General features: G+C 46.6%; 1 protein-coding gene and 1 pseudogene across 1 annotated transcript; both read left to right on the top strand.

Annotated features, from left to right (window-relative positions):
* Positions 1-27407: 27407 nt before the first annotated feature.
* On the top strand, positions 27408-137593 carry LOC141047849 (uncharacterized; annotated as a pseudogene).
* LOC141047848 (uncharacterized) lies at positions 58620-66452 on the top strand. The gene is made up of 2 exons (XM_073543181.1): positions 58620-59088; positions 63602-66452. Exon 2 carries the CDS (start codon positions 65143-65145, stop codon positions 66091-66093), a length of 951 nt encoding a protein of 316 aa, XP_073399282.1. The 5' UTR covers positions 58620-59088; positions 63602-65142; the 3' UTR covers positions 66094-66452.
* Positions 137594-144179: the final 6586 nt, after the last annotated feature.

The following is a 144179-nucleotide window of genomic DNA, read 5'->3' as shown; positions in this document are numbered from 1 at the left end:
AAGTCGGGTTTCACGAAACGAAACTCGACCCTAAAAAACCAAAAGTCGCTCAACTCTAATTGCCACCTTTTTGTACCAGGCCCTGGTCTTCCGCTTGACCAGGTATTTTTGCAGCACCTGGTCTGATAAGTCAACGCCACCCATAAATTTATTATATTCTGTGACGCAGACCGATTTTTCCTTGTCCCTGGTTGCACCCATCTCTCTGACCGTCACAGTGGTTTCCTGATGCAGTGTGGTTAGCATGTAGACGTCCTACCTATCTTTCCACTTCACTGCAAGAAGTTGGTCATTTGCAAGTGTGAATGATGCCCCTTCTCCAAATGTCTGGACACCAACTGTGACGGAAACCCCACTGTTTTTCCTGATTGTCCCACAGGCCCCTGTATATGCAGCGTGGAGGAATTTATATAGGGGGACGCTTGTGTAATAGTTGTCCATATACACATGGTACCCTTGATTTAGAAAGGGCGTCATTAGCTGCCACACAATTTTGCCTGGGATGCCAATTGTCTGGGGGCAGTTTGGGGGGTTTATTTGGCGGTCCCCACCTTCATAAATTAGGAAGGTGGAAGTATACCCTGATGAGCTCTCACAAGTTTTGTATAATTTGATTCTGTATTTGGCATGCTTGGAGGAGATAAATTGGCGGAATGACAGACGGTCCTTGTAGCTCATCAAGGACTCGTCGACTGCCACATTTTTCTCTGGGGTATAAAAAAATATTCAGAATTGAGAGTCCTCAGTGGTTGAAACCTTTTAATGGCGAAGTGAAAAGATGGTAACACATTGCAAGCTTTCGAGACTACTCAGGTCTCTTCATCAGGCATTGACTAATACAAAATCTGAAGAGTCACATATTTATGCACAACACAGCACAGAAAAAATGCAATAGATAAGACAAGTGACATGAAGCAGAACTATCATTATGGGAGAGGGAAAAACATAAATATTGGACCAGTTCATAAATAAGGAGTCTGGATGTTTTATTGTCCTCTGATTGGGGTCTCCTAATGTGTTGTGATGCCCCCACAAGGTCTTAGGAGCAAATTCCTTAATTGATGTAAAAAGACATAAATCCATGCGACACATGCATTCCAGCATTGACTGCATCATTCATTCATTGATCATTCATTGAATCATGTACCGCATCTCTGGGGTATAGGAATTTAGAAATGAATTTTGCAGGAGGGAAATTAGGGGTCTCAATTTATTTAGCCGCTCATAATTGGGGTCAGTTCTTGGAAGGGCTTGGGAATTTTCAGTGAAGTGGAGGAATCTCATCAGGGCTTCGAAACAGACTCGGGATATGACGGCTGCAAATACAGGGGTGCTGTGGACAGATTTTGTTGCCCAGTAAGAGCGGAGTGTGGTTTTTTTACTAAACCCATATCCAGAGTAATGCCTAAAATGTTTTTTTATTTCAGGGACATTTGTGAGCATCCAGGAACAAGAATGAAAGGCAGTGGGCTTTTGGGAAATGTATTGGCGGGCATATAGGTTTGTCTGGTGGACAATCAATTCTAGGACTTTGGAGCTAATGAAATTATGGAAAAAATTAATGGGGGTAAAATTGGCGACATCTACTCTTATTCCAGGGACAGCAGAAAAAGGGGGAAGAACAAGTTAAATGGCGCAGTCAGAGTTTGACATCGGCATTTAACTAGTTAATAGCCGCGGGTGTATTGTGATTCCACTCACGGCTATTCCGGGCACGTCAGCTGTTCAGCCCATCCTGTTCATATAGACATCACAGGACGGGCTGGGGGCATATAGACAACATAGGACAGGCTGGGGGCATATAGACATCACAGAAGGGCTGGAGTTGACGCTCCTGCTGTCGCCGGTGGAACAGGAGCATGGAGCACTGAACACGCTGACTCCAAGGTACATCAGTGTCTTCAGTGCACGCACCACAGCGTTTTGTGCTGAACTCTGTGTGCGCATGCTAGCAGTCTCAGGAGCAATAAACGGGCCCATGGCTGTCAACATGTGGTTGCCGGCCAGAACACTGCAGTCCCCAGGAATTTGTTCTTGGGCTGCAAAAAAGGACACTGTGGGCTGCAAGCAACCCATGGGCCAGAGGTTCCCCATCCCTGCTTTATTTAATAGGAATAACCTTTTATTATGGCTTCCTGTCTCTGACAATAAAAAATTGTTCATGGGGAATTGAAGCAAAATTCAGCATTTTCCCTCTTAGTACCCCCATTACCAGTCTGAGTGTCTGAAAGTGGCCCATAAATAGCAGCAAAGTGTCGTTATTAATAATAATCATAATAAAGATTGCATTTATATAGCCAACATATTCTGCAGCATTTCAATGCCAACCAGAGAATGTTGATCCAGTGCCAAGAATAGAATATTGACCCAATGCCTAACATACATAAACTGTCAGAGACCGGAATCCCTAAAAACAGTGCCAGCTGGAAAATGACCCATGTAAAACTCTCTCCACAATTCTAAAACCTCTTTGCCAGCTGGCGTCCTTGGCCTACCTTATAAGATGTACATATATATAAATATCAAAATATTGGCATAAACCACATTGTATTGAGTTTTTGTAGCTAAAAGTTGGTCCTTTGGGTTGTCATTGTGATGTAAAAAGAGAAAACACAGTAGCTTCACAATAAATGGTTTAACCCAACCACTAACCATGAGTGGAGAAAAAGTTTTGGTGTTATCATTCATATTCTCTGAAAAAAAGGCCAAGAGAGCAAAAATTCTGCTGGGGTATGTAAACTTTTGAGCACAACTGTATGCTCGATGTCCTCATCGGTGTCTCCACCTGACTGCAGTTTGTCATCGTAACTGACTTGAGTGGGCAAACGCTCACATTCATTGGTGACTGGCACATTGGAGAGGTGTTCTCTTCATGGATGAATCCCAGTTCTCACTGTACAGGGCAGAGAGCAGACTGCACATATTGCATCATGTGAGCGATTTGCCGATGTCATCATTGTGAATTCAGTGTGGTTATGGTATGGGCAGGTGTATGTTATGGACAATGAACACAGGTGCATTTTATTGATGCCATTTTGAAAGCAGAGATAATTTGCTGAAATCCTGAGGCCCATGGTTGTACCATTCATCCTCCACCATCACCTCATGTTGCAGCATCATAATGCACGGCCCCATGTTACAACGATCTGTACACAATTCTTAGAAGCTGAAAACACCTCAGTTCATGCATGGTCAGTATAGTCACCGGACATGCCACCGATTGAGCATGTTTGGGATGACCTGGATAGGCCTATATGACAGCGTGTTCAAGTTCCTGCCAATATCCAGTAACTTCACACAGGCATTGAAGAGGAGTGGACCAACATTTCACAGGCCACAATCAACACCCTGGTCAACTCTATGTACAGGAGATGTGTTGTTCTGCGTGAGGCAAATGGTGATCACCAGATACTGCCTGGTTTTCTGACTCCACCCCCCCGACCTTCCTCAATACTGTAAAACTGCACATTTGTAGAGGGTGCCAGGGCTGTAGTCGTGGCCCACAATGGTGGCTGCTTAGGCGCACCCTGGCCACCCTCTCCATACACAAAGTCCCCTTTGTGGCGTATCTGTCTCTTTGTCTTCGGACCCTTTGGGGTTCCTTCTGTTCTGCCCGGTATCCGCTTCTGGCTTTGTTATACAAAAAGAGACAGAGTCCAGTTCCATCTTAACACAAATGTATTTACTTGAATCCAATCTCAGTATATCCAGTTCGGTTACAGCAACACAAGGGTCCACACAGTATGTATCCTGCTCTTTCCCTGTGTCTTTTTTCATTCCTCCCAGGGTGTCCCCGTGCCGTACCAAATCATCCATTGCCACAGCTTCCCTTCTGTCCAGCTTAATTATCCTAAGGAATTCCCCTGTCTGTTTCGCCACAGACATGAGCGCATCAGCCCATGTAGTTAGCTGCCACGACTTAGAGCTGCCCTGTATTCTTCCTATGTATCCTTCAGCCACTAAAGACCCTGGATGACTGGGCTATATACTTTGCAACGTTGCGTTGCCAACCGCCCATTCTGGGCTCTACTGAATAGAAACCCAGGAACTTGCTTACCCACAGATGACCCCTCCTATATTAACTATTTACTTTACTATGAGTTTCTGTGCTCCCATCCAGTGGGCTAGCTAAGAACTGCACTTTCCCTATACCAATAAGCAGTATACATATATTCATTACACCAACATAACAATACATTTAGCAGCATTAAAATACATCATAGTATTTACAGCCAATACTTACTAATATTGAACCGGGACGTTTTTGAGGTACAAGATAATCTCTGTGAACTCCTACACATTTTACAGTGACCTCTTATTGTGTCCAGCGTAAGGCACCTGTGCAGTAATAATGTGTCTAATCAGCATCTGGATATGCCGCACCTGTGAGGTGGATGAATTATCTCAGCATAAGAGCTCACTAACACAGATATAGACAAATTTGTGAACAATATTTAAGATAAAAAGGCTTTTTGTGTGCATTGAAAAAGTCTTAGATCTTCATGAAAAGTGAAAAAACAAAAGTGTTGCGTTTATATTTTTATTCAGTGTATACATAAAAAAGTGTATAAAGGTGGAAAAGGTAAGTGGATGGTAAAGATTGTATATTTTGGATTATAAAATGCACTTGGGGGTGCGTCTTATAATCCAAATTGGAGCTGTGGTGGAGATTATTGGCTGCGGTGGAGTGGGTTGCCAGGCTAGCTGCTGCAAGAACCTTCTCATGGAGGCGGGAGGAGTGACGATGTTGCAGTTCCCAGGCTGGTAGGACAGCGAGGGCTCCACCGATATTTTGTGACAGCCTGGAGACGGAGGCCGAGCATGTGCAGATTGAGATCTCGGCTCCCTAGATCTCAATTGCACATGCGCCGCCTCCAGGAGTCCACTGCATTAAAAAAATATGGAAAGTGCAGGGCTGAGGGCTTTCACAAAATGCCAGCAGAGTCCTCCACACTGCTGAACACTCTGTCCTACCAGCTTGGGTCCTGCACCATCACCCCACTCCTGCCACCAAAAAAACCCCTGTCCTACTAACCTAGGGCCCGCAGCAACTCCTGCCTCTGCCAGCTTTCTGCACCAGCGACCCTTCCACCTGGAACCCCATTCTACCACCACTCCCCAGGTAAGTTACCGTAAAAGCAGATTATAACACATACCACTATTTCATTAGCAAAATATTTTTTTCCTATTTTCCTTCCCAAATTTTGGAGTGCGTCTTATATACTGGTGTGTTATGGAAACAATAAATAGAACCAATAGAAAAGTGTCCATATGGTAGTAATTTACTTATTCATACAAGTACTTCAGGAAGTATTAACTGTAATACTCGACATATGCCAGTCCTCCGGCCACAGACCCACACTCCATGCTCCTTAAAAAAATGCCTCATAGTTAACTAAGCCGCATCCGTGACCCAGTGTAGATCAAGAGTAGAAACTGCCTCTGATCGCCACAATGTTTTTCTAGTATATTTTGACAAAAGGTGTCAAAAACTTGCAAATCATATTTATGATTGCTTCATAAGAACATGAAATGTTGCTGTTGTCTTTTACTCGCCATCACTTGTGCCATCTGCCTGCAAAATATCCTCCCCATGGGCAATATTCTACAAAAGAAGTTCAGTCTTCCAAGCAGAGATTGAAGACATTGCAAAGTTACGATATCTCTGTCTTCAACATCGCTTCTTGTACTGCTCGCAGCAAATCAAGCAGCTTTGGCTCAGGTAACATTCTATACTCTGGGAATCAATTACAATACCTCTCAAAAATGTGAGGTTATCGGGCCCAGAGTTTTTACTACTTCCAAAGGAATTCCGAAACAAGCAAAAATGAGAGTCAAATATTTCAAGCTAGTACCACTTGTGAAACGATGAGCTGGACCCACACATACATCTTCTAAAAGCCTCAAAATAAGCGCAAGAAGTGGAGCCGTGTATAGGGAGTCAACATAATCCGAGATATACCGGCAGGAGGCGGATATCCCAATTCATCATCCACCTTTGAAAATAAATCACCCCGACCCACCTGCTGAACCAGTTTGTAACGCTTGCGCTCTTACTGGTTGGCGCGAGCGTGGGGAGTGTGACCCCACTGTGCCACAAACCAGACTACCCTGGAAAGGGCGTGACTAAGCAGCTGCCTTGGTGTTCACTGGAGCCTCTGATGGTGGAGGTCAGGCTTGTGTGGCAGGTAGCTGCCAGGTACCACTCCAGGGTGGTGTCTGGCTGTGGTTGCTGATCCCACTGAGGGACTGGACACTTTGGCAGGACAAGCAGGCATGGATGGCACTCTGGCAGGACAGGCGGGCACGACGGAGGCACTGGCAGGCAGGCGGGCACAGCTGAGGCACTGGCAGGAGCAGACCCGGTAGTGACAGGTCAGAGACATGGACTGGGACGAGTAGGCTATGTGAACAGGTAGGAGCTGTTCACTCTGAAGGTGCAGGAACTGGTTAGGGAAGGACAGAACATAGATATAAATGGTGTGAGGGAACAGGTAGAGAGCTGTTCACACAGCTGATGCAGAAACTGGTTCAGGAGCCAGTACAGACGGGTAGGACAAGGATCCACAGGATACAGAATAGAAGCGTAGCAGAACCGCAGGGTTGCGGAACAGAGAAGCACTGCAAGGAGCGGAGCAGGGTAGAACCACAAGGAGCGGAGCAGGGTAGAACCGCAAGTCTGCGGAGAGAAACTGCAGTTTGCAGCAAGAGGTTCTGGGTCGCCCTCCCAGGGCCGTGGGGTACTCGGTACCGGGCCGGTATCGGTGGGATGTGTCACAGCAGCCGGGACCCGGTCCATGGCCCTGGGCACCCAAGTAATGGCGGGGAATGTAATGGTTTGAATGAATAGATTGTGACGCCACCTGTGGTGTTCGGCAAGTGAGGTGTTAGGCCAACGCTGCATGCAGATCCTCTAGGACTGATGGTGTGTTGCAACCAAGATGGTGAAGCTCCCCACAGGTGGAACTGTAGTCCCAGGGCAGTGTAGATGTGGAATTAGAGGAGAGGCACAAGCGGTGTAGAAGCTGGTACCCAGATGTAGCGGTGCTGAGTGCGTTGGCACGAGAATGAATGGAGGACACCATGGCTTGTAGTTCCAAAGCTTTACTCACAGTCTGTAGTACACACAGGTGCCTGCCTCCGTGCCGTGTCCTCCGGGTCAGGGACTCAGTCAACCTCCAGGCAAGATGGAATGCTCCCTTCCAATGCTCCGCCAACATGTGCCTTTCTGAACGTTTCCTCTATAGCGCCTTTAAGTGTGAAGTACTCCTAGCACTGAGTTACACTGGAGTGCCTCCTGACAGATGTTCCCAAGAACTCTACTTGTACGGCAGACAGCAGTAGGCTGCTTCGGGGACTCTCTACTCCTGAGTCCCGGCTCACTACCCAAGTTGCTGTTGTGCCCCAAGTCTTGGATGGGAGTAGTGCATTTACAGCCCACTACTCCACCGGTGTCTGCTGCAGAACCATTAGTGTCCATACAACCTCGGGGACCGGGCCCCGGCCTTGCGCTTAGAACTTCTAGGCAGGGTTCTTCCTTTAACCCACGTCCTCTCTGTTCCCTTCTACTCCTACGTTCCGCACTTGTCTTTTTTTCTTATGGAAGCTCAGGCTTCTGTTCAATATCTTTCTCCTTCTTTCCTTTCCCGTGCCAGCAGACCCAGGTCACTGAGGTCTGCTGCAGCACCTCCTTCCTCCATCCCTCTCTCAGGGATCTTCTTTCCCCACCCCTCTCTGAGTGGCTTCCTCTCTCCAACTCCCCTACTGACTGACTAACCTGTAATCCTAAACCTTCCCGCTCTTTTATGTATTCTAAACTCCAGTCGCCTCCCAGCACGTTTTGTGTTCCAAGCAGGGAGCCACCAAAGGTGCTCTGCTACTCTCTAAGCAAGGAGCCGCAATGTGCCTTTGCTGAACTATCGTGTTGTGTGGGATGCGAGTGTTGGAGCGTGGTCAGGAGCCTCCAACTTACCTGGATGGTGGGGCACCGCACCTCAGGAGGAGGTGCAGTACCTCTGTGGCAACTGAGCCTCAGGGGCGCCACAGTTCTGCAGCAGCAGGTGCCACAGAGAAGGAGAGCAGAGCGGAACCGCAGATATGCAAAGAGGAGCTGCAGCAAGAGGCTCTGTGGCAGCAAGAACAAAGTAAGGCGGAAATGCAAGGTATGCGGAGAGAAACTGCAGTTTGCAGCAAGAGGTTCTGCAGCAGCAGGTGCCACAAAGAAGTAGAGCAGAGCGGAACCGCAGGTTATATGGAGAGGAGCTGCAGCAAGGCGTTCTGCAGCAGCAATAACAAAACAAGGCAGAATGGCAAGGTATGCAGAGAGAAGCTGCAGCAAGAGGTTCTGCAGTAGCAGGTGCGAAGCAAGGCGGAACCGCAAGGTGTGCGGAGAGAAGCTGCAGCAAGAGTGGAGCGGAACTGCAGTACCAGCAAGACAGAGGCAGTAAAGACCAGAGTACCCAGAGCAGGGAAGGAAAGACCACAGACTGGGATAAAACAGACACAGGTATAGGACAGAGTTCAGACTAGGCTACATACAGAGCAAGGCACGGAGACAGGGTTAAGACGGACACAGGTATAGGACGGAGTTCAGACAAAGCAAGGAACAAGTCAGTGCACAGGAACAAGGACACATACCAGGATATTCTGCCTCCTGGTGGGTGGAACGAGAAATGCCCAAGGGACAGGGATACAGAGACCAGAATATTCTGCCTCCTGGTAGGCGGAAAACATGACACAAAGCACACGGGTACAGATCTGGGTATGATGCCCCCAGAGCAGGCAGAGACAGGACCTGGCAACTCAGCAGCAACACACTGACTGCGTAAAGGTGGTGCTCAGGCAGCTTTCACCGGGTGGAGCTGCCTTAAATACTAGAGGCCTCTTGGTAATTGGCTGGGAACACCATGGGCAGGTGCACACTGATTCTATAAGAACCAGAGAGTGCCGGCGCCTCCCCCCTATGTACACAGCCAGGAAGTATGCAGAGAGCGTGCAGGAGGCAAGAGGCACACAGCATGGAGCCAGCAGCAGACAGAACTCACAGCATGGCCCGGAGTAGTGAGTAAGGTAGGTGGGGGATGGGAGGCCATGCAGTGTTGCCGGCAGGGTTGTTACACAGTTAAACTGCTTCATCAAGTGATGTGTAAAAAACACTTGACAAGGATTCATCAATATCATCATTTACCGATACCCCTTTAGGATATGACAAAGAGTGGATCAAATAATATTTTCCAATCTCCGCTTTGAAGACCAAACCTAGCGGCGAGACCCTTAACTTATCTATTGGTAATAAGTAAAAGGGGCCAAACATTCTACCCAAGGTAACCTCTTTAATAAGTATTTCGTAAACTAATTCCATATGATCATCTACGGTAAAGATTATTAGGCCTCTTTCACATTGCATTCTAGCAGAATTTTGGGGCTCCATCCGAACCCCTGCAGAACAGGATTTGGACATAGGCACTGACAGGGCCATAAACTATAAGGGTGCAAAAGAGTCAACTTGGCTCTGATGTGCATCATTTTCGGACGTATACTCCTACTGGAGGCGACACTCGGATGCAATCTACTACTAGAAAATATCTGAATGAACTCGCAAAGGAGAATGTGGGAATGGGTGACGGAAAATGTAGTGTGCCAGATGACTCCATGAAACCAGTAAAAGTTAACCATTCACATCTTCGAGCAAGGCTGTGTGCACACGGTGCAATATTGCTGCATTTATTCTGAGCAGAATTGGCCTCCAAATGGTAGGAATTCCTTATTCCAGCAAAGTCAATGAGAATCCTGAAGTGCTATGCACATGATCAATATTTTCCTTTCAGGATTTGTGCTGCTTTTAAATCCGATTGATCGATATCAGATTGTTAGGCGTCAGGTTCCTGTCGCTGCACAGCAGGAATCCCAGAAACCTTGCCTTCGGCGGTCTCCCATTCCTCTCCGGTCACAGTGGAGCCTGCTCAGCAGACTCATTGATCCCGGCACTCTGCTCACACCGGCATTGTGGGTTTGGTTGCTGCTATCACCTCTGGTCCAGCTATAGCAATGCATACTGGGCAGCAGCGAATGACTCCAGGGACTAAGTCCTCCTTTTGGCCCACTGAGCATGCCCGTGGGACGATCTCTCATTGGAGATCGGAGGTCACATGTTCAGGTCCTTCCCCAGCTTGGATTGGACCATCAGGAAGGTTCCGGAAGGACGCTGCTATAAAAGGTTTGCATGGCTGCCCCGCCATGCGCTATGATAGACATTGATTCTATATTATTTAGAGGTATGAGTGATGATGGATGGATGAGACTGGTGACTGACTCATTAAGACTCCCTCCCTTTGATACGCATGAGTTAGGGTCTTATAGTTAGAGTCAGTACCTAGCACTTGCACTGCTTAGCGCCACAATGTACTCCGCTCTCCTTCCTGTAGCGCCTGAGGGTGTCAGTCAGTACAGGCATCACTTACTGCTGATACTGCAGCCTCTGCCTGAGTAGCGCCATGCGCAGATAGGTGCGCTTTCCAGCACTGTGCTTATGCTAGTTAGTGGCGACTGCCAGGGTAGACATAGTACCCGCTCTGAGCGGTAATTTACACTGAGTAGTGACCTGTGACGCTCAACAGGCCACGCTTATACGCCGGCCAGTACGGACTCTGTGAGTTAATAGAGTGTCCTTGCACGCGCCGGTCAGAGGTTACCCGCTGGTGTCCGGCTACCTCCTATCATATCCCATCCGTCATTGTCTAGCTGCAGTTTACACCTCTGGACGGTGGACCCCGGGCTGCGAACGCACCTTATACCATTTACCATCTTCATTATTTGGTGCGTTCTGCCAGCCCTTAACACAGATACTGGTAAACAACTAAGAATATAATCCTTTTACTAAATTTATTGGAGTGGATTCATATTTCTGTACCCTGAGCACGTAGAGTATGCCACGTAGCCTTCTCTATAAACCTAGGGCTTGGTGTGAGCGACAGTTGTGGACACCAACCCCTAATCCCATTACCCTGATGCCACTGCACCAGGGTATCTGGAAGAGCCTGGGCTAAGTGCTAGAATTGGCGTTTCAAATATGAAGTGCAATTTCTGAGGCATCTGAGGGCTGGCATTTTTAGCCTGGGACGGGGCAAATAAGAATGAACAAGATGGGGTTGAGCAAGAAAATTACATCACAAAACTTTTTTTTCTCAAATGTCTTTATTTAGCTCCAAAAGTATTCATTGCTGCACACAAAGGCATTAAAAACAAATTGCTAGAGATGCAGAAACGTTCCACAAATTTCTGCAATCAAATACTCAATGTGTGCACATACAGTGGGGAAGAAAAGTATTTAGTCAGCCACCAATTGTGCAACTACTCCCACTTAAAAAGATGAGAGAGGCCTGTAATTGGCATCATAGGTAGGCCACAACTATGAGAGTCAAAATGAGAAAACAAATCCAGAAAATCACCTTGTCTGATTTGGCAAGATTTATTTTGCAAATTATGGTGCAAAATAATTATTTGGTCACCTAAAAACATGCAAGAACTCTGGCTCTCACAGACCTGTAATTTCTTTAAGAGACTCCTCTGTCCTCCACTCATTTCCTGTAGTAATGGCACCTGTTTGAACTTGTTATCATTATAAAATACACCTGTCCACAACCTCAAACAGTCACACTCCAAACTCCACTATGGTGAAGACCAAAGCGCTGTCGAAGGACACCAGAAACAAAATTGTAGCCCTGCACCAGGCTGGGAAGACTGAATCTGCAAAAGGCAAGCAGCTTGGTGTGATGAAATCAACTGTGGGAGCAATAATAAGAAAAGGAAGACATACAAGACCACTGATAATCTCCCTCGATCTGGGACTCCACGCAAGATCTCACACTGTGGGGTCAACATGATCACAAGAACAGTGAATAAAAATCCCAGAACCACACGGGGGAACCTAGTGAATTACCTGCATAGAGCTGGGACCACCGTAACAATGGCTACCATCAGTAAAACACTACGCTGCCAGGGACTCAGATCCTGCAGTGCCAGACATGTCCCCCTGCTTAAGCCAGTACATGTCCGGGCCCGTCTGAAGTTTGCTAGAGAGCATTTGGATTATCCAGAAGAGTATTGGGAGAATATCATATGATCTGATGAAACCATAGTAGAATTGGCTGGTAGAAACAAAACTCGTCGTGTTTGGAGGATAAGGTGGCAACATCATGCATTGGGGCTGTTTCTCTGCTAAGGGACCAGGACGACTGATCCGAGTACATGAAAGAGTGAATGGGGCCATGTGTCGTGAGATTTTGAGTGCAAACCTCCTTCCATCAGCAAAGGCATTGAAGATGAAAAGTGGATGGGTCTTACAGCATGATAATGATCCCAAGCACACCGCCAGGGCAATGAAGGAGTGGCTTCGTAAGAAGCATATGAAGGTCCTGGTGTGGCCTAGCCTGTCTCCAGATCTCAACCCCATAGAAAACCTTTGGAGAGATTTGAAAGTCCGTGTTGCCCAGCGACAGGCCCAAAACATCACTCCTCTAGAGGAGATCTGCATGGAGGAATGGGCCAACATAGCACTAACAGTGTGTGCCAACCTTGTGAAGACTTACAGAATACGTTTGATCTCTGTCATTGCCAACAAAGGATATATAACAAAATGTTGAGTGGAACTTTTGTTAATGACCAAATACTTATTTACCACCATAATTTGCAAAATAAATCTTGCCAAATCAGACAAGGTGATTTTCTGGATTTGTTTTCTCATTTTGTCTTTCATAGTTGTGGTCTACCTATGATGTCAATTACAGGCCTCTCATCTTAAGTGGGAGAACTTGCACAATTGGTGGCTGACTAAATACTTTTTCCCCACTGTAGCATAAGTGGGGAGAAGACACTGGCTCTTGGCCTCCTGCAGCACAAAGCCATAGACTCATCAGGGTGTCCCAGCACGGACCTGACAATAGTATTCCTACATGAGGTCTGGGGGATAGTCCATGGGCTTTTGATATGTTAATGGAATAAACATCAAAGAGTTGATATGTAAGAGTCACTATTGTAAGCGAGAAGACTCTGGTTCTAGCCCTCCTGAAGCACAAAGCCTTAAGGCCCCTTTACATTTAACGATGCACCAGCGATCCCGACCAGCGATATGACCCGGTCAGGATCGCTGGTGCATCGCTAAATGGTCGCTAGTGAGCTGCCACGCAGGCAGATCTCACAGTGATGCAGCAGCGATCTAGCCGTTGTTACTTACCTTTCAGACGCGGCGATCCTGACGTCCTCCGTCCGCGTCCAGCGTTGCTCGTCGGCGCCAGCAGGAAGCGCCCGACGAGAAATGGAGCCTTGCGATCTCGCGCGATCAGCGATGGACAGCGGGGGAGCCGGTCGGAAGTAAGTATCACACATAGCGATATTGCTAGCGATATCCAAATCGGTGATGCTTTAGCGATATTGTTAGCGATATTGCTATGTGTAAACCCCCCTATAGAGCCAAGGTGTCCCAGCACAACTATTGTGGAGAATTCCTGTGTGGACTGGTTGTTCATTGCACAGTTGGTCTGGGAATTGATTTTCTTTGAAGTTACACATCACAACCCACAGGTGGGTGGATACATCAACATAAAGAGCTCTTCACCCTCCCCCCCACCCCACCTGAAGGTGACATCACAAGATGGGGGGTGAGCAACAACAGACCAGGTCTTAAAAATGCATGTAAGACTTTTGGATGCTGGTCATTTCTTGGGGTCAGTTGAATTGAAGACTTGTCCCAGTTTCTGCTTCCTGTGGATCCTAAACACAAAATGTAAGTGATCAGTTTCTGGTTTATTTCCTTTTAGTTGAACAAACTTGTATGCAACTTTTCAAATGGCGGTGGATACCGCGTTCAGCCCTGCACACTTGCAACCTACTTCTATAAGCCCCATATTAGCCTTAGGCTGCCGGTCTCACCTGCAAGCTACTATTATATGCCCCATATGGGCCTTTTGCTACCGGACTCAGTACAGGTATATTTTCACACCGGTCTCAGTACAGACATTTTCTACAGGTATATTTTCACACCGGTCTCAGTACAGACATCTTCCACAGGAAAATTGCTTCAGCAATCCAGCGGGAACCTGTCATTTCCTTATGGAATATATTGCATCTAATTGAATTTCCAGCACAGCACGCCTTAAGGGTAGTTGGAAGGCTGCTATATGTCTACACCATATTTGGAAGCAGGAACTTACAAACAAATTATTTTGCTCGTGGACATACGTTTGTTCATACTATATAGACAACAGTCGGACTGACGAAGGCCAAGTGTAGGCCGAAACGTAGTTTTGTAGGACTGCACATAAATAAAAACTTAATCTAAAAAGGACAATTCAGTTGAGTGCCAAGTTACTTTATTATTATTCACAAGGGTTAAAAGCTGACCAGCAATTTCAAATTTTTACAACAAAATTTACAAAAAAAATTTTTCAGGGACCACATCACACTGGAAGTGACTTTGGAGGTCCTATTTGACAGAAAATATCCTGTGACACCATTCTAAAAACTGCACACCTCAAAGTCCTCAAAACTACAGTCAAGAAGTTTATTAACCCTTCCGATGCGCTCACCAACATAATTTGATGGCCCCACACAGACAGTAAGATGGCCTCACAGTATTATGGATCTCACAGCACCCCCATACATTGTTTGATGTTCATCGTTCATCACAGTCCCCCACACATAGTAATGGCACCCGTATTCCCCCATAGACCGTAATGATAGTACTTACAGCCCTCCCCACACACAGGACGGTCCTTACAGACAGCCGCACACGGTATGACTGTCCTCACAGCACCCCACATATGGTATAATGGTTCTCATGGGCCCTATACACAGTATAATCCCCCACAACACCCCAGGAAGTGTTATGCTCATCACAGCCCTCTGTATAGTATGAGTCTTCACACACATAGCCACTTATATACACTCACACACCCCTATATACCGATGAGACCCCACACACAAAAAATACCTTGTTCCCCTTCTCCTGCTGCTCTGCACCTGTCACTACATTGTGCCTGCACGCACAATCCGCACAGCAGATGCAATGTAGTGACATCATCGCGTCTTCTTTCAGTTGCTTGTGCCGAATAGTGGGATGAGCCACCAGCTGCCTTCTCCTCCAATAGATTCACGCAGGCAGGGTTGACTCCTCCACCATATATTGGGACACCGGTAGGGTTGCCTCCTCCACTAAATATTGGGACACCGGTAGGATTGCCTCCTCCACCATATATTGGGTAAGGTTGCCTCCTCCACCATATATTGAGACTCCGATAGTGTTGCCTCCTCCTGTATATATTGGGACACCGGTAGGGTTGCCTCCTCCACCATATATTGGGACACCGGTAGGGTTGCCTCCTCCACCATATATTGGGACACTGGTAGGGTTGCCTCCATCATATATTGGGACACCAGTAGGGTTGCCTTCTCCACCATACATTGGCACACCGGTAGGGTCACCAACTTGACTTTTTACTTTTTTCTGGACAGCCAATTAAAAAAATCAGACAAGCAAAAAAAAACTATATGGACACACTGAAAAATCATTATGGCTGTAAATAGTAAATATCTACAATCCATAATTATGATATGAAGACAATAGCTGCATTCACTATAAAATTATGAGAATTAGTCATTAGTTATCTGCATAAGTTTCTTCAGATTAAAAAAAATATATAAATCATGGCCACCTTCAATTTTTTTTTTACACAGTGCAAAAAATTGCCATGTTTTCATAGACTGTCCTGGAATTTCTGGACGGTTGGCAAACTTGGTCACCGAGAAAGCAATTGCATGGTGCAGCCCGTGGGCCACAATTTTCAGGCCCTTTGGCTGCCTCAGTCCACAGGCCAGACAGGAACAACCAGAGGGCCGGATCTCCTGCGTGCTGCACTCTGCCCAGGTCTAATGTATACTGTGTACATAGATTTGAGTTACTGCAAATTATGTCCTTCTTGGCTAAAAACACTCTTCAAAATTAAGAGTATTTTTACCCCTCTGTAAAATATGTAGTGTGACCTCTGCCAGAGTATGTGCTATGGAGCAGTGGGGGCACCCGCAGTCAGACCGTCAGCATCTGATGGCCCTTTAACCCCAAGGGTGGTTTGCATGTTAATGACCGGGACAATTTTTACCATTCTGACCACTGACCTTTTATGAGGTAATAACTCTGGAACGCTTCCATGGATCCCGGTGATTCCGACACTGTTTTCTCGTGACATATTGTAATTCATGTTAGTGGTAAAATTTCATTGATATAACTTGCATTTATTTGTGAAAAAAATGGAAATTTGGCAAAAATTTGGAAAATTTGCCAATTATCCAACTTTGAATTTTTATGCCCTTAAATCACAGAGATATGGCACACAAAAAACTTAATAAGTAACATTTCCCACATGTTTACTTTACATCAGCACAATTTTGGAACCAAAATCTTTTTTGTTAGGAAGTTATAAACTGTGTTCCAAATTATTATGCAAAAAGCGTTTAGGACTGGAGTGATAAGGTTAGAATTTTTTTGTTTGTCATTTAAACTCATTGATGGTGATGTGTGTCAAGGCTCTTTATATCACTGAAAGGAATTGCAGATACCTGTGCAAATTAGTTTGGCAAGTGTGTCCAAATAAAGGCAAGACTACTTAAGAAGGCTGTTCCACATTATTAAGCAGCCTACATTTTTTGCCAAAATGGGAAAGAAAAAGGATGTGTCGGCTGCTCAGAAGCAACAAATTGTGGAGTATTTCGGTCAAGGCATGACTACAATCAACATTGCCAAGACACTTCATCGTGATCATCGCACAATCAAGAAGTATGTAGCAGATTCCCAGCACACACGTGTGCGTGCTGATAAGGAAAAATTGAGGACTCTTTCCAACAGGCAATTGCGTCAGGTTAAAAGAGCAGCTGCAAAAATGCCTTGTCATAGCAGCAGACAAGTTTTTGAAGCTGCTAGTGCCTCCAACGTCCCCCGAACAACAAGATGCAGGGTCCTTCAGAGGTTTGCAGCTGTGCGTAAGCCATCCTGTCGACCACCTCTATCCACTGCACACAATCAGAAACGGCTCCAGTGGGTCAAACGATACATGAAGACTGACTTCCAAACTGTTTTGCTCACCGATGAGCGGCGTGCAACGCTCGATGGTCCAGATGGATGGAGTGGAGGATGGCTGGTTGATGGACACCCCATGAAAACACAGCTAAGGCGCCAACAAGGAGGAGGTGGAGTAATGTTTTGGGTTGGAATCATGGGGAGAGAGATTGTCGGCCCCTTTAGGATCCCTGAAGGGGTAAAGATGAACTCCATAATCTATGTGGAGTTTCTAAAACAGCACTTCCTGTCATGGTTCAAGAGGAAGAACCGTGCTTTCCGCAGCAAGATCATTTTCATGCATGATAATGCACCGTCTCATGCTGCAAATAACACATCTGCATCTCTGGCTGCTATGGGCATAAAAGAGGACAAACTTATGGTGTGGCTATCATCTTCCCTTGACCTCAACCCCATTGAGAACCTCTGGAGCATCATCAAAAGGAGTGTCTATGATGGCGGGAGGCAGTTCACATCTAAGCAACAGCTCTGGGAGGGTATTCTGTCCACATGCCAAACAATTGAAGCACAAACCATCCAAAAACTGACAAATTGAATGGACGAGAGAGTTCAGAAGCTTCTTTCGAACAAGGTGTCCTATGTGCCAATGCAACATCACCTAGAATAAAGTTCTGACTTGAAAACTGTTTGATTTCATTTTGTAATAAGCTGATAATGCTTATAATTTCACAATTGACCATTTTTTTGTTCAAAATAAAAAGGTTGAAAACTCTGCTGTGCATACTAATTTGGAACATGCATTTCGAGTGTTTCTTATTTTTAAAAATATACTGTTTTCATAGGCAGTTTGTTCAAAAACATTGCAATCATACTAGAATATTAGATGACTGAAAAATAACTGACTGCAATTCATATAGGTAATTTAGAGAAAGAGGAAATATTTTTTGCATAATAATTTGGAACACATATGCAACACAGTGTAAGGGTTAAACATTGACCAGCGATTTCTCATTTTTACAACATCATTTTTTTTTAAGGGACCACATCACATTTGAAGTCACTTAGAGGAGTCTATATGATAGAAAATACCCAAAAGGTGCTCAAAACCACATTCAAGAAGTTTATTAACCCTTCAGGTGTTCACAGGAATATTTTGAATGTTTAAAAAAAAAAAAAATGAACTTTTAACTTTTTTCACAAAAAAATTAATTCAGGTCCAATTTTTTTTATTTTGCCAAGGGTAACAGGAGAAATTGGAACGCAAAATTTATTGTGCAATTTGTCCTGAGTACGCCAATACCTGATATGTAAGAGAACCACTGTTTCGGCGCATGGCAAAGTTCGGAAGGGAAGGAGCGCCATTTGACTTTTTCAACGGAAAATTGGCTGGAATTGAGATCGGACACTATGACGTGTTTGGAGAGCCACTGATGTACCTAAACAGTGGAAACTCCCCACAAATCATTCCGTTTTGGAAACTAGACCCCCCCAATGAACTTATGTAGATGTGTGGTGAGAACTTTGAACCCCAAAGGGCTTCACAGAAGTTTATAACGCCCGGGCGTGAAAATAAAAAAATCATATTTTTTCCACTAACATGACCTTTTAGTCCCCAATTTTTTTATTTTCGTAAGGGTAACAGGAGAAATCGGACCACAAAAGTTGTTGTGCAATTTGTCCTGAGTATGCGGATACCCCATATGTGGGGGTAAAACACTGTTTGGGCGCATGGCAGAACTCGGAAGGGAAGGAGAGCCATTTGACTTTATCAACCCAGAATTGGCTGGAAGTGAGATCAGACGCCATGTTGCATTTGGAGAGCACCTGATGTGCCCGCACCGTGGAAACTCCCAATTCTAACTCCAACCCGAACCCCAAAACATCCCTAACGGGAAAATTTAAATAAATACATTTTTTTAATTTTATTATTTTTCCCTAAATAAGGGGGTAATAAAGGGGGGATTGATTTACTATGTATGGCGGGTTTTAATGTATGGCAGCTGTCAGACGCTAAAACATTTTTTATCGCAAAAATAGCTTTTGCATCACCACATTTTGAGAGCTATAGTTTTTCCATATTTTGACCCACAGTCATGTGAGATCTTGTTTTTTGCGGGACAAGTTGACGTTTTTATTGGTACCATTTTTGGGCACGATTTTTTTTTTTTTTTTTTTAATCGCTTTTTATTCCGATTTTTGGGAAGCAGAATGAACAAAAACCAGCAATTCATGAATTTCTTTTTTTGGGGGGGCGTTTACACCGTTCCATATGTGCTAAAATTGATAAAGTAGTTTTATTCTTCGAGTCAGTACGATTACAGCGATACCTCATTTATATCCTTTTTTATGTTTTGGCACTTTAATACAATAAAAACAATTTTAAATAAAAAAATAATTATTTTTGCATCGCTTTATTCTGCGAGCTATAACTTTATTTTTTTGCTGATGATGCTGTGTGGTGGCTCATTTTTTGCGGGACAAGATGACGTTTTCAGTGGTACCACGATTATTTATATCCGTCTTTTTGATCGCGTGTTATTGCACATTTTGTTCAGTGGTATGATAAAGCATTGTTTTTTGCCTTTTTTTTTTTTTAAGGGGTTCACTAAAGGGGTTAACTAGTGGGACAGTTTTGCAAAAAAAGAACTAGGGATTTTTTTTATTATTGAGGAATTATTTAAAAAAAAAATTTTACAAAAATTTTTTTACTTTAGTACATTGTCCCAGGGTTTGACATTACCATATAAAGACAGATCGCTGATCTGACACTTTGCAATGCACTGTGTCAGATCAGCGATCTGACAGGCACTGCAGGTGGCTTCTCAGCGCCTGCTCTCAGAAGGCAACGAGAAGCCACCTCCCTGTAGGACTCAGAAGGCTCCCGCCTCCATCTTGGATCCATGGGCATGAGGGAGGAGGCCCTCACAGCAACGCGAGCACATCGCGTTGCTCTGAGGGACTCAGGGAAGCAGGTAGGGAGCCCTCTCCCTGCGCGATTCTTCCCTATGCCCCCGGTATACCTCGATCATGTTTGATCACAGTGTGCCAGGGGTTAATGTACTGGGAGCCATCTGTGATAAGCAGCTGACACCCGGCCACCATGACGTACTATCCCGTCCATGGGCATTAAGGCCCAGGGCACATGGACGGGATAGTACGTCATGTCGTGAAGAGGTTAATAAACATCCACAAAAAATGTTGTCCTATACGACTTCTAAAACGGACCAGGCTGTATGGGCCACAGAGAATGGTAAGAGGCCACAGAAGGTCAACGTACACCGAGAAACACCGCTGGGACCTAAGAAATTGGTTACATAAGTGATTACCGTGTTTATTTAATTTATTTTTTTAGCTTACTGTATTTTTGGAACTATAAGAGGCACCCCAAATTTTGTTGAGGGAAAAAAAAAATTAATAAAATGAGGATCTTACAGTCCGTATTTACGGTAGCTAACATGGGGAGCGGTGGATTGGGGTCACAGGAGGCAGAGTCCGTGGTACACAAAGCCGGCGGCAGTGGGACGGTGCTGCAAGCCCTGGGTGGGAGGAGAAGGTGTCCCAGTGCTGCAAGGCTGCGGGTCCTGGGTTGGAAGAAGTGGTCGGGGTTCAGGAAAGCGGCCGCTTCAGGCAGCGCATGCACAGATTGGGATCTTAGCTGAAGTCCTTCAGCCTCGCCCCATTTCTGCTGCTGACTTCCTGCAGCAGGGACCCTGCCTCCTGTGACCCCACACCACAACTGTGCCCCCCATAAGCTATGTTCAGACTATAAGATACACCCCAATTTTCCTCCCAAATTTGGGGATAAACATTGCCTCTTCTAGACAGAAAAATATGCTAAGTGCTGCTGAGGACAGGAAATAAATTGTCAGTGACATCTGAATAATTTAGTGCTGGTCTACTGCAGATTGTTTCCCCAACAAATTGCAACATGTGAAACATACCCAAAGCTTTAGAAATATAGAAATGAAAATTCAGCCCATCGTTTTCAAAGTTTTATTAAAATCACAAATAAGTAACAAAAAAAGAGAAAAATATAAATATATACATACAAGTCTATAACAATAAACTTTACAAAACAATATGTAGAACTAAGCCACGTTAGAGATAAGTAACAAACAGAGCACGAGAGTGACAGCACCCCCCCACAGCCCCACCAACATACAGCCTCACGAAAGCAACATCACCCCCCCACAGCCCCACCAACATGCAGCCTCTCGAGAGCGACATCACCCCCCCTCACAGCCCCACCAACATGCAGCCTCACGAGAGAGACATCACCCCCCCTCACAGCCCCACCAACATGCAGCCTCACGAGAGCGACATCACCCCCCTCCTCACAGACCCACCAACATGCAGCCTCACGAGAGCGACATCACCCCCCCACAGCTCCAACATGCAGCCTCACGAGAGCGACATCACCCCCCCACAGCCCCAACATGCAGTCTCACGAGTGAAATCACCCCCCCACAGCCCCACCAACATGCAGCCTCATGAGAGCGACAACACCCCCCCACAGCCCCACCAACATGCAGCCTGACGAGCGACAACACCCTCTCCTCACAGCCCCAACAACATGCAGCCTCTCGAGAGCGACATCACCCCCCCACAGCTCCAACATGCAGCCTCAGGAGTGAAATCACCCCCCCACTGCCCCACCAACATGCAGCCTCACGAGTGAAATCACCCCCCCACAGCCCCACCAACATGCAGCCTCATGAGAGCGACAACACCCCCCCACAGCCCCACCAACATGCAGCCTGACGAGCGACAACACCCTCTCCTCACAGCCCCAACAACATGCAGCCTCTCGAGAGCGACATCACCCCCCCACAGCTCCAACATGCAGCCTCAGGAGTGAAATCACCCCCCCACTGCCCCACCAACATGCAGCCTCACGAGAGCAACATCACCCCCCCACCAACATGCAGCCTCACGAGTGAAATCACCCCCCCACAGCCCCACCGACATGCAGATTCACGAGAGCGACATCACCCCCCACAGCCCCACCGACATGCAGCCTCACGAGAGCGACATCACCCCCCCCACAGCCCAACCAACATGCAGCCTCACGAGAGCGACATCAACCCCCCTACAGCCGCACCAACATGCCGCCTCACGAGTGCGACATCACCCCCTCACAGCCCCAACAACATGCAGCCTCACGAGTGCGACATCACCCCCTCACAGCCCCAACAACATGCAGCCTCACGAGAGCCACATCACCCCCCCACAGCCTCACGAGAGTGACATCACCCCCCCACAGCCCCACCGACATGCAGCCTCACGAGAGTGACATCACCCCCCCACAGTCCCAACATGCAGCCTCACGAGAGCGACTTCACCCCCCCATCAACATGCCTCACGAGAGCGACATCACCCCCCCCACAGCCCCACCAACACGCAGCCTCACGAGAGCGACACCAGCCCCCCCACAGCCCAACCAACACGCAGCCTCACGAGAGCGACACCAGCCCCCCCACAGCCCAACCAACACGCAGCCTCACGAGAGCGACACCAGCCCCCCCACAGCCCAACCAACACGCAGCCTCACGAGAGCGACACCAGCCCCCCCACAGCCCAACCAACACGCAGCCTCACGAGAGCGACACCAGCCCCCCCACAGCCCAACCAACACGCAGCCTCACGAGAGCGACACCAGCCCCCCCACAGCCCAACCAACACGCAGCCTCACGAGAGCGACACCAGCCCCCCCACAGCCCAACCAACACGCAGCCTCACGAGAGCGACACCAGCCCCCCCACAGCCCAACCAACACGCAGCCTCACGAGAGCGACACCAGCCCCCCCACAGCCCAACCAACACGCAGCCTCACGAGAGCGACACCAGCCCCCCCACAGCCCAACCAACACGCAGCCTCACGAGAGCGACACCAGCCCCCCCACAGCCCAACCAACACGCAGCCTCACGAGAGCGACACCAGCCCCCCCACAGCCCAACCAACACGCAGCCTCACGAGAGCGACACCAGCCCCCCCACAGCCCAACCAACACGCAGCCTCACGAGAGCGACACCAGCCCCCCCACAGCCCAACCAACACGCAGCCTCACGAGAGCGACACCAGCCCCCCCACAGCCCAACCAACACGCAGCCTCACGAGAGCGACACCAGCCCCCCCACAGCCCAACCAACACGCAGCCTCACGAGAGCGACACCAGCCCCCCCACAGCCCAACCAACACGCAGCCTCACGAGAGCGACACCAGCCCCCCCACAGCCCAACCAACACGCAGCCTCACGAGAGCGACACCAGCCCCCCCACAGCCCAACCAACACGCAGCCTCACGAGAGCGACACCAGCCCCCCCACAGCCCAACCAACACGCAGCCTCACGAGAGCGACACCAGCCCCCCCACAGCCCAACCAACACGCAGCCTCACGAGAGCGACACCAGCCCCCCCACAGCCCAACCAACACGCAGCCTCACGAGAGCGACACCAGCCCCCCCACAGCCCAACCAACACGCAGCCTCACGAGAGCGACACCAGCCCCCCCACAGCCCAACCAACACGCAGCCTCACGAGAGCGACACCAGCCCCCCCACAGCCCAACCAACACGCAGCCTCACGAGAGCGACACCAGCCCCCCCACAGCCCAACCAACACGCAGCCTCACGAGAGCGACACCAGCCCCCCCACAGCCCAACCAACACGCAGCCTCACGAGAGCGACACCAGCCCCCCCACAGCCCAACCAACACGCAGCCTCACGAGAGCGACACCAGCCCCCCCACAGCCCAACCAACACGCAGCCTCACGAGAGCGACACCAGCCCCCCCACAGCCCAACCAACACGCAGCCTCACGAGAGCGACACCAGCCCCCCCACAGCCCAACCAACACGCAGCCTCACGAGAGCGACACCAGCCCCCCCACAGCCCAACCAACACGCAGCCTCACGAGAGCGACACCAGCCCCCCCACAGCCCAACCAACACGCAGCCTCACGAGAGCGACACCAGCCCCCCCACAGCCCAACCAACACGCAGCCTCACGAGAGCGACACCAGCCCCCCCACAGCCCAACCAACACGCAGCCTCACGAGAGCGACACCAGCCCCCCCACAGCCCAACCAACACGCAGCCTCACGAGAGCGACACCAGCCCCCCCACAGCCCAACCAACACGCAGCCTCACGAGAGCGACACCAGCCCCCCCACAGCCCAACCAACACGCAGCCTCACGAGAGCGACACCAGCCCCCCCACAGCCCAACCAACACGCAGCCTCACGAGAGCGACACCAGCCCCCCCACAGCCCAACCAACACGCAGCCTCACGAGAGCGACACCAGCCCCCCCACAGCCCAACCAACACGCAGCCTCACGAGAGCGACACCAGCCCCCCCACAGCCCAACCAACACGCAGCCTCACGAGAGCGACACCAGCCCCCCCACAGCCCAACCAACACGCAGCCTCACGAGAGCGACACCAGCCCCCCCACAGCCCAACCAACACGCAGCCTCACGAGAGCGACACCAGCCCCCCCACAGCCCAACCAACACGCAGCCTCACGAGAGCGACACCAGCCCCCCCACAGCCCAACCAACACGCAGCCTCACGAGAGCGACACCAGCCCCCCCACAGCCCAACCAACACGCAGCCTCACGAGAGCGACACCAGCCCCCCCACAGCCCAACCAACACGCAGCCTCACGAGAGCGACACCAGCCCCCCCACAGCCCAACCAACACGCAGCCTCACGAGAGCGACACCAGCCCCCCCACAGCCCAACCAACACGCAGCCTCACGAGAGCGACACCAGCCCCCCCACAGCCCAACCAACACGCAGCCTCACGAGAGCGACACCAGCCCCCCCACAGCCCAACCAACACGCAGCCTCACGAGAGCGACACCAGCCCCCCCACAGCCCAACCAACACGCAGCCTCACGAGAGCGACACCAGCCCCCCCACAGCCCAACCAACACGCAGCCTCACGAGAGCGACACCAGCCCCCCCACAGCCCAACCAACACGCAGCCTCACGAGAGCGACACCAGCCCCCCCACAGCCCAACCAACACGCAGCCTCACGAGAGCGACACCAGCCCCCCCACAGCCCAACCAACACGCAGCCTCACGAGAGCGACACCAGCCCCCCCACAGCCCAACCAACACGCAGCCTCACGAGAGCGACACCAGCCCCCCCACAGCCCAACCAACACGCAGCCTCACGAGAGCGACACCAGCCCCCCCACAGCCCAACCAACACGCAGCCTCACGAGAGCGACACCAGCCCCCCCACAGCCCAACCAACACGCAGCCTCACGAGAGCGACACCAGCCCCCCCACAGCCCAACCAACACGCAGCCTCACGAGAGCGACACCAGCCCCCCCACAGCCCAACCAACACGCAGCCTCACGAGAGCGACATCAGCCCCCCCACAGCCCAACCAACACGCAGCCTCACGAGAGCGACATCAGCCCCCCCACAGCCCAACCAACACGCAGCCTCACGAGAGCGACATCAGCCCCCCCACAGCCCAACCAACACGCAGCCTCACGAGAGCGACATCACCCCCCCCACAGCCCAACCAACACGCAGCCTCACGAGAGTGACATCACCCCCCCCACAGCCCAACCAACACGCAGCCTCACGAGAGCGACATCACCCCCCCACAGCCCAACCAACACGCAGCCTCACGAGAGCGACATCACCCCCCCCACAGCCCAACCAACACGCAGCCTCACGAGAGCGACATCACCCCCCCCACAGCCCAACCAACACGCAGCCTCACGAGAGCGACATCACCCCCCCCACAGCCCAACCAACACGCAGCCTCACGAGAGCGACATCACCCCCCCCACAGCCCAACCAACACGCAGCCTCACGAGAGCGACATCACCCCCCCCACAGCCCAACCAACACGCAGCCTCACGAGAGCGACATCACCCCCCCCACAGCCCAACCAACACGCAGCCTCACGAGAGCGACATCACCCCCCCCACAGCCCAACCAACATGCAGCCTCACGAGAGCGACATCACCCCCGCCCCAGCAACATGCAGCCTCACGAGAGCGACATCACCCCCCCACAGCCCCAACAACACGCAGCCTCACGAGAGCGACATCACCCACTTGCCGACAAACCACACGAGATTTACAAATGTAAATATCCAGCTTCTTGGAAATTGGTAAATTTCTTGGAAAATAGACAAATAATTAAAACATGATAAATTGCAGAGACGGCATAGAAACGCGTTTCAGACGCACATGGCCTTGTGTTTGAAACGCATTTGCTATGCTGCAATTTAGTATGCTTTCATTTTTTATCTTTATCATTAAATTTTGTGATTTTCTTCATATTTTGTCTACATTTGGTCCCAGGGATTCTTTTCTTCTGTGCACCTGGAGCTTGGGGAAGCTGTTTTTTTCTATTTTATGTACAAGGGAGTTACAGCACCCCATTCACCTTGCAGCAAACCAATATGTATGATCCCCCCACTCCCCTCATCATCATCCCCCATTCCCCCCCTCAGCCCCTCATCATCCCCTTCCCTATACAGCTCCTCTCAAGCAGCATAAACCCCTTTCCAGAACACGTCCTCAGAGCCTCACACCGAGTCCTCCGTCCTCATTCCCATTTGTACAGGCTCCATGGTGCAGCCCCTCGTTTCCCGCTTCTCTTCTCCTCATCAGCCTCAGCACAACGCTGCTTCCTGCTACTCACTGGACTAGTGGACTGGAGTGAGGCAGGCCCCGCCCCGCCCCGCCCCGCCCCGCCCCGCCCCTTCCGGTGACGTCATTCCCTCAAGCAATCACCTCCGCTCTACTCGGTGACTGCAGGGTGAGATTTATGTGTGGCGCCTTCTGGGGCTGCGGGTGGGTTTTCTGTTTCTCGTCACCATATGATGTGATAATGCTGAGCGGGCGGGCGTGAGGCCGGAGCTCTCCCCTGGGGGCTGCAGCACAATCCTGCCCGGCTGTATAGGGGCCGTGCTGGGGCCAGTGCCCGGGCCTCCTGGCTGGCCTGGAGCTCCCCACTACACAGCGCGGCTCACACTAGATTGGCGCCTGGATTGAGCAGAGTGTGAATGTCGCCCAAGGAAATGCCGCACGGAATAAGCGCCATCTAAGCTGCAGTCCTGTCCTCACAGCTGTGATCGGATATTAGCGGGGATTTGTGCTGTTTCTACTGAGATTTCCCATTGTCATAGTGTATTCTGTGCCCCATATGCTGCGGCCATCTGCTAGGAATGTATTCTCCATATGGAGGGCTGGAGACTGATTATAGGGGATTCCCAGCTCCGAGAGCCTGGCCCCATATGGAAGGATATTAGCTGATGCCTCCAATTACAGCTGCTGTAGGATAGTTCTTCTGATTAGCTGTGTGCAGGGCATAGCTCATGTGCAGGCATTGCAGTGGTGGAGGTATCCATGGTTACGGCCCCTCATGTAGTGAGGTGTTAGTGGTCATGACCATGGATACCTAAGCTGCTGCAATGCCCTGCGACATAGCTAATCAGAAGAACTGTACCACATTTGTAATTGGAGGCATTCGCTAATAATATTATTATTCTTACACTTCCTATATATTGGGATAGGGTCTTGGAGATGGGAATGCCTCTTTTAAGGACTGGTGTATAGTCAGGAATGTGTGGGGAATTTATACTCTGTTGCTGGATGGCATTGAAGATGTCGGTCACTTTTTATCCGCACTGGGATAAATTCCTCTTTTATTCCTGGATTTCTTCTTTTGGATCTGTACAGCGTGGAGTGTAGCCAGAGCGGCTCCCACTGTACGGAGAATCGTCCTCATATAGAGGGGGAGCTGCTTGTTTCTAGTTTTCAGTGTTAGAGGCAGATGATTCCTGAATATCACACCCATCATCTGATGGCAGAGATGCGGCTCAATTATTGATCTTACATCAAGGTCATAGTTCCCATCCATCTGTAAATTTACGGACCGTCCATAAAAACCTGACGCTTGTCTCTGCCGTCCAGTGAATTTCCTTCCCCCCCTGAAGTGTGTACTGTGCCTGCGCTAAAAAGGCTGCCATGTGCAGTGCAAGCAGGAGCTGTCCCGGAAGAAGACTAGAGGAGTCATGTGGGAGCCTGAAGGGCGGTGGCAGAAAATGGCGGAATTCTGCTGCAGACCTTCCTGCTCCCGGCTAGCTGAGCTGATGATCTGGGACTCGGTGCACTACAGGTCGGGGGCCCGAATCCGATGCCAGCGCGCTGGGTCCGCTGCTCCAGTCTGCTTAGCGTCATTCTATCTGTGACGTCTCGGTGCAGAGGTCACGTTGTTGTCACTACAGCGCGGTCTCTGCTGAGACGTCACAGAGTCAGAACGTAGAATATGCTGAGGAGACCTGACCGGAGCAGTGGACTCTGGAGCACTGGCAGCGGGGAGTACAACGGGGAGAAAGGAGGATTTGGATTATGCTGTATGCAGCATTATATGGGGCCCATTATTCTGTATGGATCAATATATGGGGCCCATTATTCTGTATGGAGCATTATATGGGGGCCATTATTCTGTATGGAGCATTATATGGGGCCCATTATACTGTATGGAGCATTATATGGGGCCCATTATACTGTATGGAGCATTATATGGGGTCCATTATACTGTATGGAGCATTATATGGGGCCCATTATTCTGTATGGAGCAATATATGGGGCCATTATTCTGTATGGAACATTATATGGGGCCCATTCTGTATGGATCAATATATGGGGCCCATTATTCTGTATGGAGCATTATATGGGGCCCATTATTCTGTATGGAGCATTATATGGGGCCCATTATTCTGTATGGAGCATTATATGGGGCCCATTATTCTGTATGGAGCATTATATGGGGCCCATTATTCTGTATGGAGCATTATATGGGGCCCATTGTACTGTATGGAGCATTATATGGGGCCCATTATTCTGTATGGAGCAATATATGGGGCTATTATTCTGTATGGAGCATTATATGGGGTCCATTATTCTGTATGGAACATTATATGGGGCCCATTATTCTGTATGGAGCATTATATGGGGCCCATTATTCTGTATAGAGCATTATATGGGGCCCATTATTCTGTATGGAGCATTATATGGGGCCCATTATACTGTGTGGAGCATTATATGGGGCCCATTATTCTGTATGGAGCAATATATGGGGCTATTATTCTGTATGGAGCATTATATGGGGTCCATTATTCTGTATGGAACATTATATGGGGCCCATTATTCTGTATGGAGCAATATATGGGGCTATTATTCTGTATGGAGCATTATATGGGGCCCATTATTCAGTATGGAGCATTATAGGGGGCCCATTATACTGTATGGGGCCCATTATTCTGTATGGATTATTATATGCGGTCCATTATTCTGTATGGAGTATTATATGCGGTCCATTATTCTGTATGGAGCAATATATGGGGCCCATTATTCTATATGGAACATTTTATGGGGCCCATCATTCTGTATGGAGCATTATATGGGGGCCATTATTCTGTATGGAGCATTATATGGGGCCCATTATTCTGTATGGAGCAATATATGGGGCCCATTATTCTATATGGAACATTATATGGGGCCATTATTCTGTATGGAGCAATATGTGGGGCCATTATTCTGTATGGAGCAATATGTGGGGCCATTATTATGTATGGAGCAATATGTGGGGCCATTATTCTGTATGGATGATTATATGGGGCCATTATTCTGTATGGAGCATTATATGGGGCCATTATTCTGTATGGAGCATTATATGGGGCCATTATTCTGTATGGAGCAATATGTGGGGCCATTATTCTGTATGGAGCAATATGTGGGGCCATTATTCTGTATGGAGCAATATGTGGGGCCATTATTCTGTATGGACCATTATATGGGGCCATTATTCTGTATGGAGCATTATATGGGGCCCATTATTCTGTATGGAGCAATATATGGGGCCATTTTTCTGTATGGAGCAATATATGGGGCCATTATTCTGTATGGAGCATTATATGGGGCCCATAGGGATGGCAAATTCATAATACCAAATTACCCATAGGGTAAATAAGCCCTAATTAAGGGATGCATTAAAACATGAATTTTAATATACTTTGTTAAAAAAATAGTGGTACATAAATTAAAAAACACCCAACAGTATAATGCCTGTGTAATCTCACTATTATAAGCTCTATAAAAAAATGTACAGCCCCAACCCTATGAGGAAGAATGTTAGCAAAACTTGTTGGGGAAGCTTTGTGTTAGTTCTGTATAGCACAAGTGATGCCTGTGTATCCTGGGGAAGAGACTCTAACCCATGAACTGCTGTCATGGTGGATATAGTATTGCTCTGAATAGGGATCAGATTGATGAATGAATCTGATGGTTTGTGTATTCCTCCCTTTCCTTATCCTCCTGCCTGTTTCGGTAAGTGCTGCTGTATGATAGTGGTACTCAGTTATCCGTGTTGTGTATTTGTCTTGTTTCCCTTACATTTCTGTACCAAACCCCATGGGATGAGGGAGGGGACTGTCACACCATCTGTCATGCCGCTCTCACCTGGGTGCGGGACCCCAGCCCGACGTCACCACTTCCGGTGCCGCGGCCGCTTCGGGGGTCCTGTCGGGTGCGCACGCGCACCTCTCATACCTAGTTCCATGACTGCACAATGTTCTTAGCGCACTCTTCTCAGCCCTGTCTCCAGTCTTGTCCTCTCTATGGTCTTGGAGGACATGACCCGGAAGTACAAGTGCTCATGTGCTATATCAGGCTACCTCTTCGTATGGGAGGTGCCTAATTATTGTTGTGCTTCCCAGCTTGGTCCTAGCTTTGCTGCGCGCTGTACTCGGGTACTCAGCCTTGTGCTCTGTACCTGTACTCTGCATTACTCTTCGTTCCTGCACTCAGTCTTGTCGTGCTTCCAGCACATGATCCTTACCTACGCTCTATGTCCTCTGTCTTGCTCTTCGGCACAAGCTCTGCTTCCGCCTTACTCTGTGCTCTTGTGTGCTCCCTTGCAAGCGCCCTGCTTTGCCCGCACCTGGGCGTTCTTGCCTGTGCGCGCCATACGTGCACCCGTGTACTCGCCTTGCACTGTCCTGTATCTAGCACACTCCCGAGTACACGCCTTGTATGGTCCTGTACCTTTCGTGCTTCCTTACTCTCGCCCTGTTTTGTCCTATACCCTGCGTGTCCCTGTGTCGATGCTTTGCACACCTCTAGTTGCTTCCTGCAAACTCTCATTGGTGCCTCCTGTGAGCCGGCCACCTGGTTCCAGCAGTCGTGGTGCCTTACCCCCTTGGGCTTGCCCCTTACACTCCCTGTATAGGGGGTGGTCCTCACTAGGTCAGCTCGCCTTAGGTGGGTTGGTGCCATGACCCAGAGGGTCCACTCCAGGAACCGTCACAGGGACAGATTAGGGTTTAACAAGATCATAGTAAGGTTGGATACCCAGGCCTCTCTACCATTAAGAGTACCCCTAAGACACAGGGATGGTTAGGGTCCCAGTTCCAGGAACAGTTTTAGGCCCCTCTCCCTTACGTGTTTCACAGTGTGACACCTACATACAGAGTAATGGGCCTCAAATTGTCCTCCATACAGTGTAATGACTCTATATAGTCCTCAGTACAGTATATAATGCCCCTACATAGTCCTCTATACAGTATAACGGCCGCACTTAGACCTCTATACAGTATAATGAGCCCCACATAGTCATCCATACAGTGTAATGACTCCATATAGTCCTCTGCACAGTATATAAGGCCCCACAGTCATCCATACAGTGTAATGACTCCATATAGTCCTCTGTACAGTATATAAGGCCCCACAAAGTCCTCCATACAGTATAATGGCCCCACATAGTCCTCCATAAACAATGAGAAATTTTTGAGTAGTTGAATAAGCAAATATCTCTCAATTAGTGAGTATAAAGTGCAGTAGTGCAATATAAGGGGTCCAAAACACAGACCTGCAATAACAGTGCATAGGAGAAAATATAACCTGACAGCGAAAACAGCGTACAGTAATACCAGCCATAAGAATACATAGAGGAGGTATATGGGAGTAAGTAAAGTGATGAATGCATATAGTGCCAAAGACCAACCTTACTGAAATGTGGACAGGAGATATATTGGCTTATCGTATTTTGGCTGAAAGTACCAATTTACTACCCTCTATTACGTATCGGAGAAATAAGAATCTCAAGGACCTCTTGTGCCGTAGCTACTATAAAGGACAAGAATGTGAGAGACGTATTTTACTGCTCTTTGGTCCTATTTTTTCTTTTTGGATTTTTTTTTTTTATCCCTCCATACAGTATAATGGCCCCAAGAAGTACTCCATATGGCCTAATGGACCCCACATCAAAAATTAAAATACTCCGCTCCCCCCAGTGCTCCAGACTCGACATCGAGTACTCTGAAGCTCTTCACTGCTCAGCACAGCTGGAGCGGAATAGTGATGTTATCGCACCCGCTGCGCTGAGACATCAGACACAGGAGAATTATGGCTGAGATCCCTCATTCATTATTACCTTCAACTGTATCGGAATCCGGGATGCTGAATAGTTGGAGTGATGCCGGGAAGGGGGGAGGGGGTGGTGCGAACATCGTGGGCCAAATATAATCACCCTGCCGGATAGATTTGGCCCCCAAGTCAGAGTTTGACAAATGTGCTACAAACCATGCTGGGCTTCATGTAAATATTAAAAAATGGGTGGACAACTATTCTAACATCACATTTGTATCAGAAATGAATGCCATAAAAAAAATGCTTCCAACCTCACAAAAAAGAGCATGTATCCCAAAAATACAACATCTCCAGACAAAACATTGCTTAAATAATGCAAAACTAAAAATGCTAGTGCATTTAACCCCTTAATACGACTTTTTACTGACCTGAGATATGAGACTAGCATCCCCATACAGGTGACAACCCAGCAGCTGTCGACTGTACACTATAGCTGACAACTTGCTGTATCAGCGACGATCAGTGTTGGCACCGTCCATATCTGTTTATCCCCTTAGGGTACCGTCACACTTGGCGAAGCACCAGCGATCCCGACAATGATGCGGCCTGGTAGGGATCGCTGGTGCGTCGCTACGAGGTCGCTGGTGAGATGTCAAACAATCAGATCTCAACAGCGACGCAGCAACGATACGGAACGATACGACGGTCGTTGGGACCCTAGTAATAGATAAAAAAGACAGCGCCTCAGACAGTGGTGGAAAAAAGCCTTACGTTTTATTCTGCCTCCTGTGGCGACGTTTCGGTCAGAAGACCTTTTTCAAGCTTGAAGAAAGACTTCGGACCGAAACGTCGCCACTGGAGGCAGAATAAAATGTATGGCTCTTTTTTCACCATTGTCAAAGGCGCTGTCTTTTTTATCTATTGCTATGGAACTTGCTCCAGTCCAGGATGGACTCCCTGGTTTTGACGTGCGCCTTCACAAATCGATCTTAAAGACTTTGACGCTTGTAGGTTGCGGTTTACCTTTTCGTTTTTGGTATCAGGTTGTTGGGACCCTGTCTCTCAGACCTGTAGTATTGAGGTCGTTCGTTGTTGTCCCTGTTAAACACAGCGATGCATGCTGGCCAGCGGGACACCAGTGATCAAAAAATGGCCCGGGACATTCTAGCACGATCAGCGATATCGTAGCAGGGGCCCGATCGCCGCTATGTGTCACACGTAGCAAGATCGCAGGCGAGATCGCTGTTGCGTCACAAAATCGGTGTCGCAACAGCGATCTCGCTAGCCATCTCGCTAAGTGATACGGGGGCTTTAGTGATAACATCATATATATGGTTAACAGGTTGTGGGCGCTTCCGCTTTAATCTCATCAGCACCCTGAGATCATGATCGTATGGTCCTAATTTTTGCCATGGCAATTCACGGCCAAATAGTGGCCTGTTCAGAAGTTAGCGATATTTAGGTGGTAAAAATACACTTTTTCATTCCTGTCATGCCATTTTGCATTAATTTCCATCTGTGCTCTGAATCAACTCCTGTGTTTCTCCATTCAGTGTCAGCAAGCAGTTAATCCTAAATGCTATCTATGTGTTTTCAACTATGCAAGCTTATATCTGGTATATAGTTATTTCAACTTACTCTGCTTGTCCCCTTATGTTGTGAGGTCAAGAAACTTTTCAAAGTGGTTTATGATCCATGTAGTGCTGGACATCTGTTTATCTGACCACAACATTTTATTGGGTCCTGCTGTCTTAATTTAGTTTGATTAACGAGAAGAGAGAGAGCAAAAAAAATCTTAGCCTTAACCTCCTATATATTCAGACATAGGTAGGGGGAGCATTTATGCACATGTAATCTAAGTACATGTATTAAAAGTACTGGCAGTTATGACATGGCAGTTAGACAGGGCAGGAGACAGGTAAGACATTTATATACACCTATTCCCTGTACAATAGGAGTACCACAAATATATACCATATGCATTTGTGTAATTTATATCCTGGCCGCTGCATTCACACACATCCACCGCCCTGGCATTAACTCTCTACACTCCATCCATATCGGCCCCTCACTCCTTTCCTCTCCTATGTATAGCACTCACGCTCTTTTCACATTGTTAAATTGCACAGATCCAGTCAGTCCTACCATTCAACATAAAGGACGCTCTCACAAATCACTTAACCATCTGCTCACTCCGATCCTCCTTCTCCTAGTCGCAGGAGACATTGCTCCCAACCCAGGTCCCCCCTTCTATAGAAAGTCAAACCCCCATCTGCTACACTCAGAAACCCCTCTAATCTTATTAATATTCCCTGCATGCCATCTGTCTCTCAATTGTGCACTTTGGAATTCTCGCTCAGTGTGTAACAAACTCTCCTTCATTCATGACTGTTTCCTTTCTAATTCTCTTAACCTCCTGGCTCTTACTGAAACCTGGATCCAGCAGTCAGACACTACCGCTGCTGCTCTTTCATACGGGGGACTACACTTCTCTCATACCCCAAGATCAGACAGTAGAGCAGGTGGAGGCATTGGTCTGCTCCTATCACCAAAATGTACCTTTCAGGTTATCCCTCAACTACCCTCACTAGTCTTCCCTTCTTTTGAGGTCCATGCCGTCAGACTCTACACCCCTTTCTCCATGCGAGTGGCGGTGGTGTATCGTCCTCCCGGCCCCTCCCATCAGTTCCTGGATCATTTTGCCACTTGGCTTCCACATTTTCTCTCCTGTGACATCCCTACCCTCATCATGGGAGATTTCAACATCCCCATTGCTCTTCCCCTCTCACCATCTGCTACTCACCTTTTATCTCTAACCTCCTCGTTTGGCCTTTCGCAGCTTACTAATTCTCCAACGCATGAAGACGGAAACTCCCTCGACTTGGTCTTCTCTCGGCTTTATGCAGTGGATGATTTTGCAAACTCCCCTCTCCCGCTCTCTGACCACAACCTTCTTTCATTCTTTATCAAGAACTGCCAGACTGCTCAGGTCACCCCCACTGTCCAGACTTATAGAAACATACAGGCCATTAACACCCAGAAACTTATGAAGAACTTGCAGTCTTTATTGGCCCGTATCTCCTCCCTCTCCTGTCCTGATTCTGCATTGAAGCATTGCAATGAAACACTTCAAAGTGCCCTGGATGAATTTGCACCCCCTATAAATAGAACACCACAACGCAGACGGCAACAACCCTGGCACACGGTGCAAACACGTTTCCTGCAGCGGTGCTCCAGGTGTGCCGAACGTCCGTGGAGAAAATCCAATCTACGTGAAGATTTCATCCATTTTAAGTTTATGCTTAGAACATACAACACTTCCCTTCACCTCTCCAAACAAACCTATTTCAACACCCTCATCACCTCACTGTCCAATAACCCGAAACGTCTCTTTGACACTTTTCATTCTCTACTCAACCCAAGAGTACAGGCCCCAACCACGGAGCTCCGAGCTGACGATCTGGCCAATTACTTCAAAGAAAAAATTGACCAGATTCGACAGGAAATTATCTCCCAATCACCTCATACCATGCACTGTCCTCTCTCCCCCACTGCATCCAGCTCACTCTCTGATTTTGAACCAGTCACAGAAGAAGTAAGCAGGCTCCTTGCATCTTCTCGCCCAACCACTTGCACCAGTGACCCATCTCCGTCACATCTCCTCCAGTCCCTTTCCCCTGCTGTCACCCCTCACCTAACTAAAATATTTAACCTCTCTCTCTCTTCTGGTTTCTTTCCCTCCTCATTTAAGCATGCCATCATACATCCACTACTTAAAAAACCATCGCTCGACCAAAACTGTGCCGCTAACTATAGACCTGTCTCTAATCTTCCCTTCATCTCTAAACTCCTGGAACGCCTGGTCCACTCCCGTCTTATCCGCTATCTCTTTGATAACTCTCTTCTTGACCCTCTCCAATCCGGTTTCTGCTCTTTACACTCCACTGAAACTGCCCTCACTAAAGTCTCTAATGATCTACTAACAGCTAAATCAAATGGTCATTACTCCATGCTAATTCTCTTGGATCTCTCTGCAGCATTCGACACTGTGGATCATCAGCTCCTCCTCACTATGCTCCGTTCCATTGGCCTCAAGGACACCGTTCTCTCCTTGTTCTCCTCCTATCTCTCTGACCGCTCCTTTACTGTATCTTTTGCCGGTTCCTCCTCCTCTCACCTTCCTCTTACTGTTGGGGTTCCTCAAGGATCGGTTCTAGGCCCCCTCCTCTTCTCCTTGTACACTGCCCTTATTGGTCAAACAATCAGTAGATTTGGTTTCCAGTACCATCTCTATGCTGATGACACCCAATTATACGCTTCTTCTCCTGACATCACGCCAGCCTTTCTAGAAAACATCGGCGATTGTCTAAACGCTGTGTCTAACATCATGTCCTCACTATATCTGAAACTGAACTCCTTGTGTTTCCTCCCACTACTAATGTACCTATACCCGACATTGCCATTTCCGTGTGTGGTTCCACTATTACTCCCCAGCAACAGGCCCACTGTCTTGGGGTCCTACTTGATTCCGAGCTTTCCTTTGCCCCCCACACTCGATCACTGGCTCGCTCTTGTCATCTGCACCTCAAAAACATTGCTACAATTCGACCTTTTCTTACTTTTGACTCTGCAAAAACTCTTACTGTTTCTCTTATTCATTCTCGTCTCAACTATTGTAACTCTCTTCTAATCGGTCTCCCTCTTACCATACTCTCCCCTCTCCAATCTGTCTTGAATGCTGCAGCCAGGATCATATTCCTCACCAATCGTTACACCGATGCCTCTACCTTGTGCCAGTCATTACACTGGCTACCCATCCAGTCCAGAATTCAGTATAAACTTATTACCCTCACTCACAAAGCCCTCCATGGTTCAGCACCACCCTACATCTCCTCCCTTGTTTCAGTATACCACCCTACCCGTTCCCTCCGTTCTGCTGATGACCTGAGGTTAGCATTCTCAATAGTCAGAACCTCCCACTCCCGTCTCCAAAACTTTACTCATGCTGCGCCAATTCTTTGGAATGCACTTCCCAGGTCAATACGAGTAGTCCCCAATCCCCACAATTTTAAGCGTGCCCTGAAAACGCATTTATTCAGACTGGCCTACCGCCTCAACACATTAACCTAATCTATCTCTGTGTGGCACAGCAAAAAGTTTTACCATAACCAGATTCCCCGCATCATGTTCCCACATGCTTTATGCATCCATTACCACTGTGTTTGTACTATTACACACTTAACATTATGGCTGGTCCAAACAATCAGGGCAAGTGTTAACACCCACCTTTCGTGTCTACCTCTTTCCTCATAGACTGTAAGCTTGCGAGCAGGGCCCTCATTCCTCTTGGTATTTGTTGTAATCTATGTGATTATTGTTATGCTGTAATGTCTATTGTCTGTACAAGTCCCCTCTGAAATGTAAAGTGCTGCGGAATATGTCGGCGCTATAGAAATAAAATTTATTATTATTATTCCTTAAAATCACCTGAAGGGTTAATAAACTACCTTACAGCAGTTTTCAATTTGTCGGGGGTGATGTTTTCAAAATGGTATCACTTTTGGGGTTTTTCCAATATATAGGACCACCAATGTCAATTCAAATCTGGATAGGGCCTGCAAAAAAAATAATTTTGTAAATTTCCATGAAAAAATGAAAAATTAATGCCACATTTTTAAATCTCCTACAAGGCTAACAAAATAAAATAGCGGTTTATAAATGGTGCTGATGTAAAGCAGACATGAGGGAAATGTTATTTATTCTTGTTTTTATGACTATCTGGATTAACCCCTTTACCCCCAAGGGTGGTTTGCACGTTCCTGACCGGGCCAATTTTTACAATTCTGACAACTGTCCCTTTATGACGTAATAACTCTGGAACGCTTCCATGGATCCCGGTGACTCTGACACTGTTTTCTCGTGACATATTGTACTTCATGTTAGTGGTAAAATTCCATTCATATAACTTGCGTTTTATTTGTGAAAAAAACAAATTTGGCGAAAATTTTTAAAATTTCGCAATTTTCCAACTTTGAATTTTTATGCCCTTAAATAACAGAGATATAGCACTCAAAAAACTTAAGTAACATTTCCCACATGTTTACTTTACATCAGCACAATTTTGGAACCAAAATTTTTTTTTTGTTAGGAAGTTATAAGGGTTAAAAGTTGACCAGCGATTTCTCAATTTTACAACACCATTTTATTTTTACGGACCACATCTTATTTGAAGTCACTTTGAGGGGTCTATATGATAGAAAATACCCAAAAGTGACACCCTTATAAAAACTGCACCACTCAAGATACTCAAAACCACATTCAAGAAGTTTATTAACCCTTCAGGTGCTTCACAGGAATTTTTTGAATATTTAAAAAAAATGAACATTTAACTTTTTTCACAAAAAAAATTTCAGGTTCAATTTTTTTTTATTTTACCAAGGGGTAAAAGGAGAAATTGGACTGGAAAAATTATTGTGCAATTTGTCCTGAGTACGCTGATACCTGATATGAGGGGGGGAACCACTGTTTCGGTGCATGGCAGAGCTCAGAAGGGAAGGAGCGCCGTTTGACTTTTTCAATGCAAAATTGGCTGGAATTCAGATCGGACGCCATGTCATGTTTGGACAGGCCCTGATGTACCCAACAGTGGAATCTCCCCACAAGTGACCCCATTTCGGAAACTAGACCCCCTAGGGAACTTATCTAGATGTGTGGTGAGCACTTTGAACCCCCCCCAGTGCTTCACAGAAGCTTATAACGCCCGGGCGTGAAAATAAAAAAAATCGTATTTTTTCCACAAACATGATCATTTAGTCTCCAATTTTTTTATTTTCCCAAGGGTACCAGGAGAAAATGGACCCCAAAAGTTGTTGTACAATTTGTCCTGAGTACACTGATGCCCCATATGTGGGAGAAAACTACTGTATGGGCACACGTTGGGGCTCGGAAGGGAAGTAGTGACGTTTTGGAATGCAGATTTTGATGGAATGGTCTGCGGGTGTCATGTTGCCTTTGGAGAGCCCCTGATGTACCTAAACAGTGGAAACCCCCCACAAATGACCCCATTTTGGAAACTAGACCCCCTAAGTAACTTATCTAGATGTGTGGTGAGCACTTTGAACCCCCAAGGGCTTCACAGAAGTTTATAACGCCCGGGTGTGAAAATAAAAAAAATCATATTTTTTTTCCCACAAAAAAGATATTTTTGCCCCCAATTTTTTATTTTCCTAAGGGCAACAGGAGAAATAGTACCCCAAAAGTTGTTTTGCAATTTGTCCTGAGTAGGCTGATACCCCATATGTGGGGGTAAAACACTGGGCGCATGGCAGAACTTGGAAGGGAAGGAGCACCATTTGACTTTTTCAACGCAGAATTGGCCGGAATTGAGATCAGACGCCATGTTGCGTTTGGAGAGCAGCTGATGTGCCCAAACAGTGGAAACCCCCAATTCTAACTCCAACCCGAACCCCAGCACACCCCTAACCCTAGCCCTAACCCTAATGGGAAAATGGAAATAAATATTTTTTTTAATTGTATTATTTTTCCCTAACTAAGGGGGTGATAACGGGGGGTTTGATTTACTGTTTATGGCGGTTTTTATGTTTGGCAGCTGTCACACGCTAAAAGACGCTTTTTATTGTAAAAATAGTTTTTGCATCACCACATATTGAGAGCCATAATTTTTCCGTATTTTGACCCACCGAGTCATGTGAGGTCTTATTTTTTGCGGGACGAGTTGACGTTTTTATTGGTACCATTTTCGGGCACGTGACATTTTTTGATCGCTTTTTATTCCGATTTTTGGGACGCAGAATGAACAAAAACCAGTGTTTCATGAATTTCTTTTGGGTGGTGCTTTTACAGCGTTCCGCGTGCGGTAAATTTGATAAAGCGGTTTTATTCTTCGGGTCAGTACGGTTACAGCGATACCTCATTTAGGTCGTTTTTTTATGTTTTGGCGCATTTATGCAATAAAAACAATTTTATATAAAAAATAATTACTTTTGCATCGCTTTATTCTGCGAGCTATAACTTTATTTTTTCTCTGATGATGCTGTGTGGCGGCTCGTTTTTTGCGGGACAAGATAACGTTTTCAGCGGTACCATGGATATTTAATATATGCGTCTTTTTGATCGCGCATTATTGCACTTTTTGTTCAGCGGTATGATAAATTATTTTTCCTTCGTTTTTTAAGGGGTTCGCTAAAGGGGTTAACTAATAGGACAGTTTTATAGGGCAGGTCATTACGGACGCGGCGATACCAAATATGTGTACTTTTATTTGTTTTTTTTTATTTTCAAAAAATGAATTTATTGGGGAATATTTTTTTTTTTTTTAATATATTTAGCGATTTTTTTTTTTAAATTACTTTTACACTTTTTTTTTAACTTTATTAGGTTGTCCCAGGGGGGACATCACTGTCCTGTGACAGATTGCTGACAGATCAGCGATCTGTCACAGGCATTGAAGCAGACTTCCTCTTGCCTGCGCTTTGCAGGCACTGAGAAAGCCAGCTCCCTGCAGGCCCCAGAAGGTCCCTGTCGCCATCTTGGATCCGGGAACCTGCAGGGAAAGAGCCCCCCGCAGCAGCGCTGCACATTGCTCTGCTATGGGGGGCTCAGGGAAGCACGGAGGGAGCCCCCTCCCTGCCGATGCTTCCCTTTAACCCCCGGTACACCACGATCGCGTTTGATCGCGGTGTGCAAGGGGTTAACGTGTCGGGGGCGGTCCATGACCGCCCCTGACACAGTGACGGGTGTCAGCTGTGATAATCAGTTGACACCCGGCCGCGATCAGCGGCGCTCACCACGTGGGCGCCGCTGATCGCGCTAGACGTACTATCCCGTCCATGGGCATAGGGGCCCGGGTCTCATGGACGGGATAGTATGTCTGATGTCAGGAAGGGGTTAAAGGAATAATCATTCAAAGTTTGAAAATTGCTAATTTTTTTTAAATATATATTTATAACCGTCTGCAAACAAGATAAGAATCAGTAACACACATAGCATATAAAGACAAAGAAGGACATAACAATATCCAGAAAGTGTAGCTTGAAAGATTCAAAGGAAGACGTGGTTATTCAGTATAACAGTCAGTCCCCCCCCCCAGGCACGTCTGAAACCCTGCAGGTGTAATCAGGTAAGCCTAACAGGTGTGTTACCAGATATAAGCGCTCTCATATACCAGTCGGTGAATAGAAAGCAGCCATGTAATGCTTGATGCACTGATAGTGGCTGCAGATCAATAAAGGAGGACCATGAGAGGAAAAAAGGTTCAGTATGACTTTCTTTATGAAGTATGGAATCAGTCCAATCCATTTTAAACAAATATTTTACCTTCCAAGAAATTAGATTTAGTGAAGGGGCTGCGTCCTATGTCCACAAATGCAGAATACTCTTGCAGGTAGCCAAATAGTTAAAACACGTCGTTGCTGAGCAGAGAGTCCGAGTAGTTGATCGCGTGGGAGAATATAAAATAACGCCCATTCCGGAGATAATGTAAAGCGAATGTTGAAGGTGTTAGTGAGATGGCGAAGAAGCATATCCCAAACCTCCTGTATCTTCGGACAATCCCAGAGACAATGAAAGATGTCAGCTGGAGAGTGTAGACGTTTGGGACAAGAGGGATTAGCCGATAGAGACATCCTAGGTTTGATCTCCGGGGAGATGTGAGCCCTATAGAAAATCATGAGGGCCATAGTTGAGTAGCTGTCATATGGCAATAAAGGGTTTAAACGTAGAGTGGCTTTCAAAAGATCAGTCAGTCTATAATTAGATAGTTGTGATACCCATCTGCCCGGGCCTGGTGAAGAATCTGACCATGAAATAGAAGGTTTGATTGATCTTATAGATGAGACTTACTGAATAAACTCCTGCACGAGCGCCGAGGGAGATGAGATGTAGAGGACAGGTTCTGACACTGTCTGGTATGCCTCCGAAGAACGAGTCAACGTAATGCTTAATCTGAGTAGTAATAAAAATATTACCCACTAAGATTGAATATTTGGAGAAAATACCCTCCAGAGAAACAGGACATTGAGCAGTTGTCAGAAGATCGCAGACTACTCTGCACCCTCTCTCCCCAAGCACTCTGTAAATTGGGGGTGGTCTACCTTCTAAAAAGGAAGGGATACCTTGAAAGGGAAGGAAAACTGAGCTATAAGGGTCTAGTCCGCTGATCCTTCTAGCATGACGCCATGCCAATACCACGGACCATAGCAGAGGGTTATCTCTGATTGCAGTGGGAACTCTATTTTGTAAATGGAGTAAAGCAGAAGACTGATCGGTCGAGACATTGCTTCATCTAATGGGGTGTTGGTAAATTTAGTATGGGCCCAAATCCAATCAAGAGAATGTCTGAAAATGGCTGCAACACTATACAATCTTAATTTTGGAAAGTTGAGGCCCCCCAAAGATTTAGACTGTTGCAATTTGAAAATACTGATCCTAGATCTCCCCCTCGAGCTCTATATAGGAGTTGATAGTCAGCATTAGAGAATAGAATACGTAGCGTTTGTAAAGGGAAGAGTATTTTAGAAAAGGAAACCATTTTAATAAGGTGAGATTTACCCACAAAAGATAATTTAAAAGATGTCCAAGATTGTGTTTCCTGAGTAATGGCAGATATTAAGGGTCGGATATTAAGTTGGTAAATAGTATGTGGGTTGGAGGGTAGAAGAATAGCAAGATATCGTAAAGAACCATGCCCCCACTGAAATGGAAAAGGGAAGGGACACTTTTGTCGAGCATCCCCGAAGATCACTAAAGCCTAAAGGTACGGTCACACTTAGCGATGCACCAGCGATCCCGACCAGCGATATGACGCGGTCAGGATCGCTGGGGCATCGCTAAGTGGTCGCTAGTGAGCTGCCACACAGGCAGATCTCACCAGCGGCATCGCTGGGGACGGAGGTCGCTACTTACCTGTCACACCAGGCGATCCTGTGTCCTCCCACCCGGCTCCACGCTCGTCGCTCATCTCTCCACAGGAAGCTGAACACGAGAAACAGTCCTGGACGTTCTCGCGCGATCAGCGATAACCAGCGGGGGAGCGGGTCGGAGGTAAGTATCAGACACAGCGATATCGCTAGCAATAACGCTTTAACGTCACAAGTTATAGCGATATTGCTAGCGATATCGCTTAGTGTGACAGTACCTTTTAGATTTGTTAAAATTCATGCGGAATCCCAAGATTTCTCCAAACTCATGGAAAGCCCCCATTATGAAAGGAATGGACTCCTTAGGATTGGCTATCATGAGTAGTATGTCATCGGCGAATGCCAAGGACTTGTGTAAGGTGGCCTGTTATAGATTGTAATCTGTTGGCCATAGGTTTAAAAGGGAGATTGGGCGGTACGAGGCAGGGAGAAGGAGGTCTTTACCCGGCTTTGGTAGTAATGAAAGGCTCGCTTCATTGAAGCGGTCAGGATGGGAACCTGAATCTATAATGTGATTAAAAAGATAGGTAAGGTGGGGTATTAAAAATTGCAATTTTTTTTTACATTTTTGTCAAATTTGATTTTTTTTTTATAAATAAACACAAAACATATCAACCTAAATTTATCATTATTATAAATTATAATGTGCCACGAAAAAACAATGATTCCAGAGTTATTACCTCATAAAGTGACATTGGTCAGGATTCAAAAATTTGGCCCGGTCACTAAGGGGTTAATGAAGGAAATCACTGTGCTATAATGCAGTTACTTACAGTGACCCCGGCTTCTATCACTACACGCCGCCGTACTGACTGAGGGCAGCCCGGTGATATAGGAGGCGGAGATGTCAGCATGTTTTGGCGGCTCAGGTGCCCCATGAGCTTGTAGTAAAAACCTCCATCTAGAACATTCCATGTGAGTTTTCCTTCTGTCTGTGACTTTTACATTATTACTTTCACAGCTTTGACATCCAGGCAAATATCTGAACAACATCAATACTGAAGCCATAATGGAGAAAGGAGAAAGTGATGTGCGGGATGAGGAGTGGTGCAAAGAGGACGTTCCTACAGGTAACTGCCCCAGTGAGGAGTCACCGCTATATAAAGCAGAGAAGAGTCACATTCTCCAGACCGGATAATTTTAGGCTTGACGTTTTATGTTGTGTTTTCTCAGTTTTTTTTTGGCCATAGATTTCACCATTCACCTAAAATACAGATTATACTGTATATGGCTGAAAATATAATAATGCAATATGTAATAAGAGCGGGTGTGTAGACTGGGATGATAGCTCGTCAAAGACGTGTGACACCTCATTGGCAAAGTATCTAGTTTAGTGTTTTCCAGGATTAATCTATAACTTAAAGGGGTTGTCCGGGCTTTTCACATAATCTCAGGGCATATCTGGGCTGCAGAATTGTGACAATAAGTAATTTACTTCATGTCACTAGTTTGCATGGTTTTGTAGATATTCTTAACAACGTCCTAGGCGGGGTGTGTTATGGCATTGAAATGACAACTGGTCGTTTCCTCCTACCCTACTAAAACCATGCCGTCTGTAGCAACAACCCCACCCTCCATAGCTACAGGCCCTCCCCGTCCACATAAAGAAGCCCTCCTCACACAGTAACAAATCCTCCCTGCCGCTCCATTCCGCCCCCTTCCCCCCAGCGCCATTCCCCCCCCTCCCTGCTGCTCCATTCCCCCCCCCCCCACCACCACGCCGGTCCGTCTCACCCGGTCTTCACATTGCCGGTGAAAGTGCAGGGAAGGGGCGGGTCATGTGACAGGCTCTGTGCACGTCACTTCAGCCTGCCTGTCACATGACCCGCTCCTTCCCTGCACTCTCACCGGCAATGTAAAGACCGGGTGAGACGGACCGGCATGGTGGGGGAATGGAGCGGCTGGGAGGGGGCGGAATGGAGCGGCGGGGAGGATTTGTTACTGGGTCGCCCCTGCGTTACACCCAGGGCCGCGGGGTTACTCGGTACCGGGCCGGTGTCACAGCAGCAGTGACCCGGTCCGTATCCCTGGGCGCCCAATATCAATGGCGGTGATGTTAATGGTGTTAGAGTTTATTAGAATAGTTTGTGACGGCACCCGTGGTGTTTGGCAAGTATGATGTTAGGCCAACGCTGCATACAGATCCGCTGGGACTGATGGTGTGGTGCAGCAGAGATGGTATAGCTCCCCACAGGTGGAGCTGTAGTCCCAGGGCAGTGTAGGTGCAATGGATGAGGAGAGGCGCAGGATGGGGCAGATGTTGTTACCCAGGTGTAGCGGTGCTGGAATAACTGGAGGACACAGGGTGTGCGGTTCCAAGGCTTTACTCACTGTTTGCAGTTCACAAACATGCCTGCCTCCGTACTGTGTTCTCCGGGTCAGGGCTCCGGCCACCCTCCAGGCCAGATAGGATTCTCCCTTCCACACTGCGCCAATATGTACCTTCACTGAACGACTCCTCCAATGCGCCTTTAGGTGCGAAGCACTCCAGTACTTAGTTACCCTGGAATTCCTCTCTCTAGGTGTTCCTAGTCTTTACTTGTATGACAGACAGCTGTAGCCTGCTTCGGGGACTCCTCACTGCGTCCCGGCTCTCTATTCAGTTGCTGTTGTGTCCCAAGTCTATGAGGGGAGCAAGGCATTAGCGGCTCACTACTCCTCCGGTGTCTGTTGCCGGACATAAAGTTCCAATCAACCTCGGGGACCGGGCCCCGGCCTTTGAGCTCTCTGGACTGGAAGGGTTCTCTCTCTTTCTCAACCTGCTTCCCACCGTCCTTCTATTCTCCTTCGTTCCGATCTGTTCTATCTCTCTTATGGAATCTGTAGTCTCCAGTCTATGTCTCTTTCTTCTTCTCTATCTTCCCTCGGGAGCTCGGTCCACTAAGACCTGTCTTCAGCCTCTCCTGACTGACTGCCTTCCTTCGCCTTGAGCTTCATTCAGGCTGACCTGCTGTCAGCTTGCTCTCTCTCTCTCAGACCCTCGTCTGACTGACCTGAAATCCTACACCTTCCCTCTCTTTTATATCTAACTCCACCCACCTCCCCAGCACCTCTCATGTTACGAAGCCAGGGACCACAAAAGGCAACCTATGACCTTTCCAGCATAAAGCATGGATGGGTCCCTGCTGAACTATCCTGTGTGTGGGGGTGCAGGTGTGGAGCGTGGTCAGGAGTTCCCACCTTACCTGGATGGTGGGGCACTACACCTTAGGAGAAGGTGCAGTACCTCTGTGGCGACTGAAGCCTCAGGGACGCCACATACCCCCCCCCCCCCCGTTAAACACAGCACGTCCGCGGGCTGCAAAACAACAAAAGGTACAATACAGGAACTAACACAAATTTTTAAATGCTGTTTAACAATACTTATCTAATCTTCCTAATGTAGGAGGCACATTTCTTAAACGTTACAAACTGGCTAACTTCCTATCTTAGTATCAAAAATTTACTTTAGTGCAATTCTTTATTCAAAGTGCTATACTCAACACATTTTCTTTATTACAGTTATTCTATCAATTATTCTCTCTTCTTTCTTTTTCTCTTTCTCTCTACTGGACGCAAGACACTGACCATCTCCACTTGGCCTGTCACCTGTTACTTTCAATTATTCAGTCTTTATTCAATTCCACATTCTACCTAATTCTAATATTCTATAAAAGACATTTACTTTCTATTAGATATAGCATTATCAAATACTTTAAAAAAAAAAAAACATTCAACAGTTATTCTTGTAAGGTGCTGAACACTGCTCCCGTCCGGGATTTCTTGCAGTGTCCCTTGAGGTAGACATCATTCTTCAAAAAGTGTCCATGCAGAAACACTATCTTCGCAAAGAGTCTCTGTATGTAAAACCAAGAAAGGGCACCTAAAGAGGTGCAAACTATTTACAAGAAAGTTTTGGATCAATCAGCGTTCATGATCTCCACAGTTCAAATTGTAGAAATGCTGCCAATCAAAAACAGGGCAACAAAAGTGCTACCAGAAAAACATGATAGCAAACAAAGCACAACTGGTGCAAACAAAACCCTCCTGGGTAACGAGATTTAGTAAATTATTTTTCTTCTACTGGTGATCCCCTCCTGGGGTTCTGGAACTGGCACTGGAACCAGATTCAGCGTCTTCACCCTGAAGGTGTGGTAGCGGGAACCCGTGTTGCATGTCTATTCTCAGCGACGGTCCTTCCGGGGTGAACGGTTCTACTGTTCTGGTGCGCGGCCTAGCACCGAGGGCTGCTGTATCTTGTTGGCGTTGATAAGCATCCACTGGAGGACTCGGTAGCAAAAGGATCCCATAATCACCGTCCCAAAACGACCCAGGACCCTCTCTCCCCATAGGTGTCGGGGCCGGCGCGCCTGTTCCAACCGCACTCTGCGCAACAAAGACCTCTTCCACCTCCCCATCTCAGAATCGGAGGGTAACCCATTCGGGGGCCCGGGGTAGATACTTGGAATTTCCTGGCGATGCAGGCTCTGCTCCGCTGCTGGCGCAGTGGTAGTAGGCGCTGTCCGGTTGGACACCGGGGATGATGGTGGAGCTACCGGGGACTCCGGTTACGCAGGGGTCTCTGGAGGAACCTGTGCATCAGCGTCAGGTCCCAGCGGGGGTTCTCCTTCCTCTGCTTCATCTCCTCTCACCACAAACAACTCCTCCGAATGTGGCGGTAATGAGGGGGCTAGGTACGCTGCCCATGCTCCGGCAGCGGCGGTACGTCTTTTTAGGTCTGCCCAGAAAAGTTCTGGTACCACAGCGGCGGGTACCGGTGAGGAGGGTACCGCAGGTGTAGGTCCTGCCGGGGAGCGTTGTCGTCTCAGCTTCTCCAAAGCTTCCTCCCTCAGCTGCAGACGGGTGGTCAGTTCTGTGATCTCATCTTCGAATTGTCGGCATATTGTTCCGGAATCAGGGTTGGAGCCATCAGCCATGGCGCCGGGGGTTTGCACTTTCCCGCGCTCCGCAGGCCTCCTTCCCTTACTCTCCAAAATGGCGTTCTTCTCCTTGCTCCGCCCTTCTGCTCGCCACTGGCTTTCTCTGCCCCTCCTTCTGGGGGCGGCGTCTTCTTCCAGCGCCTCCATACCAAGCCAGTAGACGAACCCCTCGGGGGGTGGGCCATGCATCAGTCACATAGTAATTCAGGCAGGGACGGCCCAATACTCTTCGCGGTCTTTTCTTAGGACCTCCCATCTCTTCACGCCCTTCTTCTCCGCGCCAGCGGCCATTTCTAATGTCCATTTTACAGTCTATTAAATTTGGTCTTCTGCACATTTTCAAAAGTTGTAAATCCAAGGCACACAGAACCCGATGGCATCGGGTTTCGTTATCCTGTTCGTGACGCCAAAATTGGGTCGCCCCCGCGTTACACCCAGGGCAGCGGGGTTACTCGGTAGCGGGCCGGTGTCAAGGCGGGAATGTGTCACAGCAGCATTGACCCGGTCCGTGGCCCTGGCCGCCCAATATCTATGGCGGTGATGTTAAAGGTGTTAGAGTTTATTAGAATAGTTCGTGACGCCACCCGTGGTGTTTGGCAAGTATGATGTTAGGCCAACGCTGCATACAGATCCGCTGGGACTGATGGTGTCGTGCAGCAGAGATGGTATAGCTCCCCACAGGTGGAGCTGTAGTCCCAGGGCAGTGTAAGTGCAATGGATGAGGAGAGGCGCAGGATGGGGCAGATGTTGTTACCCAGGTGTAGTGGTGCTGGAATAACTGGAGGACACAGGATGTGCGGTTCCAAGGCTTTACTCACTGTTTGCAGTTCACAAACACGCCTGCCTCCGTACTGTGTTCTCCGGGTCAGGGCTCCAGCCAACCTCCAGGCCAGATAGGGTTCTCCCTTCCACACGCCGCCAATATGTACCTTCACTGAACGACTCCTCCAATGCGCCTTTAGGTGAGAAGCACTCCAGTACTTAGTTACCCTGGAATGCCTCTCTCTAGGTGTTCCTAGTCTTTACTTGTATGACAGACAGCTGTAGCCTGCTTCGGGGACTCCTCACTGCGTCCCGGCTCTCTTTTCAGTTGCTGTTGTGTCCCAAGTCTATGAGGGGAGCAAGGCATTAGCGGCTCACTACTCCTCCGGTGTCTGTTGCCGGACATAAAGTTCCAATCAACCTCGGGGACCGGGCCCCGGCCTTTGCACTCTCTGGACTGGAAGGGTTCTCTCTCTTTCTCAATCTGCTTCCCACCGTCCTTCTATTCTCCTTCGTTCCGATCTGTTCTCTCTCTCTTATGGAATCTGTAGTCTCCAGTCTACGTCTCTTTCTTCTCTTTCTTCCCTTGGGAGCTCGTTCCACTAAGACCAGTCCTCAGCCTCTCTTGACTGACTGCCTTCCTCCGCCTTGAGCTCCTCTCAGGCTGACCTGCTGTCAGCCTGCTCTCTCTCTCAGACCCTCGTCTGACGGACCTGAAATCCTACACCTTCCCTCTCTTTTATATCTAACTCCACCCACCTCCCAGCACCTCTCGTGTTACGAAGCCAGGGACCACAAAAGGCAACCTATGACCTTTCCAGCATAAAGCATGGATGGGTCCTTGCTGAACTATCCTGTGTGTGGGGGTGCAGGTGTGGAGCGTGGTCAGGAGTTCCCACCTTACCTGGATGGTGGGGCACTACACCTTAGGAGAAGGTGCAGTACCTCTGTGGTGACTGAAGCCTCAGGGGAGCCACCTAACTGTGTGAGAAGCGCTTGTTCATGTGGACGGGGAGGGTCTGTTGCTATGGAGGGTGGGGTTGATGCTACAGAGGGCATGTTTTTAGTAGCGTAGGAGGAAACGACCAGTTGTCATTTCAATGCCATAACACACCCCGCCTTGGACGTTCTGTTAAGAATATCTACAAAACCATGCAAACTAGTGACATAAAATAAATTACTTATTGTCACAATTCTGCAGCCCAGATATGCCCTGAGATTATGTGAAAAGCCCGGACAACCCCTTTAAGTAACCTATTTGATATACTGAACTAGCTGGAGATTAAAAAAAGTAAAAAAACTGTTTTAAGACAATTGTCTCATAGTCACAGCCAGGAGCAGATTATAAGAGAAAGCAAAGAATTGCCTGGGTTTATTCAACTCTATGTTTCTCCATAGCCATGACTTCCTAATACACGACCATACGGCTCCTCTGTTCTGCATGTAGCAGTCAGTGATTGTGTGAGATGGACACCACCTAGTAGTACTGACGCCTGAGCATTTCTCTAGTCACAAGTGACACAATATGAGCAAGTCCTGCACTCTGTCACATGGAAGATGGGGCGCCAGTGGTCGATGTGAATTGTTCACTGAAGAATAGACATAATTTCCACAGCACGCACCACAGGATGCAATATGGAAGCCGATAATGCTTTATTCTAAAACAGTCCAGACCACAGACATAGACATGTAAGTAGAGATGTTAGTATACACAGTACTTACCTGAGTCTGCGGACCGCACTGTCTCCGAAATCCACCATAGCCATGACCGTTCGGCCAAGCATTCATCTATTTTCTATGGGGAGAGAGAACAAAGATGCTCCCATATCATGAATCAGTGCTTGTTACAGGTCAATACCTGCCTGTGTAAATTAACCCCTAAAGATAACCTGTCAGTTACAAAAATGCTAATTACCTGCAGATATATTGGTAACCTGTACTTAAATAGTATTTAAAGGGAACCTGTCAGCAGTTTTTGCCGATATAAGATGCAGCCACTGCCCTTCAGGGCTTATCTACAGCATTCTATAATACTGTAGCTAAGCCCCCGGTCAGACCTGAAAGATAAAATAAGTTTTATTATACTCACCCGGGGGTGGTACGGTGCTGTCTAATGGGTGTCCCAGGTCCTGTTACGGCGTCTCCCATCTTCTTGCTATGCCAACCTCCTGCTTCCTTTATCGTTCCCTGGCATCACGCTCCTGCGTAGGCGTACTTTTCTGCTCTGTTGACAGCAGACCAAAGTACTGCAGTGCACAGGTGCTGGGAAAGGTCAGAGAGGCCCAGCGCCTGCGCACTGCAGTACTTTACTCTGCCCTCACCAGGGCAAATAAGTACACCTGCGCAGGAGCGCAATGCCAGGGAGCGATGAAGCAAGCAGGAGGGCGGCATCGCAAGAAGATGAGAGACGCCAGACCTGCGACACCCATCGGACTGGACCGCCACCCCGGGTGAGTATAATAAAACTTATTTTTCTTATCTTTCAGGTCGGACCGGGGGCTTATCTGCAGCATTATACAGGGTGGGCCATTTATATGGACACACCAACATAAAATGGGAATGGTTGGTGATATCAACTTCCTGTTTGTGGCACATTAGTATATGGGAGGGGGGAAACTTTTCAAGATGGGTGGTGACCATGGCAACCCTTTTGGATCCAACTTTATTTTTTCCAATGGGATGAGGGTCATGTGACACATCACTTATTGGGAATTTCACAAGAAAAACAATGGTGAGCTTGGTTTTAACTTTATTTTTTCATGAGTTATTTACAAGTTTATGATTACTTATAAATTGTGTTCCAAGTGCTGCCCATGTCAATGCAACCCTCTTCTCCCACTCTTGACACACTGATAGCAACACCGCAGAAGAAATGTGGTGGGTGCACCATCTTGCTGGAAAATCTCAGGGAACGTGCCATCTTCAGTGCATAAAGAGGGCAACACATCATCATATATCAATTTCAGATATTCAGTGGCATTGAGGTTTCCATTGATGAAGAATGGCCCCACTATCTTTGTACCCCATATACCACACCATACCATCACTTATGGGTGTCAGGTCTGAGTATTCCTACATGACCAGTTTCCTGGAAAGTGGATTGGTCGTCGTGGGCCAGTTGAAAGGCCACCAAGGTCTCCCGATCTCACCCCCTTAGACTTTTATCTTTGGGGTCGTCTGAAGGCAGTTGTCTATGCAGTGAAGATACGAGATGTGCAGCATCTGAAACAGATACTGGAAGCCTGTGCTAGGATTTCTTCTGCGGTGTTGCTATCAGTGTGTCAAGAGTGGGAGAAGAGGGTTGCATTGACAATCCAACACAATGGGCAGCACTTGGAACACAATTTATAAGTAGTCATAAACTTGTAAATAACTCATGAAAGAATAAAGTTACGTTAAAACCAAGCACAACATTGTTTTTCTTGTGAAATTCTCAATAAGTTTAATGTAACATGACCCTCTTCCCTTTGGAAAAAATAAAGTTGGATCCAAAATGGCCGACTTCAAAATGGCCACCATAGTCATCACCCATCTTGAAAAGTTTTCCCCCTCCCATATACTAATGTGCCACAAATAGGAATTTGATGTCACCAACCATTCCCATTTTATTTAGGTGTATCCATATAAATGGCCCACCCTGTAGAACGCTGTAGATAAGCCCTGAAAGGCAGTGGCCGCATCTTATATTGGCCAAAACAGCTGACAGGTTCTCTTTAAAGCATGTTAGGCTGTTTTACTGGGAGAGCGGCTACCAGGAGAAATTGAAATATGTTCCTTACAGCCGCTCGCTTCCAGTCATTGAGGTGGTGCATGAAGCTCTAACACAGAGAGGTGACTGCTACAGCCCTCTACTTCTCCTGAAGAATAAAATCAAGCAGCTGCAAGGAGAATATAATTTCCTCAATAAGCAGTGATTGATGGTATAGGAAGGTGATTGGGGCTTATTAGCTTTCATTTTGATGAAGGAATGATGATTTGTTTCCTTATCTCATGGTTTTTTTTGTTATTGCAGAACATCCTCAATTGACACACAGAGGATGATGCGCTGTCAACAACGATCATTTTTATTCTCATATAAAATATGCAACCAATGACAAATGTTTTATTATTTGATGTTTGCACTGGCCAATGATTGAGAATGAACATCAGCAGAATTGATTGTTTTGTGAAATCATCACATCATGTAAATTACACCTTTAGTCAGTTAATAGTAGAACTTTGCTACATACTTTGCAATTTATATGTATTTTTTTTTTACTTTTCTTTTTTTATATTTAGATAAATAAGTATTAAGGTTATTTGACTAAAAAATGACATCAGTTATATTCTTGACAGATGGTCGTACCAGCAGCTCCAAAATCCAAAAAAGTATTGCACAAGACCCATATGAAGAACAAGCCAACATCTCAGACGTGGATCCTTTTAAAGTACAATGTCCTAATTCATCCCAGACTGTTAAAGAAAATAAAAGACACAGAAGAAGTGTGGAAAATAAAAAAGCTCCCACAAGGAAGAAGCCATTTTCATGTTCAGAATGTGGGAAATGTTTTACTAAGAAATCAAATCTTGTTGCACATGAGAGAATTCACACAGGAGAGAAGCCATTTTCATGCTCAGAATGTGGGAAATGTTTTACTAGGAATTCACATCTTGCTGCACATGAGTGGATTCACACAGGAGAGAAGCCATTTTCATGTTCAGAATGTGGGAAATGTTTTACAGACAAATCAGCTCTTCGTACACATGAGAGAATTCACACAGGAGAGAAGCCATTTTCATGTTCAGAATGTGGGAAATGTTTTACTCTAAAATCAAATTTTGTTATACATGAGAGAATTCACACAGGAGAGAAGCCATTTTCATGTTCAGAATGTGGGAAATGTTTTACTAGGAATTCACATCTTGCTGCACATGAGAGAATTCACACAGGAGAGAAGCCGTTTTCATGTTCAGAATGTGAGAAATGTTTTACAGACAAATCAGCTCTTCGTACACATGAGAGAATTCACACAGGAGTGAAGCCATTTTCATGTTCAGAATGTGAGAAATGTTTTACTCTAAAATCAAATCTTGTTATACATGAGAGAATTCATACAGGAGAGAAGCCATTTTCATGTTCAGAATGTGAGAGATGTTTTACATACCAATCATCTCTTGTTACACATGAGAGAATACACACAGGAGAGAAGCCATTTTCATGTTCAGAATGTGGAAAATGATTTACAAAGAAATCTCATCTTGTTTCACATGAGAGAATTCACACAGGAGAGAAGCCATTTTCATGTTCAGAATGAGAAAAATGTTTCACTCAAAAATCAAGTCTTGTTGGGGGCGTGGCTTGGGCCTCGAGCAGGGCAGACGTGCTTCCCTTGAGCTCCTCTCTCCTGAGCCTTCAGGGGAACCTTCTGCTCCTTATAACCTAGGCTAAAGCCACTAAAAGACTCTCTGGAACATCGAGGGAGTTTCTAGGAGTGAAGGAGCAAAGTTTATCGGCTCAAAGAAGACAGCGGCGGCTTATTTGAGACTCAGAGGTCCATTGGTGGAGGGGCGCCGACCATCTTTGCCCTGCGTGCCGGGAGGGAGAAGCCAATTCCCCTCATCAAGCCTGACTGAGAGAGAGACTGACCTGCAGCTTAACGGTGGAGCCGGACCTCTGGACGGCGAGAGCTGTGTGACAGGTGGGAGCTGTGGAGGGGTCGGGTGGAGCCAAGGGGGAGCAGCGGGCCGTGCTTTGGGGGTCTGTCCAGCAACTAAGATTCTTGTACCTGTGGACTGCAGAGCTCCCCCCGCACCCACATGCACCATACAATCTGGTAAATTGACCTCCAGCTTAATATCTCTAAGTCTTGTACCCTATTGTTATACCTTTCTCTGACTGCAAATTTACTGTATATTTCTGTAATTATCTAGTGCGCCCTTAAGGCAATTAAACTATAAACTTAATCTTGGGCTGATGCTTTTACTCTGATCACGAATCTTAGAACCCCAGCGGGTAACAGGACCTCCTCCCCAGCGACCATTTGCTCTAGGCGCAGTTCCCTTACTGACCTGAGAGACAAAGGGGGCGCCGGAGAGCTGTGCCTGTGTAGTTACGTCACCGTGGTGATGAGGGAGGAACGGGTCCGCGTGTGTGTTCCTCCACGTCAGGCGACTCTGTTTGTGGCGTGCTTGCAGAAACGGCTTCTTTCACATCACTCTCCCATACAGCTTCTCCTTGTGCAAAGTGCGCTGTATTGTTGACCGATGCACAGTGACACCATCTGCAGCAAGATGATGCTGCAGGTCTTTGGAGGTGGTCTGTGGATTGTCCTTGACTGTTCTCACCATTCTTCTTCTCTGCCTTTCTGATATTTTTCTTGGCCTGCCACTTCTGGGCTTAACAAGAACTGTACCTGTGTTCTTCCATTTCCTTACTATGTTCCTCACAGTGGAAACTGACAGGTTAAATCTCTGAGACAACTTTTTGTATCCTTCCCCTGAACAACTATGTTGAATAATCTTTGTTTTCAGATCATTTGAGAGTTGTTTTGAGGAGCCCATGATGCCACTCTTCGTAGGAGAATCAAATAGGAGAACTACTTGCAAGTGGCCACCTTAAATACCTTTTCTCATGATTGGATACACCTGGCTATGAAGTTCAAAGCTCAATGAGGTTACAAAACCAATTTAGTGCTTCAGGAAGTCAGTAAAAAGTAGTTAGGAGTGTTCAAATCAAGAAAATGATATGGGTGCCCATACTTTTGCACCAGCCAAATTTTGATTAAATGCAGATTGCACATTTTCTGTTACTACAATAAACCTCATTTGAATCCAGAAATATAACTGAGTCCATCAGTTATTAGATATATGAAACTGAAATAGCTGATGCAAAAACCAAAATTGTTAGAAAGAAAAAAGGTTAACATTAATAGGGGTGCCCAAACTTTTGAATATGACTGTATTTATAACCATCTGCAAACAAGATAAGAATCAGTAACACATATAGCATATAAAGACAAAGAAGGACATAACAGAAAGTGTAGCTTGAAAGATTCAAAGGAAGACGTGGTTATTCAGTATAACAGTCAGTCCCTCCCCCCAGGCACGTCTGAAACCCTGCAGGTGTAATCAGGTAAGCCTAACAGGTGTGTTACCAGATATAAGCGCTCTCATATACCAGTCAGTGAATAGAAAGAAACCATGTAATGCTTGATGCACCGATAGTGGCTGCAGATCAATAAAGGAGGACCATGAGAGGAAAAAAGGTTCAGTATGACTTTCTTTATGAAGTATGGACTCAATCCAATCCATTTTAAACAAATATGTTACCTTCGAAGAAATTAGATTTAGTAAAGGGGTTGCACAAATGCAGAATACTCTTGCAGGTAGCCAAATAGTTAAATCACGTAGTTGCTGAGCAGAGAGTCCGAGTAGTTGATCGCGTGGGAGAATATTAAATAACGCCCATTCTGGAGATAATGTAAAGCGAATGTTGAAGGTGTTAGTGAGATGGCGAAGAAGCATATCCCAAACCTCCTGTATCTTCGGACAATCCCAGAGACAATGAAAGATGTCAGCTGGAGAGTGTAGACATTTGGGACAAGAGGGATTAGCCGATGGAGACATCCTAGGTTTGATCTCCGGGGAGATGTGAGCCCTATGGAAAATCATGAGGGCCATAGTTGAGTAGCTGTCATATGGCAATAAAGAGTTTATACGTAGAGTGGCTTTCAAAAGATCGGTCAGTCTATAATTAGATAGTTGTGATACCCATCTGCCCGGGCCTGGTGAAGAATCTGACCATGAAATAGAAGGTTTGATTGATCTTATAGATAAGACTTAGCGAATAAACTCCTGCATGAGCGCCGAGGGAGATGAGATGTAGAGGACAGGTTCTGACACTGTCTGGTATGCCTCCGAAGAACGAGTCAACGTAATGCTTAATCTGAGTAGTAATAAAAATATTACCCACTAAGATTGAATATTTGGAGAAAATACCCTCCAGAGAAACAGGACATTGAGCAGTTGTCCGAAGATCGCAGACCAGTCTGCACCCTCTCTCCGCCAGCACTCTATATTGGGGGTGGTCTACCTTCTAAAAAGGAAGGGATACCTTGAAAGGGAAGGAAAACTGAGCTATAAGGGTCTAGTCCACTGATCCTACTATCATGACGCCATGCCAATACCACGGACCATAGCAGAGGATTATCCCTGATTGCAGTGGGAACTCTATTTTGTAAATGGAGTAAAGCAGGAAGACTGATCAGTCCAGACATTGCTTCATCTAATGGGGTGTTGGTAAATTTAGTATGGGCCCAAATCCAATCAAGAGAATGTCTGAAAATGGCTGCAACACTATACAATCTTAATTTTGGAAAATTGAGGCCCCTCCAAAGATTTAGACTGTTGCAATTTGAAAATACTGATCCTAGATCTCCCCCTCGAGCTCCATATAAATTGTCGAAAAATCTTAGGAGTTGATAGTCAGCTTTAGAGAATAGAATAGGTAGCGTTTGTAAAGGGAAGAGTATTTTAGAAAAAGAAACCATTTTAATAAGGTGAGATTTACCCACAAAAGATAATTTAAAAGATGTCCAAGATTGTGTTTCCTGAGTAATGGCAGATATTAAGGGTCGGATATTAAGTTGGTAAATAGTATGTGGGTTGGAGGGTAGAAGAATGGCAAGATATCGTAAAGAACCATGCCCCACTGAAATGGAGAAGGGATGGGACACTTTTGTCGAGCATCCCTGAAGATCGCTAAAGCCTTAGATTTGTTAAAATTCATGCGGAATCCCGAGATTTCTCCAAACTCATGGAAAGCCCCCATTATGAAAGGAATGGACTCCTTAGGATTGGCTATCATGAGTAGTATGTCATCGGCGAATGCCAAGGACTTGTGTAAGGTGGCCTATCCAAATTCCCTCAAAGGAAGGAATCATCTCCAGATATCTAAGTAGAGGGTCTAGGGCAATATTAATAAGGGGGATAAAGGACATCCCTGCCTCGTACCTCTGAAAATTGAGAAAGGGGATGACTGAATACCATGGAGCCATATTGAGGACTGAGGAGTGGTGTAAATCGTCCGGATAAAATTGAAAAAGGAGAATCCAAACATTCTGTATTTAAGAGTTTGGATGAGGTAGGACCAAGATACCCGGTCAAAAGCCTTATCGGCGTCAAGGCTAACCAAGATGTTTCGTTTAGCTTTGATTTGATGACTATGAATAACAACGGCAAATGCCGTTCTAATATTGTAGGTGATGGATCAGCCGTGGACAAAGCCAGTTTGGGACGTGGTGAGGATATTGTTATAGATTGTAATCTGTTGGCCATAGGTTTAAAAGGGAGATTGGGCGGTATGAGGCAGGGAGAAGGAGGTCTTTACCCGGCTTTGGTAGTAATGAAAGGCTCGCTTCATTGAAGCGGTCAGGATGGGAACCTGAATCTATAATGTGATTAAAAAGATAGGTAAGGTGGGGTATAAAAAATTGCTAATTTTTTTACATTTTTGTCAAATTTTTGATATATTTTGTGTTTATTTATAAAAAAAATATCAACCTAAATTTATCATTATTTTCAATTATAATGTGCCACGAAAAAAACAATCATTCCAGAGTTATTACCCCATAAAGTGACATTGGTCAGAATTCAAAAATTTGGCCCGGTCACTAAGGGGTTAATGAAGGAAATCACTGTGCTATAATGCAGTTACTTACAGTGACGCCGGCTTCTATCACTACACCCTGCCGTACTGACTGAGGGCAGCCCGGTGATATAGGAGGTGGAGATGTCAGCATGTTTTGGCGGCTCACGTGCCCCATGAGCTTGTAGTAAAAGCCTCCATCTAGAACATTCCATGTGAGTTTTCCTTCTGTCTGTGACTTTTACATTATTACTTTCACAGCTTTGACATCCAGGCAAATATCTGAAGAACATCAATACTGAAGCCATAATGGAGAAAGGGGAAAGTGATGTGCGGGATGAGGAGTGGTGCAAAGAGGACGTTCCTACAGGTAACTGCCCCAGTGAGGAGTCACCATTATATAAAGCAGAGAAGAGTCACATTCTCCTCATTCACCAGACTGGATAATTTTAGGCTTGATGTTTTATGTTATGTGTTTCTCAGTTTTTTTGGCCATAGATTTCACCATTTAGCTAAAATACAGATTATATATGGCTGAAAATATAATAACGCAATATGTAATAACCGGTTGTGTATGTATAATATGGATATAAGAATAGACTGGGATGATAGATTATCAAAGACGTGTGACACCTCATTGGCAAAGTATCTAGTTTAGTGTTTTCCAGGATTAATCTATAACTTAAAGGGGTTGTCCGGGCTTTTCACATAATCTCAGGGCATATCTGGGCTGCCAAATTGTGACAATAGGTATTTTACTTTGTCACTAGTTTGCATGGTTTTGTAGATATTCTTAACAGAACGTCCAAAGCGGGGTGTGTTATGGCATTGAAATGACAACTGGTCGTTCCCTCCTACGCTACTAAAGCCATGCTGTCTGTAGCAACAACCCCACCCTCCATATCTACAGGCCCTCCCCGTCCACATAAAGAAGCCCTCCTCACACAGTAACAAATCCTTCCCCCCCCGCGCCATCCCCCCCCCTCCCTGCTGCTCCATTCCCCCCACCACGCCGGTCCGTCTCACCCGGTCTTAACATTGCCGGTGAAATTGCTGGGAAGGAGCGGGTCATGTGACAGGCTCTGTGCACGTCACTTCAGCCTGCCTGTCACATGACCCGCTCCTTCCCTGCACTTTCACCGGCAATGTGAAGACCGGGTGAGACGGACCGGCAGGGAGGGGGGGGAATGGCGCCGGGGGGGAAGGGGGCGGAATGGAGTGGCTGGGAGGGGCGGAATGGAGCGGCGGGGAGGATTTGTTACTGTGTGAGAAGCACTTGTTCATGTTGACGGGGAGGTTCTGTTGCTATGGAGGGTGGGGTTGATGCTATAGAGGGCATGTTTTTAGTAGCGTAGGAGGAAACGACCAGTTGTCATTTCAATGCCATAACACACCCCGCCTTGGACGTTCTGTTAAGAATATCTACAAAACCATGCAAACTAGTGACATAAAATAAATTACTTATTGTCACAATTCTGCAGCCCAGATATGCCCTGAGATTATGTGAAAAGCCCGGACAACCCCTTTAAGTAACCTATTTGATATACTGAACTAGCTGGAGATTAAAAAAAGTAAAAAAACTGTTTTAAGACAATTGTCTCATAGTCACAGTCAGGAGCAGATTATAAGAGAAAGCAGAGAATTGCCTGGGCTTATCCAGCTCTGTTTCTCCATGGCAATGACTTCTTAATACACGACCATACGGCTCCTCTGTTCTGCATGTAGCAGTCAGTGATTGTGTGAGACGGACATCACCTAGTAGTACTGACGCCTGAGCATTTCTCTAGGCACAAGTGACACAATATGAGCAAGTCCTGCACTCTGTCACATGGAAGATGGGGCGCCAGTGGTCGATGTGAAGTGTTCACTGAAGAATTGACATAATTTCCACAGCACACACCACAGGATGCAATATGGAAGCCGATAATGCTTTATTCTAAAACAGTCCAGACCACAGACATAGACATGTAATTAGAGATGTTAGTATAGACAGTACTTACTTGAGTCTGCTGACCGCTCTGTCTCCGAAATCCACCATAGCCATGACAGTTCGGCCAAGCTTTCATCTATTTTCTATGGGGAGAGAGAACAAAGATGCTCCCATATCATGAATCAGTGCTTGTTACAGGTCAATACCTGCCTGTGTAAATTAACCCCTAAAGATAACCTGTCAGTTACAAAAATGCTATTTACCTGCAGATATATTGGTAACCTGTACTTAAATAGTATTTAAAGGGAACCTGTCAGCAGTTTTTTGCCGATATAAGATGCAGCCACTGCCCTTCAGGGCTTATCTACAGCATTCTATAATACTGTAGATAAGCCCCCGGTCAGACCTGAAAGATAGAATAAGTTTTATTATACTCACCCGGGGGTTGTGCGGTGCGGTCTAATGGGTGTCCCAGGTCCTGTTACGGCGTCTCCCATCTTCTTGCTATGCCGACCTCCTGCTTCCTTTATCGTTCCCTGGCATCACGCTCCTGCGTAGGCGTACTTTTCTGCTCTGTTGACAGCAGACCAAAGTACTGCAGTGCGCAGGTGCTGGGAAAGGTCAGAGAGGCTCAGCGCCTGCGCACTGCAGTACTTTACTCTGCCCTCACCAGGGCAAATAAGTACACCTGCGCAGGAGCGCGATGCCAGGGACGATGAAGCAAGCAGAAGGGCGGCATCGCAAGAAGATGGGAGACGCCAGACCTGCGACACCCATCGGACTGGACCACCACCCCTGGTGAGTATAATTAAACTTATTTTTCTTATCTTTCAGGTCGGACCGGGGGCTTATCTGCAGCATTATACAGGGTGGGCCATTTATATGGACACACCAACATAAAATGGGAATGGTTGGTGATACCAACTTCCTGTTTGTGGCACATTAGTATATGGGAGGGGGGAAAACATTTCAAGATGGGTAGTGACCATGGCATCCCTTTTGGATCCAACTTTATTTTTTCCAATGGGAAGAGGGTCATGTGACACATCACTTATTGTGAATTTCACAAGAAAAACAATGGTGAGCTTGGTTTTAACTTTTTTTCATGAGTTATTTACAAGTTTATGGTACAGGAAAGATGTATATCTTTGTACCGTGTTAGCCAGTAGATAGAAAAATATTCAGAATTGAGAGTCCTCAGTGGTTGATACCTTTTAATGGCTAACTGAAAAGTCTCTTCAGATTTTGTATTAGTCTATGCCTGATGAAGAGATCTGAGTAGTCTCGAAAGCTTGCAATGTGTTACCATCTTTTCAGTTAGCCATTAAAAGGTATCAAGCACTGAGGACTCTCAATTCTGAATATTTTTCTTACAAGTTTATGACCACTTATAAAATGTGTTCAAAGTGCTGCCCATTGTGTTGGATTGTCAGTACAACCCTCTTCTCCCACTCTTGACACACGGATAGCAACACCGCAGAAGAAATGTGGTGGGTGCACCATCTTGCTGGAAAATCTCAGGGAACGTGCCATCTTCAGTGCATAAAGAGGGCAACACATCATCATATATCAATTTCAGATAGTCAGTGGCATTGAGGTTTCCATTGATGAAGAATGGCCCCACTATCTTTGTACCCCATATACCACACCATACCATCAATTGTGGGTGTCAGGTCTGAGTATTCCTACATGACCAGTTTCCTGGAAAGTGGATTGGTCGTCGTGGGCCAGTTGAAAGGCCACCAAGGTCTCCCGATCTCACCCCCTTTAGACTTTTATCTTTGGGGTCGTCTGAAGGGAGTTGTCTATGCAGTGAAGATACGAGATGTGCAGCATCTGAAACAACGGATACTGGAAGCCTGTGCTAGCATTTCTTCTGCGGTGTTGCTATCAGTGTGTCAAGAGTGGGAGAAGAGGGTTGCATTGACAATCCAACACAATGGGCAGCACTTTGAACACAATTTATAAGTGGTAATAAACTTGTAAATAACTCATGAAAGAATAAAGTTACGTTAAAACCAAGCACAACATTGTTTTTCTTGTGAAATTCTCAATAAGTTTGATGTAACATGACCCTCTTCCCTTTGGAAAAAATAAAGTTGGATCCAAAATGGCCGACTTCAAAATGGCCACCATAGTCATCACCCATCTTGAAAAGTTTTCCCCCTCCCATATACTAATGTGCCACAAACAGGAATTTGATGTCACCAACCATTCCCATTTTATTTAGGTGTATCCATATAAATGGCCCACCCTGTAGAACGCTGTAGATAAGCCCTGAAAGGCAGTGGCCGCATCTTATATCGGCCAAAACAGCTGACAGGTTCTCTTTAAAGCATGTTAGGCTGTTTTACTGGGAGAGGGGCTACCAGGAGAAATTGAAATATGTTCCTTACAGCCGCTCGCTTCCAGTCATTGAGGTGGTGCATGAAGCCCTAACACAGAGAGGTGACTGCTACAGCCCTCTACTTCTCCTGAAGAATAAAATCAAGCAGCTGCAAGGAGAATATAATGTCATCACTGAGCAGTGATTGATGGTATAGGAAGGTGATTGGGGCTTATTAGCTTTCATTTTGATGAAGGAATGATGATTTGTTTCCTTATCTCATGGCGTTTTTATTATTGCAGAACATCCTGAATTGACACATAGTGGATGATGCGCTGTCAACAACGATCATTTTTATTCTCATATAAAATATGCGACCAATGACAAATGTTTTATTATTTGATGTTTGCACTGGCCAATGATTGAGAATGAACATCAGCAGAATTGATTGTTTTGTGAAATCATCACATCATGTAAATTACCCCTTTAGTCAGTTAATAGTAGAACTTTGCTACACACTTTGCAATTTCTATGTATTTTTTTATTTTTACTTATTTTTTTTATATTTAGATAAATAAGTATTAAGGTTATTTGACTAAAAAATGACATCAGTTATATTCTTGACAGATGGTCGTACCAGCAGCTCCAAAATCCAAAAAAGTATTGCACAAGACCCATATGAAGAACAAGCCAACATCTCAGACGTGGATCCTTTTAAAGTACAATGTCCTAATTCATCCCAGACTGTTAAAGAAAATAAAGACACAGAAGAAGTGTGGAAAATAAAAAAGCTCCCACAAGGAAGAAGCCATTTTCATGTTCAGAATGTGGGAAATGTTTCACTCAAAAATCAAGTCTTGTTGGGGGCGTGGCTTGGGCCTCGAGCAGGGCAGACGTGCTTCCCCTGAGCTCCTCTCTCCTGAGCCTTCGGGGGAACCTTCTGCTCCTTATAACGTAGGCTAAAGCCACTAAAAGACTCTCTGGAACATCGAGGGAGTTTCTAGGAGTGAAGGAGCAAAGTTTATCGGCTCAAAGAAGACAGCGGCGGCTTATTTGAGACTCAGAGGTCCGTTGGTGGAGGGGGGCCGACCATCTTTGCCCTGCGTGCCGGGAGGGAGAAGCCAATTCCCCTCATCAAGCCTGACAGAGAGACTGACCTGCAGCTTAACGGTGGAGCCGGACCTCTGGACGGCGAGAGCTGTGTGACAGGTGGGGCTGCGGAGGGGTCGGGTGGCCGAGGTCTGCTTCCCCACCACGGGTTTCCCCCCTCCCCTCCTCCATTCCAGGCTCCAGCGAGGTGGGGGGCGCCATCTTCTCGGGCCTCCCTCCCCCTTTCCTGCCTGGAACACTATAATAAGAGCTGTGCCTGTCAGGACTTAACAGCGGTCACTCCTCCTTCACCACGGGGAATCCCCAAGCAAGATAACAAGCCGGACCCAGGAACGTGCTGCTTGACACGGAGCCCCCCCTCTCCTTTGTGCAGCTGTCAGCACACCATAAATCACTGGCAGCAGCGCTCACTGAGCCTGCAGGTCCTCGGCTGCCCTGTCAGTGGAGGGAAGGTTGTGGGAAATCAGACTGTGGACTGAGCCCCTGGGCCCTGTGGCTTTGCAGGGTAAAGAGTTTTTTACTGGGGCCAGTGTTGTGCTGAGATAAGGGGAAGTACAAGGCACCATCACTACATCATTAACCCCGCCCACGAAGCTCCAAGCACAGGAATCACTCCCCCAGTCTGCTCCCTGCCAGCTCTGCTGATTAACCCCTTGTGCCCTGGAGGGGAAAAACAGCAGCCCTATAAGGACCAATAAACCGGGGTCGTCACCTTGCATGAATCATAGTGCTCTGGCTCTGTAAATATCATCAGCCAGCGATCTCTCTGTGCCCCTGTCCTCCTGGGTGCTATGCCATTTGGGTGATGGAGTAGGAGCACCATCTACTGGCCAGCCCTGGTAACAACATCTTATTAATGTCTTCCTTCACAGTAAAGGACATGTTCTATTAATCATCCTGATGTAGCCAAGCGGCGTGTATATCTGCCCGTTTTCAGCAGCCTTATAATCCGCACAATTCATAAAACTCGGGCAAAAAGTTTAACCAAACAAACCCCTTCAAGTAACTCATCAGCCCCCAGGGGTGAACTGGACAAATTCCTAAAAAAGAAATTAGTGATGTCGCAATCGCCAGATAAACAGAAGGTACGCAGCGCCCAGACTGAGACATTCAATGAGGCCTCAGACGCTGACAGAGACTCAGACTGTGAATCCACTTCTGAGGACTCAGCCCCGATCTCTAGATCCTATATGAAACATTTATTAGAATCCACGATGAAACCTTTGCTTAAGGAAATGTCTGAGCTTAGATCTGATATACGCCACATAGGCCATAGGGTGGAGTCCCTGGAATACGCCCAAGTGGGTCTGATAGAAGCATCTAATGCCCTGGGCGACCATCTTCAGATGCATCGACAACACCTCAATTCTGTGTACCTTGCTCTGGAGGACCAAAAAAACAGGAGTCGGAGAAAAAACATACGCATACGCGGCATACCCAAGTCTTTCGTGCCAGAAGCACTCCACAAAGTGTCCAAAGAGATCTTTGCGGACATTTTAGGCCCAGACAGGGCGAACACTCTCATCATAGAGAGGGTGCATAGAGCCCTCAGACCGAAAACTAAAGTCAATGAACGTCCAAGGGACATAATTTGTGGCCTCCTCAGTTATGTTGACACTGCAGCAATTTTAACAGACGCAAGAGAAAAAGCGCCATTGATATACAACGACGCTAATTTCCAAATTTTTCAAGATATCTCCCCGGCCACACTATCTAAGAGGAAAATCCTAAAACCATTGACTGATGCGATCTTGAACCATGGGCTGCGCTTCAAGTGGCTGTTCCCCTTTGGGGTGGGAATCACGAAGGAAGGTCATCAGATCACTATCCGCACCCCGGAGGATTTAGATGCTGCCTGGGAGTCTTTGCAAATTGATCCCATTTCCATCCCCTCGTGGATGCCGCTTGATATGGGAGTTCCCATCCCACATCTGGATAAGCCAGGTGACTGGTCGACTAAGCAAAAGTCTGCGTCCCCAAAGGTTAAAAGGCGTATGAACAAATCTTAATCTACTTGAGCAAGACTATTATCTTTCTACAGGTCAACCTTTTGTCCTGGGGTTGAGTCGGCAAAGCGGTCGCGGACAGCGATTGTCCAGCATGTGATCACTCCTTACTGACCCCCGCTTACTTATATGCGAAAGGAACATTATATTTAGCTCATGGAGCAAGCCTCCCATCCGTGGAGCTCTTGGGCCTGCTGGCCCAGGAGGGGAGGATTTCTGTTCTCCCCCCATTGCCCCCTGTTTTCTTTTTCAGATGGGATCTCAAATATATCTTCAAGTCGCCGGAAATAGTAATGGACTTTAGTTTAATAACAGGTTGCTAAATTGCCTCCCCATTTATCCTTAAAAGGTTTGCTAAGGAATATGGGACTATGTCCACTCCTTATTCTATGGATTTTTACTTGCAGTTGATAATCTTCTAGATTCACGCTGTTGTTTTAATTTGAGTGCTTAACTCTTCATTTTATTTTTACACGTTGCTTGGCTATGTTAGAACTCATCTTCAACAACTGGGTCTCTACGAACCCCCCCCTGCAGAAGATGAGACTGTTTTTGTAATTAGTTTTGTTGTTCTATTGTTTTACCCCCATTATAGGTATTCTCAGGCATTGATCTCCGATGACACATTTGAACATGGCTAACAATATCGGAGAGAGCTCGGTCGTTGTGGCATCCCTCAACGCAAAGGGTATGAATAGCCCCGCCAAACGTAGTCAGATTATTTCCCTCCTGAACAAGTCCCGCTCCCAGGTAATTCTTTTTCAAGAAACACATTTTAAAGTGGGCAGGCACACAAACATGACTCGCTCAGCGTTTCCAACATGGTATCATAGATGCTCGAAGTCGACCTCTTGTAACGGCGGCGGTCGTAACCGCCGCCGCCCCCCTAGCTCCGGGCCCCCCCGCGGCTAGTTCTTACCTGGTCCGTCGCGCGCCGCCGCTTCCTCCCTCCTCCGGTCCACGCACGCCTCCTTCCTCCTCCTGCTCACGTGCGCCCCGCTTTCCTGGTCTCCCAACAGTGGCTACCCCGCACATGCGCATTAGGGCGCGGGCGCACGGCTGTCGGGTGGTTTAACCCTGCGGTGGGCGGCGGCCGATTAGTGGCCAGCCTATCGCCTACCGGCAGGGGATATATCAGGCGTCTCCCACAAGGGGAGGACGCCTGATTATTGTGTGTCCCTACCTGCTCTAATTTGGCCGCCTATAGGTCCCAGGGGCTCCGGATCCGCGACCCAGAGGGTCCACTCTCGTATGTTATCCCTTCCTGAACGTCACAGTATAATCAGGCCATGGACCCCGCTGGAGCCGCGGCCGCTACGCAAAAAGAATTACTTTTTTTTTACGGGAAAACCAGACACGGATAATGTCCTTCATGAAGTCCATGGACACCCGACTTTCCGCCCTTCAAACCGCCGACCCCGGACATGCTCCTATGTTAGCAGGTCTCCAGCAGGAGCTAGCACAGCAGCGCGACGCCCAGTCCCGCATCTTAAACTACATGGTGTCCGTCGATGACCGCCTACTGTCCCTACAGTCCGCGGCGGCTGCCCCGATCCAACCCCGGGACCCAGTATCTCACCCTCCACCACGCCTGGGAAAGCCCCCCAGGTACAGCGGGGATCCCAAGCTATGTTGGGGCTTCTTGAACCAATGCAGACTGCACTTTGAGCTGTTACCACAGCAATACCCATCTGACCGCGCCAAGGTGGCATTTATTGTGTCCCACCTGGAGGGAGAGGCTTTGGCCTGGGTGAATCCTTTGTGGTAGAGGGACGATCCCGTGGTCTCTAGTATTCAAAATTTCCTTGATACGTTCCGCAAGGTGTTTGACGAGCCTGGACAGTTGGCTTCTACTGAGGCTCTGTTCAACCTCCGTCAGGGTTCGCTCACCATGGGACAATATGCCATCCGCTTCCGGACGTTGTCTTCGGAACTTGGGTGGAATAATGAGGCTGTGGTGGGAGCCTTCTGGAGGGGCCTTTCTAGCAAAATAAAGGACGAGCTTGCCGGTCGGGATACCCCCACCACTCTAGAGGACCTCATATCCCTGGCCACCCGTATAGATCTCTGGTTCCTAGAGCGTTCGCGTGAAACAGCCAGGGAGAGGAGACCCTTTAGGCTCTATCAAGCCCCTATTCCGCGTTCCTCTGCACCCTCTACCAGTGCCGCCCCTGAGGCCATGCAGATTGACCGTGTAAGATTGTCTGAGCAACAGCGCAGGGAGAGGATGACGGAGGGCCTATGTCTGTATTGTGGCGGAGCCAATCATTTCCTGCAGACCTGTCCTGTGAGTCCGGGAAACGCCTCCACCTAGGCCAGGTAAGAGAGGCCTCCCTAGGTGACCCTAATTCCTCTCTGCCCCTTACCGTTTCTGCTTTGGTTATGCTAGGTCGGGAGCGTAGATCTGTGGAGGCGTATGTGGACTCAGGTGCGGCTGGTAATTTTATTCGGCTAGAGGAGGTGGACAAGTTCCAGATTCCAGTGGTTACCTTGGAAAGCCCACGTGCGATTTCCTCTGTGGATGGCAGACCACTTCCAGAACTTATCACCATGGTTACTGCCGAAGTGGAATTCCAAGTGGGAGCTCTTCATCGGGAGAAAATAGCTTTCTATGTCCTACCCAATTTGTCCCACGCCATTCTACTAGGATTACCCTGGCTCAGGTTGCATGAACCGGTTCTGGACTGGCACTCTGGAGAGATTCTGCGCTGGGGTCATTCTTGCCAAGAGAGCTGTCTGTTGTCGGTGCTCCGTCCTCACCCGCCTCAGGAGCCAGTCGACCTTTCAGGATTCCTGGCTCCCTATCACGCGTACGCCGATGTCTTTAGTAAGAAGGAAGCAGATTCCTTGCCGCCACACCGCTTCTTTGACACATTGAGATGATTCCAGGAGGCCCCCCCCCAGGGGGATAACGCATCCCGTCTCCAGCAGAAACCTCGGCCATGATAGAGTACATTCAAGAAAACTTGGCCAAGGGTTTCATTTGAAAATCTTCTTCTCCTGCTGGTGCGGGTTTTTTCTTTGTCCGGAAGAAAGACGGATCCCTTAGGCCAGTGGTCCCCAACCTTTTTTGTACCAGGGACCGGCTTGAACCAAGACCATTCTTCCATGGCCCGGCAGGGCGGGGATGGAGGTGTGACAGGGGTGGGGCTTTGGTCATAAGGGGGCGGGGCTATGGACGCGGTTGTAGTTTAGCAGTGCATATTTATCATTTAATTATAACATTTTTAATGTGACTCAACTCACCATAGGTTTTGAATGAGTGTGAGCACCTGGCTTGTTTCTCTGTTTCAGTGTGAGCACTGGGCTACTTCTACTGATGACCGTCACTGCTAATGATGATTGGAACCTACAAGGAAATGGAGCATTGAGCACTTAAGAACAATTGTACTGGAGTACTGTACATGCTGATTATTTTCTAATCATCAGAAAATGTATGTGTGGTCCCCCCCGTCCAGCTCTGTGTGGCTCCCCCTGTTGTATACATGGCTCCCCTGTCCCATCCTGTATACATGGCTCTGCTCCCACTCTCCCATCCTGTATACATGGCTCCGCTCCCATCCTCCCATCCTGTATGCATGGCTCTGCTCCCACTCTTCTATCCTGTATACATGGCTCCCCTGTCCCATCCTGTATGCATGGCTCCGCTCCCACTCTCCCTCCCTTGTATATATGGCTCCGCTCCCACTCTCCCTCCCCTGTATATATGGCTCTGCTCCCACTCTCCCTCCCTTGTATATATGGCTCGGCTTCCACTCTCCCTCCCTTGTATATATGGCTCCGCTCCCACTCTCCCTCCCTTATATATATGGCTCCGCTCCCACTCTCCCTCCCTTGTATATATGGCTCCGCTCCCACTCTCCCTCCCCTGTATATATGGCTCTGCTCCCACTCTCCCTCCCTTGTATATATGGCTCGGCTTCCACCCTCCCTCCCCTGTGTATATGGCTCCGCTCCCACTCTCCCTCCCTTATATATATGGCTCCGCTCCCATTCTCCCTCCCTTGTATATATGGCTCCGCTCCCACTCTCCCTCCCTTGTATATATGGCTCCGCTCCCATTCTCCCTCCCTAGTATATATGGCTCCGCTCCCACTCTCCCTCCCTTATATATATGGCTCCGCTCCCATTCTCCCTCCCTTGTATATATGGCTCCGCTCCCACTCTCCCTCCCTTGTATATATGGCTCCGCTCCCATTCTCCCTCCCTTGTATATATGGCTCCGCTCCCACTCTCCCTCCCTTATATATAGCTCCGCTCCCATTCTCCCTCCCTTGTATATATGGCTCCGCTCCCACTCTCCCTCCCTTGTATATATGGCTCCGCTCCCATTCTCCCTCCCTTATATATATGGCTCCGCTCCCATTCTCCCTCCCTTGTATATATGGCTCCGCTCCCACTCTCCCTCCCTTGTATATATGGCTCCGCTCCCATTCTCCCTCCCTAGTATATATGGCTCCGCTCCCACTCTCCCTCCCTTATATATATGGCTCCGCTCCCATTCTCCCTCCCTTGTATATATGGCTCCGCTCCCACTCTCCCTCCCTTGTATATATGGCTCCGCTCCCATTCTCCCTCCCTTGTATATATGGCTCCGCTCCCACTCTCCCTCCCCTGTATATATAGCTCCGCTCCCATTCTCCCTCCCCTGTATATATAGCTCCGCTCCCATTCTCCCTCCCCTGTATATATGGCTCCGCTCCCATTCTCCCTCCCCTGTATATATGGCTCCGCTCCCATTCTCTCTCCCTTGTATATATGGCTCCGCTCCCATTCTCCCTCCCCTGTATATATAGCTCCGCTCCCATTCTCCCTCCCCTGTATATATAGCTCCGCTCCCATTCTCCCTCCCCTGTATATATGGCTCCGCTCCCATTCTCCCTCCCTAGTATATATGGCTCCGCTCCCATTCTCCCTCCCTAGTATATATGGCTCCGCTCCCATTCTCCCTCCCCTGTATATATAGCTCCGCTCCCATTCTCCCTCCCCTGTATATATGGCTCCGCTCCCATTCTCCCTCCCCTGTGTATATGGCTCCGCTCCCATTCTCCCTCCCTTATGGCTCCGCTCGGCTCCCCCATCCTCCCCATCATACTTACCCTCACGTCGCTGAACTTCCTTCCCGTCGCTGCACGTCCCTGCATCTCGCGGCGCTTCAGCTTCTTCCTGTGCGGAGCGGTCACGTGCTACCGCTCATTAAGGTCCATGAATATGGACGCCACGCCTATGGGAGATGAGTGGCGTCCATATTCATGACCTTAAATGAGCGGTAGCACGTGACCGCTCAGCGCTGGATGAAGCCGCCGCGGGATGAAGCCGCCGCGGGATGCAGGGTGAGTATCAGCTGCTGCACCGCCCCCCGGCTCCCCTTGTGTCCGCGGACCGGCAAGGGCACTGCAACGGCCCGGTGCTGGGCCGCGGACCGGCGGTTGGGGACCCCTGCCTTAGGCCATGCATTGACTATCGAGGGCTGAACAATATCACTGTTAAAAATCGGTATCCTCTCCCACTGATCCCAGAGCTCTTCGACCGGCTGAGGGGGGCCCGGCTCTTTACCAAACTGGATCTGCGAGGAGCCTATAATTTGATCCGAATCCGCGCTGGGGACGAGTGGAAGATGGCTTTCAATACTCGTGATGGCCATTATGAATATTTGGTCATGCCGTTTGGACTCTGTAATGCCCCGGCAGTGTTCCAGGAATTCATCAACAAGGTTTTTCGAGATTTACTGTACTCCTGTGTTGTGGTGTACTTAGATGACATTCTCGTCTTCTCACCCGATCTATTCTCGCATCGAAGAAGTGTTCGCCTGGTCTTGCAACGTCTTCGGGAGAATCAGCTCTATGCGAAATTGGAGAAATGCCTGTTTGAGCAAACCTCGTTGCCCTTCTTGGGCTACATTATCACTGTCTCCGGCCTGGAGATGGATCCCGAGAAGCTCTCTGCTGTACTCAAATGGCCCCGTCCTCTCGGGGTGAAAGCCATTCAGCGCTTCTTGGGATTCGCAAATTATTACAGTTTATTCCCCACTTTTCCTCCATGACCAAGCCCATCACGGCCCTGACCCGAAAAGGAACTAAACCAAACTCCTGGTCTCCTGAAGCAGAAGACGCCTTCCTTGCTTTGAAACGCTCCTTTGCGTCTGCACCAATATTACATCACCCTGTAACCAGCAGGCCCTTCATCCTAGAGGTGGATGCCTCATCCGCCGGGGCGGTACTATCCCAGCGGGCATCATCTGGACACCTGGTTCCCTGTGGGTATTTTTCCAAATCCTTCTCCTGCTGAGTGAAACTACTCAATCGGAGATCGGGAGCTGCTCGCTATAAAGATGGCTCTGGAGGAATGGCGATATCTGCTCAAGGGGGCGGTCCACCCCTTTACTATTTTCACTGACCACAAAAACCTAGCCTATCTTCAGTCCGCTCAGAGACTCAACGCCAGGCAAGCCAGGTGGTCACTGTACTTTTCCCGCTTCGACTTCCAGCTCCATTTTCGTCCCGGGAATAAGAACACCAAGGCTGATGCTCTCTCCAGATCTCAGCAATCGCCAGAGTTAGAGGAGGATCCATCATATGTCATTGAACCCACGAAGATCATCACTGTGGCTCCAGTGAGCCTCTCTACCCTTCCGCCCGGCAGAGCCTTCGTTCCACAGAGCAAAAGACTGGAGGTGCTACGTTGGGGGCATTTGTCCAAGATTGCAGGACACGTCGGGATCAAAAAGACCCGCTTGCTTCTCTCCCGCTACTATTGATGGCCCTCTCTTCACCAGGACGTGAAGGATTTTGTAGCATCCTGTACCACTTGTGCGCAGAACAAGGTGCCTAGGAATCTGCCCACTGGTCTTCTTCACCCGCTACCTGTTCCAGAGGCGCCTTGGCGACAAATTGCCATGGATTTCGTGACAGACCTGCCTTCCTCTGCGGGGTGTACTACTATCCTTGTGTGATAGACCACTTCTCCAAGATGGCCCATTTCATCCCGTTACCCAGCTTGCCTTCGGCTCCTAAGTTGGCCGAGGTCTTCATCCATCAAATCTTTAAGCTGCATGGCCTCCCCCAACGGATCGTGTCCGATCGAGGTGTGCAGTTTACCTCTCGTTTCTGGAGAGCCCTCTGTCGGCTCATGGGTACATCTTTGGATTTCTCCTCCGCCTACTATCCTCAGACCAACGGGCAAGTGGAACGAGTCAATCAAGTTCTGACGTCCTTCCTGCGTCATTTTTCCAACGCCCACCAGGACAACTGGGTCTCACTTCTTCCCTGGGCAGAATTTGCCCACAATAATCATCCTAATGAGTCGTCCTCCAAGTCACCGTTTTTTGTGGTTACAGGTCAGAACCCTGGCGTCCCGCTGCCCATCTCTACGTCTTCAGAGGTGCCTGCGGCAGATGCTCTCACCGCTGACTTTTCTCAAGTCTGGAAAGAGACCAGGGAGGCCCTAGTGAACTCCAGCGCCCGCATGAAAAAGCATGCCGACAAAAGACGGAGGGACCTTCCACCATACCATCCAGGGGACAAAGTCTGGCTTTCGACCAAGCACATCCGTCTGAAAGTCCCCTCGTACAAATTAAGCCCTCGGTACATCGGGCCATTCGAAGTACTCGGACGCATTAATGACGCTGCTTACAAATTGAAATTGCCGGCTTCACTCCGGGTTCCTAACGCCTTCCATGTCTCGCTCCTTAAACCTGTCATTCTCAATCGGTTCCATCCTGCACCTGTCTCTTCCCCTCAGCCAATTGGGGATGGTAACACCTTTGAAATTAAGGACATTTTGGCCATGAAAGAGTCAAGGGGAAGAACCTTCTTCCTTATCGATTGGAAGGGATTTGGCCCCAAGGAGAGGTCCTGGGAACCCCGGGAGAATGTAAATGCCCCACAAATTCTGAAAAAGTTTTTTGCCAATCTCAGAAGGGGGAGATGGTATCATAGTTGCTCGAAGTCGGCCTCTTGTAACGGCGGCGGTCGTAACCGCCGCCACCCCCTAGCTCCGGGGCCCCCCGCGGCTAGTTCTTACCTGGTCCGTCTCGCGCCGCCGCTTCCTCCCTCCTCCGGTCCACGCACGCCTCCTTCCTCCTCCTGCTCACGCGCACCCCGCCTTCCTGATCTCCCAACAGCGGCTACCCCGCACATGCGCATTAGGGCATAGGCGCTTGGCCGTCGGGTAGTTTAACCCTGCGGTGTTCGGCGGCCGATTAGTGGCCAGCCTATCGCCTACCGGCAGGGGATATATCAGGCGTCTTCCACAAGGGGAGGACGCCTGATTATTGTGTGTCCCTACCTGCTCTAATTTGGCTGCCTATAGGTCCCTATAGGTCTCTTTGCGTCTCGTACGTTCCCTAGTCCTAGTCTTGCTGTCTCTACCTCTGGTGTTTGCCCTGTCTTCCTGCCCGTCCTCTGTCCTGCCTACTCCTAGTGCCACTTCCTTCATCTCCCCGGTTCCCTGTCTCTCTTCCGTCCTCCAGTGTCTGTTCTGTTCCCTGCCCAGCATCCAGCCCTCTGTCTACCGGTCCTTCGTTTGTTCTCTATCCTCCTGCACGGAGTTCCGGGCCTTGGTAAGCCTCGCTGGCCGGTTGCCTTCTCCAGTCCCTCGAGCCGCCCCTCTCGGTTCCAGCAGTCGCGGTTCTGCCCTCTGCGGTCCTGCCCCTAACGATCCCTGTACAGGGGTCGGTCATCACCTGGTGCGCTCGACCCAGGGGCTCCGGATCCGCGACCCAGAGGGTCCACTCTCAGACGTTATCCATTCCTGAACGTCACACCTCTAAAGGGGTTAGTATAGCGTTCAAGAGAGGACTTCCCTTTGTTTTAAAAGATAGTATTTCGGACTCGGAAGGCAGGTATATTTTTGTGAAAGGCTATCTGGCCTCAACTCTAATGACTTTTGCCAACATATATGCACCAAATCAAGGCCAAGTAGAGTGGCTGTCTACCACTCTGGAAGTGCTTACTCTATTTAAGGAGGGACTCCTACTCTTGGGGGGCGACTTTAACCTGACAATGCAGCCAAATGTGGACTCGTCCTCGGGGAGATCGTCGATCTCTAAAAAGGAGAGAAATGTACTCTTGGAAAAACTTTTGTCCCTTCACTTGGTGGACCCCTGGAGATTAGTTCATCCCACCGACAAAGACTACACATTTTATTCCCCCACACATGACACATATCATAGACTCGACTATATATTGGTTCAAGCCTCGTCCATCAAATTGGTCACTTCTACCTCTATAGGCCCCATAACGGTATCGGACCATGCCCCTGTCTTCATAGCATTAAAATTAGACTCCCTATCGCGCTCCCCTCTCACATGGCGACTGAATGAAACACTTCTAGATAATAAGGATAATGTTTCCCAGATTGATTTTTCTTTAAAGAGGTTTTTCAGGGAGAACATGGTGGATGGGAGGTTAACCCCAATTATATGGGAAACACATAAAGCCGTCTTGAGGGGGGAGTTGATCTCCCAGTTGATCTCACATTACCTGTAATCCCCACCTCTGAGTATTCGAGTTTACTTGCACCAATCTCCACCCAGGAAGTAGAGGAGGCAATTGCCTCGACCCCGGGAGGAAAAACACCGGGCCCAGATGGCTTTCCCATCATTTATTATAAGACATTTGCAGAAAGTCTCGTCCTGCACTTGGTTGAACTGTTCAACCTGTTTCTTTCGGGCTCAACTCCTCCTCCGCAAGCCCTGGAGGCACACATCACGGTGCTACCTAAGGAAGGGAGGGAGGGGACTCTGTGCCGTAATTACCGTCCGATTTCTCTACTGAACGCGGATCTCAAACTTTGGGCCAAAATATTGGCTAACAGGATACACCTAGTTCTAGCTGATCTAGTTCTCCCTGACCAGGCTGGTTTCGTGCATGGAAGTGAGGGGAGGGACAACTCTGGGAAGGTCCTACAGGCCATCTCTTACGCTAAGCAGTTACGTCAACCACTTATCCTGCTCTCTACAGATGCTGAAAAGGCTTGTGACCGTATTGGCTGGAGATATATGGCTTGTGTTTTGCGGAGGTTTGCCTTCCCTCCTCCTTTCATAGATGCAATCATGTCACTGTATGCCTTCCCTACAGCCAGGGTCAGGGTGAATGGGATATTCTCGGCGCCTTTTGCCATCAATAATGGCACTAGGCAGGGTTGCCCTCTCTCCCCTACTTTATTCGTCTTAGTGATGGAGTCATTTATCCAAGCCATCAGGCAGGACCCCGGGATTGAAGGGTTTAAAATTAATCAGCTGGAATTGAAGGCGGTTGCCTTCGCAGATGACCTTTTATTACTTTTATCTAACCCGATAACTGCAGTTCCTAGGGTCCTGGAACTCTTCTCCCTATTCGGAGAACTCTCAAATTTTAAAATAAACTTAGATAAATCTGAGGCTTTGAATATCACGGCAACGGAGAGGGATCTTCAGATTCTGAACAGCCTGGCCCCTTTTACATGGCAATGCAATACACTCAAGTACCTTGGGATATATATCTCGAACGACCCCTGTACGCTGTTCCAGTATAACTTCCCCCCCTGTTAGAACACGTTGAAACTCTTTTAAAGACATACGACGTTCCTCTCTTGTCCTGGTTGGGTAGGGTGAAGTCATATGTGTTCCCTAAAATATTCTATGTGATGAGTATGAACCCAATCGAACTCCCTGAGTCATTCTTATGCGCTTTAGATCGCCTGATGGCGAAATTTGTTTGGAGACACAAAAGGGCCAGGTTGCCCTTGCAACTCCTATCGCACCCAAAGCGAAGAGGGGGAGTTGGCCTACCTAATCTCACGGCTTATCATCAAGCTATCTTATTGGCAAACTGGTTGAAATTAATAAAATGGGCAGAAAAAGGACAGGATGCACACATAGAGATGCAGCTCATGGGTAGGAACGCGCTAAAATTCTTGTGGACAGATTGCCCACTACCTAAAACTGGTCTGGGAGATATCCTTCTGGCCACCCTACGCACCAGACGCACATTGATACTGATAAGAGCACCCCACTGCAACTTCCTAGATAAAATTCCAATTGGGCTCATACCCTACATATTTACAGTCATATGTTAAAGTTTGGGCACCCCTATTAATGTTAACCTTTTTTCTTTATAACAATTTTGGTTTTTGCAACAGCTATTTCAGTTTCATATATCTAATAACTGATTGACTCCGTTATATTTCTGGATTCAAATGAGGTTTATTGTACTAACAGAAAATGTGCAATCTGCATTTTAAAAAATTTGACCGGTGCAAAAGTATGGGTACCCTTATAATTTTCTTGATTTGAACACTCCTAACTATTTTTTACTGACTTCCTGAAGCACTAAATTGGTTTTGTAACCTCATTGAGCTTTGAACTTCATAGCCAGGTGTATCAAATCATGAGAAAAGGTATTTACGGTGGCCACTTGCAAGTAGTTCTCCTATTTGATTCTCCTACGAAGAGTGGCATCATGGGCTCCTCAAAACAACTCTCAAATGATCTGAAAACAAAGATTATTCAACATAGCTTTTCAGGGGAAGGATACAAAAAGTTGTCTCAGAGATTTAACCTGTCAGTTTCCACTGACAGGAAATGGAAGAACACAGGTACAGTTCTTGTTAAGCCCAGAAGTGGCAGGCCAAGAAAAATATCAGAAAGGCAGAGAAGAAGAATTGTGAGAACAGTCAAGGACAATCCACAGACCACCTCCAAAGACCTGCAGCATCATCTTGCTGCAGATGGTGTCACTGTGCATCGGTCAACAATACAGCGCACATTGCACAAGGAGAAGCTGTATGGGAGAGTGATGCGAAAGAAGTCGTTTCTGCAAGCACGCCACAAACAGAGTCGCCTGATGTGGAGGAACACACACGCGGACCCGTTCCTCCCTCGTCACCATGACCTTTTCTCATGATTTGATACACCTGGCTATGAAGTTCAAAGCTCAATGAGGTTACAAAACCAATTTAGTGCTTCAGGAAGTCAGTAAAAAGTAGTTAGGAGTGTTCAAATCAAGAAAATTATAAGGGTGCCCATACTTTTGCACCGGTCAAATTTTGTTAAAATGCAGATTGCACAATTTCTGTTAGTACAAAAAACCTCATTTGAATCCAGAAATATAACAGTCCATCAGTTATTAGATATATGAAACTGAAATAGCTGTTGCAAAAACCAAAATTGTTATAAAGAAAAAAGGTTATCATTAATAGGGGTGCCCAAACTTTAACATATGACTGTATACCAGATTTCACAGACCCGTATGGACTCTGGTCCTCATTACCAAACTAACCTATTTCTCACCTATTACAGGGGAAAATTCCATGCGCAAATGGCTGGCCAGTGACTGCGGGGAGACGTCCCCTAAACCATTTACAACTCTCACACGTAACTTACTTTATGAGTCAAATCAAAACACTTCCTCAGCTGCCCACTAAATGGCTCTGGTTGGAAATATTGACAAAGGTTAACCATTATGTCCCGAAAGTGGTATCAAAATTCTATTCCAATCTCATAGATGAGGAAAACTCCTCCCAGCCACCTTTCCTACATTCGTGGGAAGTGGAACTAAATATTTCTTTATCCCCACTGGACAAACAAAAGATCTGTGCTGCTTCTCACGGCTTCTCTCGTTGCGTTCTATTTCAAGAGTCGGCTTATAAGTTACTATCGTGATGGTACTACACACCAGAAAAACTGCATCATTTGGGACTGATCAGTTCCCCTCTGTGTTGGAGGTGTGGGGAGTCGCGGGGTAACCTGTCTCACATTTTCTGGTTCTGTCCTACTCTCGCCCAATTCTGGTCAGATGTCATGGGGTTTATGAGGAACCTTAGCATACTTTAAGGTGGGCCTGACTGCGGCGGAAGCACTCTTATCCTTACCCTCAGAGAATTTCCAACCTAAGAAGCATGAGCTAGCGCCATTGATGCTGGGAGCGGCAAAACAATTGATCGCCCTTAGGTGGAAACAGCAAACCCCCCCGACTCTGACAGAGTGGAAACGTAAAATAAGAGATTTGTTTAGACTCGAGGAACTCACGAGTTGGGACTCGTCATCTCATGAGAAATTTTAAGAAAACCTGGGCACCTTGGATACATTTCCAGGGCACTGCGGGGACTCCGGGCCCGGAGTCGGCTGGGGGGTGCCACGGCGGCCGAGTAAGTGGTGAGGAGTGATTGAGCCCTGGGGGCCACTGAGCCAATTTTTTCAATCTATCTAAGGTCATAATTACAGCAGACGTGCATGAGAGAGCGTTGTATCGGCTGAGGCGACATTCTGGTGGGGGCGGTTCACCGGGCCTCTTCACTAATATTTTTATCGGAGAACCTCAAGAGCTTGTTTTTCTTTGTAAAGTATGCCCTAGAGCATCAAGGATACCTGCCTATGTAATGGGTTAGTTTTTGTTAGGTTATTTACCTCGTTAAGTGTTATATTGATTGAAAAGAATAAAACTTTATAATTAATGCTCTAATTCTACATACAGACTTGTATCTCAAAATTTGAACATGTCTTGCTTCTGTATTGCTGTAATCTCTCTTTATTAATACAATAAAGAATTACAAAAAAAAAAAATCAAGTCTTGTTTTACATGAGAGAAGTCACACAGGAGAGAAGCCATTTTCATGTCCTGAATGTGGGATATTTTTTTTTAACTAAAACTCAACTTGTTAGACATCAGAGAACTCGCATTGGGAAGAAGGCATTGTAATCCTTCAGTGACAACTTAATTTTTGAAATCTGACTAGAGATGGGCGGACACCTGGATGTTTGGGTCCGGCGGGTTCAGACAAACAGTTACAGAAATTTCAGGTTTGAGTACCGGAATAGTACCCGGAGCCCATTCATTTGAATGGGGGCCCGAACATCCAATGTTTTCTTCGCTTTAATGTGCATTACAGTGCAGCAAACTCCACTTCTGATTGGCGATGAAATCATCCCCACTGGTCAGAGAGCCATGGTGCCGACGCCATCAAAAGACAGCGTGATCGGAGGCGGGGCGATGTAGCAGAGTCGCGAGGATGCACCTTGGGAGAGCTCATATAATCCGGGCAATTGTCCTGACACAGAGCCTGCTGAGAGTGATATATTTGCCTGTGGCACGGTCCCCCGGGCTCCTGACAACATCCAGCTTCCTGGGAGGTGCGTGGGCAGCTCCAGTGAGGAGACCCTGCAGCTGTTCCAGCGAGAAGTGAGGCCTGTAGTGGATGGCGGCGGCCATCTTTTACTGTCTCTACTGCAGAGAGACGAATGCCATCTGTCAAATCCCGCTCCTGAGGAGACCTGTGGGCTGACTCATTGATTCTCTGAGGTATTTGCAGGGGAATATGCGGTGTGAGCTCTGAGAAATGGGCCCCGCGCTCCCCTGGTCACAATAAACTAGCCCGCGGCTCCTGTCATTTCAGGGGTCTGTACACACAGACTGTGGCCCCCCTGCAGGCACTGCAATACACCCTGTGCTGCGGGACCTGGGTGACGACCTCTGGCTGGTCATGAATCAACACTTCACCCTGTGACCCTATTCTGAGCTGGCTGCATTCCTTTCTACTGCCCAGCTTAAATTAGCACATATATATTGTAGATTAACACTATGGCTGCTGGAGTCGGAGGAAAGGGGATTTTGTGGTCACACGTTTATTCAGCTTGCCATTTGCATCACTGTTCAATATGAATCGTTCAAAAGGGTCGGCGGCAGCTGTCAAACTGAAAGAATTTGCAAGAACTGATCCATCTGACAGTGCACGATCTCTCAGGCATAATTCATCACATGCTAAAACTACAGATCAGCGTAAAAACCACGCTTCTGATAGGGAGATGGGGACCAGGATGATCTGACTCTTAGACAAGCATCCGAACAGTTAATGCAGGCCATATCTTTAACTAGAGCATCCCTGACAGAAAAGATAGAGGATGTGCACTCTAAGGTGGGCCGTCTCCGACAGGATATGCAAACCATGAGGGGGCGCATTACAGAAGTGGAAATGAGAGTATCACACTTAGAAGATAATCTCCCACCCATGGAAACTAAGTTAACAAGAGTGGCCGGCTCTATAAATGCCTGGAAGCAAAAAGCGGATGATCTTGAAAATAGACTGCGCCAAAATAACATTCGGATTATAGGATTGCCAGAGAGCTCGGAGAGTCAGCAACCTGAGCAATTCTTAGAGGGCTGGCTTAAGGATAATCTTGGAGATGAATTCTCCATGTTTTCTGTGGAAAGGGCTCACAGGGTCCCCACAAGGCCACTTCCACCATGCAGTCCACCTAGACCATTCCTGGCGCGCCTCCTCAATTGTAAAGACAGAGATGCTATATTACGTCTGTCACGTCAGAAAAGCCCTATTAAGTTTAACATTGCCACGATTTCGATCTTCCCCGATTTCTCTATGGAACTCAAAGAGCCAAGGGCACAATTTATGGACATTAAGAAGCAGCTCAGAGAAAAAACATCTTATACTCAATGATATATCCAGCTCATCTCTGCATTGTCCATGAGGGTTCTTCCATGTTCTTTACGGATCCAGCGGAGGCAGCTGAGTGATTACGCTCTCACACGGGATCTCGTGGAAATAAGTCCTGATATGTTTGCAGCTAATTGACATTTATCCAAGGAACTGTAACATTGGAGCTCCTTCCACTGGCGTCCGACTTCACAACCATACTGGACACTGTTTCCAGTGAGGGTGTCCCCATGTTGGATGTATGATAGGAGTGCAGGACTTTGCTCCTTTATTTTTGAACTTATTGTTCTCTTTTTCTTCTTAGTTTTGTTTGTTGTAGTTTTTATAGATATTGCTGCCAAACATCTTTATGTGTTGCGAGTGGAGTTTATAGGCATGATACGGTATCTCATACCTAAATGAGGGGACATGGATTCTGAAATTGTATGACCTGGAATGTGAGGGGTCTTGGGACTCCTCGCAAGAGAATTAAGGTCTTTTCCCAGATTAAGCTCCATCACCCCCACATTGTGGCTCTGATCGAGACTCATCATTCAGCTCGACATGTACTGAAGCCATGGGTACAGTGGTTTCTTCACGCATTTCATACTAACTACTCGAGAGGAGTTTCATTGTTGATATCTAGAGATGGGAGGTCAGGGAGGCTCGAAGAGACCCGGAAAGCCGCTTTGTTTTTGTATGCGCACTGATCAACTCCAAGACCTACGTCATACTATGTGTATACAATCCCCCCAGCCAATATGTCAATTCTTCAGATGGCAATGAGCTTTGCTCTAAATTATCCTGATGCACACATTATATGTATGGGGGACTTTAATCTAGTTATGGATGACTGTCTCGATAGAATTAGACTGGATAGAGAGACTTCTAGAGCGACCTCCTCTTTACCCTCATCTACCCCTTCACTGGCGCTGTTTATGGAGGATAGTGGTTGGTTGGATCTGTGGAGGATGCGCCACCCCGGGGTAAAGGAATACACCTGTCACTCATCTACTAAATGTACTCTATCCCGTATACACTACATATTTGGTTCCAGTAGCTTAGCGATGTGGGTGGTTGACATAGAACATGGTAACAAAGTAATTTCAGATCATCGCCCGATTATACTTAGACTTAATTTTGGCCGATCAAAACACAATACTTTTTGGAAACTAAATCCATTTTGGCTGAAATTGATAGACTCTAATGACAGAACTATAGACCAATTAGATTGTTTCATTGTGTCTCACCCTGAACCCCAGGATTCTAATCTGTTTTGGGATGCCCTTAAGGCGTATTTGAGAGGATGTTTGTCCTCTATGATCTCTTATATTAAAAAGATGACCTCGAGGGAAGATGACGAGATGGAACAACGACTTAAAGACTCCGAAGCAGCATATCTATCTAACCAGACTAATGAGAATAGAGTGGTATGGCTGACTTCCCATAGGCTATATACTCAGCACATGGACACTAAGTCTAAGCGCAAATTATTTTTTACTCTGCAAAACTATTTTGAACTAGGGAATCAGGCAGGTAAATTTTTGGCTTTTCTGGTGCGTCAGCATAACACATCTAACACCATACTCCAGATCAGAACATTGGATAATTCAACAGTGACCTCAACTGAAGATATACTTCACTGTTTTTATGAGTATTATACAACATTATATAATTCAAGGAGTGGTCTTGATACTCCACAATGCCTAAATTACCTATCAGATATAGAATTCCCCACACTGGATGCTACCCAGCGAGCCTTTTTGGATGCTGATTTTACTATAGAGGAAATTAAAAATGCTATGATGGCTATGGCCCCTGGAAAGACTCCTGGACCAGATGGGTTCCCTGTTGAAATGTATAGAAAATATCAAAATATTCTGGCACCACTTCTAAAAGTATTTCAAGGGACCTTGAGGGGGGACTGCTTACCTGACTCCTTTTATGAAGCAAATATTATCATTCTCAAAAAAGAAGGGAAGGACCCCCTTGATTGTGGATATTATCGCCCCATATCACTGGTAAATGTAGATTATAAAATCTTCACTAAAGGCCCTTTTACATTTAGCGATGCACCAGCGATCCGACCAGTGATACGACCCGGTCAGGACCGCTGGTGCATCGCTAAATGATCGCTAGTGAGCTTTCACACAGAAAGATCTCACAGCGATGCAGCAGCGACGCCGCGCACGATACTCACCTTTCACACACAGCGATCCTGACGGCCTCCTGCCCGCCTCCACGCGTCGCTCGTCGTCACAGCAGGAAGCCCAGCAGGAAGCAGACGACAAGAAATGGAGCCGGACATTCTTGTGCGATCAGCGATGGACAGCAGGGAATCCGGTCGGAGGTAAGTATCACACATAGCGATATCGCTATAACGTCACAAAATTGGTGTAAAACCCCCTTAAGATTCTGGCCACTAGATTAAATTCAGTAATATTAGATCTTATACTCCCGGACCAGACGGGCTTTATGCCCGGTAAGAGCACTTCTATAAATATCAGGAGGGTCCAGTCAGTGATTCAATATAGCTCCCTGTTACTGGATAATAATTGGGCCCTGGCGTCCCTGGACGCAGCTAAAGCCTTTGATTCCCTTGAATGGCCATTCTTGTTTGCATGTTTACAAAGATATGGCTTTGGTGCTAAATTCCAAAAATGGATTGGTGTAATATGCGCAAAACCTAAAGCTCGTATAGTTATAAATAACTCCATATCAGAATCCTTTTCTCTTTCTAGGGGAATGTGCCAGGGTTGCCCCCTCTCCCCAGCCCTCTTTGCCCTCGCTATAGAAGCGCTAGCAATACGTATGAGGGCCTCTCCGAATATTAGAGGTATAAAAATAGCAGATCATCTACTGTAGATACTATTGGCTTATACGCTGACGACATGGTGGTGTTTATGGATAAAACGGACAAGACGTTGCCACATGTGATTGCTACCATAGATAAATTTAGTAAATACTCCGGCCTTTATGTCAACTGGAATAAGTCCACTCTCTTGCCCCTCTCTCATTGCCCTGCGACCCATCTTAGCTCTCTGTCCCCTTTGCCTGTAGTGTCTCACTTTAAATATTTAGGAATTAATATATCTAAAAGCAGTGATCTTGACCTACAACTTACTATCTTCCCATTACTGGAACTGGTCAAACTCAAATCGCCTCATGGAGTAAACTTCCCCTATCTGTTGCCGGCCGTATTAATCTAATTAAAATGATTCTACTTCCCAAACTTAGTTACTCCTTCCAGCATAGTGCAATGCTGGTTCCTAAATTCATCTTCACTAATCTGAACTCCCTGACCACGTCCTTTATATGGGGGAAATCTAGACCTAAACTTAAATTATCCATTCTACAGAGATCTAAACGCATGGGGGGGCGGCACTGCCAGATTTTTAATAATACTATCTGGCAGGACAAATTAAAGCTTTGAGTAAGTGGATGCCGGAAAATAATCTACCTAACTCGGAACATCATCTCATTCATGCTGCAGAGATTGACTGTCCGTTAGGCTTTTTAGAAACAGATAAACTTAATGCCCCCCGATTGTTACCGCTACTCCGTTTAGCGAGGTTGGTCTGGAGACAGATCAAAAAAGTGATCCGCTTTGAGGGCATCATTGCTGAAATGCCACTATGGAACAATAACTATTTCCCGGTGCTGTTGAACCACCCGTCCGCTGGCTTTTGGATCTCACATGGTGTTTCTTTAATAAAAGACCTATATGAAGGGAATATCCTTATGTCTTTTGAACAAATCCAACTTAAATATAATGTCCCTAGATCCCAATTCTTCCGTTATCTTCAACTCAGATCAGCTGTTCATTCTCATTTACAGTATTCAAGTACGATCCAAGCTATCTCATCTCTCCCTTTAATAAGAATCCTTAAATCCCAAGGCCCTCAGGGCCTTATCTCTACTCTTTATATACGTACATGTCGGCAGGAACTGACTCTGCTATAATGACAATTAGGGGAAAGTGGGAGGGCCTCATTCCTGATGCTCAGGCTGAGGATTGGGAGGAGATTCTTGAATCTCCAACTAAAGTATCTCCATCTATTAATAATAGAATGACTCAACTATATATCTTACACCAGTCATATCTAACTCCATCGCGACTTTTCAGGATGGGTCGTTTCCAATCCTCTGAATGTTTGAGGTGTCATACAATGGAAGCAAACTTTGTACATATGGTGTGGGGATGCCCCATTGTCCTTTCATACTGGTCTGAAGTAACATTGCTGACATGCTTAGTGCAAATTCCTGTTCCTCTTAGTCCATCAGTTTGTTTATTCAGGGTGCTAGATGAGGAGAATTGGGGACACTATGTTAGGATTTTTCTATGTGAAACACTTTTCTTGGCTAGGAAGGTGAAGGCGTTGCGTTGGATGGGAGGGTCAAGCCTCTCTCTCAGAGCCTGGATTGACCTGGTAAACTCGGTCATCCCATATGAGCGAACACTTTATCAAAACAGGGGCTGTATGGGCAAATTTGATAAAATCTGGGATAGATGGAATTCCTCTTATCTCACTATATCGGGGAGTGGAGGCTCGGTACCACCATGACTGTTATAGTTGGAATCTATTGAGATGTATTTATGGCATCACATAATTTTTTTTTTTTTTTTTAATATTATATAATGTACTAGGCAGCGTGTTAGGTTGTAGTTTAATTAGATTGGTAGTGCTTTGGTGATATGTACTTTCAAAGATATAGAGCTTGACAATGCTTCTGTTCACCTGTTTAATAATTCATTATCTAAGCAATAACTCATAGACCTGTGAAACTAAATTGTATAAACAATTTAATGTGTGAATTGCTATTCACTTACAATGATTTTGGCAAAATGCATGTGTTTTATTTTGGTGTATGCATAAATGTACATGTGGTTTCTCTTTCTTGTTAATAAACGAATTTTAAAAAAAAAGACAGCGTGATCGCTCAGCTTTGATCAGAGGTATATAACCTATAGACATCATAGGACAGGCTCAGGGCATATAGATATCATAGGACGGGCTCGGGGCATATAGATATCATAGGACGGGCTCGGGGCATATAGATATCATAGGACGGGCTCGGGGCATATAGACATCATAGGACGGGCTGGAAGCATATAGATATCAGCACGGGCTCGGGGCATATAGATATCATAGGACGGGCTGGAAGCATATAGATATCATAGGACGGGCTCGGGGCATATAGATATCATAGGACGGGCTCGGGGCATATAGATATCATAGGACGGCTCAGGGCATATAGATATCATAGGACGGGCTGGAAGCATATAGATATCAGCATGGGCTCGGGGCATGTAGACATCACAGGACGGGCTCGGGGCATGTAGACATCATAGGCTGGGCTCGGGGCATATAGATATCATAGGACGGACTGGAAGCATATAGATATCATAGGACGGGCTCGGGCATATAGATATCATAGGACGGGCTGGAAGCATATAGATATCATAGGACGGGCTCGGGGCATATAGATATCATAGGACGGGCTCGGGGCATATAGATATAGGACGGGCTCGGGGCATATAGACATCATAGGACGGGCTGGAAGCATATAGATATCAGCACGGGCTCGGGGCATATAGATATCATAGGACGGGCTGGAAGCATATAGATATCATAGGACGGGCTCGGGGCATATAGATATCATAGGACGGGCTCGGGGCATATAGATATCATAGGACAGCTCAGGGCATATAGATATCATAGGACGGGCTGGAAGCATATAGATATCAGCATGGGCTCGGGGCATGTAGACATCACAGGACGGGCTCGGGGCATGTAGACATCATAGGCTGGGCTCGGGGCATATAGATATCATAGGACGGACTGGAAGCATATAGATATCATAGGACGGGCTCGGGCATATAGATATCATAGGACGGGCTGGAAGCATATAGATATCATAGGACGGGCTCGGGGCATATAGATATCATAGGACGGGCTCGGGGCATATAGGTATCATAGGACGGGCTGGAAGCATATAGATATCATAGGACGGGCTCGGGGCATATAGATATCATAGGACGGGCTCGGGGCATATAGATATCATAGGACGGCTCGGGGCATATAGATATCATAGGACGGGCTGGAAGCATATAGATATCAGCATGGGCTCGGGGCATATAGACATCACAGGACGGGCTCGGGGCATATAGACATCATAGGCTGGGCTCGGGGCATATAGATATCATAGGACGGACTGTAAGCATATCGATATCATAGGACGGGCTCGGCATATAGACATCATAGGACGGGCTGGGGGCATATAGACATTGTACGGGCTGGGGGCATATAGACATCATAGGATGGGCTGAGGGTATATAGACATCACAGAAGGGCTGAAGTTGACGCTCCTGTCGTCGCTGGTGGAACAGGAGCATGGAGCACCGAACACGCTGACGCCAAGATACGTCAGCGTCTTCAGTACACGCACCGCAGCGTTTTGTACTGAACTCTGTGTGCGCGTGCTAGCAGTCTCAGGAGCAATTAAAGGGCCCATGGCTGTCAATATGTGGCTGCTGGCCACAACGCTGCAGTCCCCAGAAATTTGTCCTTGGGCCATAAAAAAGGACACTGGGCTGCAAGCAACCCATGGGCCAGAGGTTTCCCATCCCTGCTTTATTTAATTGGAAAAATCTTTTGTTATGGCTTCCTGTCTATGACTATAAAAAATTGTTCATGGGGAATGGAAGCAAAATTCAGCTTTTTCCCTCTTAGTGCCCCATTACCAGTCTCAGAGTGTCTGAAAGTGGCCTATAAATAGCAGTAAAGTGTCCTTATTAATAATCATAATGAAAATTGCATTTATATAGCCAACATATTCTGTAGCATTTTAATGCCATCCAGAGAATGTTGATCCAGTGCCAAGAATAGAATATTGACCCAATCCCTAACATACATAAACTGTCAGAGACCGGTATCCCTAAAAACAGTGCCAGCTGGAAAATGACCCACTTAAAACCCTCCACAATTCCAAAAACCTCTTTACCAGCTGGCGTCCTTGGCCTACCTTATAAGATGTACCTATATATAAATATCAAAATATTGGCATAAATCACATTGTATTGAGTTTTTGTAGCTTGATGTTGGTCCTTTGGGTTGTCATTGTGATGTAAAAAGAGAAAACACAGTAGTTTCACAATAAATGGCTTCACCCAACCACTAATCATGAGTGGAGAAAAAGTTTTGGTGTTATCATTCAGATTCTCTGAAATAATGGCCAAGAAGGCAAAAATTCTGCTGGAGTATGTAAACTTTTGAGCACAACTGTATGCTCGATGTCCTCTTCGGTGTCTCCACCTGACTGCAGTTTGTCATCGTACCTGACTTGCATGGGCAAACGCTCACATTCATTGGTGACTGGCACATTGGAGAGGTGTTCTCTTCATGGATGAATCCCGGTTCTCACTGTACAGGGCAGAGAGCAGACTGTACATATTGCATCGTGTGAGCGATTTGCCGATGTCATCATTGTATATTCAGTGAGGTTATGGTATGGGCAGGTGTATGTTATGGACAATGAACATAGGTGCATTTTAATGATGCCATTTTGAAAGCACAGAGATAATTTGCTGAAATCCTGAGGCCCATGGTTGTACCATTCTTCTTTCACCATCACCTCATGTTGCAGCATCATAATGCACGGCCCCATGCTACAAGGATCTGTACACAATTCTTGGAATCTGAAAACATCCCAGTTCATGCATGGCCAGTATAGTCACTGGACATGCCACCCATTGAGCACGTTTGGGATGACCTGGATAGGCCTATATGACAGCGTGTTCAAGTTCCTGCCAATATCCAGTAACTTCACACAACCATTGAAGAGGAGTGGACAAACATTCCACAGGCCACCATCCACACCCTGATCAACTCTATGTGGAGATGTGTTGTTCTGCGTGAGGCAAATGGTGATCACCAGATACTGACTGGTTTTCTGACTCCACCCTCCCAACCTTCCTCAATACTGTAAAACTGCACATTTGTAGAGAGTGCCAGGGCCGTAGTCGTGGCCCGCAATGGTGGCTGCTTAGGCGCAGCCTGTCCACCCTCTCCATACACACAAAGTCCCCTTTGTGGCGTATCTGTCTCTTTGTCTTCGGACCCTTTGGGGTTCCTTCTGTTCTGCCCGGTATCCGCTTCTGGCTTTGTTATACAAAAAGAGACAGAGTCCAGTTCCATCTTAACACAAATGTATTTACTTGAATCCAATCTCAGTATATCCAGTTCGGTTACAGCAACACAAGGGTCCACACAGTATGCATCCTGCTCTTTCCCTGTGTCTTCATTCCTTCCAGGGTGTCCCCGGGCTGTACTGACTCATCCCGTGCCACAGCTTCCCTTCTGTCCAGCTTAACTATCCTCAGGAGTTTCCCTGTCCGTCTTGCAACCCAGACATGAGGGCATCAGCCCATGTCGTTAGCTGCCACATCTTGGAGCTGCCCTGCATTCTTCCTCTGTAACCTTCAGCCACTAAAGGCCCTGGACGACTGGGCTATATACTTTGCAACGCTGTGTTGCAGCACTACTGAATAGAAACCCAGGAACTTACTTGCTTACCCACGGATGGCCGCTCCTATATTAACTATTTACTTTCATGAGTTTCTGTGCCCCCATCTAGCGGGCTAGCTAAGAACTGCACTTTCCCTATACCAGTAAGCAGTATACATATATTCGTTACACCAACATAACAATACATTTATCAGCATTAATATACATTGTAGTAGTTACAGCCAATACTTACTAATATTGAACCGGGACGTTTTTGAGGTACAGGCAATCTCTGTGAACTCCTACACTGTTGTGAATTCTCTTTCTGGGCTCCCTCTGGTGGTTACTGAAGGTAGTGGAGCTGGTCAAGTTGAAAGAGGTGTTGCGAGATCTCTTTCTGGGCTCCCTCTGGTGGTTACTGGAGGTAGTGGAGCTGGTCAGATTGACAGAGGCTTGCCACCTGATAATGATGATGACGATTGGAGATCTGGGGTTTCCGACTGGAGTATTTAAGACAGCTGACTCCCTTCAATCCCTGCTGGTGATTTTCTTCATGTGCCTTATGAGGTCTGATGTCTCTTGCTCTGTTCCTGCATGGTTCAGCTAAGTGGTTCGTTTGCTAATCTTTTTGCATTTGATCTGGTTTTGTCTATTTCTGCTTTGTGTGGGTCAGCAAGCTCTGGCTGGGGCTGTGCTAGATCACCGCCTATATGTTACTGCTTGTGCCAGTCTGTTCTGTCCCCTGTTATATTGGTCTCTTTTTGCTTTGCTTTCAGTATATACCAGAGTGCTGATATAGTGGGGGCGAAGTCGTGTGACTTCAGTGTTTTTTTGTGCATCAGACGTGTTGGATTTTTCTGGGTTTTTGTGTGATTGCAGACAGTGTCTTTCCTTTCCTGTCCTGTTTAGTCAGTTTGGGCATCATTTGCTCAGTCTATTTTTCTGCCTGCGTTTTGTTTTCATCTTGTCTCACCGACAATATATGTTTGGGGGCTATCCATTCCTTTGGGGTCTGCTCCGGGGCAGTTTAGATTTCACCTTTCTTGCTTTACGCTGAGTTACCTCTAAGGCTGTGCCGAGGCGTCTAGGGCATCGTAGGTACGCTCCAGGGCTACTGCTAATTGTGTGGATAGGATCAGGGATCTGCAATCCGCTTAGTTACCAAACTTTCTGGTGGCTTAGCCTGGTCCTGCTATCCTCCTCGGTGCCCATTCATAACACTACACATTTTACCGTGACCTCTTATTGTGTCCAGCGTAAGGAACCTGTGCAGTAATAATGTGCCTAATCAGCATTTGGCTATGCCGCACCTGTGAGGTGGATGAATTATCTCAGCAAAGGAGAAGAGCTCACTAACACAGATTTAGACAAATTTGGGAACAATATTTAAGAGAAAAAGGCCTTTTGTGTACATTGAAACATTCTTAGATTTTAGAGTTCGTTTCATTAAAAGTGGGAGCAAAAACAGAAGTGTTGCATTTATATTTTTATTCAGTGTATACATAAAAAAAAGTGTATAAAGGTGAAAAAGGTAAGTGAATGGTAAAGATTGTATATTTAGGATTATAAAATGCACTTGTGCGTGCGTCTTATAATCCAAATTGTAGCCATGGTGGAGATTATTGGCTGCGGTATAGTGGGGTGCCAGACTCGCTGATGCAAGAAGCTTCTGGTGGAGGCGGGAGGAGTGAGGCGATGTTGCAGGTCCCAGGCTGGTCGGACTGCGAGGGCTCCACCGACATTTTGTGACAGCCTGGAGACAGAGGCCGAGCATGTGCAGATTGAGATCTTGGCATCAGAGATCTCGGCTTCCGAGATCTCAATTGCACATGCACTGCCTCCAGTAGCTATTTTCCAAGAGTTCACTGCATTAAAAAATATGGAAAGTGCAGGGCTGAGGGCTTTCACAAAATGCCAGCAGAGCCCTCCACACTGCTGAACACTCTGTCCTACCAGCTTGGGACCTGCACCATCACCCCACTCCTGCCTCTGAAAAAAACACCCTGTCCTACTAACCTAGGGCCCTCAGCATCTCCGGCCTCTGCCAGGTTCCTGCACCAGCGACCCTGCCACCTGGAACCCCGTTCCACCGCCACCCCCCAAGTAAGCTACCATAAAAGAGGATTATAACATATACCACTATTTCATTAGCAAAATATTTTTTTCCTATTTTCCTTTCCAAAATTTGGAGTGTGTGTTATAAACCGGTATGTTATGGAAACCCAATAAATAGGACCAATAGAAATGTGACCAAATGGTAGTAATTTACTTGCTGCAGGAAGTATTAACTGTAATAGTCGACATATGCCAGTCCTCCGGCCACAGACCCACATTCCATGCTCCTTAAAAAAAAAGCCTCATAGTTAACTAAGCCGCATCTGTGACCCAGTGTAGATCAAGAGTAGAAACTGTCTCTGATCTCCACAATGTTTTTCTAGTATATTTTGACAAAAGGTGTCAAAAACTTGCAAATCATATTTATGTCTGCTTCGTAAGAGCATTAAATGTTGCTGTCGTCTTTTACCTGCCCTCACTTGTGCCATATGCCTGCTAAATATCCTCCCCATGGGCAATATTCTACAGGCGAAGTTCAGTTTTCCAAGCGGAGATTGAAGACATTGCAAAGTTATCTCTGTCTTCAACATTGCTTCTTGTACTGCTCGCAGCAAATCAAGAAGCTTTGGCTCAGGTAAGCTACATTCTATACTCTTGGAATCAATTACATTACCTCTCAAAAATGTGAGGTTATCGGGCCCAGAGTTTTTACTACTTCCAATGGGATTCTGAAATAGGCAACAATGAGAGTCAAATATTTCAAGTTAGTACCACTTGTGAAACGATGAACTGGACCCACACATACATGTTCTAAAAGCCTCAAAATCAGCGCATGAGGTGGAGCTGTCTATAGGGAGTCAGCATAATCCAGGATATACCGGCAGGAGGTGGATTCATGATTCAACATCCACCTTAGAAAATAAATCACCCTGACCCACCTGCTGAACCAGTTTTTAACGCTTGCGTCCTGACTGGTTGGTGCGAGTGTGGGGAATGTGGCTCCATTGTGCCACAAACCAGATTACTGTCAGGGACAGGTTAATAGCACTGCCACCCAGGTGACAAGGACACAAACCAAACGTATATGAAGGACTCTTACCCACAGCGGCGAGGGTCCAGAGTATAGTGCGGGTATAAATAGACCAGCTCCGGGACCTACGGGGCGGGCGGAGCGGTAGTGAAGCACCTGATATCCGCAGGACCTGCGATCACGTGACCGAGCATCAGAGAGCGGGGCGGGTTTGCAACCGAGCTCCTGCAGAGCCGACAGCAATACTTGTAATGCAGAGGAATAAACTGTAGCCAGGTCAGTCAAGCAATAAGGTCATACACAGGGCGGGCGGCGAGGTACAGGAGGGATACTCAAAGGAAGGTCAGAACGTAGCCAAAGGTCATACACAGGACGGGCAGCGAGGTACAGGAGGGGTGCTCAAAAGGGAAGTCAGAACGTAGCCATAAGTCATACACAGAGCGGGAGAAAAGGTACAGAATCAGAAGACGAGACGTTAACGGTGACGGGATCGGATCAAACACCAAGCAAACAATGATTGGCATGAAGCACAGACAGAACAGGGTCAGGCACACTAAGCTAAGAGTATAAATGACGGGACGGCTCCACCATGAGGCTATAAGAACCCTCCCCAGATCCACAGAGAGGCTTTCCATGTTAACTCTTACACCGCCTAGCCTGACATCTCAGTAAACCATGACAGTACCCCCCTCTCAACGGGGGGCCTCTGGACCCCCAGGTCTCAGGATATCAAGTATGGTATGCCCTAACCAGGCGATCAGCATGCACCCATCTGGCTGGTACCCAAGACAGGTCCTCAGGACCGTACCCCTTCCAATGCACCAGGTATTGTAAAGACCCGCGAACCCATCGAGAATGTACAATGTGTTGAACTTCAAATTCCATATGTCCATCAACCAATACCGGGGTTGGAAGGGAACCTGGATCCTCCACCACCGAACCTAAAGGTTTAAGCAAGGACCTGTGGAAAACATCATGGAGTTTTAAAGAGGAAGGGAGATGTAAGCGATACGCTACCAGGTTAACCACTTCAGTTATCTCATAAGGGCCAATGAATTTCGGCCCCAGTTTGGTGGAGGGTAACCTTAGGCTTATGTTTCGCGTGGAAAGCCACACCTTATCTCCACACTGCATCGTCTGACCAGAGTCCCTCTTATTATCTGTGAAATATTTATATTTCCCTTGTGCTTTGGAAATATTCAAACGAACCTTAGACCACAGATCACTGATCCGGTTGACACAGTCCTCAGCCCCCGGACAGTTAGAATCCAGTCGTGAGAATTCACCGAAATGAGGGTTTAATCCGTAATTAATAAAAAACGGTGACCTACCAGTGGATTGATTTGTTCGATTGTTGAAGGCGAATTCCGCCAACGCAAGGCATCGCAACAGTCATCCTGCAAAGCGGAAGTCAAACACCCGAGAATCTGTTCAAGCGACTGGTTGGTGCGCTCCGTTTGTCCATTGCTTTCTGGGTGGTAAGCTGAGGAAAAAGACAGAGATATCCCCAACTTCTTGCAAAAAGCCTGCCAAAACTTAGCTACAAATTGTGTCCCCCTAATAGATACAATTTTCATGGGTACCCCATGAAGACGAACAACCTGGGAAAGGAAATGTCTAGAAAGGACTTCTGCTGATGGTAACTTAGCCATAGGTACAAAGTGTGCCAACTTGGATAATCTGTCTAGAATTACCCAAACCACAGTATTACCCCAGGATGGAGGAAGATTAGTAATGAAGTCCATGGACAAATGAGTCCAAGGTCTTCTCGGGATTGCTAAAGGCACCAATTCCCCGGCCGGCCGGCAATGAGAGCTGTTGGAACGGGCACATAACCCACATGCTGCGACCTATCTCTTAATCTCTGCAGACATTAATGGCCAAGAAAAAACCCTCCTTACTGCTTCACATGTGGCTGTAATACCTGGGTGAGCGCCCAATTTCGAGTCATGGAATTCCCGCAGGAGATTGGTGAGCAAGTGTTGTGGAACAAACAATTTATGTGCAGGTTTGGACCTTGGAGCTAAAGATTGAGCCCCCACAATCTTGCTCCAATTCCGATGACAGTTCCACTATAACCACCCCGGGTTGAAGAATGGAGGATGGTGGGTCAGGGGCGGACAGCGGCTCAAAACTACGTGATAATGCATCTGCTTTCATGTTTTTAGACCCTGGACGAAAAGTAATAGAAAATTGAAACCTGGAAAAAAAAAGTGACCAGCGGGCCTGCCTGGGAGTCAATCTTTTAGCTGTTTTAATATACTCTAAATTTTTGTGGTCAGTGATGACCGTGATAGGGTGCGCTGCACCCCAAAAAATGCCTCCACTCTTGGAACGCCAACTTGATTGCCAGAAGCTCTCTATTCCCAAGGTTGTAGTTTCTCTCTGCTGGAGAAAATTTTTTTGAAAAATAGGCACAAGGCCTAAGGTTAAGGCCCCATTACATTTAGCGATGCACCATCGATCCCGACAACGATCAGGATCGCTGGTGCATCGCTAAATGGTCGCTAGTGAGTTGTCACACAGGCAGACTCACCAGCGATGCAGCAGTGATCAAGCGGTCGTTACTTACCTTTCAGACGCGGCGATCCTTACGTCCTCCGCCCGCGTCCAGCGTCGCTCGTCGGCGCCAGCAGGAAGCCCAGCAGGAAGCGCCCGACGAGAAATGGAGCCGCGTGATCAGCGATGGACAGCGGGGGAGCCGGTCGGAGGTAAGTATCACACATAGCGATATCGCTGCTGCGTCACCAAATCGGTGATACTTTAGCGATATTGTTAGCGATATCGCTATGTGTAAAACCCCCTTTAGTCAGAGTAGCTGACCCCTGAGACAACACAGCCCCCACCCCTACCTCTGAAGCATCGACCTCCACTACAAATGGCATGGATGGGTCCGGTTGAACCAATACCGGAGCAGACATAAAGCAATTCTTTAGAACAAGAAAAGATTGTCTAGCTGGTGGAGACCAATTCCTAATATCAGCCCCTTTACACGTGAGATCAGTAAGAGGCTTAACTATCTGCGAAAAGCCTTTGATGAACCTGCGATAATAGTTCACGAATCCCAAGAAGCGCTAAAGTCCTTTAAGGTCCTGAGGTTGGACCCACGCCACAATGGCTTGCACCTTCTTGGGATCCATCCGAAACCCCTGTGGTGAGATTATGAGCCCTAAAAATGTTAATTCCTGGAAAAAAAATGTACATTTTTCAAGCTTGACAAATAGTTGATTTTCTCTGAGTCTTTGAAGTACCGTTTTAACATGCAATAAATGAGAATCCTTGTCAGCAGAATATATTAGGAGATCATCTAAGTAGACAACAACAAAGCGGCCAATGAGGTCCGCAAATACCACATTGATGAAATTTTGGAAGACAGCTGGTGCATTAGTGAGACCAAACGGCATTACTAAGTTTTCAAATAACCCCTCTCATGTGAGAAAAGCTGTCTTCCATTCGTGATTCTTATCAGGTTACAGGCCCCTCTAAGATCCAATTTAGAAAACCACCTAGTCCCAGAGAGTTGGTTACACAAATCTGGAATCGGGTAAGGGGTATGTGTTCCTGACAGTAATTTTGTTGAGTTCTCGAAAGTCGAGGCAGGGACGTAGGCCACCATCTTTCTTTTTAACAAAGAAAAATCCTGCTGCTACTGGGGAAACTGAAGGTCTTATATGACCTTTACGGAGACTTTCAGCAATGTATTCTTTCATAGCAAGGCGCTCAGGGCCTGACAAATTGAATAAACGGGCTTTGGGCAATTTGGCCCCAGGGATCAGATCAATTGTGCAGTCAAATGGCCTATGCGGGGGTAATGCCTCGGCCTCGCTTTCAGAAAACACATCCTCAAAGTCCTTAAGGTACTCCGGAATACCCTCCAGACTGATAGAAGACTCGTAGACAGATTTTGCGGGTGTCACACAAAGAACAGATTTATAGCCACAGTCAATACATTTGGACCCCCACTTGACAATTTCCCTTTTTTCCCAATCAATCACTGGGTTGTGCCGTTGAAGCCACAGCATGCCCAGTACTAGCCCTGCAGGCAATTTGTCCATCACAAAACATTTTATTTCTTCTAGATGAGAAGAACCAATTTGCAGGGAAAAACTGTCAGAAACATAAAGAATCCTAGAACGGGTGAGGGGGAAAGAGTCGATGGCCTAAATTTTCAGTGGGGTCTCCAGCCTGACTGTCCCTATCTTGAGTTGGGAGATGATACAGTAGCTGACCAGATTGAGCGATGAACCGCAGTCCACCAGCGCTGTAGAAACAAAATGATAATTGTCTACTAATAGTTCGACCTTAAGCAAGATTTTAGGGCATGAGGAAAGAAATACATGAAGGTCTGGGCAGCCTCCTCGACCACTACCCAGACCTAGTAGTTTCCCGTCGCCTTAGAGGATGATGGACACGATGGGCAATCCCTTCTCCAATGTCACAATTCTCCACAGTAGAAACAGAGCTGCGGCGTTTTCTTTCTTTCTCCTTAACTGAGGTGATGCCAATTTCCATGGGCACCGGACTGGCATCAGCCTCTTTACTGCCAGAAAATGAGGAGGTTTCCGAGTGCATAATTCCTCTGGCTCTTAGCCGGCGATCCATTCGCACAGCTTGGGTCATGGCTTCCTCCAGAGTGTCAGGAGGTGGATGCAGGGCTAAGGCATCCTGAAGGCGTTCTGACAGGCCTCTACGGAATAGTTCCCAGAGAGCGGCATCATCCCAGGAGACCTCCGCTGCCCACCGTCGGAACTCTGAGCAGAACCACTCCGCTGAGTGCCGACCCTGACGTGCATTCATCACCATATCCTCAGCCATCCGAACCCTGTCTGGTTCGTCATAAATGCGACACAGGGCCTCAAAAAACGCATCAACAGTCATTCGTTCTGGGGCCGTGGGAGCAAGGGAAAACTCCCAGGCTTGTGGGGCACCCCGAAGTAGGGAGATAATAACCCCAACCCTCTGAAATTCCCCCCCCGGAAGAATGGGGTCTCGGAGAAGAACAGTTTACATCCTTCCCTGAAAGCCCTGTATTCCCTTTTGTCCCCAGAAAAAGGTTCCGGCAACTTAACAGGAGACTCAGGGGACATAAGTGACACATCCTTTCTTTCAGGACTGAGAGCCCCCACAGAGACGGCCCCCTGCACTGTGTCTACCAGCTGTTGCTGGGTATGGGCTATAGTGCGCTGCTCCACATTTAATTTCTGGAACATTTGAGTCAGATGTTTTACTTGGTCTGACAGCACCTGCATGGGATCCATGATACTAGGCTGTAATAACCAAACACACCACTTTCCCTGAGAGAGGGGAAAAAAAAATCTGTAATGGTCATTTATAATGTCAGGGACAGGTTAATAGCACTGTCACCCAGGTGAAAAGGACACAAACCAAACGTATATGAAGGACTCTTACCCACAGCGGCGAGGGTCCGGAGTATAGCGCGGGTATGAATAGACCAGCTCCAGGACCTGTGGGGAGGGCGGAGCGGTAGTGAAGCGCCTGATATCCGCAGGACCTGCGATCACGTGACCGCGCGTCAGAGAGTGGGGCGGGTGTACAACCGAGCTCCTGCAGAGCCGACAGCAATACTTGTAATGCAGCGGCTCAGAGGAATAAACTGTATCCAGGTCAGTCAAGCAATAAGGTCATACACAGGGCGGGCGGCGAGGTACAGGAGGGATACTCAAAGGAAGGTCAGAACGTAGCCAAAGGTCATAGGACGGGCAGCGAGGTACAGGAGGGGTGCTCAAAGGGGAAGTCAGAACGTAGCCATAAGTCATACACAGAGTGGGAGAAAAGGTACAGAATCAGAAGACAAGAGACGTTAACCGTGACGGGACCGGATCAAGCACCAATCAGACAAACAACGATTGGCATGAAGCACAGACAGAACAGGGTCAGGCACACTCAGCTAAGAGTATAAACGACAGGGGACGGCTCCACCATGAGGCTATAAGAACCCTCCCCAGATCCACAGAGAGGCTTTCCATGTTAACTCTTACACCGCCTAGCTTGACATCTCAGTAAACCATGACAATTACCCTGGAAGGGCGTGACTAAGCAGCTACCTTGGTGTTCACTGGTGCCTCTGATGGTGAGGTCAGGCTTGTGCGGCAGGTAGCTGCCAGGTACCACTCCAGGGTGGTGTCTGGCTGTGGCTGCTGATCCCACTGAGGGACTGGACACTGATAGCAGGTGCGGGCTGGTACTGACAGGCATTACTGGTACTCTGACAGACCCGGCTGGGACTTGGGCAGGACAGGGTCGCACGGCTGGCAGTCTGGCAGGACAGGCGGGCACGACGGAGGCACTGGCAGGCAGGAATTGGCTCGGTAGTGACAGGTCAGAGACACGGACTGGGACGAGTAGGATATATGAACTGGTAGGGGCTGTTCACACTGGAGGTACAGGAACTGGTTTGAGAAGGACAGAACATAGACAGATATAAATGGTGTGAGGAAAAGGTAGAGCGCTGTTTACACAGAAGATGCAGAAACTGGTTTAGGAACCAGTAGACGGGTAGGACAAGGATCCACAGGATATGGACCGGAAACAGAGCAGAAACGCAGGGTTGCAGAACAGAGAAGCACTTCAAGGAGTGGAGCAGGGTAGAACCGCAAGGCTGCGGAGAGAAACTGCAGTTTGCAGCAAGAGGTTCTGTAGTAGCAGGTGCCAAAGAGAGCAGAGCGGAACCGCAGATATGCGAAGAGGAGCTGCAGCAAGAGGCTCTGCGGCAGCAAGAACAAAGTAAGGCGGAACTGCAAGGTATGCAGAGAGAAACTGCAATTTGCAGCAAGAGGTTCTGCAGCAGCAGGTGCCACAGAGGAGAACAGAGCGGAACCGCAGGTTATATGGAGAGGAGCTGCAGCAAGGCGTTCTGCAGCAGCAAGAACAAAGCAAGGCAGAACGGCAAGGTATGCAGAGAGAAGCTGCAGCAAGAGGTTCTGCAGCAGCAGGTGCGAAGCAAGGCAGAACCGCTAGGTGTGCTGAGAGAAGCTGCAGCAAGAGCGGAGCGGAACTGCAGTAGCAGCAAGACAGAGGCAGTAAAGACCTGAGTACCCAGAGCAGGGAAGGAAAGACCAAAGACTGGGATAAAACAGACACAGGTATAGGACAGAATTCAGACTAGGCTGTTGTGAGTTCATTTTCCCCTTCACTACTGAGGCCCGAGGAACTCCCTCTTCTGGTGAAGAAAGGTAGTGAGCCTGTTTGTCAAACACCAGGGGCTGATGATGATGACTGGCTGAGTGGAGTTAATGACTGGATATAAGGCTGCCGACGCCCTTCTGGCCTGCGGGTGATTTCTCTGTGGACTTCTAGGAAACCAGTCTGATTCCTGCTCATCTAAAGCTAAGATTTATGCTTTGCCTTTTTGCATTAGTGTTTTGTTTTCCTTGCTTTTCTGGATTCTGCCATTCCCTGCTGGGGTGAGCTGAATCTCCTTTTGCCTGTTGCGCTGTCTTCAGAATATTCCTGAGTACTGACATAGCTTTTTTGAAGCCTAGCGTCTTCAGGGCCTTTTTTACTGTCAGTTTGTTGGCTCTTATTTTCATAGGGTTTTTCACGGATTGCAGACAGCAGCCTTCCTGTCCTTTCCTATCTAAGCTAGCGTGGGCCCCATCTTTGCTCAGTCTATCTTTCAGTCTGTGTTTTGTTCTTTCTTCTTGCTTCACCGTCATTATATGTGGGGGGCTGCCTTTTACTTTGGGGTCTGCTCTGGGGCAGTTTAGATTTCCCTTTCTGTCTTTAGGCTATGTAGTCCTCCGGCTGTGATCGAGGGGCCTAGGGCATCGTAGGAGCCCCCCACGGCTACTGCTAGTTGTGTTGATAGGTTCAGGGGTCTGCAATCCGATAGCTGCCAACTTCTCTGGTTTTCTGGACTTAGCTAGCATTTCTATTTTTGCCTCCTACGGTGACTCAATCATAACACTAGGCTACGTACGGAGCAAGGCACTGAGACAGGGATAAGACGGACACAGGTATAGGACAGAGTTCAGAGAAAGCAAGGAACGAGTCAGTGCACAGGAACAAGGACACAGACCAGGATATTCTGCCTCCTGGTGGGTGGAATGAGAAATGCCCAAGGGAAAGGGATACAGAGACCAAGATATTCTGCCTCCTGGTAGGCAGAAAACGTGACACAAAGCACACAGAAACAGATCTGGGTATGATGCCCCCAGAGCAGGCAGAGACAGGACCTGGCAACTCAGCAGCAACACATTGACTGAGTAAAGGCGTTGCTCAGGCAGCTTTCACCGGGTGGAGCTGCCCTAAATACTAGAGGCCTCTTGGTAATTGGCTGGGAACATCATGGGCAGGTCCACACTGATTGTATAAGGACCAGAGAGTGTCGGCGCTGCCCCCTATGTACCCAGCCAGGAAGTATGCAGAGAGTGTGCAGGAGGCAAGAGGCACACAGCATGGAGCCAGCAGCAGACAGAACTCACAGCATGGCCCGGAGTAGTGAGTAAGGTAGGTGGGGATGGGAGGCCACGAAGTGATGCCGGCAGGGTTGTTACACAGTTAAACTGCTTCATCAAGTGATGTGTAAGAAGCATTTCACAAGAATTCATCAATATCATCATTTACCGATACCCCTTTAGGATATGACAAAGAGTGGATCAAATAATATTTTCCAATCTCCGTTTTGAAGACCAAACCTGGCGGCGAGACCCTTAACTTATCTATTGGTAATAAGGAAAAGTGGCCAAACATTCTACCCAAGGTAACCTCTTTAATAAGTATTTTGTAAACTAATTCCATATGATCATCTACTGTAAAGATTATTAGGCCTCTTTCACATTGCATTCTAGCAGAATTTTGGGGCTCTATCCGAACCCCTGCAGAACAGGATTTAGACATAGGCACTGACAGGGCCATAGACTATAAGGGTGCAAAAGAGTCAACTTGGCTCTGATGTGCATCATTTTCGGACGTATACTCCTACTGGAGGTGACACTCGGATGCAATCTACTAGTAGAAAATATCTGAATGAACTCGCAAAGGAGAATGTGGGAATGGGTGATGGAAAATGTAGTGTGCCAGATGACTCCATGAAACCAGTAAAAGTTAACCATTCACATCTTCTTCTAGCAAGGCTGTGTGCACACAGTGCAATTTTGAATTTTGCTGCACTTTATCTGAGCAGAATTGGCCTCCAAATGCTAGGGATTCCTTATACCAGCAAATGTCAATGGGAATCCTGAAGTGCTATGCACATGATCAATACTAGAACTCTAGTGCCACCTATTGGAGGTAGCAATCCTAAAAGTCAATGTTGACCCTTTAACGAGCCTAGTTACATGACTTAGGATAAAAGCCAAGCCAGAATCTCCATTTGCAGACACTGTGTTTCGGGGTACTGCCCCTCATCAGTGCAAAGTGGGAGATCTGGTTTGGCTGTGAGAGAGGCGTCTGACCGATATCCAAGAAGTATCATTTCTCCTTGCGGAGAATGACATGCTAAGCATGTCGAGGTGAGGAGACTTAAAGCTGCAATGCTCCTCTGGGAAATATGCTAATTATGCAAATTGTCTCTTCAGAGAGGAAGTCATGTAACTAGGCTGGTTAAAGGGTCAACATTGACTTTTAGGATTGCTACCTCCAATAGGTGGCACTAGAGTTCTAGTCCTCTTCCTCTCTGAAGAGACAATTTGCATAATTAGCATATTTCCCAGAGGAGCATTGCGGCTTTAAGTCTCCTCACCTCGACATGCTTAGCATGTCATTCTCCGCAAGGAGAAATGATACTTCTTGGATTTCTGTATTATAATACACTTATTGTAATATCTTTCTGTAGTTCTGAGGAAGGCCTTTGGGCCGAAACGTCAAAAATATTTTCTTGCAACACAATGGACACTCTGTGAAATAAATCTATTTGCATCATATTCCGGAGTGCCAAATTTTTTGACTAAATTTATTGGAGTGGATTCATATTTCTGTACCCTGAACAAGTAGAGTATGCCACGTAGCCTTCTCTATAAACCTAGGGATTGGTGTGAGCGACAGCTGTGGACAGTAAAACACTACGCCGCCAGGGACTCAGATCCTGCAGCGCCAGACGTGTCCCCCTGCTTAAGCCAGTACATGTCCGGGCCAGTCTGAAGTTTGCTAGAGAGCATTTGGATTATCCAGAAGAGTATTAGGAGAATATCATATGATCTGATGAAACCAAAGTAGAATTGTTTGGTAGAATCAAAACTCGTCATGTTTGGAGGATACAGAATGCTGAGTTGCATCCACAGAACACCATACAGTACCTACTGTGAAGCATAGGGTTGGCAATATTATGCATTGGGGCTGTGTCTCTGCAAAGGGACCAGGACGACTGATCCGAGTAGATAAAAGAATGAATGGGGCCATGTATCATGAGATTTTAAGTGCAAACCTCCTTTCATCAGCAAAGGCATTGAAGATGAAAAGTGGATGGGTCTTACAGCATGATAATGATCCCAAGCACACCGCCAGGGCAATGAAGGAGTGGCTTTGTAAGAAGCATATAAAGGTCCTGGTGTGGCCTAGCCAGTCTCCAGATCTCAACCCCGTGGAAAACCTTTGGAGAGATTTGAAAGTCCGTGTTGCCCAGCGACAGGCCCAAAACAACACTGCTCTAGAGGAGATCTGCATGGAGGAATGGGCCAACATAGCACCAACAGTGTGTGCCAACCTTGTGTAGACTTACAGAATACGTTTGACCTCTGTCATTGCCAACAAAGGATATATAACAAAATGTTGAGTTGAACTTTTGTTAATGACCAAATACTTTTTTCCACCATAATTTGCAAAATAAATCTTGCCAAATCAGACAAGGTGATTTTCTGGATTTGTTTTCTCATTTTGTCTTTCATAGTTGTGGTCTACCTATGATGTCAATTACAGGCCTCTCTCATCTTGACCCATCCTCTGTATCTAGCTATCGCCCTGTATCACTTCTCCCCTGTGCCTCCAAGCTACTGGAACAACACGTCTACCTTGAACTGTCCTCCCATCTCTCTTCTTGCTCCCTCTTCGACCGCTTACAATCTGGCTTCCGGTCACACCACTCCACTGAAACTGCCCTTACTAAGGTCACCAATGACCTCTTAACCTGGCCCTATCCTGGATCTCATCATACCTAACAGACCGGACATTCAGCGTCTCCCACTCACACACCACATCCTCACCTCGCCCCCTATCTGTCGGAGTCCCACAAGGTTCAGTCCTAGGACCCCTGCTCTTCTCCATTTACACCTTTGGCCTGGGACAGCTCATAGAATCTCATGGATTTCAGTATCATCTCTATGCTGATGACACACAGATCTACATCTCTGGACCAGATATCACCTCCCTACTAACCAGAATCCCTCAATGTCTGTCCACTATTTCATCCTTCTCTGCTAGATTTCTGAAACTTAACATGGACAAAACAGAATTCATCATCTTTCCCCCATCTCACGTGACCCCCCCAACAAACCTATCCATTACAGTAAATGGCTGCCCACTCTCCCCAGTCCCACAAGCTCGCTGCCTCGGGGTAATCCTTGACGCTGATCTCTCCTTCAAACCACATATCCAAGCCCTTTCCACTTCCTGCCGACTTCAACTCAAAAATATTTCATGAATCCGTTCATTCCTCAACCAAAAATCTGCAAAAACCCTAGTCCATGCCCTCATAATCTCTCGCCTTGACTACTGCAACCTCCTGCTCTGTGGCCTCCCCTCACTCTCGCACCCCTCCAATCTATTCTATACTCTGCTGCCCAACTAATCCACCTGTCCCCCCGTTATTCCCCAGCTTCTCCCCTCTGTCAATCCCTTCACTGGCTCCCCATTGCCCAGAGACTCCAGTACAAAACCCTAACCATGACATACAAAGCCATCCACAACCTGTCTCCTCCATACATCTGTGACCTCGTCTCCCGGTACTTTCCTGCACGCAACCTCCGATCCTCACAAGATCTCCTTCTCTACTCCCCTCTTATCTCCTCTTCCCACAATCGCATACAAGATTCCTCTCGCGCATCACCCCTGCTCTGGAACTCTCTACCACAACATATCAGACTCTCACCTACCATCGAAACCTTCAAAAAGAGCCTGAAGACCCACCTCCTCCGACAAGCCTACAACTTGCAGTAACCACCGATCGACCAAACCGCTGCACGACCAGCTCTATCTTCGCCTACTCTATTTTCACCCATCCCTTGTAGATTGTGAGCCTTCGCGGGCAGGGTCCTCTCTCCTCCTGTACCAGTTATGACTTGTATTGTTTAACATTATTGTACTTGTTTTTATTATGTATACCCCTCCTTACATGTAAAGCGCCATGGAATAAATGGCGCTATAACAATAAATAATAATAATAATAATAATCTTAAGTGGGAGAACTTGCACAATTGGTGGCTGACTAAATACTTTTTTCCCCACTGGAGAAGACACTGGCTCCAGGCCTCCTTCAGCACAAAGCCATAGACTCATCAGGGTGTCCCAGCACTGACCTGACAATAGTATTCCTACATGAGGTCTGGGGGATAGTCCATGGGCTTTGGATATGTTAATGGAATAAACATCAAAGAGTTGATATGTAAAGGGCATGTCACACTAAGAGATATCTCTAGCAATATCGCTATAACTAGTGACGTTATAGCGATATTGCTAGCGATATCGCTGTGTCTGATACTTACCTACAACCCGCTCCCCCGCTGCTTATTGCTGATAGCGCAAGAACTGGCTGGACTGTATCTCGTCGTCAGCTTCCTGTGGCGCTTCCTGCTGTGACGACGAGCGACGCGTGGAGCCGGGCGGGAGGACGCAGGATCGCCTGGTGTGACAGGTAAGTAGCGACCCCCGTCCCCAGCGATGTCGCTGGTGAGATCTGCCTGTGTGGCAGCTCACTAGCGACCACTTAGCGATGCACCAGCGATCCTGACAGCGTCATATCGCTGGTCGGGATCGCTGGTACATCGCTAAGTGTGACAGTACCCTAAGAGTCACTATTGTGAGTGAGAAGACTCTGGTTCTAGGCCTCCTGAAGCACAAAATTATAGACACAAGGTGTCCCAGCACAACTATTGTGGAGGAATCCTGTGTGGACTGGTTTTTCATTGCACAGTTGGTCTGGGAATTGCTTTTCTTTGAAGTTACACATCACAACCCACAGGTGGGTGGATACATCAACATAAAGAGCTCTTCACACACACCCCCCACCCCACCTGAAGGTGACATCACAGGATGGGGGGTGAGCAACAATAGACCAGGTCTTAAAAATGCATGTAAGACTTTTGGATGCTGGTCATTTCTTGGGGTCAGTTGAATTGAAGACTTGTCCCAGTTTCTGCTTCCTGTGGATCCTAAACACAAAATGTAAGTGATCAGTTTCTGGTTTACTTCCTTTTATTTTAACAAACTTGTATGCAACTTTTCACTTTGTGCCATTTATTATCTTCCTCTTATATTCATTGACACCTTCCCGACTGAGGGACTTACTTTAGTTTTTTCCTCTCATTTTCCAAGAACCATAGCTTTTTTTTTATTTTTCCCTCAACATAGCTATGTGATGGGTTTGCTTTTTGTGTCCTAAGCCAATCTTTTTATATATACCATTTGGAGTAGATACGATATTTTGATCATCACGTGTTACATTTTATTGCGATGTCCGAAGAAATATAATTACGGCTTTCACAAGTCCTGATATTCCCGGTACTGAAAAAAACAGTACCGGAGATATCAGGGTCCACATGTCCGTGTGTTTCATACGTGTGGCAACCGTATGTCACCCATGTGCCGCATCAGCATCACTCGTACTGGCGCCTGGTAAACAGCGTTACTGCTCGCGCTGTTTCCCGGGGCCGGGTGCTGAAGACCGCTCACATCATTGTCCCCTGCTCACACAGCGATCAGTGCGAGCAGGGGACTGATAACAGTGAGAGCAGGCGACGGCTGATGGTAATATTAATCAGCTGGGGCCTGCACCATCAATAAATATTTTTTTTTTAAAATGGCAGAGGTTCCCCTGTATTTTTGATATCCAGCCAGGTAAAACTGACAGCTACAGGCTGCAACCTTCAGCTATCACATTTAGCAAGGCTGGTTAACAAGAATAGAGGGGTCCCTAAGCGGTTTTTATTATTATTTATTTATAGCGCAGGTTCCAGCTGATTAATACTCCCATTAGCTAAAACCTGCTGTCACTGGTAGCAGTTGAATAAAACGCTCAACAATGATGTACCCCGCTCGCGCTAATGGCCTTCAGAGCAGGGGAAAATGATGTGAGCTGTCTTCAGCACCCGATCCCGGGGAACAGCGTGAACAGTACCGCTGATTCACAGGTATCGCTACATATCACACTGATGATACAAAAATGTCATCCGAGTGTCATCAGTGTGCACATGTGCGGGACGGTTTGTGGCCCATGTTGCTATTAAAAAACAAGCACATACCGGTGCCTGGGAATTAGCGGTACTGTTCGCACTGCTCCCCATCACCGGGTGCTGAAGCCAGCTCTCATCATTATCTCCTGCTCTGTCCGCGATGAGTGCGAGCAGGGGACAATGGTGAGAGTTGTATTCAAGAGGAAAAATTAAGAATAAAATGACAAAAATCACATTAGACTCTCCTTAACACCTAATCCCCTAAAGCATTTGTCCCCTGTAAACAATCAAAAATAAACAACAATATCCGTCACCTCTCCGAAGTTGACAACTTCCTTCCAGTCACAGGCATCTATTGATGGGACTACTACTCCCATCAGCCTACGCCTGTTGCCACTAACAACAGTGAGAACAGGCAGCGACTCATGGGAGTATTCATCAGCCGGCGCCTATGCTATAAACAGATAACAAAAATTATTTAAAAATGGCATGGGTTCCCCTGTATTTTTGATAACCAGCCAGGCAAAACTGACCGCTGCGGGCTGAACCTCTCAGCTGTCAGTTTTATCATGGCTGGTTATCAAGAATAGAGGGGTCCCACACGTTTTTTAAATTATTTAACACCTTAGTGACCAAGCCAATTTTGACCTTAATGACCAGGCCAAATTTTTTAAATCACTTTATGTGGTTATAACTCTTGAACGCTTCAACGTATCCCACTGATTCTGAGATTGTTTTTTTCTTGACATATTGTACTTCATGATAGTGGTAAAATTTATTTGATATGACTTGCGTTTATTTGTGAAAATAACGGAAATTTGACTAAATCAGAGCGTTATGTCACACAAAATAGTTAATAAATAACGTTTCCCACATGTATACTTTGCATCTGTATCATTTTTAAAACATTTTTTGTTAGTAAGTTACAAGGATTAAAAGCTGACCAGCAATTTCAAATTTTTACAACAAAATTTACAAAAAATTTTTTTCAGAGACCACATCACATTGGAAGTGACTTTGGAGGTCCTATTTGACAGAAAATATCCTGTGACACCATTCTAAAAACTGCACACCTCAAAGTCCTCAAAACTACATTCAAGAAGTTTATTAACCCTTCTGATGCGCTCACCAACATAATTTGATGGCCCCACACAGACAGTATGATGGCCTCACAGTATGATGGATCTCACAGCACCCCCATACATTGTTTGATGTTCATCACAGTCCCCCACACATAGTAATGGCACCCGTATACCCCCATAGACCGTAATGATAGTACTCACAGCCCCCCCACACACAGGACGGTCCTTACAGACAGCCGCACACGGTATGACTGTCCTCACAGCACCCGACATATGGTATAATGGTTCTCATGGGCCCTATACACAGTATAATCCCACGCAACACCCCAGGAAGTGTTATGTTCATCACAGCCCTCTGTATAGTATGAGTCTTCACACACATAGCCACTTATATACACTCACACACCCCCATATACCGATGAGACCCCATACACAAAAAATACCTTGGTCCCATTCTCTTGCTGCTCTGCACCTGTCACTACATTGTGTCTGCACGCACAATCCGCACAGCAGATGCAATGTAGTGACATCATCGCGTCTTCTTTCAGTTGCTTGTGCCGAATAGTGGGATGAGCCAACTGCCTTCTCCTCCAATAGATTCACGCAGGCAGGGTTGACTCCTCCACCATATATTGAGACACTGGTAGGGTTACCTCCTCCACCATATATTGGGACACCGGTAAGGTTGCCTCCTCCACCTTATATTGGGACACCGATAGTGTTGCCTCCTCCTGCATATATTGGAACAACGGTAGGGTTGCCTCCTCCACCATATATTGGGACACCGGTAGGGTTTCCTCCTCCACCATATATTGGGACACCGGTAAGGTTGCCTCCTCCACCTTATATTGGGACACCGATAGTGTTGCCTCCTCCACCATACATTGGGACACCAGTAGGGTTGCCTCCTCCACCATATATTGGGACACTGGTAGGGTTGCCTCCTCCACCATATATTGGGACACTGGTAGGGTTGCCTCCTCCACCATATATTGGGACACCGGTAGGGTCGCCAACTTGACTTTTTATTTTTTTACGGACAGCCAATTAAAAAATCAGACAGGCAAAAAAAATTATATGGACACACTGAAAAATCATTCTGGATGTAAATAGTAAATATCTACAATCCATAATTATGATATGAAGACAATAGCTGCATTCACTATAAAATTATGAGAATTAGTCATTAGTTACCTGCATAAGTTTCTTCAGATTAACAAAAAAATATATATAAATCATCTTTACAGACAGTGCAAAAAATTGCCATGTTTTCATAGACTGTCCTGGAATTTCTGGACAGTTGGCAAACATGGTCACCGAGAAAGCAATTGCATGGTGCAGCCCGTGGGCCACAATTTTCAGGCCCTTTGGCTGCCTCAGTCCACAGGCCAGACAGGAACAGCCAGAGGGCTGGATCTCCTGCATGCTGCACTCTGCCCAGGTCTAATGTATACTGTGTACATAGATTTGAGTTACTGCAAATTATGTCCTTCTTGGCTAAAAACACTCTTCAAAATTAAGAGTATTTTTACCCCTCTGTAAAATATGTTATTTTTACCCTCTGCAAAATATGTAGTGTGACCTCTGCCAGAGTATGTGCTATGGAGCAGTGGGGGCACCCGCAGTCAGACCGTCAGCATCTGATGGCCCTTTAACCCCAAGGGTGGTTTGCACGTTAATGACCGGGCCAATTTTTACAATTCTGACCACTGTCCTTTTATGAGGTAATAACTCTGGAACGCTTCCATGGATCCCGGTGATTCCGACACTGTTTTCTCGTGACATATTGTACCTCATGTTAGTGGTAAAATTTCATTGATATAACTTGCGTTTATTTGTGAAAAAAATGGAAATTTGGCAAAAATTTTGAAAATTTCCCAATTATCCAACTTTGAATTTTCATGCCCTTAAATCACAGAGATACGGCACACAAAAACATTTCCCACATGTTTACTTTACATCAGCACAATTTTGGAACCAAAATCTTTTCTGTTAGGAAGTTAAGGGTTAAAAGTTGACCAGCGATTTATTTTTACATCATTTTTTTAAGGGAATATTTTGAATGTGCCTGAACCATGGAAACCCCCAATTCTAACTCCAACCCTAACCCCAACACACTCCTAACCCTAATCCCAACCCTAACGGGAAAATTCAAATAAATACTTTTAAATGTTATTATTTTTCCCTAAATAAGGGGGTGATAAAGGGGGGTTTGATTTACTATTTATGGCGGGTTTTTACTTTTGGCAGCTGTCAGACGCTAAAACTTTTTTTTATTGCAAAAATAGCTTTTGCATCACCACATTTTGAGAGCTATAGTTTTTCCATATTTTGACCCACAGTCATGTGAGATCTTGTTTTTTGCGGGACAAGTTGACGTTTTTATTGGTACCATTTTTGGGCACATGATTTTTTTTTAATCGCTTTTTATTCCGATTTTTGGGAAGCAGAATGAACAAAAACCAGCAATTCATGAATTTCTTTGGGGGGGTGCGTTTACACCGTTCCATATGTGGTAAAATTGATAAAGCAGTTTTATTCTTCGGGTCAGTACGATTACAGCGATACCTTATTTATATTATTTTTTACGTTTTGGCGCTTTAATACAATAAAAACAATTTTACATACAAAAATAATTATTTTTGCATCTTTATTCTGCGAGCTATAACTTTATTTTTTCGCTGATGACGCTGTATGGTGGCTCATTTTTTGCGGGACAAGATGACGTTTTCAGAGGTACTATGTTTATTTATATCCGTCTTTTTGATTGCGTGTTATTGTACATATTGTTCAGTGGTATGATGATAAATCATTGTTTTTCGCCTTTGTTTGAAGGGGTTCACTAAAGGGGTTAACTAGTGGGACAGTTTTATAGGGCGGGCCGTTACAGATGTGGCGATACCTAATATGTCTTCTTCTATTGTTTTTTTTTTTTATTTACAAAAAAAGTATTAGGGAATTTTTTCATTATTTAAAAATTATTTTTACATTTTTTTTCTTTTTACTTTATTACATTGTCCCGGGGGGGGGGGGGGGGGGGGACATTACCATATAAAGTCAGATCGCTGATCTGACACTTTGCAATGCACTGTGTCAGATCAACGATCTGACAGGCACGGCAGGTGGCTTCTCAGCGCCTGCTCTCAGCAGGCACTGAGAAGCCACCTCCCTGCAGGACCCGGAAGGCTCCTGCCTCCATCTTGGATCTGGAGGCCTGCAGGAAGGAGACTCTCGGAGCAACGCGAGCACATCGCGTTGCTGAGGGGCTCGGGGCAGCAGGTAGGGAGCCCTCTCCCCGCGATTCTTACCTACGCCCCCCCGGTACACTGCTATCATGTTTGATCAGTGTGCCAGGGGTTAATGTGCTGGGAGCCGTCTGTGATAATCAGCTGACACCCGGCCGCCATCAGCTGCTATGACGTACTATCCCGTCCATGGGCATTAAGGCCCAGGGCACATGGACGGGATAGTATGTGATATGTCGTGAAGAGGTTAATAAACATCCATAAAAAAATGTTGTGCTATACGACTTCTAAAACGGACCAGGCTGTATGGGCCACAGAGAATGGTAAGTGGCCACAGAAGGTCAACGTACACCGAGAAACACCGCTGGGACCTGAGAAATTGGTTACATAAGTGATTATCATTTTTTTTTTAATTCACTGTATTTTTGGAACTATAAGAGGCATCCCAAATTTTGGTGAGGAAAAAAAAATTAATAAAATGAGGATCTTACAGTCCGTATTTACGGTAGCTAACATGGGGAGCGGTGGATTGGGGTCACAGGAGGCAGAGTCCGTGCTGCACAAAGCCGGCGGCAGTGGGACGGTGCTGCAAGCCCTGGGTGGGAGGAGAAGGTGTCCCAGCGCTGCAAGGCTGCGGGTCCTGGGTTGGAAGAAGTGGTCGGGCTTCAGGAAAGCGGCCGCCTCAGGCAGCGCATGCACAGATTGGGATCTTAGCTGAGGTCCTTCAGCCTCGCCCCATTTCTGCTGCTGGCTTCCTGCAGCAGGGACCCTGCCTCCTGTGCCACCACTCCACAACTGTGCCCCCCATAAGCTATGTTCAGACTATAAGATACACCCCAATTTTCCTCCCAAATTTGGGGGTAAACATTGCCTCTTCTAGACAGAAAAATATGCTAAGTGCTGCTGAGGACAGGAAATAAATGGTCGGTGAGATCTGAATAATTTAGTGCTGGTCTACTGCAGATTGTTTCCCCAACAAATTGCAACATGTGAAACATACCCAAAGCTTTAGAAATATAGAAATGAAAATTCAGCCCATAGTTCTCAAAGTTTTATTAAAAACACAAATAAGTAACAAAAAAGAGAAAAACATAAATATATTTATACATACAAGTCTATAACAATAAATTTTACAAAACAATATGGAGAACTAAGCCACGTTAGAGATAAGTAAGGCCTCTTTCACACTTCAGTTTTTTGCATCAGTTATAATCCGCCAAAAAGGCGGACAAGCAGATCCGTTCTAAAATGATGTGAACGGATGGCACAGGATCCGTTTTCAGACGGATCCTGAAAATGAAGAAATTTAAAGGAATCGCTGGCGAGAGAGAGAGCCAGAGCCAAGAGCAAGCCAGGAACCTCGGCAGCCAGCTCAACCAAAGTCAGCAACACACCCTAACTAAAGCCCAAATAAAAGAGATCTCAGAGAGCTGCAAGATGCAATACATAGAGGGTTGGAAGAGTGAATTGGAGAACTCCCAGAAACTCACCATCTACCGGTCACTGCGGAGGGACTACACACTGGCTCCATACCTGGAAAGGCTACGCCACCCCAAAGACAGGCAGACCCTGAGTATATACAGATTAAGCGCCCACAACCTAGAGGTGGAAACAGGGAGGCACCAACAGACATACAAGCCGCGAGAGAACAGACTGTGCCAGCACGGGGCTCTGGAAGATGAGGTGCATTTCCTGCTGCACTGCAACAAATACTCAGCAGTGAGGGACTCCCACTTCCAGAAACTTACCACCCATACCCCAGACTTCCCATCCATGGACGAGGAGAGGAAACTCTGCATCCTACTGGGGGAAGAAGAATCAATGGTGGAGGTCGCCGCCCAATATGTCACCACATGTCATAAGATGAGAGGAACTAAAGACCTCCAAATGGACAATCACTCCCCAAATTTTGCCCCCAACACCCCATCCCCACTACCCTAATCCACTCCCCTGCCATACTTCTTTTGTTGCGAGAGAGAGGAGAGAGATTTTTTTTGTCCAGCACCCAGAAAGAAATTCGGGTTAAATCAGTGTTTGCAGGATCCGCCAGAGAAAAAAACGTTACAAGCTCCGTTTTGAAATTTTTGAGGATGGTGACGGACAGCAACTTTTGGCGGATCCTCACAAAAAACGGATGCAACGGACAGCAATCCGTCACAATCCGCCATTAATGCAAGTCAATGGGAAAAAAACGGATCCTCAAAAAAAAATTGAGGATCCGTTTTTTTTCAAAACATGGCGGATTGTGACTGATTGTAAAAAACGGAAGTGTGAAAGAGGCCTAACAAACAAAGAGCATGTGAGTGACAGCACCCCCCCACAGCCCCACCAACATGCAGCCTCACGAGAGCGACAGCACCCCCCCACAGCCCCACCAACATGCAGCCTCACGAGAGCGACATTACCCCCCCACAGCCCCAACATGCAGCCTCACGAGAGCGACATTACCCCCCCACAGCCCCAACATGCAGCCTCACGAGAGCAACATCACCCCCCCACAGCCCCAACATGCAGCCTCACGAGAGCAACATCACCCCCCCACAGCCCCAACATGCAGCCTCACGAGAGCAACATCACCCCCCCACAGCCCCACCAACATGCAGCCTCACCAGCGACATCACCCCCCCACAGCCCCACCAACATGCAGCCTCACGAGAGCGACATCACCCCCCCACAGCCCCACGAGAGCGACATCACCCCCCCCACAACCCCACCAACATACAGCCTCACGAGAGCGACATCACCCCCCCACAGCCCCACCAACATACAGCCTCACGAGAGCGACATCACCCCCCCACAGCCCCACCAACATGCAGCCTCACGAGAGCGACATCACCCCCCCACAGCCCCACCAACATACAGCCTCACGAGAGCGACATCACCCCCCCACAGCCCCACCAACATACAGCCTCACGAGAGCGACATCACCCCCCCACAGCCTCACGAGAGCGACATCACCCCCCCACAGCCCCACCAACATACAGCCTCACGAGAGCGACATCACCCCCCCACAGCCCCACCAACATGCAGCCTCACGAGAGCGACATCACCCCCCCCATCCCCACCAACACGCAGCCTCACGAGAGCGACATCAGCCCCCCCACAGCCCCACCAACATGCAGCCTCACGAGAGCGACATCACCCCCCCCCCACAGCCCCACCAACACGCAGCCTCACGAGAGCGACATCAGCCCCCCCACAGCCCCACCAACATGCAGCCTCACGAGAGCGACATCACCCACTTGGCGACAAACCACTGAGATTTACAAATATAAAAATCCAACTTCTTGGAAATTGCTACATTTATTGGAAAATAGATACAAATTGAAAACATGATAAATTGCAGAGACGGCATAGAAACGCATTTCGTGTGTTTTCATTTTTTATCTTTTTCATTAAATTTTGTGATTTTCTTCATATTTTGTCTACATTTGGTCCCAGGGATTCTGTGCACCTGGAGCTTGGGGAAGCTGTTTATTTCTATTTCATGTACAAGGGAGTTACAGCACCCCATTCACCTTGCAGCAAACCAATATGTATGATCCCCCCACTCCCCTCATCATCATCCCCCATTCCCCCCCATTCCCCTCCTCATCATCTTCCCTATACAGCTCCTCTCAAGCAGCATAAACCCCTTTCCAGAACACGTCCTCAGAGCCTCACACCGAGTCCTCTGTCCTCATTCCCATCTGTACAGGCTCCATAGCGCAGCCCCTCAGTCCTCTCCTCACAGGCTCCATAGCGCAGCCCCTCGTTTCCCGCTTCTCTTCTCTTTCCCAGCAGCCTCAGCACAACGCTACTTCCTGCTATTGTGTCTTCACAGGAGTGAGGCAGGCCCCGCCTCTTCCGGTGACGTCATTCCCTCAAGCAATCACCTCCGCTCTAGTCGGTGACTGCTCGGTCACGGTGAGATTTATGTGTGGCGCCTTCTGGGGCTCCGGGTGGGTTTTCTGTTTCTCGTCACCATATGATGTGATAATGCTGAGCGGGCGGGCGTGAGGCCGGAGCTCTCCCCTGGGGGCTGCAGCACAATCCTGCCCGGCTGTATAGGGGCCGTGCTGGGGCCAGTGCCCGGGCCTCCTGGCTGGCCTGGAGCTCCCCACTACACAGCGCGGCTCACACTAGATTGGCGCCTGGATTGAGCAGAGTGTGAATGTCGCCCAAGGAAATGCCGCACGGAATAAGCGCCATCTAAGCTGCAGTCCTGTCCTCACAGCTGTGATCGGATATTAGCGGGGATTTGTGCTGTTTCTAGTGAGATTTCCCATTGTCATAGTGTATTCTGTGCCCCATATGCTGCGGCCATCTGCTAGGAATGTATTCTCCATATGGAGGGCTGGAGACTGATTATAGGGGATTCCCAGCTCCGAGAGCCTGGCCCCATATGGAAGGATATTAGCTGATACCTCCAATTACAGCTGCTGTAGGATAGTTCTTCTGATTAGCTGTGTGCAGGGCATACCGCATGTGCAGGCATTGCAGTAGTGGAGGTATCCATGGTTACGGCCCCTCATGTAGTGAGGTGTTAGTGGTCATGACCATGGATACCTAAGCTACTGCAATGCCCTGCGACATAGCTAATCAGAAGAACTGTACCACATTTGTAATTGGAGGTATTCGTTAATATTATTCTTACACTTCCTATATATTGGGATAGGGTCTTGGAGATGGGAATGCCTCTTTTAAGGACTGGTGTATAGTCAGGAATGTGTGGGGAATTTATACTCTGTTGCTGGATGGCATTGAAGATGTCGGTCACTTTTTATCCGCACTGGGATAAATTCCTCTTTTATTCCTGGATTTCTTTCCTTTGGATCTGTGCAGCATGGAGTGTAGTCAGAGCGGCTCCCACTGTACGGAGAATCGTCCTCATATAGAGGGGGAGCTGCTTGTTTCTAGTTTTCAGTGTTAGAGGCAGATGATTCCTGAATATCACACCCATCATCTGCTGGCAGAGATGCGGCTCAATTATTGATCTTACATCGAGGTCATAGTTCCCATCCGTCTGTAAATTTACGGACCATCCATAAAAACCTGATGCTTGTCTCTGCCGTCCAGTGAATTTCCTTCCCCCCCCCTGAAGTGTGTACTGTGCCTGCGCTAAAAAGGCTGCCATGTGCAGTGCAAGCAGGAGCTGTCCCGGAAGAAGACTAGAGGAGTCATGTGGGAGCCTGAAGGGCGGTGGCAGAAAATGGCGGAATTCTGCTGCAGACCTTCCTGCTGCCGGCTAGCTGAGCTGATGATCTGGGACTCGGTGCACTACAGGTTGGGGGGCCCGAATCCGATGCCAGCGCGCTGTGTCCGCTGCTCCAGTCTGCTTAGCGTCATTCTATCTGTGACGTCTCAGTGCAGAGGTCACGTTGTTGTCAATACAGCGCGGTCTCTGCTGAGACGTCACAGAGTCAGAACGTAGAATATGCTGAGGAGACCTGACCGGAGCAGTGGACTCTGGAGCACTGGCAGCGGGGAGCGCAACGGGGAGAAAGGAGGATTTGGATTATTCTGTATGGAGCATTATATGGGGCCATTATTCTGTATGGAGCATTATATGGGGCCATTATTCTGTATGGAGCATTATATGGGCCCATTATTCTGTATGGAGCATTATATGGGGGTCATTATTCTGTATGGAGCATTATATGGGGCCCATTATTCTGTATGGAGCATTATATGGGGCCCATTATTCTGTATGGAGCATTATATGGGGCCATTATTCTGTATGGAGCATTATATGGGGGCCATTATTCTGTATGGAGCATTATATGGGGCCCATTATTCTGTATGGAGCATTATATGGGGCCATTATTCTGTATGGAGCATTATATGGGCCCATTATTCTGTATGGAGCATTATATGGGGCCCATTATTCTGTATGGTGCATTATATGGGGCCCATTATTCTGTATGGAGCATTATATGGGGGCCATTATTCTGTATGGAGCATTATATGGGGGCCATTATTCTGTATGGAGCATTATATGGGGGCCATTATTCTGTATGGAGCATTATATGGGGGCCATTATACTGTATGGAGCAATATATGGGGCCCATTATTCTGTATGGAGCATTATATGGGGCCATTATTCTGTATGGAGCATTATATGGGGGCCATTATTCTGTATGGAGCATTATATGGGGGCCATTATTCTGTATGGAGCATTATATGGGGGCCATTATTCTGTATGGAGCATTATATGGGGGCCATTATACTGTATGGAGCATTATATGGGGGCCATTATTCTGTATGGAGCATTATATGGGGCCATTCTGTATGGAGCATTATATGGGGCCATTATTCTGTATGTAGCATTATATGGGGTCCATAGGGATGGCAAATTCATAATACCAAATTAAACAGAGGGTAAATAAGCCCTAATTAAGAGATGCATTAAAACATGGATTTTATTATACTTTGTTAAAAAAAAGTGTTATATAAATTAAAAAACACCCAACAGTATAATGCCTGTGTAATCTCACTATTATATGCTCTATAAAAATTGTATAGCCCCAACCCTCTGAGGAAGAATGTTGGGCGAAACTTGTTGGGGAAGCTTTGTGTTAGTTTTGTATAGCACAAGTGATGCCTGTGTATCCTGGGGATAGAGACTCTAACCCATGAACTGCTGTCATGGTGGATATAGTACACTGCGTGCAGAATTATTGGGTAAAAGTATTTTGATCACATCATCCTTTTTATGCATGTTGTCCTACTCCAAGCTGTATAGGCTTGAAAGCCAACGGCCAATTCTGTAAATCAGGTGATTTTCATCTCTGTAATGAGGAGGGGTGTGGACTAATGACATTAAGCACACCTTATATAGGGTGTTGATTATTAGGCAACTTCCTTTCCTTTGGCAAAATGGGTCAGAAGAGAGATTTGACGGACTCTGAAAAGTCAAAAATTGTGAGATGTCTTGTAGAGGGATGCAGCAGTCTTGAAATTGCCAAACCTTTGAAGTGTGATCACCGAACAATCAAGCGTTTCCTTGCAAATAGCCAACAGGGTCGCAAGAAGCGTGTTCATAAAAAAAAGGCGCAAAATAACTGCCCATGAATTGAGGAAAGTCAAGCGTGAAGCTGCCAAGATGCCATTTGCCACCAGTTTTGCCATATTTCAGAGCTGCAACGTTACTGGAGTATCACAAAGCACAAGGTGTGCCATACTCAGGGACATGGCCAAGGTAAGGAAGGCTGAAAAACAACCACCTTTGAACAGGAAACATAAGATAAAACGTCAAGACTGGGCCAAGAAATATCTCAAGACTGATTTTTCTAAGGTTTTATGGACTGATGAAATGAGAGCAACTCTTGATTGGCCAGATGGATGGGCCCGAGGCTGGATCAGTAAAGGGCAGAGAGCTCCACTCCGACTCAGATGCCAGCAAGGTGGAGGTGGGGTACTGGTATGGGCTGGTATCATCAAAGATGAACTTGTGGGACCTTTTCGGGTTGAGTATGGAGTGAAAACCAGGGGAAGAGTCTTGAGGAGATCATTTGCATATTCCCAGTGCCTTCTGGGATAAGTGAAGAGTCTCCGCGAGCTCAACGATCACTGGGTTTTGGCCGTTGCAGCTGAAAAGAGGAAATCGGAGAAACCAGGGGAAGAGTCTTGAGGAGATCATTTGCATATTCCCAGTGCCTTCTGGGATAAGTGAAGAGTCTCCGCGAGCTCAACGATCACTGGGTTTTGGCCGTTGCAGCTGAAAAGAGGAAATCGGAGAAACCAGGGGAAGAGTCATTCCTTTCCGACCACTCAGGGACCTGCACGGCAATCTCGGCGATCCAGGCTCCCTGCTCAGACCAGCTCTCTGGGTCTGGACGTTGCTGCCACCTCTGGACCAGCAATGGTAGCGCAACCTGCTTTGCAGGAAACCACTCCAGAGGCTAAGTCCTCTCGCCGCGCTACTGGGCATGCCCATGAGATGATCTCCCAGTGGAGATCGGGGTCACTTGCTCAGGTCCTTCTCCTGATCTGATTGGCCCATCTCAGAGGTCTGGAAGGTCCCGGAAGCGCATGGCTATAAAAGGCCCGCATGGCCGCTCGGCCATGCGCTAATGTAGACTATACTTGCTATGCGTGAATGGTGACGGATGTATGATTCTGGTGACTGACTCCTTTGAAACCCCTTCCCTCTGAATATTACGTATGTGGTTAGGGAGTTAGAGTTATAGTCAGTGGCAAGCCATACGCCACAGTGCATACCGCACCGCTACACTAGCGTCCGATAGTGTTATGCCTCACGGCACTGTCGTACAGCGGCAGTAGTTACTGCCGCGCTGCAATTAGCAGCACTTACCAGCGTCCGCGGTTGCGACGCTGCACGCACGGTAGGTCATGACTGACACCGACCTCTGCCTTGGGCCGTGTGCTGTGACCATATACCGTGTGTGCATGCCAGCTAAGACCTGTGAAGCTAACAGGCACGGCGTTTATGCTTTATTTATACTAAAGCGCCTCTGTGAGTTTAACAGAGTTTGCTCTGCGCACTTCGGGTGACGTTTAACCCGAGCGCAGTATACTGCCATATAGCGAGTCTGCCATTACTCAGCAGCGGTTGTTACACCTACTGCACAGTGGACCCCGCGCGGCGAATGCACTTCCTATTATTTATGTATAGTGCGTTCCGCCGTCCCTTACACATATAGTGTCAAAGCAACCTTGCTGAAATGTGGACAGGAGATATATTGGCTTATTATATTTTGACTGAAAGTACCAATTCACTACCCTCTATTACGTATCGGAGAAATAAGAATCTCAAGGACCTCTTGTGCCGTAGCTACTATAAAGGACAAGAATGTGAGGCGTATTTTATTTACTGCTCTTTGGTCCTATTTTTTCTTTTTGGATTTTTTTTTTATCCCTCCATACAGTATAATGGCCCCAAGAAGTACTCCATATGGCCTAATGGACCCCACATCAAAAATTAAAATACTCCGCTCCCCCCAGTGCTCCAGACTCGACAGCGAGTACTCTGAAGCGCTTCACTGCTCCGCACAGCTGGAGCGGAATAGTGATGTTATCGCACCCGCTGCGCTGAGCCATCAGACGCAGGAGAATTATGGCTGAGATCCCTCATTCATTATTACCTTCAGCTGTATCAGAATCCGGGATGCTGAATAGTTGGAGTGATGCCGGGAAGGGGGGAGGGGGGGGTGCGAACATCGTGGGCCAAATATAATCACCCTGCCGGATAGATTTTGCCCCCAAGTCAGAGTTTGACAAATGTGCTACAAACCATACTGGGCTTCATGTAAATATTAAAAAATGGGTGGACAACTATTCTAACATGACATTTATATCAGAAATGAATACCATAAAAAAAAATGCTTCCAACCTCACAAAAAAGAGCATGTATCCCAAAAATACAACATCTCCAGACAAAACATTGCTTAAATAATGTAAAAATAAAAATGCTAGTGCATTTATCCCTTTAATACGTCTTTTTACTGACCTGAGATATGAGACTAGCATCCCCATACAGGTGACAACCCAGCAGCTGTCGGCTGTACACTATAGCTCAGGGTTCCCCAACTCCAGTCCTCAAGGCCCACCAACAGATCATGTGTTCAGGATTTCCTTAGTATTTGCTCAGGTGATAATTGCTTCACCTGTGCAATACAAAGGAAATCCTGAAAACATGACCTGTTGGTGGGCCTTGAGGACTGGAGTTGGGGAACCCTGCTATAGCTGACAACTTGCTGTATCAGCGACAATCAGTGTTGGCACCGTCCATATCTGTTTACCCCCTTAGGGTACGGTCACACTTGGCGACGCACCAGCGATCCCGACAATGATGCGACCTGTAGGGATCGCTGGTGCGTCGCTACGAGTTCGCTGGTGAGATGTCAAACAGTCAGATCTCAACAGCGACGCAGCAACGATACGGAACGATACGACGGTCGTTGGGACCCTAGCAATAGATAAAAAAGACAGCGCCTCAGACAGTGGTGAAAAAAAGCCTTACGTTTTATTCTGCCTCCTGTGGCGACGTTTCGGTCCGAAATCCTTTTTCAAGCTTGAAGAAAGTCTTCGGACCGAAACGTCGCCACAGGAGGCAGAATAAAATGTAAGGCTTTTTTTTCACCACTGTCTGAGGCGCTGTCTTTTTTATCTATTGCTATGGAACTTGCTCCAGTCCAGGATGGACTCCCTGGTTTTGACGTGCGCCTTCATAAATCTGTCTTAAAGACTTTGACGCTTGTAGGTTGCGGTTTACCTTTTCGTTTTTGGTATGAGGTCGTTGGGACCCTGTCTCTCAGACCTGTAGTATTGAGGTCGTTCGTCGTTGTCCCTGTTATACACAGCGATGCATGCTGGCCAGCGGGACACCAGCGATCAAAAAATGGCCCAGGACATTCGAGCACGATCAGCGACATTGCAGCTGGGGCCCGATCGCCGCTATGTGTCACACGTAGCGAGATCGCAGGCGAGATCACAAAATCGGTGACGCAACAGCGATCTCGCTATGTGATACGGGGGCTGTAGTGACAACATCATATAAATGGTTAACAGAGTGTGGGCGCTTCCGCTTTAATCTCATCAGCACCCTGAGATCATGATCGTATGGTCCTAATTTTTGCCATGGCAATTCACGGCCAAATAGCGGCCTTAGAGCCTCCCGGCTATAGCGGCCTGTTCAGAAGTTAGCGACATTTAGGTGGTAAAAATACACTTTTTCATTCCTGTCATGCCATTTTGCATTAATTCCTTAAAATCACCTGAAGGGTTAATAAACTACCTGACAGCAGTTTTCAGTATGTCGGGGTGATGTTTTCAAAATGGTATCACTTTTGGGGTTTTTCCAATATATAGGACCCCAAAGTCAATTCAAATCTGGATAGGGCCTGCAAAAAAAATAATTTTGTAAATTTCCCTGAAAAAATGAAAAATTAATGCCACATTTTTAAATCTCCTAAAAGGCTAACAAAATTAAATAGCGTTTTATAAATGGTGCTGATGTAAAGCAGACATGAGGGAAATGTTATTTATTCTTGTTTTTCTGTGGTATGACTATCTGGATTAAAGGAATAATCATTCAAACTTTGAAAATTGCTAAAAATTTTTTAAATATATATTTATAACCGTCTGCAAACAAGATAAGAATCAGTAACACACATAGCATATAAAGACAAAGAAGGACATAACAATATCCAGAAAGTGTAGCTTGAAAGATTCAAAGGAAGACGTGGTTATTCAGTATAACAGTCAGTCCCTCCCCCCAGGCACGTCTGAAACCCTGCAGGTGTAATCAGGTAAGCCTAACAGGTGTGTTACCAGATATAAGCGCTCTCATATACCAGTCGGTGAATAGAAAGCAGCCATGTAATGCTTGATGCACCGATAGTGGCTGCAGATCAATAAAGGAGGACCATGAGAGGAAAAAAGGTTCAGTATGACTTTCTTTATGAAGTATGGACTCAATCCAATCCATTTTAAAGAAATATGTTACCTTCAAAGAAATTAGATTTAGTGAAGGGGCTGCGTCCTATGTCCACAAATGCAGAATACTCTTGCAGGTAGCCAAATAGTTAAAACATGTCGTTGCTGAGCAGAGAGTCCAAATAGTTGATCCCGTGGGAGAATATTAAATAACGCCCATTCCGGAGATAATGTAAAGCGAATGTTGACGGTGTTAGTGAAATGGCGAAGAAACATATCCCAAACCTCCTGTATCTTCGGACAATCCCAGAGACAATGAAAGATGTCAGATGGAGAGTGTAGACGTTTGGGACAAGAGGGATTAGCCGATAGAGACATCCTAGGTTTGATCTCCGGGGAGATGTGAGCCCTATGGAAAATCATGAGGGCCATAGTTGAGTAGCTGTCATATGGCAATAAAGAGTTTAAACGTAGAGTGGCTTTCAAAAGATCAGTCAGTCTATAATTAGATAGTTGTGATACCCATCTGCCCGGGCCTGGTGAAGAATCTGACCATGAAATAGAAGGTTTGATTGATCTTATAGATGAGACTTACTGAATAAACTCCTGCACGAGCGCCAAGGGAGATGAGATGTAGAGGACAGGTTCTGACACTGTCTGGTATGCCTCCGAAGAACGAGTCAACGTAATGCTTAATCTGAGTAGTAATAAAAATATTACCCACTAAGATTAAATATTTGGAAATAATACCCTCCAGAGAAAGAGGACATTGAGCAGTTGTCAGAAGATCGCAGACTACTCTGGACCCTCTCTCCCCCAGCACTCTGTAAATTGGGGGTGGTCTACGTTCTAAAAAGGGATACCTTGAAAGGGAAGGAAAACTGAGCTATAAGGGTCTAGTCCGCTGATCCTTCTAGCATGACGCCATGCCAATACCACGGACCATAGCAGAGGATTATCCCTGATTGCAGTGGGAACTCTATTTTGTAAATGGAGTAAAGCAGGAAGACTGATCGGTCCAGACATTGCTTCAGCCAATGGGGTGTTGGTAAATTTAGTATGGGCCCAAATCCAATCAAGAGAATGTCTGAAAATGGCTGCAACACTATACAATCTTAATTTTGGAAAATTGAGGCCCCCCCCAAAGATTTAGACTGTTGCTATTTGAAAATACTGATCCTAGATCTCCCCCTCGAGCTCCATATAAATTGTCGAAAAATCTTAGGAGTTGATAGTCAGCTTTATATAATAGAATAGGCAGCGTTTGTAAAGGGAAGAGTATTTTAGGAAAGGAAACCATTTTAATAAGGTGAGATTTACCCACAAAAGATAATTTAAAAGATGTCCAAGATTGTATTTCCTGAGTAATGGCAGATGTTAAGGGTCGAATATTAAGTTTGTAAATAGTATGTGGGTTGGAGGGTAGAAGAATGGCAAGATATCGTAAAGAACCATGCCCCCACTGAAATGGAAAAGGGAAGGGACACTTTTGTCGAGCATCCCTGAAGATAGCTAAAGCCTTAGATTTGTTAAAATTCATGCGGAATCCTGAGATTTCTCCAAACTCATGGAAAGCCCCCATTATGAAAGGAATGGAGTCCTTAGGATTGGCTATCATGATTAGTATGTCATCGGCGAATGCCAAGGACTTGTGTAAGGTGGCCTATCCAAATTCCCTCAAAGGAAGGAATCATCTCCAGATATCTAAGTAGAGGGTCTAGGGCAATATTAAACAATAAGGGGGATAAAGGACATCCCTGCCTCGTACCTCTGAAAATTGAGAAAGGGGATGACTGAATACCATGGAGCCATATTGAGGACTGAGGAGTGGTGTAAATAGTCCAGATAAAATTGAAAAAGGAGAATCCAAACATTCTGTATTTAAGAGTTTGGATGAGGTAGGACCAAGATACCCGGTCAAAAGCCTTATCCGGCGTCAAGGCTAACCAAGATGTTTCGTTTAGCTTTGATTTGATGACTATGAATAACAGCGGCTAATGCCGTTCTAATATTGTAGGTGATGGATCGGCCGTGGACAAAGCCAGTTTGGGACATGGTGAGGATATTGTTATAGATTGCAATCTGTTGGCCATAGGTTTAAAAGGGAGATTGGGCGGTACGAGGCAGGGAGAAGGGGGTCTTTACCCGGCTTTGGTAGTAATGAAAGGCTCGCTTCATTGAAGCAGTCAGGAGGGAAACTTCAATCTATAAAAAATTGCTAATTTTTTTTACATTTTTGTCAAATTTTTGATATGTTTTGTGTTTATTTTTAAAAAAATATCAACCTAAATTTATCATTAATATAAATCATAATGTGCCACGAAAAAAACAATAATTCCTGAGTTATTACCCCATAAAGTGACATTGGTTAGAATTCAAAAATTTGGCCCGGTCACTAAGGGGTAATGAAGGAAATAACTTTTCCATAATGCAGTTACTTAGTGATGCCTGCTTCTATCACTACACCCCGCCGTACTGACTGAGGGCAGCCCCAGTGATATAGGAGGTGGAGATGTCAGCATGTTTTGGCGGCTCAGGTGCCCCATGAGCTTGTAGTAAAAGCCTCCATCTAGAACATTCCATGTAAGTTTTCCTTCTGTCTGTGACTTTTACATTATTACTTTCACAGCTTTGACATCCAGGCAAATATCTGAAGATTATCAATACTGATGCCATAATGGAGAAAGTAGAAAGTGATGTGTGGGATGAGGAGTGGTGCAAAGGGGACGTTCCTACAGGTAACTGCCCCAAAGAGGACGTTCCTATAGGTAAGTGACCCAGTGAGGAGTCACCATTAAATAGAGCAGAGAAGAGTCACATTCTCCTCATTCACCAGACCGGACAATTTTAGGCTTGACTTTTTTTGTTATGTGTTTTCTCAGTTTTTTTGGCCATAGATTTCCCCATTCAGCTAAAATACAGAATTATATATGGCTGAAAATATAATACACACCCGCTCTTATTACATATTGTGTTATCTATAATATGGATATAAGAATAGACTGGGATGATAGATTATCAAAGACGTGTGACACCTCATTGGCAAAGTATCTAGTTTAGTGTTTTCCAGGATTAATCTATAACTTAAGTAACCTATTTGATATACTGAACTAGCTGGAGATTAAAAAAAAAAACTGTTTTAAGACAATTGTCTCATAGTCACTTTATTTTTTCATGAGTTATTTACAAGTTTATGACCACTTATAAAATGCTGCCCATTGTGTTGGATTGTCAGTACAACCCTCTTCTCCCACTCTTAACACACTGATAGCAACACCGCAGAACAAATGTGGTGGGTGCACCATCTTGCTGGAAAATCTCAGGGAACGTGCCATCTTCAGTGCGTAAAGAGGGCAACACATCATCATATATCAATTTCAGATATTCAGTGGCATTGAGGCTTCCATTGATGAAGAATGGCCCCACTATCTTTGGACCCCATATACCACACCATACCATCAATTATGGGTGTCAGGTCTGAGCATTCCTACATGACCAGTTTCCTGGAAAGTGGATTGGTCGTCGTGGGCCAGTTGAAAGGCCCCCAAGGTCTCCCGATCTCACCCCCTTAGACTTTTATCTTTGGGGTCGTCTGAAGGCAGTTGTCTATGCAGTGAAGATACGAGATGTGCAGCAGAAGAAACAACGGATACTGGAAGCCTGTGCTAGCATTTCTTCTGTGGTGTTGCTATCAGTGCGTCAAGAGTGGGAGAAGAGGGTTGCATTGACAATCCAACACAATAGGCAGCACTTTGAACACATTTTATAAGTGGTCATAAGCTTGTAAATAACTCATGAAAGAATAAAGTTATGTTAAAATCAAGCACAACATTGTTTCCTTGTGAAATTCTCAATAAGTTTGATGTAACATGACCCTCTTCCCATTGGAAAAAATAAAGTTGGATCCAAAATGGCCGACTTCAAAATGGCCACCATAGTCATCACCCATCTTGAAAAGTTTTCCCCCTCCCATATACTAATGTGCCACAAACAGGAATTTGATGTCACCAACCATTCCCATTTTATTTAGGTGTATCCATATAAATGGCCCACCCTGTAGAACACTGTAGATAAGCCCTGAAAGGCAGTGGCCGCATCTTATATCGGCCAAAACAGCTGACCGGTTCGCTTTAAAGCATGTTAGGCTGTTTTACTGGGAGAGCGGCTACCAGGAGAAATTGAAATATGTTCCTTACAGCCGCTCGCTTCCAGTCATTGAGGTGGTGCATGAAGCTCTAACACAGAGAGGTGACTGCTACAGCCGTCTACTTCTCCTGAAGAATAAAATCAAGCAGCTGCAAGGAGAATATAATGTCATCACTGAGCAGTGATTGATGGTATAGGAAGGTGACTGGGGCTTATTAGCTTTCATTTTGATGAAGGAATGATGATTTGTTTCCTTATCTCATGGCTTTTTTATTATTGGAGAACGTCCTCAATTTACACAGTGGATGATGCGCTGTCAACAACGATCATTTTTATTCTCATATAAAATATGCAACCAATGACAAATGTTTTATTATTTGATGTTTGCACTGGCCAATGATTGAGAATGAACATTAGCAGAATTGATTGTTTTGTGAAATCATCACATCATCTAAATTACCCCTTTAGTCAGTTAATAGTAGAACTTTGCTACACACTTTGCAATTTCTATGTATTTTTTTATTTTTACTTATTTATCTAAATATAAAAAAAATAAGTATTAAGGTTATTTGACTAAAGAATCACATCAGTTATATTCTTGACAGATGGTCGTACCAGCAGCTCCAAAATGCAAAAAAGTATTGCACAAGACCCATATGAAGAACAAGCCAACATCTCAGACGTGGATCCTTTTAAAGTACAATGTCCTAATTCATCACAGACTGTTAAAGAAAATAAAAGACACAGAAGAAGTGTGGAAAATAAAAAAGCTCCCACAAGGAAGAAGCCATTTTCATGTTCAGAATGTGGGAAATGTTTTACAGAAAAATCACATCTTGTTACACATGAGAGAATTCACACAGGAGTGAAGCCATTTTCATGTTCAGAATGTGGGAAATGTTTTACAGAAAAATCACATCTTGTTACACATGAGAGAATTCACACAGGAGAGAAGCCATTTTCATGTTCAGAATGTGGGAAATGTTTTACTAAGAAATCAAGTCTTGTTACACATGAGAGAATTCACACAGGGGAGAAGCCATTTTCATGTTCAGAATGTGGGAAATGTTTTATAGAAAAATCACATCTTGTTACACATGAGAGAATTCACACAGGAGAGAAGCCATTTTCATGTTCAGAATGTGGGAAATGTTTTACAGAAAAATCACATCTTGTTAAACATGAGAGAATTCACACAGGAGAGAAGCCATTTTCATGTTCAGAATGTGGGAAATGTTTTACAGAAAAATCACATCTTGTTACACATGAGAGAATTCACACAGGAGAGAAGCCATTTTCATGTTCAGAATGTGGGAAATGTTTTACTAAGAAATCAAGTCTTGTTACACATGAGAGAATTCACACGGGAGAGAAGCCATTTTCATGCTCAGAATGTGAAAAATGTTTCACTCAAAAATCAAGTCTTGTTTCACATGAGAGAAATCACACAGGAGAGAAGCCATTTTCATGTTCAGAATGTGGAAAATGTTTTTCAGATAAATCATCTCTTGTTACACATGAGAGAATTCACACAGGAGAGAAGCCATTTTCATGTTCAGAATGTGGGAAATGTTTTACTCAAAAATCAAATCTTGCTGCACATGAAAGAATTCACACAGTAGAGAAGCCATTTTCATGTCCTGAATGTGGGATATTTTTTTTATCTAAAACTCAACTTGTTCTACATCAGAGAACTCACATTGGGAAGAAGGCATTGTAATCCTTCAGTGACAAAACTTAGTTTTTGAAATCTGACTAGAGATGGGCGTACATCTAAATGTTTGGGTCCGGCGGGTTCAGCCGAACAGTTACAAAAATTTCAGGTTTGGGTACCAGAATAGTACCCGGAGCCCATTCATTTGAATGGGGGCCCGAACATCCAATGTTTTCTTCGCTTTAATGCGCATTACAGCGCAGCTAACGCCGCTTCTGATTGGCGATGAAAGCATCCCCACTGGTCAGAGAGCCATGGTGCAGAAGCCGTCAAAAGACAGCGTGATCGGAGGCGGGGCGATGTAGCAGAGCCGTGAGGACGCACCTTGGGAGAGCCCCTATAGTCTGTGATATATTTGCCTGCGGCACGGTCCCCCGGGCTCCTGACAACATCCATCTTCCTGGGAGGTGCGTGGGCAGCTTCAGTGTGGAGACCACGCAGCTGTTCCAGCGAGGAGTGAGGCCTGTAGTGGACGGCGGCGGCCATCTTTTCCTGTCTCTCCTGCAGAGAGACGAATGCCATCTGTCAGATCTCGCTCCTGAGGAGACCTGTGGGCTGACTCATTGATTCTCGGAGGTGTTTGCAGGGGAATATGCGGTGTGAGCTCTGAGAAATGAGCCCCGTGCTCCCCTGGTCACAATAAACTAGCCCGCGGCTCCTGTCATTTCAGGGGTCTGTACACACAGACTGTGGCCCCCCTGCAGGCACTGCAATACACCCTGTGCTGCGGGACCTGGGTGACGACCTCAGGCTGGTCATGAATCAGCACTTCACCCTGTGACCCTATTCTCAGCTGGCTGCATTCCTTTCTACTGCCCAGCTTAACACTATAGCTGCTGGAGTCGGAGGAAAGGGGATTATGCGATCACACGTTTATTCAGCTTGCCATTTGCGTCACTGTTCAATATGAATCGTTCAAAAGGGTCGGCGGCAGCTGTCAAACTGAAAGAATTTGCAGGAACTGATCCATCCGACAGTGCACGATCTCAGGCATAATTCATTAAATGCTAAAACTACAGATCAGCGTAAAAACCACGCTTCTGATAGTGAGGGAGGTGGGGACCAGGATGATCTGACTCTTAGACAAGCATCCGAACAGTTAATGCAGGCCATATCTTTAACTAGAGCATCACTGACAGAAAAAATAGAGAATAGGCACTCTGAGGTGGGCCGTCTCCGACAGGATATGCAAACCATGAGGGGGCGCATTACAGAAGTGGAAACGAGAGTATACCACTTAGAAGATAATCTCCCACCCATGGAAACTAAGTTAACAAGAGTGGCCGGCTCTATAAATGCCTGGAAGCTAAAAGCAGATGATCTTGAAAATAGACTGCACCGAAATAATATTCGGATTATAGGCTTGTCGGAGAGCTCGGAGGGTCAGCAACCTGAGCAATTCTTAGAGGGCTGGCTTAAGGATAATCTTGGAGATGAATTCTCCATGTTTTCTGTGGAAAGGGCTCACAGGGTCCCCACAAGGCCACTTCCACCAGGCAGTCCACCTAGATCATTCCTGGCACGACTCCTCAATTGTAAAGACAGAGATGCTATATTACGTCTGGCTCGTCAGAAAAGCCCTATTAAGTTTAACAATGCCACAATTTGGATCTTCCCCGATTTCTCTATGGAACTCCAAAAGCAAAGGGCACAATTCATGGACATTAAGAAGCAGCTCAGAGAAAAAACATCTTATACTCAATGATATATCCAGCTCATCTCTGCATTGTCCATGAGGGTTCTTCCATGTTCTTTACGGATCCAGTGGAGGCAGCTGAGTGATTACGCTTTCACACAGGATCTCGTGGAAATAAGTCCTGATATGTTTGCAGCTAATGGACATTTATCCAAAGAACTGTAGCATTGGAGCTCCTTCCACTGGCGTCCGACTTCACAACCATACCGGACACTGTTTCCAGTGAGGGTATCCCCATGTTGGATGTATGATAGGAGCGCAGGACTTTGCTCCTTTATTTTTCAACGTATTGTTCTTTTTCTTGTTAGTTTTGTTTGTTGTAGTTTTTATAGATATTGCTGCCAAACATCTTTGTGTTGCCTATAAACTCCACTCGCATGATATGGTATCTCATAACTAAGTGAGGGGACATGGATTTTGAAATTGTCTGTATTACCTGGAATGTGAGGGGTCTTGGGACTCCTCACGAGAATTAAGGTCTTTTCCAGATTAAGCGCCATCACCCCCACATCGTGGCTGTGATCGAGACGCATCTCACCAGGGATTCAGCTCATCATGTACAGAAGCCATGGGTACAGTGGTTTCTTCACGCATTTTATACTAGCTACTCGAGAGGGGTTTCATTGTTGATATGGTGAGATGGGAGGTCAGGGAGGCTCGAAGAGACCCGGAAGGCCGCTTTGTTTTTGTATGCGCACTGATCAACTCCAATACCTGCGTCATACTCTGTGTATGCAATCCCCCCCAGGTAATATGTCAATTCTTCAGATGGCAATGAGCTTTGCTCTAAATTTTCCTGATGCACACATTATATGTATGGGGGACTTTAATGTAGTTATGGATGACTGTCTCGATAGAATTAGACTGGATAGAGAGACTTCTAGAGGGACCTCTTTACCCTCATCTCCCTCTTCACTGATGCTGTTTATGGAGGATAGTGGTTGGTTGGATCTGTGGAGGATGCGCCACCCTGGGGTAAAGGAATACACCTGTCACTCGTCTACTAAATGTACTCTATCCCGTATAAACTACATATTTGGTTCCAGTAGCTTAGCGATATGGGTGGTTGACATAGATTATGGTAACAAAGGAATTTCAGATCATAGCCCGATTATACTTAGACTTAATTTTGGCCGATCAAAACACAATACTTTTAGGAAACTAAATCCATTTTGGTTTCATTGCGTCTCACCCTGAACCCCAGGATTCTAATCTGTTTTGGGATGCCTTTAAGGCGTATTTGAGAGGATGTTTGTCCTCTATGATCTCTTATTTTAAAAAGATGACCTCGAGGGAACATGACGAGATGGAATGACTTAAAGACTCAGAAGCAGCATATCTATCTAACCAGACTAATGAGAATAGAGTGGTATGGCTGACTTCCCATAGGCTATATACTCAGCGCATGGACACCAAGTCTAAGCGCAAATTATTTTTTACTCTGCAATCCTATTTTGTTTTATTTTCCAAAAATATTTATTAGATTTTTAAAGAATTTTTATGAGGGAAGGGAAGGGGTACAAAAACAAAGGGATGGGATAGGAAAAAAAGAAATTTCCCTGTGAAGATAGGGAAATCCCCCAGAGAGTGGGGGAGTAGACAGGCTATATACATAACACATCAGAGACCACAAAGTTTAACATTGACCTCGAATAATACAAAGAGTCTTTTTAATGATCATCGGAGTTGAGTATCGGTAAGAAATAGAAATCAGTGGACAGAAATATGCTGTAATGTTTGCATATCTGTGTTAACTATGAAAAAGCTACAAACTCAACGTTACTATCCAGTTGCTTAATTTCTCTGCAATAAATTAAAAAAGCTTATAATAATTGTTTAGAAATCTTCATGTTAATACCTTAAAAAAAAGCAATTATTCTCGTTTGCCTCCAATGTGTCAATTAGTGAGCATATATAGAGTAGAGTATAGGACGTATAGTAGCCTGCCCCGTCAGGGGCATCCGGTGATGCCCCTGCGACCGATTGGGGGGAATGTCCGGTTCAGTCCCAGAATATTATACGAGTGGAATATAATACTCATTACAAACAAGTATGAAAACCTGAAGTAAGTAAAAATAGTAAAGTACAGTTCTTTCAGTCAGGATGAAGGTCCGAGTTCGAAGAAGAATAGATTCCCCGGGAGGTCTTGGAAATCTTAATTCCGGCACATTCTAAAAAGTCAGTCCCTTTGTCTGGAGAAGAGATAGGAATTAGCCTTGCTGCATATTTCACCAGGAGAGTCGAAGATTGAGTCCAAAAATATGGTATCTCGGCATGTAGCAGTTCGCGTGAAGTAGAGGAGAATGCTTTCCTTTTTTGTAAGGTGTTTCTTGATAAGTCCTTAAAGAAAGATAAATGACTGTAGGGGGAGGATTTGAATTTTGGTTCTTTAGACATTCCAAGAAGCGCACTTCTAATCCAGTTTGGATGAAACGACACAATAACATTCCTTGCTAAGTCCTGCGGAGTGCGGGTGGTCTGCGTATTCGAAAAGTTTTTTCAATCAGATAGTTCTCATTGGTATTGGGAAACAAGTAGATGATCATTGAAGATATATAGCTCTTTAGCTGATAGGTCTGGACTGACTCAGGGATCCCTCGTATTTTAATGTTTTTTCTTTTAAAGTCCTCATAATTGGCCAGGGTGGAGTTGAAAGAGACAATGTCCTTTTTAATTTTTTTCAATGAGTCTGAGAACATGGACAGCATTTGAGAGTCGCTTGATTGTAATATGTCACTTTTTATTTTGGTTGAGTCGGTTATCTTTGGGTTGTGAAGAGTCAAGTTTAGATTATTAGAGGGTTGAGGCTCATGGACTCCATGAGAGTCAGGTAATTCTTGATTTTTCGTGAAGATATGAAAATTTCTAGTAGAATTAGGATATGAGTCATCAGATAATCGTAGCAGAATATCCTTAAAAAGGTTTTTAACGAAAACCTCAGACGCCTTACGTTCTGTTCGCTGCTTAAATGGGTTTCCTTGAATAGTTTGGTTATCTACTGAGACGTCCAGTGATTCCAAAAGAGCTTTACACATTCTAGCTACAAAGCTCTCTGTAGGGTAGTCATCTAAGGCGGGTATGTCATCTATTAACGATGTATTTATCCCAGAACATTTATCCCCCTCAGAAGAAGAGTATGAAGATGGAGTCTTATTAAAGGCTTTGTCAATAGAAGAATCACTCCCATATATTTTATATGAATCAGTCTCACCGGAGGACTCAGCAGAGTAGATACTTTCTAAATCCTCATCATAAAGTAACTGAATGAGATCAGAACAACCATCGTCAGTACCGAAAGTAACCTTAGTCGACTGAGAGTTTCCCTTCATCTTTTGATACGCTTCCCCTTTAATTACCATGGTATTGGAAGTATCCATATGGAACCCATTTTTAACCTCATCCCCCAGTTTAGGTTGTTTGTTGTGTTGTTCTTTATATTCCCAGTGTTCGTCATGATTATTTGTAGCATCATTTGGCATTTATAGGTCTCCGTTACACTGCCGTCCAATAACCCGTTGTCCCTGTATATCTTTTAACTGTTTCCCTTGAGGTGTATTAGAGGGGGATCCCCCGTTCTGGCACCATTGTGGTGAAGCTGTCTCCTGCTTTCCCCTCCCCGCTGACTGTGCCCTGGCACCTCCATCTCTGAGTGCCGCTGGCACGAACACCTCCGCATCAAACCGCAGGCTGCCTCCTCCTGACTCCTGCCACGGGCACTCCTCTCCCACCTCCCGCTGTGTTCCAGTCCCCACTGTATTATACACCCGCTTCTTTCCCCGTGTGTCTGCCGTCTCCGACACCTGGCATCAGCTGCTGCTGGGGCCGCTATAAGCCCTGGTCATCTTACTGCCCTCTCCCGGTTCCCGCCACAAGTGCTCCTCTCCTGCCTCCTCCCGCTGTGTTCCGGATCCAGAAATCTGCGCGCTCACCTGACCGGTGATGTCAGCTGCTCTAGAGGCCGCGGTGAGCACTGCTTCCTTACCGCCCGCCATTGGATGTATTGGCTTCTGACCCCGGGCGTCTGGTGTCTCCCTGCGCCTGGCATCCGCTGCTGCTGGGTTGGCGGTGAGCTTCGACACCTTACCGCCCGGTGATTGAAGTCCTGGCCGCTGTCCTTGGGCTCCCAATGTCTCTTGGAGCCTCCTGTCATCTGTCGCTGGAGCCGCAGTGGATGTCGGAAGCTGGACCGCGGCTCCCTCCTTCCCCGACGACGTCACTTCTGCTGTCATTGCTCTGCTTCTTCTGTCTGTTCCACTTCCCGCGCCGCTGCATCCTTCCAGCGGCGCCCCGACAAGCTTCGCCGCCGCTCTCTCCAGCATCTTCATTGCCATGGCAACCCCGCAGTCTCTCCTCTTCTCACCGGCAGCTTGGGGGGATATCACCGCTAACTTCTTAGGCCCGCTCCTGCCGCTGCTGGATATGGAGGCCCTAACAGGCTTCTCTGCCACGTTCCTCTGCTGCAGCTTTGTCCCGGCAACCTTGGTGCTTCTCCCCTCCACAGCATCAGCTAGTCCAGTGGTCACCTCATCCTTTTTTTGCCCGTGCCCTGTTTTCCAGTTAGAGGAGGAAGTCTTGACAGGCTTCTCCGTTGATGTCGCTTGATTAGTCTTTGTACAGGGCCTCCATGTAGCCGCCGTCCTCCTCCAGGCAGACAGCGTGGGTGACTCAGCAATTTCAACCTGTCTGCTTATCTGCTCCATAGAAGGCCGTTTTCTTGTTAAATCCTTATTTACTTTCTTGCTTGCCATTCTGTAGGTACTCTTCAAGTCTTCAGAAGTAGTTTTTTTTTTCAAAGTCTACAAAGAAAGTATGCTAAAAGTAGTTTTTTTATGGGAATTTCAGGAGCTCAGTAGAACCCGTCTGCTCCTGTCCCCTGCAAACCACGCCCTCTGCAATCCTATTTTGAACTAGGGAATCAGGCAGGTAAATTTTTGGCTTTTCTGGTGCGTCAGCATAACACATCTAACACCATACTCCAGATCCGAACATTGGATAATTCAACAGTGACCTCAACTGAAGATATACTTCACTGTTTTTATGAGTATTATACAACATTATATAGTTCAACACGTGGTCTTGATACTCCACAATGCCTAAATTACCTATCAGATATAGAATTCCCCACACTGGATGCTACCCAGCGAGCCTTTTTGGATGCTGATTTTACTATAGAGGAAATTAAAAATGCTATGATGGCTTAGTAACTTAGTTACTCCTTCCAGCATAGTGCGATGCTGGTTCCTAAATTCATATTCACTAATCTGAACTCCCTGACCACGTCCTTTATATGGGGGAAATCTAGACCCAAACTTAAATTATCCACTCTACAGAGGTCTAAACGTATGGGGGGGGCGGCACTGCCGGATTTTTATTAATACTATCTGGCAGGACAAATTAAAGCTTTTAGTAAGTGGATGCTGGAAAATAATCTACCTAACTCGGAACATCATCTCATTCATGCTGCAGAGATTGACTGTCCGTTAGGCTTTTTAGAAACAGATAAACTTAATGCCCCCCGATTGCTACCGCTACTCCGTTTAGCGAGGTCGGTCTGTAGACAGATCAAAAAAGTGATCCGCTTTGAGGGCATCATTGTTGAAATGCCACTATGGAACAATAACTATTTCCCGGTGCTGTTGAACCACCCGTCCGCTGGCTTTTGGATCTCACATGGTGTTTCTTTAATAAAAGACCTATATGAAGGGAATATCCTTATGTCTTTTGAACAAATCCAACTTAAATATAATGTCCCTAGATCCCAATTCTTCCGTTATCTTCAACTCAGATCAGCTATCCATTCTCATTTACGGTATTCAAGTACGACCCAAGCTATCTCATCTCTCCCTTTAATAGGAATCCTTAAATCCCAAGGCCCTCAGGGCCTTATCTCTACTCTTTATACGTACATGTCGGCAGGAACTGACTCTGCTATAACGACAATTAGGGGAAAGTGGGAGGGCCTCATTCCTGATGCTCAGGCTGAGGATTGGGAGGAGATTCTTGAATCTCCAACTAAAGTATCTCTATCTATTAACAATAGAATGACTCAACTATATATCTTGCACCAGTCATTTCTAACTCCATCGCGACTTTTCAGGATGGGTCGTTTCCAATCCTCTGAATGTTTGAGGTGTCATACAATGGAAGCAAACTTTGTACATATGGTGTGGGGATGCCCCATTGTCCTTTCATACTGGTCTGAAGTAACATCATTGCTAACATGCTTAGTGCAAATTCCTGTTCCTCTTAGTCCATCAGTTTGTTTATTTGGGGTGCTAGATGAGGAGAATTGGGGACACTATGTTAGGATTTTTCTATGTGAAACACTTTTCTTGGCTAAGAAGGTGCTGGCGTTGCGTTGGATGGGAGGGTCAAGCCTCTCTCTCAGAGCCTGGATTGACCTGGTAAACTCGGTCATCCCATATGAGCGAACACTTTATCAAAACAGGGGCTGTATGGGCAACTTTGATAAAATCTGGGATAGATGGAATTCCTCTTATCTCACTATATCGGGGAGTGGAGGCTCGATACCACCGTGACTGTTATAGTTGGAATCTATCGAGATGTATTTATGGCATCACATAATTTTTTTTTTTTAAATATTATATAATGTACTAGGCAGCGTGTTAGGTTGTAGTTTAATTAGATTGGTAGTGCTTTTGTGATATGTACTTTCAAAGATATAGAGCTTGACAATGCTTCTGTTCACCTGTTTAATAATTCATTATCTAAGCAATAACTCATAGACCTGTGAAACTAAATTGTATAAACAATTTATTGTGTGAATTGCTATTCACTTACAATGATTTTGGTAAAATGCATGTGTATTATTTTGGTGTATGCATAAATGTACATGTGGTTTCTCTTTCTTGGTTAATAAACGAATTTAAAAAAAAAAAGACAGCGTGATCGCTCAGCTTTGATCGGAGGTATATTTTACCTCCAGTCACTGGTGTCACCTGATGTGACTACAGCTCCCATCATCTGACACCTGCAGTCGCTAATTACAATGAGAGCAGGAGTGGCGGAGTTTTCATCTGCCGCTCCCGCGCTGTAAATAAATAATAAAAATAACGGCATGGGTTCCCTTGTAGTTTTGCTAACCAGACAAAACTCACAGCTGGGGGCTGCAACCCCCTTCGCTCGCGCCAACCTGCCAAGGTGCCAGCGTGACAGTTTTATTTTGAATGGGGAGTGACTTGAACTTTTTTTTTTTTTTACTTTTCTTTTTACCTTTGGCATGCTTCAATAGTCTCCATGGGAGACTAGAAGCTGCAACAACCCGATCGATTGTGCTAGATAGAGGCAATGATCAGATCGCCTCTATGTAGCAAAGTTACTCACTTGCTATGAGCGCCAACCACTGGGTGGCACTCACAGCAAGCCATCACTGACAACCATAGAGGGCTCAAGGAGACTTCTGGCTGTTATGCCAACGAACAGGTGACCCGCGATCACATGGCGGGGGTCACCAGTGTTCGGGTTTATGGCCCGAAGGCCGGAAGCACGAATTAAATGGCACTGTCAGAGTTTGACAACGGCATTTAACTAGTTAAAAGCCGCGGGTGGATTGTGATTCCACCCACGGCTGTTTCGAGCACATGTCAGCTGTTCAGCCCGTCCTGTTCATATAGACATCACAAGACGGGCTGCAGGATATAGACATCACAAGTCGGGCTGGGGGATATAGACATCGTGAAAATAGCAATTGTGTCTTATAAAAAAATTAATTTTGAAACTAGTTAAAACATTGTGTGTTAACAGCAACAAATATATAATGAGGTCCGATTGCCACAGGCATAGCGGTGACAGGGTGCAATGAGATGGCATGGTGACCCCTCACATAATATGTCTTAACTGATGAATCAACTCTCAGAGGAAACGCGTCGAGAGCAGCGCACCATTCACTATATCCCCTACCTGACAGATTGAGAATCATACCTACACTAAGGGGATTGGTCAGACCAGACTATACAACTCCTGAAAGCTACATGTATGGAGTGAGAGCGTTCCAATTGAACACTATGCATTGTCTCTCGCTCTTGGACAGGGGTTCACATTTAGCCACTGTGTTTTGTGTAAAGCTAGACATATACTGCACCTAAAGCAAGTGGAATTTGTGTCTTGCTATTAGTATACCAATGGCAGAGTACATATATATTGGTTGGATGTGTTGCCAGTGCTGATTCCCTAGGAGACGGCAATTCAACACCCTAAGACTCAATCTTATAGGTAAAGTGGCTTTTTACACTGTCTTTGTACCTTAGGTCCAATTGGACCTCATTATATGTTTGTCCTTATTAACGCACAATATTTTAACTTAACTAAATTAAAAGTTAATTTTTAGATACCACACAATTGCTATTTTCACGTTCTTATTATTGTGGTCTATTGCATACCCTTACTATTGCTGGGATATAGACATCACAGAAGGGCTAAGGCAAATAGACATCACAGGACGGGATGGGAGCATATAGACATCATAGGATTGGCTGGGGACATATAGACATCATAGGATGGGCTGAGAGCATATAGACATCATAGGTCGGGCTGGGGGCATATAGACATCATAGGACGGGCTGGGAGCATATAGACATCATAGGACGAGCTGGGGTCATATAGACATCATAGGACGGGCTTGGGGCATATAGATATCATAGGACGGGCTGGAAGCATATAGATATCATAGGACGGGCTGGGAGCATATAGACATAGGATGGGCTGGGGTCATATAGACATCACAGGACGGGCTGGGGGCATATAGACATAGGATGGGCACGGGGCACATAGATATCATAGGACGGGCTGGAAGCATATAGACATAAGATGGGCTGGGGGCATATAGATATCATAGGATGGGCTGGAAGCATATAGATATCATAGGACGGGCTGGGAACATATAGACATCATAGGACGGGCTGGGGTCATATAGACATTACAGGACGGACTGGAAGCATATAGACATAAGATGGGCTGGGGGCATATAGATATCATAGGACGGGCTGGAAGCATATAGATATCATAGGACGGGCTCGGGGCATATAGACATCATAGGATGGGCTGGAAGCATATAGATATAGGACGGGCTGGGGGCATATAGACATCATAGGACGGGCTGGGGGCATATAGACATCATAGGACGGGCTGGGGGCATATAGACATCATAGGACGGGCTGGGGGCATATAGACATCATAGGACGGGCTGGGGGCATATAGACATCATAGGACGGGCTGGAGGCATATAGACATCATTGGATGGGCTGGGGGCATATAGACATCATTGGATGGGCTGGGGGCATATAGACATAATTTGATGGGCTGGGGGCATATAGGCATCATAGGACGGGCTGGGGGCATATAGACATCATTGGATGGGCTGGGGGCATATAGACATAATTTGATGGGCTGGGGGCATATAGGCATCATAGAACGGGCTGGGGGCATAAAGGCATCATAGGACGGGCTGGGGGCATATAGACATCATAGGACGGGCTGAGGGTATATAGACATCACAGAAGGGCTGGAGTTGACTCTCCTGTCGTCGCTGGTGGAACACGAGCATGGAGCACCGAACATGCTGACGCCAAGGTACGTCAGCGTCTTCAGTGAACGCACCACAGCGTTTTGTACTGAACTCTGTGTGCGCGTGCTAGCAGTCTCAGGAGCAATTAAAGGGCCCATGGCTGTCAACATGTGGCTACCGGCCACAACACTGCAGTCCCCAGAAATTTGTCCTTGGGCCACAAAAAAGGACACTTGGCTGCAAGCAACCCATGGGCCAGAGGTTTCCCATCCCTGCTTTATTTAGTTGGAAAAACCTTTTATTATGGCTTCCTGTCTATGACTATGTCGTAGCTGCTTTTGTTCTGACCAAGCGTCAGCTGTCCAGATCACCAGTGAGTCCGAATTGTGAGGTTTTTCGCCCTTTCTGTTGCAAGTGCTTGGAGACAAAGAGACTTCAACACACAAGCCGTGGTCAAATCACTTTATCTGACGTAATGAAATACAAGACATGTTTTTATACCATTTACAACAATATGTGACTCTATGGAGCTCATTTGGCCCCCACCATCACCTCAGGGTCGTACCTTGTTTACAATATACCCAGAACACGTTGTTGAGAACAAATATGATAACAAGTATAGTTTCCTTGAAGACAGAGACTACTAGTCTACATAAGAATAATTCTAGCAATAATAAGGCAAAAGGCGATTGAAGTCTTAAAGGCATTTAAAGGGATATAAAAGCAAACCATTAACTCTTCTACATCAATTTCCCCCTTTTGTAAATGGTATAACCTTTGCCACAGGGTCAGCTGATGTCCACAAAGGAGCTACTGTCTCATGGGTCTAGTACCCATAAGGGGGCTTCCTACCTGCTTCGCCCATCCACCCTCAGTGTGGACACTCACTTTCCCCATCAGCAATGGCCACCTGGGGTCTATGATACACTACAGAAGGTTCAGCCTTAGATTTTTTTTTTCACACATACATTATTCAGTAGCTTAAGTAATACATATATTAGCGCTTTTACGGCTACATAAAATAATAAGCAAAACAACAAAATTTGCATACAAGTCTGTACAATGCCAAAAAAAAATCCATCCTGCAAGGCCATTAAACCAATTTGCTGGATTTAGGAAAGAGAATGTGTTACCTCACCAGGAGTCTCTGTTTGCACTGTGCTGCTTTAACCATTGGTCTCTAAGTTCACCTATTTTGTCTATACTGGCCCTGATCTGGTGATTGCCAGCAGGGTCGATATAATTACAACAGGTGGGACCAATTATTTGACACATTCCTCCTTCTTTTGCTGTCAGGTAATCTAGTACTATAGTATGCTGGTTAGTAACTACGATTAATTGTCTCTGTATTGTATTAGTTTCATTAAGAACTTCAAGAATCTGGAAAACCAAATCATCCAGGTAGTCGGTAGCTTCCACTAATTTATCCCACATTTGGGTTATGAAGGGGTATATTAGCATACTACTGAATATTTTATTTGTTATCCCCTTTTCTACTAGATGCGGCCTACCATTTGGCTTATTGTCTGCAGCCCTTCTATACGAGGTGTGAATTGGAACTGCTGCAGTGTCTATTTTACTATGAGGAACTATGAAAGTGGCTGGTGTCAGTTTAGCAAGAGTGCAGACCCCTCTTATGTCCGGGCTCACCCACCTGTAGGCACGATGTCTGCAAACCAAGAATACTCCTTTGGGGAGAACACAAACGTGACCAGGGGTCTGTATACATTGGTATAAACTCAAAAGTCCTGACCTACTGTAGGCTTATGGGCACACCAAGTATTATTCATTTGTTTTCCACTTACACCAGACGTACATTTACCTCTTTCTTTCCTTATTATTTTACCCGTAGATGATTTACAGCCTTCAACACCATCTTGGTACACCGTATCATTAACCTGTGTTTGATCGCGAGTGTATATGCAGAAGCAATTATTGTCCTCACCACAGGTGTCTGCTCCAGTGTGTTGAAGACTGAACTACAGTCCACCATTGGGAATAGGGTCTGAGTGAGGGATTTCAGTCCTCCTCCTGGCGACCATATTTCCGACATCTGAGTCATATTCCCGCCACCACATTTGTACCTTTAGGCCACGTTATATTAAACTGAAACCAGGGATTAGCGGCCCATTCGACTATAGCCAATGAGGCAGATATATCATGGGGCACACCTAGATTGAGTCCAAGTCTCATTGTGTATGCAGTGTGGGGTTAATACCTCCCATGGCTCCAGAGGTAAGGCCAAGTACGGCATAGTCCTTACAGATACTTTGCTGTGTGTACAGATCCAACAGTCCTTCAGTTTCTGTCCTTCCATGTCCTTTATAAGAAGAGCATGATGCCGAATAAGTTTGTTGTCCCAATCAGCATTTAAGAGTTTGTCCTGTGTCTCTGTAGAGTGCAGTAATCCTGTCACTGCCAGCAAGGTGATGATGAGAACAGTCATTCTGCTGTTGACAGGACCTTCTTGCAGTGACTGGCGTGGATCCAGGTGGGCTTTCCCTCAAGTTTTACTGAAGTGGATGTGGTCAGCTGGACTTGGAAGGGGCCGTCAAATCGTGGGTCCAGGCTCCTCACGTGTCTGCATATAACCACCCAATCACCTGGATTCAGCTGATGCACATCTGCACTGGCATTAGGATCTGGAATGTATGAGAACACATGTTTATGCACCACATTAAGTCTTTCCTGCTAGGCCTGGACGTAGGCTGTCATAGCACCGTGTTGCATTTGTAGCACCTGTGGGAAGTACAGACCAGTCTTTGGTGCACTACCAAACAGGACTTCAAAGGGAGACAAGCCTGTCTTTCTATTTGGAGTGTGTCTGGAAAGAGTGCAAGAGGCAAGCACTCTACCCAGCTCTTTCCTGTGTCTGCGATGGCCTTTTGAATTTTCAGTTTAAGTGTCCCATTTAGTCTTTCCACTTTCCCACTACTTTGTGGCCTATATGGTGTATGAAACGTTCGCTGTACACCCGGGGCCTGCATGACTTCCCTCATTATTTCTCCTGTGAAGTGTGTACCCCTATCTGTTTCTGTGGCTTCTGGGACACCATACCTGCAGATCAGTTCTTTCATCAGTTTGTCTGTAGTCATTTTAGCATTTGCACATTTTACCGGATAGGCTTCCGGCCAACCAGAGAAGAGATCTACACATACTAGGATATTTGCATACACTCCTACCTTGGTAGCTGTATGTCGTCAATCTGCAGTCTCTGAAACGGGTAGAGAGGCCTAGATGTCGCTTTCTTAGGGACTTTTACTGTTTTACCTGGATTGTGCTGTGCACAGATGAGGCATGATTGTACAAGTTTTGCGGCTGCGTAACTGAAACCAGGAGCGATCCAGAAGGCATCTACCATGGCACACATGTGACTTTTTGAGGTGTGAGTGGGGCCATGTGCTGCTTGCGCCATGATTGGGAACAGGGACTTTGGTGGGCACATTTTATCCTTATTCTCCCATACTCCATTTGAGTTCAGCTCAGCTCCCAGTCTCCCCCGGTGTACCTTCTCTGTTTGGGCAGCCTTTTGCTGGAGGGATTTCAGGTCATCTAGGCTCAATGTGGCTGGAATACGCTGACTCCCCGCCATCATCCACTGCTCTCTCTAGGCCGCCTTGTGCTACTTTAGTAGCCTCGTTCACCCTTCTGTTGCCCTCTACCTCCACGGAGTCACCTTTGTGTGTGCTTTTACCTTGACAATGCCAACCTGGACTGGTAACATCAATGCCTCCATCAATTGTTTCACCAGCTCTGCATTTTTAATGGGCTTCGAATCTGTGAAAATATTAGCGACTTTACCTGCAGCGGCTCTACACGCCTCAGTGAGTGCCTTCAACTCTGCCTCCTGCGCCGACATGTGAGGAGGGAGTGGTTCCACTCGGATTACCTCATGTGAGGATACTACTGCATATCCAGTGTAGAATCGTCCATCCTGGTGGTATCTGGAGCCATCTACAAAA

The sequence above is a fragment of the Dendrobates tinctorius genome, unplaced genomic scaffold (genome assembly GCF_039654945.1).
Source record: "Dendrobates tinctorius isolate UK_male_01 unplaced genomic scaffold, ASM3965494v1 ptg000129l, whole genome shotgun sequence".
Lineage (NCBI taxonomy): Eukaryota > Metazoa > Chordata > Amphibia > Anura > Dendrobatidae > Dendrobates > Dendrobates tinctorius.
This window is presented reverse-complemented; position numbering and strand designations above follow the sequence as displayed.

Excerpts from the sequence above, each read along its gene's own strand:
- LOC141047848 (XM_073543181.1), top strand. The coding sequence starts at position 65,143 with ATGTCGCAATCGCCAGATAAACAGAAGGTACGCAGCGCCCAGACTGAG.